Source organism: Dipteris shenzhenensis, chromosome 2 (assembly GCF_047967505.1).
Source record: "Dipteris shenzhenensis isolate YYH24624 ecotype China chromosome 2, Dip_SZ_1.0, whole genome shotgun sequence".
Taxonomy (NCBI): domain Eukaryota; kingdom Viridiplantae; phylum Streptophyta; class Polypodiopsida; order Gleicheniales; family Dipteridaceae; genus Dipteris; species Dipteris shenzhenensis.
Genome location: NC_141597.1, coordinates 20744411 through 20888589, shown reverse-complemented (window position 1 = coordinate 20888589; position 144179 = coordinate 20744411). Strand labels below are relative to the sequence as shown.

The window sequence follows — 144179 nt, the reverse complement described above, 5'->3', positions numbered from 1 at the left end:
TTGCAACTGCTAAAGAATTTTGAGAATTGCTTCTGGTGTTTTCTCTTGCCAAAACTGTGCAAGAAAAGCTTGCTTTAAAGCCTCCTAATCTACAAAATGTCCCATGCCATACTGAATGAACCAACTCATTGCCTTACCCACCAAAGTGAATGCCAACTATTCCTTCTTCACGATGTCATCAAGCTGTCCTTCAAAACCACTTACTACCCATAGGGTCTCAAATTGCCCAATGTAACTATCAAGGTCTTGTTTTATTTTGCAACTGAATTTACAAAGCGGACTTTGAGGCTCTACATGTTGACTGCAGGGAAGTCCGGAACAATCGGTGGTATTATCCTTGGATGGCATCGAAGTGGAAGTGGATCATACAACCACCTTTGGGTTCCTACATACAATCAAAACGCTGCATGATATCCATAAGTTGCACAAATGAAAGCTTCTTACGGAGACCATGAATTTCGAAAGACTGGGATTATCTGCATCGTGGTATTTAGAACTGCCACCCAAACTAGTGGAAGGTTCTTCCCCTGATGCTGTGTAGCCAGGAACCCAATCTTCATCCTCTGAACTACCAGTGATTTCATTCCCACCTTGTTGGCATTCGAATGCTTCCCTGACCTCTTCACAACTTGTTGCCTGCTCCCATGGAACCTCTTCAGAGGTAGTTATTTGACCTCTAGCCCAAGCCCTGATGGCCAATTTGTCAAGGAGATGTCTCAGGTTCTTCTACATTAGACATCTGCTACCAATGCCTCCATGAACATGCTATAATTTACTACTCCCGTAATTTGCCGTCTTTTGCCACGAATTGGATGCGACTCAATCCCGATTGTCGCCTTCAATAATTTCATGTATCATTTGCTGAAAATTATGAACCATCTATTGAAAATTTGCAACAGTGAACTAAATTCGCCTGTGTATACTCTTGACATTAGACATTTGTTGCATGGACTTGAGCGCTTGAACATCACCTTGCAAGACTTGGATTTGCTGTTGTAAACATTGGATGCTCTCCTTCTTTGATTTTGATGGTGCCTCCCTATGTTTCACAGCATGCACATTATCCCTAGAGTGTTTGCATAGAGAAGCCACGCTCTTCATGCATCTCTCACAATCCAAGTGCCCAATTGATTTGTAGGATCATCAATGTAATAGGTAGAGACATATTCAGAAAAACTACCTATTAGAATAAACAGAATGCCATTGAAAGCACAGTAATAACTTCCGACAATTGACATTTCAATTCTGAATTCAGAACAAGTAAAGATCAGAAGGAGTAATATTGATTGATATCCATTCCATTACTACTGGAAACTTAGTACATAAGATAGGAAACATAGTTGAAACTAGACAAAATAAGGATCTGCAAACAGAGAATGTTTCCTCATTCAGAACTTCTGAACTTCAGAACCAACAACTACTAACAGAAAGATGCTATCCCATCTATATGATAGTTTCAACTATTAGCATACATGCTTTAGAAGCGATTGCTATCTAACTATCCCTACTAAGGTTTTGCATATGCTTTCTATCACTTATCAAATAGATATAGTCCACGAGTACCCAAGTGGCATTTGGCTACAGTCACACAAGAACCTTCCAATAAAAATGATGAATTATTTTCAATGGAAACTTTCTTAGAAGCAACTTGGGCTCAACAAACACAAAAGATCTCCGAGACATTACCACATTTGCTCCACATGACATACATCACGTTATTACAGTGAGACAATGGAAGTTGAATAGGCTAGAGGATGTAATTGACAAAGGCACCAAAAAGATGGGATCAGGAAGAAACGATTGCAAGCTCAAGGATCTTACAATGGCAATGTGGATCCCTAAGCATCATCAACATAGCAGCCCACCTTCTCATGCTTGTGTCATGGTCAACTTCACCCCTATAGAGCCACAAAAAACAAAGGAGAGACCTACAAGGTTTGAGTCTACAATACTAACCAGTTATAAAGCATTCACCAGAAGTAGTAGCTACATAAGAACCTAATCCTAAAAATGGAGTAGATCCATAAGAACCTGCTACAACAAAAGACACCACAGACCTTACCAGAATGTTGCTACCATGGAAAGAAAATCTTCACAAACAAAGGGTGAGCAATGCTAATAACTTCTTCAAGGTCTAGGGCCAGTCAACGACATAGCAACCCCAAGTGTCCCAAAGCACTCCTCCATATACAAAACTATAGGTTGTCCTACACCAGTAGCTCCAAGGGATAAGTTTGATTGTAGAGTGAATCTCATGACACCGAAATGGGACTGGATGAGTTTTCTTGTGATCCTCAAAGATTTGTTTTCACTTTCATTTACTAACCCCACCTTCATTACTTAACTCCAACTCTCCCCCTCTTTTTATTTCTGCTTATTCGTCTTCTTTTTTATGCATAACACTAGCACCAATTAGCCATTTGACCCTCCCAATGTCATATTAATTTTAATTTAGAGGACTTCCTAGAACCCAAATGCTATAAACCTCTTTAGCCATAGTCCTCACTTTAGGAGTTGGTACGGTGTATTATCAAACTCCTCTCAATTTCATGCCTCAAACAAATAAATCTCTAGATCACCGCCGCAACATTATTGGCCTCAAAGAAACTACCAAGCAAAGTCCTAAATTCCATCAAATGGATTTTGATGGAAGTTTTATGAAGAGAAGTAAGAAAAAATTTCATGCACAACTCTAGATGTTCAAACATGGCATGTCAAAGACATAGTCTGATGAGAATCTGATAAAAGTTCCACTCAAAGCAAATATGGGACTTAAGGAGGAGCATGTGAATACACTGTACTTACTTTGCTAACACTAACACCACTTGAATCTTGCATCAACACCTACTAACACCTTTGTACTAAAACCTTAGATTTTTCTCTTTCTTCCTCTTTCTTTGAAAGGTTACAAGTACTTAGCTCCAATCCCCCACCAAACGTCTAGCCATTGCAATCACTCATGCCTTGCCATGCCAATTATAGTGCAATCCACAACAAAGGATCTAGTGAAGACCTTGAAGCACTGCGAATGGAAACATTTCACACAAATGCACACAAAGAATGATCTTTAGCAGTCACCCTCCAACAATAACGACCAGTGCACGATCCAAGGGATTGGATCGAGAATGGAAGGGGGGGCATATTAACTACATTAGTTGGTGGCAATGTCATTTGATGGGATAATGGGGCAAGTCTATAGAGCTAGGATTGTGCATTGGAGCCAAATAGGCCAAGATGGTTGTAAAAGAATGAGGAGAGAGTGTGGTATAAAGGGAGTAGGGTTGGCCCTCCCTTTAAAAGGTGGCATGTATAAAAGGCCAAATGGTTGACTTTGGTCTTCACTTATTGGTTCCACATATTGGAATACAAGCTCTCCTCCTCTTCTTTGGAGTTGTCTCTTGTTCCCTCATAGTGCCTTTTGTGAATGTCATTCTCTCTTCTCCCCTTCCCTTCTTCTTCTCCTCCTCTCCCTTCTCCACTTCCCTCTTCCCTCACTCTTCTTCTCCTTATGGATTCACAATTGCAACAAGTTGGAGACGCTAGAGTGACACTAGTGGATGGCATTTGCATGCCTTGCTCTCAAGCCAAAGTAGCTTGGAAGAGTACTCCATCGGCATTTCCACTGCAAGATCCCCATGGCATGTGAGTCATCGACTGAGACTACACACATGTTCATGATTATAGAAAAGTTGTGGAATGATCTCGAGTCATATTTGTTTGAGTCATAAAATCCATAGGAGTCGAATAATACACCATACAAACTCCTAAAATGAGGACTATGGTTGAAGAGGTTCTGGAAAGGCCTTTAAGTTATAATCGATATTACATTGGGAGGCTCAAATGGTTAAGTGGGTACTAGTGTTAATCAATGAAACGAAAAAGAATAAGGAAAAATAAAAAGGATAGGAAGATTTGGAGTTAGTTAATGAATGATGGTGTTTAATTGTGATTGGCATAATTGGTATGACAGGTTCTTGTGTAGCTTCCATGAAGATGATGTAAAATTTCTCACTAGGAAGGTTCTTGTGTAGCTCCCAAACTAGATTCTATTTTTGTCATGGAAGGTTCTTGTGTAATGGTTGTTTGCCTTGAAGATGATGCAATAAAGTTGATTGCATTTCGATAGAGTTGTGGTTGAGTAGGTTGTTGTATTATCGCCTATTTTTTAGAGAGGTTCTTGTGTCCCTAGTCACAATAGGAGCTAGATGATGTCCTTTGCATGATGTTTCTATACTGTTGCTTTTCCCTTGCCCTTGTGAGTAGGTTCTTTTGGTTCTACCTTTGTCAAGGTATGTTCTCGTGGTTTTGGTCTCACCAATCTTTGCATTGAGTTTTCATAAAGGGTAGGTGTGGAATTGATGTCTGCCTCTCACTTATTAATGTTTATGATTATAGAGGCTTTGTCATCCCTTCTTTTTTTTGCACTTTGTTGAACACATCATCATTGTTGCTTGAAGATGACTTCCTACACATAGTACCTTAGGTACCCAAATATAACTTTTTCCAAGACTATCTCTGGGCCTCACGTAGTGTTGTGTTAACCCAATGGTAACATACCTTCCTTGTTGGATGGCGCCGGTTTTTTATGTCAAGGTTTGTTATTTGCATGATGGGGTGGCTTGCAATGTTGATGTTTCTTTGGAATCCTAATATTCACCTTCAACTTTATCCTTGGGCCTCTAGTAGGTCCCTTTGGACCCACATTTGTTTGGTTTCTCTTCTTCTTTGTCTTCTTTGTTAGTGAGGTTCTTGTAGAGGTTGGTGAGAAGTGGACGTAGATGTTGATGCCTTTGCTTGAATGTTGGTCCATTTGCATACTCTATAATTGCTACCCTTAGTCTTCAAGGTGGTTGTCCTTTCATGCCAATGAATTTGGCAACTGGAGGCTTGGATACAAGCACTGCTGTTGCTGTTGTTAAGGTATCTTTAGGAGTTACAAAAACCTTGCAAGACACAAGGTGATTGTCCATGGAAACATTCATCATTAAAGAACCAACAATATTAATTGAGGTATGTGAAAGTGAGGTATCAAGGAGGATTAAAGCACCACGAGAGAGACATAGGGTAGCAAACACTCAATGTATTGCAATATGTGTGTAATCAACAATACATGATAGGCTTCTTATATAGAGAGAGCCTTTAGAATAGTCAAACCATGTGGGATCCTTTGATCCACATCTCTCCTTGTGAATATCCTTGATCCACATCTCCACATCATGTAGTCCACATCTTAGGGTGGCTACTTTAATACATTCCTTATCACATACCTTTGCCCTTTAATCTATGTGCTCATGGCACCATACCTCTCAACACCTCCCCTCGGTGCCATAATCCTTTGGCTACTGCAAGGTGATCAGATGTGAGTTACATTCCATCACCTCCCCTTAGTGCTTGCATTGCTACTTAAGGTGGTAAAGTGTGGTTTACATGTCAATACCTCCCCTTGGTGCTTTCATAGCTACTCTCAGGTGGTCAGGCTTGATTTACAAAATATATAGTCAAGGTTGGCAAGGGTTTTTGTTTCTCAATACATTCCATTGATGTCACCATTTGGCTCATGGCTTGATGACGATTCCACGTAGTTGACCTACTGGTTCTTCAATCTGCAATCTTCTTCCTTGTGTCCCAGCTTCTTGCAATGGTGACACTTTGGTTTGTTCTTCAATCTGCAGTCACTTTGATAGTGACCCATCCTTCCGCAATGGTAGCACTTCGTTGATGTTTTACTGAATAGTGCTTGCTCTTCATTATAGCTATTGCATGTAGATGTTGATGTCCATGTCGATGCCTTCAACTCTCTTTCTTTTTCAAGAAGAGAGGATACACATTCCTCAAACTTTGGATCTGGCAAATTCTTCAAAGTGGTTGTCAGTGCACTGTACTCCGCAAGCATGCTTTTAAGGAGAATTGCAAGTGCATATTTCTCCCCTACTTTTGCATTTATGCCTTCTAGTTGGGTCATAATGCTTTTTATTTTTTTGACAAATTATGCCATGGATTCATTGAAGCCCATGTGCATACCATATAATTCAATCTTAAGATGGATTTCTTGGTTTTTGGCTTTTGCACCAAACACTGTGTTCAACTCATCCCATGCATCCTTGGCATGATCCTTGGAGTCTATATGATGAATTATGTTTGGACCCATGTGTAAACCAATGAGTGATAGTGCTGCTTCGTCTTTTTCCTTCCACGCATCATTTTATGCAGTGGGTATTTCTTCTTTTACAGTCTTCCAAAGCTTTTGATGTATCAGGAGATATCTCATTTGTGTAGACCACGTGTGGAATCCTTCCCCAGTGAACTTCTCAACAGTTGGGTTGCGTATTGCCATTGCAAAGGTCTTACTAGTTGAAGATACTTTCAAATTTGGTAGTGTCGAATTGCATACATAAAATCTAAGTTGACAGGCGCGTAGAGCTCAAAAAACCGATTATTTTTCCTTGTTGGAGCATGTGCAAATTCCTCTTGGATTGGAACTTATGGCTTGTCTAAGTTTTGATTAAAAAAGGGGCCTTTGATGATGTGGCATATGGATTCACATGTTGCTTGCAAACTGTGCTTGGCAAGGGGTTACTGTGCTAAGGTGGGCCTATGCCAAGTGGCAATCTTTTAACTCAACTGAGTTAACCCAAGGCTAGATAACCTTATCTTAACTATATCTATTTGCTACGTGGCATTTTCACGTGGCCTAAGGCTAAAGCCTTGGTTGCACAGTAGGTCAGCGATGGCTCTAAGGAGGCAACAACAACTTGTTGCTGACTGTGTATGCTTGATGACGGATGGCTTGTGGGTCGTGAGCTTGAAGCTGGATGATGAGATGGAATTGCGGGTTGCTTGACGTAGATGGGTGCTACTTTGAGTTGTTTGTATGCAAGTTGTTGGCCCATTGGAGCATAGGAGCCACGGAGAGGCTATACCAGCTGGTGTTCATTGTCAGAGTTGTGCCTTTGGAGCTAATGCTGAGTGTGAAGCTTAGGAGTCTACCCGACAATGGCGAGATGGAGAGACGCTGGGCCGTGGGGATCTCGATGTGCTGCCTTGTCATTGGGCGGTGTCGGTTGCTGTGAGACAAGAGTGGCTTTGTTCTCTATGAGCATCTCCTAGCCCTGGTAATGGCTTTGTATTCTTGGACCTCATAACTGCCAAAGCCTAAATATTTCTTTGATTGCATTGATTGTTGTGGTTGTACTCCTGATTGATGGGTTCTGGATAGACCATATGTACTCTTGGAGGAGGCTGTTGATGGTGATTTTGATTGGTCCTTCCGTCGTATTAAACAATGGGTATACCTCTTTCCTCCTTGTGCTTGCACCAAAGCTCAAATGGTGGACCTTGCCTATGGCCATCAATACCACAATAGGTGCAAGCTTGGTCTTGCATTTGCCTATGTTGCTGGTTCCCCCATGGTTGTTCTGATTGGGCCTTCTTGGGGCTGCATTTTGATACCTTTGTTGTGTTGGCCTTGCCACTGCTATTTGATTAGTAGGTATTGTTGGTGCTTGATTCTATTGTTGTTGTTGAATGCAAGGTGGTACTCTCCCTCTGTAATTGGGGCTGTGCCAGCATCTCTCTTTGTCATGATTGTCCTTTTTGTAGAATTCACATGGAACCTTTTGTGGTTGTGGGGGTGGCTTTCAGCTTTGCAGCTAGTCTTTAATCATCTTCTCTAACTTGGAGATTTTGTCTGCTGTCTTTTTTGTTGTGGATTTTTCTTTCACCTTTTGTTTTTTCTCTTTCTTCTTTTTGTTGGAGTGTTCCTCATCATCCTCATCATTTTCTGATGAGTCGTCCTCCTCACCTTTAGTATCTTCTTTTGCTTCACTATCTATGTCTGTCTCTGAGTCTATTTTTGAATCTGAATGTCTTTTCTTTTTTGTCTTCTTGGATCTTGATGCTATACCAAGTCTTCTCTTTGCCCTCTAGGCAGCTTCCACCATATTGTTAAAATCATTTTCTCCTCCAAGATGGTCCCTACTAGCTACTGCAGTTCTCACTTCCTTGTTTAATCCTTTGCAAAAATAGTCTCCTAGTTGCTCTTGGGTGGGTCTCTGGTTTGCACCTTTTGTTGAGGTTTTTAAACATCTGTGAATAGTCCTCAACCATGAGCTCTTTTTATTTCATTGTTCTCAATTTTTCAAGATGTCCTCTAGTGTTTTTTCTTTCCTAAAATGACTTAAGAAAGCAATCTTTAATTCATCATAACTGGCAAAATGTGCAATACCATACTGCATAAACCAATTCATTGCTTTACCGTTAAATGTTGCTGCAAATTTCTCCTTCTTGGTATCATCTGGCAGTTGTCCAAATCCACTAGCTGCCCACCTTGTCTCAAATTGCCCAACATGGCTGTTAGGGTCTTGACCTTTCTTGCTAGTAAACTTTGCATCTTTGACCAATGGGTTCTGCATTTTTTGCTGAGTTGCTATTGGAGCTTGAACTTTGATAGGCTTCTTCTTCTTTGGATGTGGTGGGAGGGGATTGAAATTCAGTTGTTTCCTTGCAGTCACAAAGACACTGGCTATAATGCTATCTTGTTGCCTTGAGATGCTATCTTAGTGCCCTAGAGGCTATCTCAATGTGATGATGCCACGAGCAAGTTCTTCCAGTTTTGATCCATGTCTAAGTGATTAGAATGAATCTTGTAATATTTAAAAACACTCTAGAAGAAAATCTATCTCAGTTCTCTAAGATGCTATCTCAGGGCCCCCAGGTGCTAATTTAGCATGTTGAGTTATCATCATGGTTGCGGTTTGAATCATCATTACATTCTTAAATGGACTCCACCCTTGCACACACTTAATTCAAGTTGTATGATTGTGTCTAATGCATTCTAGATAGGTAGATTCATTCCCAATGATTTGGCTACCAAATTAAGTCTCAAGGACTAGTAATTGGCTGCTCACTCTATGTACTCTGCATGCAATCCTGATGGTGCATGCAAGCCCAATGTTTGTCATCATGGCTGTAGTTCAAATAATCATTACATTCTTAATATTGACACCACCCTTGCACACTTGCACTTGGACCATCAATCAAAATTGGAGTTGTATACTTGCTTCCAATGCATGCCAAATAGGTGGCTTCTTCCCAATGGTGAGACTGCCAAATTAATTATCAGTGAGATGATGACTAGTTGATAATTAACTGCTCATGCTACTTACTCTACTTGAAATAGTTTCAAGGTTGAAGTTGTAAATTAACAACTTACTTTCCATGCAAGCTTGGTGGCAATTGACTACTTAACTGCATGTAAGCTTGGTGGTGCATGCAAGCTCATACCACTAAAACCAAAAAGAGAATTTCTAATGCTCATAAAACACCACTTAAGAGAAATGAAATTAACCAAGGCACACTTGCAAACAGCGACAACCAATTGGGTACAATCCCCCCCTCTCCCCCAAATGAGTGGCTCACGCTTCCTCATCTAGAGTATTTATAATATTTCATTGAAGTTTAAGGAGCCCAAATTATCCCTCCTTTCCCGAAAGTAAGGGATTACATTGAATTCCTTTTACAATGCCTCTTTGGGCTCACTTTATAAAAAATGGATCATGTCCCATTCTTTCTACAAAGCCACTTGGGCTTGCTTTATTCAAAAATAATTTATGCCTTCTATTACATATATTGCTCAAGTTTTACAATATCAATCAAATACAAAAGTGGTTGTGGCCATATGCTATGTACCGTGTGATACCTCAATTGCTACCCTCAGACTAATTCAAATCCTTGGTACTAGTTCCATCACTTGTACTCAAGCTGCCAATTACATTAGTTTTGTTAACAATCAATTGAACAAACCACCGAATCAATCAAGCCCAATTAATTGCACACAAAGTACAATAATCAAACATAACACTAATAACACTCATGACATAAGCATTAACATGGAATCACCCACAATATGAACCACCTAGCACAGCAAATCATAGGCTATTTAGGCGTCCCCAACTAAGCCACACAAAGTAGAAAAGAAAGCGACTCCGTATGGGGTCCAATCTCCCCCTCTAGATGGTGGCTCTTGCTTCCCATCTAGAGTATTTATAATTGCATATTCCAAGGCAAAGAGCCAAAAATAACACATCCAAAAACATCTTTTTCCCAAAATATGGGATTATTTTGACAAAGCCACTTAGAGCTCACTTTGTCCAAAATGTATCACATCGCATTATTTCTACAAAGCCACTTTGGGTTTTATTTATTAGAAAATAGTTCATGCCTTTTGTTACATATATTTCTCAAGTTTTACAATATCAATCAAATATAAAATTAGCCCATTGCCATATGCTATGTACCGTACGACACCTCAATTAGTATCCTCACACTAATTCAAATCCTTGGTACTAGTTACATCACCTGTACTCAAGATGCCAATTGTTAATAATCAATTGAACAAGTCACCAAATCAACCAATACCAATATAATTATGCTCAAGTATAATATTAAAACACCATAAATAAAACTAGTGACATCAGTATTAACACGAGGTTCAATCTACAAATCTACGTGGGGTCTAATCTACCCCCTCTAGAAAGGAAAGCGACTTCGCATGGGGTCCAATCTGCCCCCTCTAGATGGTGGCTCTTGCTTCCCATTTAGAGCATTTATAATTGCATATTCCCAAGGCAAAGAGCCAATAGTAGTACATCCAAAAGTATCATTTTTCCCAAAATAAGGGATTAATTTTACAAAGCCACTTTGGGCTTGCTATATTCAAAATTAGTATATGCCTTCTGTTACATATGTTGCTCAAGTTTTACAATATCGATCAAATACAAAATTGGCCCATAGCCATATGCTATGTTCTATGTGACAACTCAATCGGTACCCTCACACTAATTCCAATCCTTGGCACTAGTTCCATCACCTATTCTCAAGCCGCCAATTGTCGTAGTTGTTAATCACCAAATCAATCAATCCCAATAGAATTGCGCTCAAAGTACAATAATCAAACATAACACCAATAACACTAGCGATATGAGTATTAACATGGAACCACCCAGAATACTGACCATCTAGCATGGAAAATCACAAGCTAGTTAGACGTCGCCAACGAAACCACCCAACTAGTTCCAGTAGGACCCCCACCACATCCGGTGCACTTCTATGAAATACTTTGTCATAATCACACTTGACCAAAATAAAATAATGTCCATAGCAAGAAATATCAGAAATATAATGTTCATAACATCCCTCTTGCTTGGATTACAACTGACTTTAGTGCATGCTTCATTATAGGAATTGAGGGAATTTGGAGAAGCTTGAAAGAATCGCTCACACATCCACTGAGCATCATCTCGCATGATCCTGAAACTTGAGCAAATGATTTGTCATAAACATTTTCTCATCGCATTGTGATTTGGAAAATGATCAATAATGGCATTTAGGTTTATATGTCCTCATCGAGATGATCAAAAAGCATATTTATACGACCTTAAACTCTTATCAAACAAGAGATAATAACATTCTTATCCTATACCAATAGAAATTACTAGTTGATGTATAAGCCTAAGCATTGCATTTGTCATATTCCCCAATATCCATACCATCCCATACTAGTGAGATACTAGTATGATATTGAGAATAATAACAAATCCAATGCTTAAGTCTTTTTCTTATAATGTAAATAGCAATAATGTCATCGTCCTTAAATTGTTTAATTGACTCCATCCTTGCACTCAGCCATCTTACTCCCTATCACAATGGATTGCTCTGGACACAACAAGTTCCAAAATTTGCCATCTAGTCCCTCTCCAATGGATCCCTCTAGCTGACAATCCAGGCCCTCCCCATATGGATCTCTATAGCATGGCATATAGCCCCTCCCTAATGGATTTCCTTGGCTCTCCATAGAGCCCCTCTCATCTTGAAATTGTGAGACATAGTCTCATCTATCTTTCCTCCAACCTTCAAATTGTGAGACATAGTTCCATCCAACTTTAGATGTTGGATATGAGTTCTCTTGTCAACTTTACCAAGATGGAAAAAGAAGTGAACATGAAGGAGGAATACTTTTTATATCTTAATCAAAATTGCCTATCAATGGAAGCCCGATTGAAAAGGTGTTCATAATTCTTGGAGCTTGTTCCTTAAAGAAGGCATGGAGAAAAAAGGACAATGTTTAGCTTTATTCCCGGAAACTTGGATTAATAGAGATGGTAGAGTCAAGGAAGTGGGGGTTAAAGGTCACTGTGCCTTTACCTCGGTTATGTACAATACTCAAACACATATATAAATGAATGAAAACGAAGATTAGGGTGTTTTGCACCTACCAAAAAACTTGTGTGGCTCTCTGTTTCTCTCTCTCCCTCTTCTGTTCTACTTCCGTTCAGAGCACTCTCAACTGGTATTAGAGCTCGGGTGATCTAGCTGAGCGTGTGTGAATGCCTAGAAGCTCAGCAGCTCTGAGGGAAGCTTTGTGGGTGACTTTACTTGCATCCGAGTGCGCAGAGACCTTGAAGGAACCTTTGGAAAAGTCACTTTGGTTTTGCGAAGTGGTTTTGAGAGCCTGTTAAGTGTGTTCAAAGAAAAAGTCATTTTTTTAGCTTTTTCCTGTTTTGTTCAACGACAGAGACTCCGTATTGACTTGTAGAGGCAATCATTGCCTGCTTTTGGTGTCCATTTCACTTCAAGAGCTTGGAAACACCTTCATTCTTGAATTTGGGATCATTTCGTTGGATTTCTGACTCACTGTGTTAGTCTCAACGTTTTTTTGCCCAAGTGTTGGAACTCAAGCTTGGAGCAACCATTTGCAGATCTATCAGTTTCGATGGACTCAGGAGGTCCTAAAACTTCTATGTTGCTCATCATTCGCACTCTGGTGGAGTTTACAAATAGTTCAGTTTCCAAAAACTTTTTTCAATCCGTGTGTTTGACCCAGTGATTGGGACCATGGTTTCCAAAACCGTCTGTCCCATTTGTTCTTGATGCCTAAAAACGCTTACCTGTCAGTTCTTGCACCATTCGATGGAGTATTTTTAGAGTTATAGATCTCTGTGTATTCAATTTCGTCTCTCTATTATGCATTTTTCATTCTAAGGTTTTGAAACCTTAGATTTATGCCACATGGCAGTGGATAAGTGTTGACTCCCATTTCTCACTCATCGGTTAGGATTTTGGAGTTCCAGGAGAAGAGAGATATTTGCAGATTGTCTTGTTGAGTCCGATTATGCAATGGTGCCCATGTTTTGAGGCATCTTAGGTTCTACTTTCAGTAGCGGTCATTGCCGTGGGACCATGATTTCTTAAGCATACCTTATGTAGATCACTCTGGTTGCAGTTCGAACCATGTGCGCTCATTCGTGGTGTGCATTGGGTTGCAATGGATGATTTATAGGCCATTTGGATGCATTACAATCCTTATTGGATGTGCTAATAGCCCCAGATTGCCTTGTGGGATGCTATTTTTTATGGACGCTTTGCACATGGATGCTATTTTATGCTAAGGGACAGCTTTATATCCTTTTGCTCCTTTTAAGCTTGTAGCAATCCTTTTTCATGTGGCCCTTCTTGCCACAATAGTGACACTCAATGTTTCATGCCATGGACTTACTACGGGACTTTCCTCTTTCTTGAAACTTTCCCCTGGACTGTGATCTGCCCCTTTGCACATTTAAGGCTGCATCTTGCTTGTTGCCTTCCATTGACTTCTGTCTAATCTCCTCGGCCAACAAGCTACCAACCATATCATCAAATTTCAATACTCCACCAGGTGCAGAGTTACTGATAGCAGTACAGAAAGTATCCCATGAGGATGGTAATGAGCATGAGAGAAATATTGCCCTCATTTTTGCATCGAAATTCAGCTTTTGAGCTTGAAGCTGATTGAAAATGATATTAAATTCATTTAAGTGCAAAGCTATGGATACTCCCTCCTTCATGTGCAGCTCAAACAATCTCTTCATGAGATAGACTTTGTTTGAGGTAGTCTCTTTCTCATATGTAGCACACAGCTCTTTCCATAAAGCTTCCGTAGTCTTTTCAGTGACTCTATGAAATAAACTGTCTCCCCAAGATGAAGTCTAATGGTAGACTTTGCCAATGCATCCAACTCATTCCATTCATCTATGGACATATCTGCAGGCTTAGCTACAATCGCTTACAAGAGTTTTATCTGCTTCTTTTGAATAAGCATGTCCCTTATCTATTCTTTCCACAAAGAAAAGTTTGTCCCATCTAACTTTTTAATGCTGAAAAACTCCTTTTCAGACATGGAAGAGGATGCCATGATGCAAATAAAGCAAAATCCCAAATGCTAGGGCTTGCAAGAGAGAATCACACCAAATACCAGGTGCTTCCAAATGTGTATGCCACAATAGAGTGAAATATCACCAAAACTCAAAGCTCAAAGCATCAAAAGATACAACTGACTCATGTGCATGTACTATGCATCCATATGAGCAAATCTGGCCCAAAAGAAAATGCCAACTGCAATGGCAATCCAAAATGCCAATAAGTGCCAAATGGCTCAAGCATAAACACCGTCCATGGGCGTATGCATCAACAATATCTCATCCAAGAGAGCATAACACTATCAGTGCATCAACTGCAAGTGGCAAGAAGCCCTCTTACTCTCATTTGCATATATTTGGGTGTGAGGCATATGCACATCTGCCAAAAGAGCTTCAAAAGAAGCTAGATCCTAAGTCTAGGAATTGCAGCTTTCTGGGTTATGGTGAAAGTGGAGAGATGGGCTATTGTCTCTGGGATTCAGAAGCAAAGAAGATCATACACAGCCATGATGTAGCCTTCAATGAGAAGAAGATGCATAAGGCACCCATGAGGGATGTGGAAATGAGGAGAATCACTTTCCAGGATGTGAATCCACCTGCATATGTTGATAGATAGCAAGCTATCCATGCACCAAATGTGCAAGAAATGGTACCACCGAGTATTTCCACAGGTATACAATCAAGGGTAGATGATGGATCATCTATTGGTGGAAATGATGAGCTAAATGTGGCTGATATACAGGTGGGACAGCAAGCTGAAATGCCCCAAGGTTCCTTATGCATCAGCGGTTGGGAGTCTTATGTATGCTATGATAGCTACTAGACCAGACATTGCATTTGCAGTGGGAGTTGTTAACCGGTATATGGCTAATCTAGGAAAGAGGCATTGGGAGGTAGTTAAGTGCATCATGAGATACATGAAGGGTACCAAGGAGATGTGCATCTGCTTTGGTAGAGGAGACATGCGTGTACTTGGGTACACAAATTCAGACTATGCAGGGCATGTGGATAGTAGGAGATCCACTTCTGGTTATGTGTTCACCTTTGCAGGTGGTGCAATGTCGTGGATGTCTCATGCACAGAAGTGTGTTGCCTTGTCTACCACAGAGGCTGAGTATGTGTTGCAGCCACAGAGGGTTACAAGGAGGCTATATGGCTTGATCGGCTAGTGGGAAATTTGGGGATTCATACAGGTGTACCGACATTGCATAATGATTCCATGAGTGCTATTCAGTTAGCACGGAATCCTGTCTTTCATGCAAAATACCAAACACATTGAGGTCAGGTACCATTTCATCAGGGAGGTACTTGAGGACAAGCGCATAGAGCTTGTCAAGGTTCATACAGATGATAACCTTGCAAATATGCTGACTAAGAGTCTACCTAGTCAGCAATTTGAGTATTTTCGTGTATCGATGGACATTGGATAGTATGCTCATCGGTTGTTCTCCTTGAAAGGCACATTGTCCTTTAAAAGGGAGCTTGTGGGGGTTAAAGGTCACTGTGCCTTTACCCCGTTATGTACAATACTCAAACACATATATAAATGAATCAAAAAGAAGATTAGGGTGTTCTGCACCCACCAAAAAACTTGTGTGGCTCTCTGTTTCTCTCTCTCGCTCTTCTGTTCTGCTTCCGTTGAGAGCACTCTCAAAGGATTTGCTTACCTGTAAATCTTCAAGCTATTTTAAAGGAGACAAGGCATTTCTTTTTTTATACAGCAGGAATTGGTAGCTTCAAGTAATTGAACTGACATCTAGTCTCTTTCTCAAGGCAACCTCTAGAACAATGCTAAACTACTTGAAGAATGTCTTGAAAATGACATCTGAGATTACTAGAGTTGGATTTCACCTAATGGGCACTTGCCTCAATATAGTCTTTTGCCAACCCATTATGAAAAGGAGAAGAGGAAGCTATAAAGGGAAGCCATCCATGCAACATCGACAATGCAATAGGAGAAGATCCTCAGGGAGGATGTAGCAACTAAGGTAGAGCTAGTACAGGCCATGGTAGAGGACGCAGAAGCAAAGAACGTACATGCACGAGAGCAATCTGAGGCCACTTAGGCCCAAGAAAGAGAAGTTGAAAAAATTGTCGAGAAGGATATCATCTTTAGATGCAATTGGGTTGTAAGTGCACAATATTCCATGGTCACATTATAGATGAGTGTCCAATCGGATGGCCATAATATGGCCACTCTATGCATGTGTTTTGCTTTGGGGTGTTTACACATGCAAACTTTGAATGCAAAGCTCGTCATATTCCATTCTCCAGTCACTGTGCTTACTTGTTATTGCAACTATCTATCTAGAGAGAGTACCAATTGCATGTGCAATGGCCACAAAAATAAAGGAATACAAAACCTTCTAATGAAGGAAGAAGAATCCCAAGCCTTGAGCCCCTTGGTGAAGGAAAGAAGGCCAAGTTCAAGCCCCCATCAGAAGCCGGAGGACCATTTTAATGGTTTTACACTAGCACTTTGTGAGATGTAAGTGTTTAATTTTTAATGAAATCATTCTACTAGAGTTCTTGTGTATTTAGCAATGATAACACAATTATTCTTTATACAAGCTATTTTTGGATGAAATGCAACCATCACAGTGGTTGTAAAATATAAGTTGTTTATGAGTACTACAAAGAGTATGATGGTTGTACAAGTTAAGTGATTCATGTTTAATTGCAACCAGCATGGTGCTTTTATAGGATTTAAGATCTCTTTTGCCAACTTTTTAGCTTAGCATTGCTTGAGCACGTTTGGGGCATCTTTTATCACTTTAAGCACCCTTTTTACACTTTTCTAGTGTTGTTTAACCACTTTTAGCTATATTTGACCACGATGTAGCTGAGTCTAGCACCCTTTTTACATTTTTCTAATGTTGTTTAACCACTTATACATACATACATACATACATACAGTATGTATGTATGCACGTGCACGCGCACACACACATGCACACACACACTTACACACACACACACACACATACTCACATAAAGTCATAGGGATAATGGTGTCATGGGAGAAATTGGCAAGGCACATCCTAAAATTCTTGTGTTGCCAACTAGAGGTGATTGTAAAGTGCATATTTTGGGATGGATTTAACCAAGTAATCTATAAGCTCCCTCGACTGAGTGCTCTTGTATTATATTAGTAGCCTTTTTTTTAAATGTAAGCCTCCAACATCAACATGTTCAAATCTCCTCCATTTTATAGAAACAAGGTTATCTTCTCTCATTTTGTTTAGATATACACGTTCCTTCACCTTCACACAACAATGCTTGCATTTGCCATGAATGCATTCAATGGATTTGCCACTTACAATCTCTATTTGGATACAGCACTGACTCTCACACAAATATTAGGATACCAAACTTGGTCTCCCTTGAAACACATGATGAGGATCCAGGTAGCTTACATACTGAGCATCATTTGCAATGGGAATCTATCTCCATGAAGCAATGCTCCAGCATGATTGCATCTCAAGTCATTCAAAGCTTGTTAGGCTAGGTAAAAGTCTAGATGTGCTTTGCAACACACATTCTTGTCTTTGAGTTTCTTGACGTACTAGGGCTTACAATGCTTAAATCTCCTTTGATCGATTGAAAGGATAGAGTTGTTAGTCATAAATCTAAGGTACAATTCTACCTGCTCATCTAACATGCGGGAAATAAAATTTTGAGCATGAATAAGTATAACACGTTGATCCAACCATCAAAATATAAAAAGAGATTATAACAACATGTTGTTTCAACCACCAGGCTGGTGGCATGCTCAGGAAATAAATTAAATTATTATAAAACATAGCTATCAACCACTAGTTTTAAGCTATTAATTAAACTATAACAACATTCTATTCCAACCAACGGGATGGTTTTAAACCTATCTGATAGGTTGATGGCACACTAAGAGCATAAATTAAACTATTAAGAAAATGTAGCTATTTCATCGACTGAGTGGTTGGATAAACAATTTGGGCAAACTAAGAACATTCATTAAACTATAACAAAATAGAAAACATAGGAAATCACTGGGCTGATTTAGGACAATCACATTAACCCAATGGGACAAAAAATTTCGAGCCAAAGATCATCAATTAAATTATAACAAGAAGTAGTACATGTGAAATATATTGTTGGTTAATTCTGGTAGGTAAATAATCCAATTGAGACATATATGGCTTATCATATGGCCCTTGCCCCTAAAGAGATACCTCAAAGGACCATATTGGCTTTGGCTATATATGAAACACAACATGTGTTGTGTAATGTATGAGAAATATGGCTTGGTGTAGCAACATGTATACAATTAAGAATGCTTCTCTTTCAATCCTCCTTTAACTATTTCATTCTCCTTTAGCCATTTCGATTCTCCTTCAAGAGTTGGACATATATCTACAAGTCTTTCTAATGTCCAGACAAAGATGCTATTTTCCTTCAATGGTTGGATATGTGTATCTAGACAGAGATGCCATTTTCCTTCACTTCCATTGTGTCAACTATGTGTATGATGCGCTCGTTAAACTACTTGCATCTTGTTTATTTTTTTGCAGATGTCATTATTATTTGGAGAAAATTGTGCTATTGTGTCAGAACAATGTCACTCTAGCAATGACTTTCTCACTTAGGCCTTCTTTCCTTTTCTTGCATTCTATTGATGCCCATATACTCCTAAAATTAAGATGGATCTGCACTGCTTCCACTCTATGGCTAATTGCTGGAGACACGTTAGTCCTTATAGTAAGAAAGTGCATGGAAAAAGAAAGAATGCAAAGTTATAAATAGTTACCATTGGATCTGTTCAAAGAGCGTTGCAAATGCATGAATTGAATATTTTCTAATAGGGTGAATAAAGACACTAATATGGCCAACATTGAATGTTTTAAGACCACCATGCACTAGTCCCATAAGTGTGAATTCCATTTCTTCAATCCTTTTTAGTTTTTAACAAAGCAAGAAAGTTATGGGGCATGCCCTCAGATAGGTGTGCATAATTTTATCACAAAATTGGAAGCCTCTTAAAGCATACTAATTGTTCTCAATTAGGTGTGTCCTTTGGTTGAGGGAAAGCTTAAATAGTGCACTTTTGAGTGATTACATGGTTGCATGTATGTGTAGAACAAATTTTTGATGTTTTTGAATAAATCGTTGCATCCCACACTCTTAAGGATCCATGCGTCATATGTAACATAGCACTTATAATGATCTAACGATCTCATTCAAATGTTGATTCTGTATTTTTTTGGTCTCATATTCACATTTATAATGTGTACTATTGTCTAGAGACCAAGTTTGGAGCAAGTTTTTCAAATCTCATTTGGCAATGCATACGTTATGGGTTAGGTCAGGCAAGTTACCTGTATACAATAAATGCCCTAAACCTCATAAAAAATGGTTGCACCCAAGCTTGCATTAGCCTGCCAATGATGGCCGATGCTCCAAAGCACTCTAAATTGCAAGAAGAACCTCCACATAAGGTCTTCCATGAACCCTCTTCGCAAACTAATCAACCAGAACTTTTAAATTGATGGGCATCTGGTACACTAAGTGCAACTCCCCTCTTTAGCTACAACATCGGCAATACTACAGTCGAGGTAAATGCAAACACAAGAGAGCATGGGTGAATAAGCCAACTTTACCCCTTAGGGTAGGGTTTGCCCCTATATCCTTTATAGTCTCCTCTAGAATAGTGCAATTTAAACTATTTCTAATAATCACTATCTTTATTATTTAGGTCTAGCTTATCGTTGGCTTGTACGTAGTTATTTTAAATAAAGCAAGCACTCACAGAGTGAGTCTGAAAAAGAGTTTTTTGGTGACAATTATGAAACTTAGAAGTTTGTGATACAGTTAGTTAGCTCTTTCAATGAATGTTGGGTAGAGAAGTTATAAGGAATTTAAAATCTCTAATTAATTGAAAGTATAATCGTAAGTTAAGTCTCTTTATAATTTAACTCCCCTGCAAGATTAGATGCAAGTTAATGACATATTCAATTGCACATGTTAGATTAGTAAATTTAGCATAACTCATTTGGTTTCATTAAATTTAACCCTAACAACACAATAACGTTTCCATTGGTACCCATTATATTATGTAAAAGGAGCAAGTTGTTCACTTGGTTAAGATTTCGCTAAATGTCATTCTACTTCAAGCATTCACATGAATACATAGATTCTATGACAAACCTACTTCTCTAGGCTTATCAATAGTGTAGGGTTATTTTAGGATCATCTAGATTTTTCATCTTATAGGAAACACACTTTTTCATCCAAGCAAGATTCAAAACAGGTTTCACAACAAATCTCGCTTTTATAGTTTTGAAGTATCCACAAGTGTTCTACATATAAGCATTTCTTGTTGGTATCACTCATTAATGACTAGAGCCACTCTATCGATATAATTTAGACCTCTGATATCGCTTAAATCTTAAAATTAGCATAGATTGCAGCCTACCCAAAAATAAGGTTCCCCTAAAAACACATGCTCTCCATAATAGCATATTGAAGACATATACAAAGTGTGGTATAGTCAAAATTTGCTTTACTCTCAACATTCACAAAGTTTAATTGAGTCCGTAAATCATAGTCAGTATGGTTATCAACTCCAAAAGCAATCTAGACATATGCATTATATTTATTATTAGACTGTGGGACTTAAATTATGAAAAGCCTCAATCTTATCAAGAAGTATGGCCATTTATCTACAAATTGAGAAAACAGCTTGAACTTTGGGTGACAATTTGCCATTAAAACTTTGCGTAAAGTCAAAGTCATAGGTGTGAGTTCCACTCCATAAAAATTCCAAGCTTTTTTCGGCACATAAGTTATTATGGTCAATAATCAAACCCCAAAATACCTTATCAATAACTAAGAATAAGTCTAGTAAGTGGCTAGGTTAATAGAACATAAAAGTGTCCTCGGACTTTTTTGGTCCTTCTACCAAACTAGTGTTAATATATTATCAATGCTAGGGTGTTTGATTTGCATCTCTTAATCTAGGAATATCTAGTCAAGCCTCTAATTCACTATGTTTATGCTATTTTAGTCAATTCTTAATTATTAGCATCAGCTAGCCCCCCCTTTCCTTAAAAATAATGAATCCAAAAATTGAATGAATTATGATTATGCTATTTTAGTCAATTCCTAATTATTAGCATCAATTAGCCCCCCCTTCCTTAAAAATAATGAATCCAAAAATTGAAGCTAGACAGTTTGGGAGAGTACGTGCAACCTAAATGACAAATCACAAGTGCATCACATCATTCCACTTATGTAGGGAGGATTGTGTACATTTCTTCAAAGGGTCCTAGAAAATGCTCATAAATTCCTGACATAATAGACTTTTTTTTGCGTTGTAGTTGCTTTTCTACTTTCCTCACGTACTTCCATTTCGTTCTTCTTAAAACAATGCACCTAAGGCACTTCGACTCCTCTTGTTATTCATGTAAAAGTTCTTTCCCTTAGGTGGCATCTTACCATTCCTTCTATGAGCTCATCTGTTTATTGAGATCTCCATTGCTGTCTTGTTTGTTTCTTCACAATTATGGATCCATTTTCCATAATTAAAGGGATGAAGATCAAACAAGAATAGAAGAGGTGAATACATGTCCTTCCCCTTTCATAATGAGAGAGAGAGAGAGAGAGAGAGTCCATTAAGGGTAATTAAGTAAAAAAAACTACTTCGCAAACAAAGAAACGCCTAGCTCTCATTAATTATGCTTAAGTGTCAATATATTCTGCCATATTTCTGATTGTCACACTGCTATTCAGTTACCTGCAGGCTGGCAAATCCCATCGTAGATACAGACATGCATGTGCCACAGGTTTGTGGAGGCATACAGGCAGAGAGATCATATCTCTTGGCTTACTTCACAAGAGCATATTATCAATCATGAGAGTTGTTTATACTGCTTTACAAAATATATCCATATCACATCTATAGGCATTACTTTACAAGAGCATGATTGTAGTCATGAAAATGGTATGTCTTCTTTATAAAATGTGATAACCATCTTGAAGCTAAGGAGGTGACCACAGTGCCACACACCAGTGGTATACTCCATCTTCGCAACTGCCGTATGGGCTTGAGAGCAGCAGCCCCAAGAACTGCTGCAGAACCCACAGACAAAGCCTGGAGGAATATCTCGGCTCCCTCAAAAAATTGCAATGCAACTTTACAATGACGGCACATCCTCACATGATACCAATACCTGAAGAAAAGAAATCAAAACATAGTCATATGCCATTGTGTAATATGAAGAGGATCCATTAATCATGGCAGATGCTTTACTATCTTTATGTGAAGTTCCAAGGATAAACTTGCATAAGAAAGACATGCAAAAGAAAATTACAGCATACCTATCCATAAGCTGCTCTTTGGGAGGAGTCCCAGGAAGCTGTCCACTATATCGACCTCCCCAGTCGGGTGCACCTCCAGCATACTGTTTTAGCCATCTCCTAAATGAAATTACAAAAGCATCTGATTTTGTTGGAGCATAACAAGCTGTCTCCCATTTTTCATTACCAACTTCAGCCAGCTTCCGCTCCTGCACAAATACAAAGGTGGTTGGTCAGGACTCTGGTAATTGATTTAATACCCACATTTCTATATCAAAGGATATAAAGCCAAAAGTGTGCAAGTAGGATCATGCTTATCTAAATAGGAACATGTCTACAGTAAATGTTTGGGCGTTTCATGGACCCCCTAAATTTGCCACTGAGATCTTGATATCCCCAACACCAAAAGAACATATCACCAAGCTTATTGAATGAACTTACCGTCAAATGTAGAAGGTACAAGTCAGAGTCCAGGACAAGCATTTGCCGGACATGAATCATCCATCGAGGAAACACATGATCAATCCACATGCTGAAATCCCTACGAAAAGCAAATATTAACTTGCTCTGACCAGGAGATACTGGAATGCAAATGAAAACCAGAACCATCATTTTGCCACCTTTCCCGGCCTCTGCTCCATTTCCCTGATCATCACAGGTAATCTCACACCATATTTGGTCTTTTATCATGTAACTAGGATTTGCAACACAAAATACGGGATGTGTTTAGCAGTACAACTGTTATAATATGATCAATCCCAAAATCCGACATACAGTCAGTTTTGTAAAACAGGAGGATGTATGACTCAAAAACTAACCATTTTAGGACTGCTAGGCAGAGAGAAGCTCATTGTAAAAATGCAAGGGGCTGTAAACACAGCTGGGCCCCGCTCTGCCATTCCAATGTAGCCAGACTTCTCCACCTTCTCCACTTTTAAATTCAAAGGTCTTGCCATGTTTCGATTACCCTGACCGCAGGCAAAAAATCATTCCTGCTTCAGCTAAGATTCCTTGATTAAAGTTTCAAAACGTCCAGTATACTGGCAATATACTGGAAAAGCAGCTATCCACTCAGTTTGCAGCAATTACAAACTCATTAGAACTTTACTCCTAATAATAAAGCAACGGCTAAGGCATACATCATATACCAACTGCTCCAAAAAAACTGCATGCTAGGACCCAGCAATGCTTCATAATCTTTAAAATGCAGCTTTGAACCCTGGTCACAATAGAAGCACCATGGTCCAACACCTGACGTTTGTGATATATAGTAACTGCATTTCTATTAATGAGACATCCTCTCAATCCTAATTACATAGAACATATACCTAGATGAGTCTAGGAACATTCCCAAACTCATCCTCCACAACATAGCGCAGTTTCAATCTCATGATAGTCACTCATAAGGTTGAAAACCATAAAGTCCATATGCATAGCAGGGACTAGCTACTATGACATCCCCACTAATGTCATCAGCACCCAACAGTGGGTGTAGACCATAGCATAAACATATGCTCTCACACATACAAATCCACACGCCCACACATACTTGAGCATCCATTTATATAAAGTCTTCGAATTGAGTTTCTGTCGGCACTCCGGAGGTGAAGGGCAAACTCAGCCATGATGAAGGCTAGCACTAAAGGAGAAGGCTAATCAAAAGATAGTCTAAAATCTGTTCATTCAAGCTACAACTGCTTGTGAAGACTAAACGATTTCATTTTAGTCTCTCCCAGACAAGCATCTAAATCTAGCTGATAGGGCAACACACCACTTAAGATAGAAAGAATTATCACAACATGGACGAAAACTTCACAAGGTGGAATTTGTATATCTGCTAATATGGCAGAAGCATATACCTAGATGAGTCCAGGAACATTCCCAAACTCATCCTCTAAAAACACAACATAGTGCAGTTTCAATCTCATGATAGTCAATCATAAGGTTGAAAACCATAAACTCCATCACGCATAGCAGGGACTAGCTACTGTGACATTCCCACTGACATCATCAGCGCCTAAATACGTAGAACATACATTACTACTTCATAATCAGCAATGAAATTCTCCTAAAGACAAGCTAGAAGTGCATAAGCCATCCCAAAATACTATGGTTGACAGTAACAGCACCTGGAAGGAATACCTGAAGTCCATGATGTGCAAATGGAACATGAGCTGGATCCATAAGATTCTCAATGAGCTGTTCATAACTGCCAGTTCAGGAAATGCAATTTCTGAATGTCATATTGTAGCTCAGCAACATGTAGATTTGACTCTTTTCATCATCCAATCCACACACTGCAAAAGACTTCAATGCAACAAATTTCTCGAGAAAAGCACTCAATAGATTTGAGTCCCTCTAATCATCTAGAGGAAGGCCAAACTGGCACAGACTTCAAAGAAACATTTTTCCTCAGAAAAAGCAGTCAAACAATATCAGAAAAAGAAACCATCAGAATCACCCGTAAGGCAATACTCGAGAAGACAATTCGTCTTTGAAGGTTGGATCTGCAAGAGCAGGGATAGATGGAGGAGGCACTCTGTCTGCTATATCTTTGAACTGGGGTGAAGTGTCTGGCCAGAACCAGATGATACCCTCTTTCTCAACACTGGGATACACTGCTGCACATGCACGCTTTGATGTCCATACCTGTCCAACAAAACATCATTTACTTAGGATGACATTCATCAGTACTGATACTGCAAAAAGATGACAGTTCATAGAGACTAGAAAGCTCTGAGATCCATGAAAATATAAGTAGCAGTGGCACGTGAACATATAGGACTTCTCTGTTCCTTATACTTCTATATACACCAGATTTGATCCTTTTTAAGTATGAAAGATTTGGATGCCTTGAACATGGTATAGCCATTGCTTGGGGTTTATTCTTTTCGATGCATGCTTGACTCACCTACTTAAACAATGTCAATGTCACACATTCTTATCTACCTTAGCGCGTATTCTATCTAATACGTAAGGCTAAATAAAACCACCTTGATATCGCCTGGTAGTTAATAAGTGAAACACACTAATCTCAAGTAAGTTCTTAGCCTATCTGAAGCACTCTGTAGGTTGAAAAATGCCAACTATTGTATTACAGCTAGGCTGATATGCGAAGAAATGCTATGTTCCTGTTCTCATCTGATCCCAACCACATGTATCCTCCGATTGTACTGGGATGTTCAACTTCTGGAATTTTAGAGGTCTCAGGTATGCATGTAAGCTCAGCCAGAAAGCTGATACGTGTCTTCATGTAATCAATTGGAGCAAAATTCTGATCTATATTCTGCTGACCCATAAGATTCTGAGGATCTACAGGCACATTATCAGGGGTGAATTAGGCCATGGTGAATTAGAAGCATGCACAGATACAAAATGGATGCAAGGAAAATGTATGCTTACGTCTGCAAAATCAGGGATACACCAGATCCCATATCTTGTAGTTGTGCCCTTGCAGCTATGCAACGCCACATCATCATTGTCAGAGAGAGCAACACAAATCTGGAGATGGGGAAGAAGGTATGCTGAGAATGGTGTAAATAGCACCATTGAGATAGGGTTCATTGATGTTATGCACTTGCAGCCATGCAATGCCACATCACCATTGTAACCCATTCCATCCTTGTAATGTCAATTACTTTCTGGCATTGGTTTCCTGCACACGTATCAGCCTTTTAAAGCCTCTATGTAACATGCAACGGTTATCTGATCGTGTAATTCACAGCAAGACCTTCTTTAAACCTTTAGCGATGAATGAGAATTGTTTACCATAGAGAGAGAAAGGAGATGAGGGTAGAGAGGGAGTAGAGTCGACAACCGATTGGGTCCCTGTACCCACTGAGGGGCCCCCTCCCCCAATCAGGGGAGAATTTGCTTTATACTTGGAAAACTGATAAATACAAAGAACACTCTTCAAGAGAGCACGGAACACGCTTCTGAAGAGCTCACTGTGCACACGTATAGCAGACCCAAAGACCTGAGAGGCAACGCCGACCAATACCGAGACCTTGATGCTATCCACACTGACGATGTAGGACGCTTCTGCAAGGCAAGGAAGAGGCTTGTGCTGTCTACCGGAATGCAGGGTTACTGCGTGAGTGAGAGAGTGAAAACTAGAAGTGATAGATCCTATGAGAGAACTGAGAGATGACTGAAATATAGAGCTGAGAGTGAGCTGTGTAAACTGTAAAAGAGAGCTGAGAAAGCTGAGGAAATAGTGTTCAAACCTCTCTCCGTTTGCTGGTCCAAACCTCCGACTGTTGTGTTGCGTGGTCACCTTCAGATCAGGCTGAACTGATGGCCAAGGGACTGAGGCTAGAGCAGGGCCAGATCTGAGGATCTCAGGGGCTGCACAGGAGGCCGAAGTGGAGCTGTAGGAGAATTGAAGGCAGGAGCAAATCGAATGAGAAAACAGGGCAGCCAAGGGGCCCTTTATAAACAGTCTGTAAACAGCCGTCTGAGTTGGTCTGTTTTACAGACTGGTTGGCCTACAACCAGCCTATAAAAAGGCCTCCCTAGCTCATTTGCCAGGGGAGTTTTTGGGCAGCCTTTGCAGGCTGCCTTCTCTGCTTACCTATCCAGCCTTTGGGGACCCTAAAGGGACTCCTAACCTAGGCTAAGACCTAAACTATAAGATGGAAACACTTAACCTACTGTTCCCCATTGAACAAGAACTGACTTACTGACTTGACCTAAGGCTGAGAGACTGACCTACGTAGCTTGTGCCTGACAATCCCTAGACAAGGGCTCACAAAGGGGTCACAGCATACGACAAAATCTCCTATCTGGAAACTATAATGCACTTGTTGATGTAGCCACTGTGTCACCTTGCACCCAAGTGCAGGGGTGCATGTGACATTCCCCCCTTCTTAACTTGGCGGTAGGTTCATTGCTTCCAAGTAGTCCGCCAATATCTGGGGAAACTCCTGGAAAAAATCTTCATCCGACCACACTGCTTCATGGGTACCTCGATCATGGAACTTGGTGTAAAACTTCCAAATCCTGCGTCCTGACCCATGCTTGAATTTATGAAGAAGGATCTGTTTTGGCTGCAAAACTTCGGCTTCATCAAGAACTTCAAGTTGTTGCTCGTCGGAAATCTCTGAAAGAGAAGGTTCAAAATATGGCTTCAACCAAGCTACATGGAACACGTTGTGCATAGTCCAACGGTCTCGTAGGCATAACTTCATTGAGACATCATTGATCTTTTGAATAATAGAAAATGGTCCGAAGCTCCTGAAGGACAACTTAGGGCATCGCTTGCCCACTTGCTTCAATCGTTGCTTGATAATGCGTAAATACACCATTGACCCTCTTTATACTGGACATCTCGTCTGAATTTATAAGCTTGACATGTATACGATGCTTCAGCTTTGGTGATGCGGCTTTTCACGTACTCCTTAATCTCTGCCATGGATTCGGTGGTTTTGTTGGCTTCAAGAGATGGAGACACCATCCGGGTGAGGAGTGAGGTAAATCGCCGTCCAAACGCCGCTTCATAAGGTGTGCGAACAATACTCGAAGAATAGGTATCGTTTAGAATGGCCTGCACAAGCGGAAGAAACTGCTCCCACTTTCCCTAAGCATCACGACAATATGATTTCAAAATATCAAATGCCATACCATTATACTTTTCCGTCTCAACGTTCGATTGCAGATGAAAAGCGCTGGACATCTGCAGCTTAGTACCAAAATTATCAAACAAGTCGCACCAAAAGTTAGACGTAAACTTGGAGTCCCAATCGGATGTGATGGTCTTTGGCAACCCTCCAACGGGATACCAATACTTGATAAACAAACGAGCTACATCTTTAGCACTGGCCGTTTGTTTGCAGGGAATGAGCATACAATATTTACTAAAGCGACAAACAATAGTAAGACATTGAGTATTACACGGACCTGCGGATGTTGGAAGTGGTCCCATGAAATCCATACCTATGTCCAGGAAAGGACCGTCGAGGATTGGCAATGGCATAAGTAAGCCTGCCGCTTTCTTGTGGGAAGCCTTGACGTTTTGGCATATTCGACAATTCTGCACATATCCAGGAACATTCCCAAACGCATCCTCTAAAAACACAACATACTGCAGTTTCAATCTCATGAGAGTCACTCATAAGATTGAGAACCATAAACTCCATCATCCATAGCAGGGACTAGCTACTATGACATCCCCACTGACGTCATCAGCGCCCAACACTGGGTGTAGACCATAGTATAAAAGTATGCTCTCACACATACAAATCCACACACCCACACATACTTGAGCATCCATTTATACAAAGTCTTCGTATTGAGTTTCTGTCGGCACTCCGGAGGTGAAGGGCAAACTCAGCCATGACGAAGGCTAGCACTAAAGGAAAAGGCTAATAAAAAAGTAGTCCAAATCTCTTCATTCAAGCTACAACTGCTTGTGAAGTCTAAACGATTTCATTTTAGTCTCTCTCAAAAGAGCATCTAAATCTAAATCTGGCTGATAGGGCAACACACCATTTAAGATAGAAAGAATTATCGCAATACCAGCAGGCTGCAACTTGGACGAAAACTTCACAAGGTGAAATTTGCATGTCCGCTAATATAGCAGAAGCATATACCTAGATGAATCTAGGAACATTCCCAAACTCAACCTCTAAAAACACAACATACTGCAGTTTCAATCTCACGAGAGTCACTCATAAGATTGAGAACCATAAACTCCATCACGCATAGCAGGGACTAGCTACTATGACATCCCCACTGACGTCATCAGCGCCCAACAGTGGGTGTAGACCATAGTATAAAAGTATGCTCTCACACATACAAATCCACACACCCACACATACTTGAGCATCCATTTACACAAAGTCTTCGTATTGAGTTTCTATCAGCACTCCAGAGGTGAAGGGCAAACTCAGCCATGATGAAGGCTAGCACTAAAGGAAAGGCTAATCAAAAAGTAGTCCAAATCTCTTCATTCAAGCTACAACTACTTGTGAAGTCTAAACGATTTCATTTTAGTCTCTCCCAAACGAGCATCTAAATCTAAATCTACTTGGTAGAGCAACGCACCATTTAAGATAGAAAGAATTATCACAATACCAACAGGCCGCAACTTGGACGAAAACTTCACAAGGCGAAATTTGTGTTGGGGTAAAGGCACATTGCCACCCCTTTATTAAAGATATGACACCTATGACTGTCTTAAGACAGTCATAGGGTGAAAAACCTAATCCTAATAAAACCTATGAGTTTGTGGTGTGGCTCATCACTTCACACCCGCATCTTTTGTGTCACCTCTCTCTCTTACTCTCTCCCCGTTGTACTTCTCCCTCTTTCCTTCCCTCTCAACTGGTATCAGAGCCTTCATCTCTCCCTCCCCACTCCTGCCTACCTCTCCCCCTCCTTATCCCCTCGGGACTCGTGCCCTCAGCAGCGGCAACAGCGAGCTCACATCGGAGCAGCGTGCAGCAGCGCGGGGTAGCGCGGGCGGGCAGAGCAGGGCGGCGCAGAGCAGCGCCAGCAGCTGCAACAGCAGCACAGCTAGCTGCTACCCGCTACCAAGCGGGCGCAGCACCGGCGCGCACCTAGGCAGCCTCAGGGCCTCGAATAGGGCGGCACGCAGGCGCGCGCGCAGGGAGCTTGTGTACGGACGTACGACCGTCCGTACCGCCGTACGGACGCTGTACAGGCGTCCGTACTGTACGAACGCCGCCGTATGAACTAAGTCAGGGAGCTGCGTCAGGGAAGTGCATTTCAAAATTTCTTTTGGATCTGTACCCTGCACAGGTACAGTGGTATCCTGCACAAGTACACAGGTACAGAAAGTACAGCAGGTACAGCAGTTTTTCTTTGGGGAAAGAAGAAAAAGAGAGAGCACTCTGCTCTTCACATTCCCGGCTGTTCAGTTCTTAAAACTGTGTGTTGAAGGTACAGCAAGTACCCTCCTGTCCCTCGTGCTTGAGGTGACTAGTACCACAGTGTGTGGTGGTTGCACAGTTATCTTGTTTCGGGAAGGTAATGCCTTGATTTTGCAAAGGGATTTTATGCTTTTGCTGAGTGCAAATCTCAGCTTTTGGGTGACATTTTCAAAGGGCTTTTGCCTGGAAGCTTATGCAGTGTATGCCTTGAGGCAGTGTGGAGCCAGGGAGCCCACATTGGTCTTGTTTCCGCAGTGTATTCAGTGACATTTCTGAAGGTCACATTTTGTATACGACACCTTGGAAAATCTCAGTTGAGCCACGCTTGGCCAGGGCGCATCGAGTTTACTCGGTCCCTAACTGTCCATCGTTGACAGTGCTCAAAAGATTTTCTCTTCAGTGTTTGTACGTTGGGATGTGTGTTGTTATTGTGTACACAGGGCTGTTTATGCATTGCATTGTCAGGTGAAAGTGCCAGGAGAGCGCTGTATTTTTGTATGCTACCTCAGTGTTGAGGTGTTTTTCACTTGGTACAGGTGTCAAATCAAGGGGCTTTTGCCCAGATTTTGGTTGAGAGCACTTGGGTTACTGTTTGAGACCTTCAGATGCCTTTTATCCCCTTGGCAGAAGGGTGATTGCTTGGGATTTGTCCCATTTTCTGTTGCAGGTTTGTGACAGGCTGAAGTGTCTGGAGCCTCTTTTCAGTGAACAAAACAGTGTATGACAAGTGGTTTATGCATATAAAATCAGTGCAATACCTCATCTGAGGTGGGTGACAGCAGTGTTTTGTGCTTCGTCAGCTGATGATGCACTGTTAAAGCACTTGTGGAGCAGCTGCAGCATTCTGAAATTACTGTTTTATGCCTATTTGAGCACGGTACAGTGTGTCAGAAGGTACAGTAACTTGAGGGAAAATTTTCTGTTTTGCTGCAGATTTTTTTTTTTGACAGTAAAAACAGCACTATTGTGAGTGCTCCTGGCTCTTGATAGAGCAGGTTTTTTCTGAGAAATCAGAATTTTATTCAGTCTTTTTTGACTTACAGGGAGTCAGGTACCTTCCTTATCTGATATGGCATCAGGGGGAAGTGAATCATCAATTCTGATCATAAAGAAATTGGAAGGGGCACACAATTATGCATTATGGGCAGAACAGTGTTTGAATGTACTTCTGCTTAAGAAGATTTCTAAGCCCATAAGGGTGAAGGGTGTCAAGCCATCTAGGATGTCAGATGATGAGTGGGAGGAGCTAGATTTGTCCGCGAGGGCTGCTATCATGCTTACTCTCAGTGATTCTCTTGTGTTCAATGTTCAGGCTGAAAAGACCTCTTATGGCCTATGGCAGAGGCTAGCAGAATTGTATGCCCAAAAGAGTTCAGCCGGTGCAGCTACCTGCAGGCAGAAAGGTTTTGCCATGCAAGTGGGTTTACAAAGTCAAAGTGGATTCAAATGCTTTACCGAGGTATAAGGCCAGATTGGTTGCCAAGGGATTTAAGCAGGAGAAAGGCATTGACTTTAATGAGATCTTTTCCCCTGTAGTCAAGATGACTACTTTGAGAGCAGTGTTAGCTCTTGTTGCTCATGAGGACATGGATTTATGTCAGATGGATGTGAAGACTGCTTTTCTTCATGGAGATCTCCATGATGAGATCTATATGAGTCAGCCAGAGGGATATGCTGTTAAAGGGAAAGAGCAGCTTGTGTGTAAGCTCAAGAGGAGCTTGTATGGACTCAAGCAGGCACCAAGAGAATGGTACAAGAAGTTTGATGCCTTCATGCAGTCCCAAGGGTATCATAGGTGTGAGACCGATCATTGCTTGTACACCAAACGGGCAAAGGATGGCAGTTTGATGCTACTCATTCTATATGTGGATGACATGCTAATTGCCAGTAAATCTCAGCATGAGATTAGTGCTTTGAAGAAACAACTGCATAAGTCTTTTGACATGAAAGACTTGGGTGATGCAAACCATATTCTTGGCATGCGGATTACTCGTGACAGGTCCAAGGGACTTTTGTTTCTGTCACAGAAGGAGTACATTGACAAAGTATTGCAGAGGTTTAAAATGGAGGGGGGGAAGTCTATTAGTACCCCGTTGCCTCCACATTTAAAACTCAGCAGTAAGGACAGCCCCAGATCAGATGATGATAAGGCTGAAATGGCCAAGGTTCCGTATGCATCTGCAGTTGGTTCTTTGATGTATGCCATGGTTGCCACTCGTCAAAATATTGCTTTTGCGGTGGGAGTTATCAGCAGGTATATGGCAAATCCAGGCAAGCGGCACTGGGAAGCAGTGAAAGGTGTCTTGAGGTATCTCAAAGGTACCAAAGACTTGTGCATATGCTATGGTAGGCAAGATGCATTGGTGCATGGTTTTACAGATTCAGACTATGCAGGGAATGCAGATAACCGGAAGTCTACTACCGGTTATATTTTCACATTTGCAGGAGATGCTATATCATGGGTGTCTCGGTTGCAGAAATGCGTTGCACTGTCAACTACTGAAGCTGAATATGTTGCAGCCACTGAGGCTTGCAAGGAAGCAATATGGCTTACTCGGCTGGTGGGAGATTTGGGCATTACAGGAGATATGCCAGTTTTGCATTGTGATAGTCAGAGTGCTATCATGTTGGCAAAGAATCCGGTCTTTCATCAAAAGACCAAGCACATAGATGTGAAATATCATTTCATCAGGGAGGTTCTGGAAGACAAGCGACTTGAGCTTGTGAAGGTGCATACTGATGATAATCCTGCAGATTTGCTCACTAAGAGCTTGCCTATAGAGCGGTTTGCACATTGCCGCCACATCATGGGATTAGGATGAGACCATTCTTATTTTATGGTCTTGTATACAGTAACTGTATATTGCTGTAATTTTTATTCTTTTCTCCCCTTTAGGCACATTGGCCTTTAGGTGGGAGGTTGTTGGGGTAAAGACACATTGCCACCCCTTTATTAAAGATATGACACCTATGACTGCAGTCATAGGGTGAAAAACCTAATCCTAATAAAACCTATGAGTTTGTGGTGTGGCTCATCACTTCACACCCGCATCTTTTGTGTCACCTCTCTCTCTCACTCTCTCCCCGTTGTACTTCTCCCTCTTTCCTTCCCTCTCAATTTGCATGTCCGCTAATACGGCAAAAGAATATACCTAGATGAATCCAGGAACATTCCCAAACTCATCCTCTAAAAACACAACATAGTGCAGTTTCAATCTCACGAGAGTCACTCATAAGATTGAGAACCCTAAACTCCATCATGCATAGTAGGGACTAGCTACTACGGCATCCCCATTGATGTCATCAGCGCCCAACACTGGGTGTAGACCATAGTATAAAAGTATGCTCTCACACATACAAATCCACACACCCACACATACTTGAGCATCCATTTATACAAAGTCTTCGTACTGAGTTTCTGTCGGCACTCCGGAGGTGAAGGGCAAACTCAGCCATGACGAAGGCTAGGACTAAAGGAGAAGGCTAATCAAAAAGTAGTCTAAATCTCTTCATTCAAGCTACAACTGCTTGTGAAGTCTAAATGATTTCATTTTAGTCTCTCCCAAATGAGCATCTAAATCTAATTCTAAAGGAGAAGGCTAATCAAAAAGTAGTCCAACTCTCTTCATTCAAGCTACAACTGCTTGTGAAGTCTAAACGATTTCATTTTAGTCTCTCCCAAACGAGCATCTAAATCTAAATCTAGCTGGTAGGGCAACGCACTATTTAAGATAGAAAGAATTATTGCAATACCAACAAGCCGCAACTTGGATGAAAACTTCACAAGGTGAAATTTGCATGTCCGCTAATACGGCAGAAGCATATACCTAAATGAATCAGGAACATTCCCAAACTCATCCTCTAAAAACACAACATAGTTCAGTTTCAATCTCACGAGGATCACTCATAAGATTGAAAACCATAAACTCCATCACGCATAGCAGGGACTAGCTACTATGACATCCCCACTGACGTCATCAATGCCCAACACTGGGTGTAGACCATAGTATAAAAGTATGCTCTCACACATACAAATCCACACACCCACACATACGTGAGCATCCATTTATACAAAGTCTTCATACTGAGTTTCTGTCGGCACTCCGGAGATGAAGGGCAAACTCAGCCATGACGAAGGCTAGCACTAAAGGAAAAGGCTAATCAAAAAGTAGTCCAAATCTCTTAATTCAAGCTACAACTGCTTGTGAAGTCTAAACGATTTCATTTTAGTCTCTCCCAAACGAGCATCTAAATTTAAATCTAGCTGATAGGGCAACGCACTATTTAAGATAGAAAGAATGATCGCAATACCAGCAGGCCGCAACTTGGACGAAAACTTCACAAGGTGAAATTTGCATGTCCTGCAATCGCTAGCTCTCTCGTGGAACCTCACGCTCATAATTTACTGTAGAAACACTCATAAGAGCTCTCTCTCTCTCTCTCTCTCTCTCTCTCTCTCTCTCACACACACACACACACACACAGAGCTAGGGCCTAGGACAACATGTTGGGCTGGACCCCCCTGAAGGTATTTTATTTCTTGAAGAGAGAATATGTTACAAGAGTTCAGCGTAGAGCTACCTGATACAAAAATCCAACGTGGAATCAATATTACAAGAGCTTCAAGCTCATTTAAAATAGGCAACATGCCACTTGTCTAAAATCTAGACTAAGTCCTATTACATACCACTAAGGGCAACTCTGGAGTCTTCGAAGCACTTGGTCACGCGAACCGCCTGCTAGATGCTTGTTAGGCTCCTATAGCGCTTAGGAAAATAACTCTTCCTAGTACCTGCAACAATTAATTAAAGCGCACCACTATGGCACCCATTAATTGTTAGCGCTTTGCATGCAAATAACACACTGTGGACTAATTCTAGTCACGGTGGGCGTCCCCACTGAATACATGTGCACACATAACAAATATAATAAATATATATACATATTCATTCTCTCGTTGACCGAAGTCAACGCTCTTGATCATAACTAAGGGGCTTTGACCAAGGGTCGAGGCACCTTAATTATAGCCAAGTCTCTCTAACCGAAGTTGGCACAACTCTCCAACCGAAGTTGGCACAACTCTCCAACCGAAGTTGGCACATGTTGGTTAACCGTGGTTAACCCTCTTGGCACATGCCAAGTCTCGTTGACTGAATTCAACACTCTCTGACCATAGTCAGCTCTGTAGTTCTCTGGTTAATCGTAGTTAACCCTCTTGGTAATAAACCAAGTCTCTCTGACCGAGGTCAAGTTTACTTGACCAGAGTCAAGTATCTTTGACCGTAGTCAATTCTTTGACCATTAAAAGAACTCTTTGACCATAATTAACACATATAAAACTCTTTAATTATAATCAAATAAATGGTCAACTGTACTTTCACTTAGGATATTTATATTGTGGTGACATCCCCTCGGCTTCTATTCAGTTGACCTCAGCTGAAAATCTTCCTTGTAAACATCCAAAAGCTGTGGATGATCGGATAACATGTCTTCGTCCATCCACTTGGCATCTAATGCTGTATAATTCTTGAAATTTACAAGATACTTGTAAACTCCTTGCCCTGAGAGCCTTTGCGTACAATAAGGTACTTAATTTGCTCTGGCTGAAGAACCTCCTCCAACTCATCCACTTCTGGTGGATCCTTTGATTCTGGCTCTGTAGGCTCTGACCCCTAGAATTTCTTTAGAAGACTCACATGGAATGCATTGTGAATCCTCCAATGCTCTGGCAATGATAACCTGTATGCAACCTCATTTATTCTTTCTGTAACCCTGAAAGGGCCATAGTATCTGGGAGATAACTTTGCATACACTTTCTGTTTGCCTTTAAACTTGCGGAGCCTAGCTTTTTCAAACTTCAAAAGTACCCCATCTCCTTCCTTGAGATCTAACTGTCTCCTATGCTTATCTGCAGCTCTTTTATGTTTCTCTTGAGACCTTTCGATTGCTGTCCGGACTTGGCTGTAAGCTGTCTGGAGGTCTCTCACAAACTGATCAGCTGGAAATATTTCATCCTTGGTCCTCAGGATAGGTGGCAGAATCACCTTCCCATAAATGACCTCAAAGGGGGCTTTCCCTATAGAGCTGTGTACTGTATTATTGTAAGCAAACTCTACCAATGGTAGGTACTTTTCCCAGTCTGAACCTTGGTCACCCACGTAGCATTTCAGCATATCCAATGCTGTGGAATTTGCTACTTCACTTTGATCATCTGTCTGGGGATGGAAAGAAGAAGAAAAATTCAAATCCGTCCCCATGTTATCAAATAAAGCTCTCCAGAATAGACTGGTCATTCTGGGATCTTGATCACTGACAATGGACTTAGGCATACCATGGTGCTTAAAGATCTGTGCCATGAAAAGCTTAGCCATATGATCTGCCTTTATGGTTTTGCGAACCGGAATGAAATGAGCTTGCTTACTGAATCTATCAATGATAGTCCAAATCCCATCATTCCCTGACTTTGATCTTGGCAAATCAAAAATGAAGTCCATTGTAATACTTTCCCACAGTGCCTGAGGCACAGGAAGAGGCATAAGTAGGCCAGGTGCCTTCCGTCTATCATACTTCACTTTCTGACACGTAAGGCATTCAGCAACAAGCTCATGGATATCTTTCCGCATCCCTGGCCAAAAGAAATACCTCTCTAGTGCTAGAGTTGTTGCTGTAATCCCTCTATGTCCAGCATAGAAAGGTGCATGGCATTCCTCCAAAATCTTTTTTCTCATCTCCTGGGTGATGCATAGGCAATCATCTTTCATTAGATACTAGTGGACTGCCCCTCTTGCATTTGCTGTAAAATCTTGCCAAAATCTGCATCATTAGCATATTGTTCCCTCATGCCTTCCAAGTCCTGATGATAGGCAATAGTCACATTATTGACCTAGGGTCGTCGGGACAAGGCATCTGCCACTCTGTTCCGAATTCCTGGGGTATGGACAATCTAAAAATGATACATTGACAGCATGTTTGCCCATTTTATATGCTTCTCGGAAAGCTTGGTCTAAGTCAAAAAGTATCTCAAACTTTGGTAATCTGTTTTAACAATAAAATATGCACCCAAAAGATAGTGTTTCCATGTATGGATGGCATAAATTACAGCCAATAACTCTTTCTCATAGATTCCCAGATATCTTTCAGCATCATGCAATCTTCGGCTTTCGTAGGCTACTACATGTCCATTCTAATGTAATGCAGCCCCAACACACTCTCCACAAGCATCGCAATCAACATCAAAAGGTTGATAAAGATCCGGGACTACAAGAATAGGCTCTGTAGTCAACTTCTCCTTGAGTGTATTGAATGCTTTCTTATGCGATATTCTCCATGTGAAGGCTGCATTTTCTTAGTAAGGTCATGTAATGGAGCTGCGATATCAGCAAAATGCCTGATAAATCTCCTATAATAGGAGCAAAGTCCCAAAAAACTACGGACTTCATGCACAGTTTTCAAATCATGCCATTCTTGGATGGCACGGATCTTTGCTGGATCCATCTGTATCCCATTCTTGGATATTATATGCCTTAGATAATGGATTTCTTCCAGGAAGAATTCACTTTTCTTGCTATTTGCATAGAGTCGATGATTTCTCAGCTCTTGAAACACTATAGCAAGATGTTCCTTGTGCTCTTCTTCGGACTTAGAAAAGACAATTATGTCATTGAAGAAGGTACCAGTGAACTGTCTGTAGGGTCGGAAGATACGATCCATCATCCTATTGAAGGTAGCTGGGGCATTTGTTAATCCAAAAGGCATCACTAAGTATTCATACAACCCCAATGTAGTGCGAAAAGCTGTCTTATGCACATCTTGTGGTTGTATCCTGACTTGATGATAGCCACTCTTCAAGTCTATCCTGCTGAAAACTGTTGCTCCTTTAAGCTGGTCAAGCACATCATCTACGCGTGGTATCGGAAATCTATTTTTGATGGTCATCTTATTCAATGCACGATAATCAATGCACATTCGAAAAGAACCATCTTTCTTCTGTACTAGAAGTACGGGTGAACAAAAGGGAGACGAGCTGGGCTGAATCAACCCTTTGGACAGCAAGTCCTGTACCTGAGCCATAATCTCCTCTCTCTGAGTCGCACTGACTCTATAAGGTGGTCTGTTTGGTGGCTCACTACCAGGCATTAACTCTATCTGATGATCTTCTGGTCTCTCTAGGGGTAACTCCCCTCGCAAAGCATCGGAAAAGCAATCTTTAAAGTTTACAAGAAACTGAAATTTATCTTTGTCTGCATCATTCATTTCAGCATGCATATCATTTTCTTTTTCTTTTACAAAAACCATGTACACGGAAATTGCAGACTTTATTGCTTTACCACATGTAACATCAGATACAATGGGGATAGTCTCCCCTTTATTCCTGGCAACTAAACGCTGGTTTTTCCCCCTATGGATAAAACTCAGCACCCTCTCAGGGTATTCTATCGTCACTTCCTTTCGATGGAACCACGGTGTACCAAGAACATCATGCTGCTTGAGAGGAGAGATTAAAAAGTCCTCCTGATCTACATAGTTCTGCACATGGACACGAAGCTTTCCAATCAAAGGAGTAACTTGCACTAGATTCCCTTGAAACATTTGATCAGCATCAAGAGCTCTACCTAGCTCTTCAGTTTGTATCCCTAATCTCAGGGCTAAATCTTCAGATATGAAATTGTCTGTAGACCCTGGATCAAATAGGATTAATGCTTGCTGATCTCTTATCTTTCCCCATGATAGCAAAAGCTCTTTTTCTTTTGGGTCTGAGGTACTCCCCAAAACACTTGGGACTGCTCCCACCATTGGCCTCGGTGGTACTTGTGGCTTTTTCTACTCCTTAGAACCCCAAGGCTTCTCAGGGCACTAGGCAGCTATATGTCCCTCTTTCCCACACTTAAAGCATTTCCCATCTCTGCGGAATTCAGCTATCTGTTCAGGAATGAATGGGGATTTGCCTTTACATGACTTTGAAAACTGAGTACCCCTCGGCTTCTAAGGCTGAAACCCTTTCTTTTCAACCTTGGGATACTCTTTCTTTTCTGATTTTGAAAAATCAGCTTTCTTTCTTTCAGCACGTCCTTCATGCAAGGATAGTACTGTGGATGGATCTTGTAACGGCACAAGACTAGCTACTGAAGCTGAATGCATAAGGTCTTGAATGTTCTTTGCCCCCAAAGCATTTACTACTGCCTGGATTCTTGGACTGAGACCTGCTCTATACTTTCTCATTTGGGTTTCTTTGGAGATCTCTTTGAAAGGTGCAACCTGCAAATAAGCATCCCAAAACTTTTGATTGTACACATCCACTGTATCTCCTGCATCCATATGCAAAATTTCCCAATCTTGAAGAACATGATCTCTAAACTGTTTAGGCATAAACTGCTGGTAGAAGGCTTTCTTGAAGTCCTTCCACTTCTTTGGGGCTGACCCATATGTGGTCTGTGCACTCCACCATGCACTAGCTGTAGCTGTCAAGTGTAAACTGACCATTCTTAATTTGGAGGATTCTGAAAACTTTTTTGTACCGAATGTAGCATCAAACTGCTTGATGAACTGCAATGCTTTATCTGTATGACCATACTGTCCATTGTAGGTCATAAACTTGACAGATTTACCTCCCTCTTTGAATTCCTTGGTCTCTCTGGAAGACTTACTCTTCCTAGACTTCTTGTGTTTCCTTCTTTTCCTTGATGGTTTATCTGATAAAGAAGAAGATACAGAAGTCGAGCTCGAGGTAGACGGTGATGGACTAGGAGATCGGTGATGATGCCTCGATCTCTTCCTGCTATGACACCGTCCCCTATGAGATCTCTCTTTCTCTCGCTGTATACGAGTGCGTACCATCTGCTCAAATTCTTGCTGAGTTTGTTGCACACTTCTCTGTCTTGGATGTACATCCCTATCTTGTGAATCCCAATGGATAGGTGATTGAGCCATTTTCTTACAACTCGTCTGAGATCTGCAAGTTTCTCACACACACTGTGTATGCAACTGATGCACGCTGTCTCTGCTTTTCAAAGGGAAAAATTACCTCAACAAGAGGTGTCTTGCATTCACAATCTATGCCAGTACTGGGCTGTCAACTCAAGGCATAAACTTAAAGCTGTATGCCCCTTTTCTGGCTACTGCAAATGACTTCAAAAAGTATCTGTTTTGCCCTCTTTTCACTGCTCAAAGGCATGCATAGTCTTTTTCTGCAAATCTCTGATTTTTCTCTGTTTTCTGCTTTTTCTGACAGTAAATACTCTCTCAGATGGTTGAAAACTGCTAGCAAAAGCAGTCTCTGCAGCTGTCCCTTTTTTTTTTTGGGGGGGGGACAGTAACTGGATGGGTAACCAGCTGGTTACACTAACCAGACTAGTTCTGGTCTGGTTTAGTTGGCTCCCAACTGAACTCAACCCACTGTAGTCTAGTTAACCAATTATGGTCTGGTTAACTACAACCAAGGTTAGTTGGTCAAACCTGGTTTGTCTAACCAATCTGGTTTGGTTAGACCAACTGAACTTCTAACCAAGGTGAACTAACCAAGGTTAACTGAACCACTGGTTTGACACATCAACAGTCCGGCTGGCTGCCACATCAGCAGCTGACCTGTCTGCCACGTGTCAGTGCCATTTCAGTTTCCTGTCACGTGTCACACAAGCATGCGCCGCCACGTCATCTGCTGAGTCAGCATCCACGTATCTGCCACGTGTTTGCCACGTCACAAAAACCACATCAGCCTAAGGTTTCCAGACCTTGGCTGGTGGTCAGTGTCGTGGGTCGCACCGGCGCCTTCTGCGTCTCTGCGTGAAGGTCCGTCAGCCTTCCCCGTCTAGCGACGTCTCCCAAACGCTCGTCCTTTGCCTCACTGGAGCGCATAAACTCCAAATAACGACGAACACCCAAAAAGGGAAGAGATCGCCCGCGTCAAGCCAATACGATCCTTCTCCCAGCCGAGATGTCTACTTTGGGTGTCCTGCACACAGCCCGTGCAACAGAAGTCCAAGAAACGGAAAATCACAAGCACCGATGCTTCTCCGTCTTGCGATGCCAAACCATTAATGGTTGGCCAAACTATTCATGGAGTAGTCGATGGTTCATTCGGTGCGGGGTCGCCTTGTCTTTGATTTGGGTTACACAGATAACCCCACGCAGGAAACAAGAGCGTTGCCACCAATGTATTCACATGTGATAACGCTACCCCTCCTGCTCTTGGATCGTCACGCTCTAAGAAGAGCGATGAAAATTCAGCTCTAACACCAATGCAATCGCTAGCTCTCATGGAACCTCACGCTCATAATTTACTGCAGAAACACTCATAAGAGCTCTCTCTCTCTCTCTCTCTATCTACACACAGCTAGGGCCCAGGACAACATGTAGGGCTGGACCCCCGAAGGTATTTTATTTCTTGAAGAGAGAATCTGTTACAAGAGTTCGGCTTAGAGCTACCTGATACAAAAATCCAACGTGAAATCAATATTACAAGAGCTTCAAGCTCATTTCAAATTGGTAACATGCCACTTGTCTAAAATCTAGACTAAGTCCCATTACATGCCACTAAGGGCAACTCTGGAGTCTTCGAAGCACTTGGTCACGCGAACCGCCTCCTAGATGCTTGTTAGGCTCCCGTAGCGCTTAGGAAAATAACTCTTCCTAGTACCTGCAACAATTAATTAAAGCGCACCACCATGGCACCCATTAATTGTTAGCGCCTTGCATGCAAATAACACTCTGTGGACTAATTCTAGTCACGGTGGGCGTCCCCACTGAATACATGTGCACACATAACAAATATAATAAAAATATATATATTTATTCATTCTCTCGTTGACCGAAGTCAACGCTCTTGATCATAATTAAGGGGCTTTGACCAAGGGTCGAGGCGCCTTAGTTATAGCCAAGTCTCTCCAACCGAAGTTGGCACATCTTGGTAAACCGTGGTTAACCCTCTTGGCACATGCCAAGTCTCGTTGACCGAAGTCAACACTCTCTGACCGTAGTCAGCTCTGTAGTTCTCTGGTTAACCGTAGTTAACCCTCTTGGTAATAAACCAAGTCTCCTCGACCGAGGTCAGGTTTACTTGACCAGAGTCAAGTATCTTTGACCGTAGTCAATTCTTTGACCATTAAAAGAACTCTTTGACCATAATTAACACATATAAAACTCTTTAATTATGATCAAATAAATGGTCAACTCTACTTTGACTTAGGATATTTTACATTGTGGTGACATGTCCGCTAATATGGTAGAAGCATATACCTATACCTAGATGAATCCAGGAACATTCCAAAATTCATCCTCTAAAAACACAACATAGTGCAGTTTCAATCTCACGATAGTCACTCATAAGATTGAAAACCATAAACTCCATCACGCATAGCACTATGACATCCCCACCGATGTCATCAATGCCCAACACTTGGTGTAGACCATAGTATAAAAGTATGCTCTCACACATACAAATCCACACACCCACACATACTTGAGCATCCTTTTATACAAAGTCTTCGTACTGAGTTTCTATCGGCACTCCGGAGGTGAAGGGCAAACTCAGCCATGACGAAGGCTAGCACTAAAGGAGAAGGCTGATAAAAAAGTAGTCCAAATCTCTTCATTCAAGCTACAACTGCTTGTGAAGTCTAAACGATTTCATTTTAGTCTCTCCCAAACAAGCATCTAAATCTAAATCTAGCTGATAGGGCAACGCACCATTTAAGATAGAAAGAATTATCGCACAAGAAAATGTATAGTTAGTCATCTCTTATGCAATCCACCCTCTGGTCTCCCTATCCTCCAACAAGGCAGCTGTAGAGTTGGAGAGAGAAGGAGAAAGAGAGTGTGAGTATGTGGAGTATAGAGAGAGTGGATAAGGGAGCAAGGAAATAGAGAGGCATCATGGAATGTCCACATGCGGTAGTTGTTGCATCTGATATGGTGCTTTCTCAATCTTCGGGAGAATACTATGGGAGACATAATATTGGTTGGCCAGCTTGGTGCATGTTACCCTTCAAACAGTAATATGATCTAATCCCAAATAAATAATGATGCTATTTCTTGAAGGTATGTAGAAATGGCAACCATTTCCTGCTCATAGACATGGTACGAAACCTCTTTGTCTCTGCTTTCAAACGCTACACTGCATGCTCTTGCCTAAGAACGACTCCTAATGGCCTGTGTCTCTTAGAATTGATGGTCTTTAAAAAATAAGGCATACTAAGACTGAAGTATTTGTCAAAGCATCTTTCTGATCTCTAATGCTGGCATGTGCTTCAGCTTAACATAAGCGTTTCACTTTAAAAGTTGTGTGGGAAAGACTGCAATTCTAAAAGATGCTATATGAACGTCTCGTATACCCAGGCAAGACTCTGGAAGGTGGATTTGTACAAAGACAATGCTCGCTTTGTAGTGTCCACGTGTGAATTGTGTACTGCATAAATCACAAGATATCCATATACCATGAACAGAAAGTACCCATGTCTTATTTAAGACTCGGCAAAGATTCACCATTTGCGCGTAAGCACCTTTCCATAGTAGACCTTTTGTAGCATGCTTCAATGTCATAATAAATACACACCACGCCTGTGTTGAGAACAGAAGAACTAAGAGCTATCGTTGACAATCCACCTGTTGGTTTTGGGTTTCCTAGCCTAGCGATCCTGACGCCTGATGAGGAGGAAAGCAAGAATCTGGTGGCTAGACAAGTTGAGCCACCGAAGGCAAGATTCCAGGTGTGTAGCGGGTGACAGGCGTTAGTTATGATGGTAGTCGAGAAGGTGGCAGAGACCACCAGCGTTTCCTTCACACGCGTTATTTTTGAAGCGCTTCCAATTGATCACATGACGCTGAAATACAGTCAAAGGCGAACATAAGTGTTCGCTGTAATTTCAGATTTATCTTGAGGCAGAATATCAACTCTGATGTACAAATATCACAATGCTAACTTGCTCACAATGACACCTTCAGACCTCCTGCCGCGTAGATGCAGACTATCATCGACTCTTTTAAAAAAGTCCGCTGTATATCCAACGCTTTCACAAACTTCTCATCACAGCCGTTTCTCTAAAGAGAACATGCACTTTAGTCGAAATTCCATTGCTATCTTTTAAAGCTCAACCATTCCTGACCGTTTCACAGATCTTTGAATTTTCAACACATGCTAGGAAGTTTGCCAAAAGCAACCGGAGGTTAAACAGATTAAAGAGCTCTTACCGGATTTCCATCTTTTGGAGCTTGGGGTATGCAGGTGCATTGTCCACTGCAGGGAGCAAAAGACCAGCCGTGGTACGAACATTGCAGTTCTCCTTTCTCGTTTATCCTTCCCTCGGACAAAGGAGCAAGCCTATGAGGGCATTTGTCGTCCCAAACCTGCCAGGTCTTTCCATTCCTATCCCACCAAACAACTAGATCTCGTCCCATGATCGTCGCAGCAAATGGAACCTTTTTGTCCAAATCCGCCACTACTGCAACTGGATACCAGTGCGCATTCCAATCAAATGTATTTTGCTTTCTCTGCGTCTCTTTGGCCTCTGCTTCCGGCTTTCCTGATACCTGCCCCTCCGTTCCACGATCACTTGTTCCATTTGAAGTTCCCGGATCTTCCATCGATCTGTCACAGCTGACGGATTCCCGGTTAAGGTGTAACCTGAGCTTTTCAATTTCAAATTCATTAACCACTGTGGCTCCTCTTGAATTTGACTAATTCAGATAATTTAAAACGAGCCAGAAGAGATTGTGCAATCCCAATCAACAACCTGATATGTTGACAGGAGCGAGATGCGCCGCGGCCTTGAACGCAGCTTCAAATATGTCTGCTTATTCGACTACCTTTGCTGTCAAAAGTTTCAAGTGAAATTATCCGAAACTGCACAGAACAAAACGCTGATGTCTCGCAAAATTGCTCTCATCAAGTCACGTCTCGCAAAGCGTGCTTTTGCAAAACATTGGTTGCAGGGAGCAAACCGAAACAGATAAAGCAGGTGACTCGAATGCTCGGTGAGGCAGGATACTAATCTGATCGCTCCCGTCTCCACAGCAATTCATCCGCGCATTCCCCGTTTCTCTCTCTCTCTCTCTCTCTCTCTCTCTCTCTCTCTCACACACACACACACACACACACACACTCACACTCAAAGAGGACACTCCTTCATGCATCTCCCTCCCTCTCTCTCTCACACACAAACACATAGACACACACACAGACACACACTTTATAGTGTCTCTCAGAGGACACTCCTTCCTCTCTCTCTCTCTCTCTCTCTCTCACACACACACACCACCACCCCACCCCCCCCCCATGCTCTCTCCGCCTATCTCTCTCTCTCTCTGTCTCTGTCTCTCTTCACACACACACACACACACACACACACACAGCGCACGCATACATGCCTCCCAGAATATTACACTCAGATCAGCTCTCTCTCTCTCTCTCACACACACACACACAAAGCTTAGGCTTGTGCACACCATGATACCTGATACAATGCAGGTACGTGTTGTTTGTCTATCTCTTTCGCTCTCGCCTGTGTCGCAAAGGGACGAAGCATAACAGTGGCGGAGAGCTGCAAAGTGAAAACGGAGATGAAGCAGACGTTCCAGATAATACAGAAGCCTCTCAAGGGTTGGCTCTACAGGCGAGAGATAGGATAACACGCCACGTGGCACTTTTGGTCGCGTGGCATTTTTATACGTCAAAATAAAAAAATAATCTCGCTTTTGTTGGGTCAAATTATTTTTTTTCATTTAAAAAATCCTTGATTTCTGTTACATACAACAAGGTGAATTACATTGAGAAGGCCTGCCCTATGAGATGTTAAGGGTTGTGTAAATAAGTGAGTGGTCTGAATAATAAATGTAGTTCTACATATGTGATCTATTGTGGATCCTTCTATAGTTGTTGGATGATTGATTAGTTGTTGGATGATTGATTAGTTGTTGGAAATTTTTTATTGTCATGAATTTTTGAAGTTTGTTTGTAGTGTTTGAGTGATTGTGTCGAATATTGAAGTCACCTATGATAGTTGTGAGACTCCTTACTTCTCTCCCACTCTCTTCACAACGCCTTCCTATGTGAACCACTCAAATTTTGCATCAATAAAATCATACCAAAAATAATAATGAAGGAAATCAACACACTACTTTTGGAAGAAAAAACAATGTCACTAGACAACGTGTCCTTCTTAAATGCAATTAACATTTAAGAAGAGGATTACATCCTTGCTATACGATCCTCACTTTCACAACCTACTTTATTTTTTAGGAGACATCCAAAAGATATATACACAAATAATTTCAATCCAACCATGTCCAACTTATGGAATGCAAATACAGATGTACAATTTATTCTAAATCCACATGGAGCTGCAACATACTGCACATCTTACATAACTAAGATTGACAAAGAAACAACACAAGCAGTAAAAATGGCCTTAACACAAAGCATGTCTTCCAATGCTATAGCTAATGAACGCATTCGCAGAGTTGGGAATGCTATTCTTAAGACACAACACATTAGCTCACAACAAGCAGTTTACTTAGCTTTATCGTTACCTCTATCATATTCCAAAAGATAATTTCAATACATCAACACAAATCCTCTAGAGAAACGCACATACTTACTTAAATAAAGAAAGCAACTTCAACAATTGCATCGTGAAAGTATAAACATATTCTTTGACGACGTCATGGCAAAATACTTGAAGCGTCCACAACATCTCAACAACATTTGCTTGGTTGCATTTGCAAGCGAATACACAACAACGCCATCAACCACAAAAAAAAGGAAAAAAACAAAGATAATCTGATATAATAATTACAGTGAAACCAATGATCCCGAGAGCTATTTCCGAGAACTTTGCACTCTTTTTCTACCATATACCACAACCGAACTAACACTTCCACAAAATACTACCACATGGCATGACATGTACAACATGAACAACAATATTATACAACCCAACAAAAATAAATTCAACAAGTTAATACCAAAACTCTCCAATGCAACATCAAGCAAATCATCAACAACATCATCCTCATCTAATGAATCACATCTTAAAAATATTGACAAATACGACATTGGTATAGACATGCAAAACCAACAAAAATCAAATCAAACCCAAAAAAAATCATTACTATCATACAAAACAAGGACTACTACATGAGTATAAGAAAGCTAAATTATGAACAACGTTTAATTTTAGAGGACATTATGCTAAGAAAAAGAACTCAACCAACAACTTCGATCCACTTGTTCTTGACAGGAAATGCTGGTACTAGAAAAACGTTCGTTCTACTGCTCATGATGCAAGCACTTTTGCGTTACTATTCACACAAAAACACAGAAAACGTGGACTTGCCAAAAGTATTGCTTCTAGCATACACAAGAAAAGCAGCATTCAATATCGGCGGCACAACAATACACTCAGCATTGCATTTGCCACTAATGGCAGCACATTACACAAGCCTCTCAGCTGAAAAACTGCAAGAATTAACACAACAATATAAAGACCTTGAGCTAGTTGTTTTCGACGAGATATCTCTAATTGGACATAGCACTCTAATTGCAGCAGACATGTGCTTGCACGAAATCAAACACAACCACATAAAACCATTCGATGGAGTTGACATAATTATGTGTGGTGATCTTTGTTAAGCTAGCCCCACAAAAGATTCGTGGATATTCATAGAACAGTCATGTAACTCCACAACAATCTTATCTTTCTGGAGAGACAATGTTCACATATTTGAACTAACGACACCAATGCGTCAAAACAACAACACTTACATTCAAGTACTAAACAAACTTAGAATAGGGGAACACAAACAAGAAGATATTGATTTCCTTAACAAAAACTATCTTCGACAACCAATAGCAAAGGAAAATATCCCACACTTATACTACACAAACACATCCAAAGATTGGCACAACAAGGAGATTTTCAATTTATTCATAGAAGAACCACACATTTTCAAAGCAATTGACAAAAGGCACAAGACATGCAGCAAAACTATTGCAATTCCTGCAGATCTAACAAACACATTAGGATTACACCAAACACTCAAATTAAAGCCTGGCATGATAGTTGAAATATGTTATGGCAATTTCGACATTGTAGATGGTTTGGTAAATGGAGCAGACAGTATTTTTAAAGATTCGAACACAAGTACTCAACCAAACATAAACATTATTTGGGTTTTCTTTAATAATGACAATATAGGAAGAAGAGCACGCTACAACAACTCCTTCCTCTACAACCAGAATATCCCATTAACTCGGATACCAATCTTTCCAATTACAAGAGAATTTCAAATCAGGAAAAACTACTTAAACACCGTATGCAGGCAACAATTCCCCATTCAACCAGCTGCGGCTAGAACAATCCATTGTTCACAAGGGATTCACTCGCATTTGATCCATCTTTCATCAAAGCACATGGCCTTACATACACTGCCCTTTCTCGTGTATGAAATCTAGAAAACCTCTACATTCTAAACCCAATCGAACCAAAGCACTTCAAAGTAGATGCAACCATTCTTCAAGAACTTCAACATTTGAGGACTCAATGGCAATGGTGTACACAACAAATAAACTTCTCCAAAACAAACCAAAATCAATTAACATTACAATCTCTTAACACAAGAAACTTTCGCTCACATTATGAGGACATATGTAACGACACAAGCCTCCTTCATGCCACAATATTATGTCTCTAAGAATTACATTGCACAACCGAAACAACAATCTCCTTGCCTAACTTCACATGTTTGCAACATAACACAGGCATTGGAATTGCAATATGATACAAGGAAAATGTAACATTGGTCAAGAACAAATACATTACAAACAAGGTGAATGATATTCAATCATTCATAAGGCCTACCCAAGATCAAAAAAGTAAACAAAAAGGAATCCACTGAAAATGGTGTGAAGGAAGAGGATATAAAGGGGAGAGAGAGAGAGAGAGAGAGAGAGGGGGGGGGGGGTACCATGTGGGATTTCGTTGAGTAGTATATCGAGGAGATTGTGGTGAAGATGGGGATTTGTAGATGCTGATGATTGCAATGTGTGAAAGGTTGTTTGTTGTGAATATTGTGAGCAAGCATTCACATTTGTTTTTGGTTTGCCCCTCAGGGTAGCCTTAGCAACGATGAGAATTTGGCAAAGCAGAAATACTTTGTTTGGTTCTAAGTAATGAAATAATGTTGTGCAATCATTAGACAAATGCACATATTCACAACTATATCACATGTTCACAACCTTATCAAATGTTTAAACAATAACAAGTAAATATATTCAAAACTTACTTGTAAATTATTCTACATCCACCACATTGATTGTCAACATTCTAAACAGATTCAATGCAATTTTTGGAACGTCCTTTGCTTTGTTAAGATACGGTGGGATTAAAATTAAGAAAATAGCAAATATGAGCTTGAGTAAAGACAAAAAAGTTAGACCAATCAAATCCTATATGTACAATAGTTCCCTTACTTCATTTGGAATTGAATGGAAAGCGCACATATAAATTTTGGAGTACAAGAAATCAAACTCATCGTTTTGCAATACCCATCTTCATCTGCAAAAGAATTAGCCACTACATTTCTACAACATTCTCTTGACAATAATTATACAATGCAAGCTATTCTCAACAAGATATACAAAATTAGAAGAGAACTTCTTACACCCATTTCTAATTTAGATATACAAAACAAATTAATAACAACAACAACAACTTGTACAAGTCAAGGTACAAACAACAGGAAAAGATATAATAATTTACATCAACAAGAATATGCAAAAAAGATTTTCGATACTCCATCTTTTCCATGCATTTGTTGTGGTTCTTTAAAATTCTTAAGAAAGTTGAAAAAAGTTAAAGAACATATGTCCATATTCTTGCAAAGCCAAGCAATTAATATTTCAACAAGTCAATGTGAGAAGAATCACTTATGTTCTCTTTGCCATAAAGATATTTTAAAAAAAAGACTTCCTTTGCTATGTAATAGAAACCTTAAAATGGCTGAAAAAACTCTAAACACAAGTAAATTAAATGACATTGAAGCACGCCTAGTCTCTATCAGAATACCATTTGCTCAAATTCGCAAACTTACTTTATGAAGGGCAATTTGGTTTACATGGTAGTGTGGTAAATGTTTTTGTAGATGTTGATAGAGCTCAAAGAGTCCTTCCAAGATTTATGAGTGAAAATGACACAGTTGTAGTTGCAATCATACAAAAACAACTACATGAGTGGTGTTGTGCGTCCAACCCTCACTATCGCTACTTTGAAAGAATTACTCGAAACTCCTCTATACCTAGAAAATAATATCAACTTAAATCCACTTTGGGATGTTCACATATGCAAGACAAAACATGAAGAGGAGCAACACCAAGATACTTTAAAAAACTACAATGAAATTGAGGAAGAAGATTTTGCAATAGACACTTTAGTACATGGAATATATACAACTCAAGTTGTGGACTTTGAAAATCAAATTATTGTTGCTACCCTTTCAGAAGGATTTTCGCCTCTAAGCATTTTCAAGGACAAATTTTGTGAAGAATTAGCATATCCCAAACTTTTTTTTGGACTGAAAAGGAACTACAACATTCCAGATCATGCATCTTACCAAGACATTGCAACTTGGGAGCTTACAAATGTTGACTGCCGTTTTGCATTCTCCATAGACAACCTTTTCTTCAAAACAATGAAAATTTTGGTACGACGAGTGCTTTCATCTCCTTGGGTTCGTATGCGCAAAGCACAAACAAAAGGCAAAACTTTGCAAGTAAAGGATGCCCTCTTGGATACCAACATAGAAAAGCTTTTGCAATCAAACATAGGTTTTTCGAGAATTCACCAACCTTAGAACATCCATTGACTATAAGTACCATCTAAAGAAGAATGTCTTTGCAATGTTAAGACAAAACACCAACCTTCTTTATAACATTATCTCCAGCATAAAAACTCTGGCAATCGCTCATGGATTGCCTCAAAAAACTAAATCCACTACAATTTTTTGATGGTTCTAATGTAAACCTTGAAACAAGAAATTTGATAAGATCGGATCCAGTGACTACTGCACAATATTACATACACAAATTTCAAGCATTGAAGACTTTGCTAAAGAAGGATGACACTATTCTTGGAAAAGTATGCGATTTTTTCTTTGTCACTAAATTCCAACATCGAGGAAGCCAACATGACCACAGATTGTTGTGGATTAAAAATGCTCCAATCTTTGGAATATCCACAAATGAAGACATGTATAGTTTTGTAGACAAATATATATGTACAGACATTTCCGAATTCTCTCTTGAAAGAAAAGAAATACAAACACACAAGCATAAAAAAACTTACTTCAAAAGGAAAACAAAATGTCTATTTGGATTCCCACGCCTGTTGCGATATCGAGCTCCACTCGTGATATGCCAGGGTGATCGCTGTGCATTTATGTCACCGACTTGTTAGATGCAGATGCGGTTGGTACACCGCCCATGAATAATAGTTGGATGACAGCTATCTTTATGTACTCTAGTTAGTGGCTCAGTTAGTATGCCACTTAGGTTAGCTGAGTTTGGTTTGAGGTAAGAAGCCAACATTGTCATTCTTTTATTCAAAAATTACCCCTTACGGTGCTAGGGCTTAGAGTCAAGATTGTGCAACCAAGGTGGATGCTTTGTAAAATCTATTTTCATAGGGTTTAGACTATGTCATTGGCTATTTCAAGGAATGGTTGGATCATTACTTGGGTCATCAAAAAACCATAATAAACTAATCCAAGTTAGAAGGCTCGATTATCTAATTGAAGGTTCTTCAATGGACCACCTTGTAATGGAGGCCTTTTCATGTGCCCACCATGAGACTCAAGTCACACCAAAATTATGATTAGGGACTCCACAACTTGACAAAATGGAAGCCAAAAGCATTCCGTCAATTGATCTTAGCTACGTAACATTGAATATTTCCCATTTCGAGGAGATCGCCCTTTATTATAGGAGGCTCCATAGACCTACCTTACATGGAGGCTACCTACTTCAAAATTCTATGATCTAATCCACCTACTTAATTCAAATGAGATAAACATTAAATATCACTCTCCATCCTCACTTGAGGGATCTCATAGATACAGCATGGATCTTCAACTATTCACCTAAACCTGATTGCTAGATTTCAAGGGTTGGTGAGCCAAATGGTGGTACCTTGTAGAGCTCATGTTTGTGTAGGACGTTGCAACTGTTATAGGCAATTAAAATCCCAATGTAAATAGTTTAAGTGAATGTGAGTGTGAATGTGTGGAGGTGTTAGGGGATCTTGGACTTTCTCATCCATGTGGGCTAGCCCATGTGGGGTGGTGATGTATAGTCCAAGAAATAATATTTCTATAAGGGAAAAGGTAGGATGAGGTGGCAAGCATATTTGTGCCAACCCTCCACTTGTCCTCTTAGGCATTATAATATTGAGATGGAGCCATGGGGCCTAGACTTAGACTTAGGATAAGAAGGCTTGATTTTTTAGGGGAGGAAATTTTTATATGCTATTGATGTTGTGCACTGCCAAGCCCACATGGGAGAGGCCTCCACCGACACCATGCATGTGGGAGGATGCATTTATGAGGAGAGACCCTTCCTTTGGTTATAAAAAGGAGGGACTATTCCTTGATGCAACACGTTCATTCTTGTATAGCTGCCATTCTAGCATTTTGATTTCCCATCCTCTCTTTCAATAAAGTATGCCCCTCTTTCCTTGATGTCTCTATCTCCTCATTCCCTCTTACCATGTGCATGCCTAGCCTCCTTCTTCATCTCCACCCCTCTTCTTTCCTTTCCCCCACCCATGCTACCGCTTTCTCCCTCTCTCTCCCTCTTCCCCATGGCTGTAGAGCCTCACGATGGTTTGCGCTTTCATGAATAACCTGATGCAACATCGTGTACCAAGACAATGATTTGTTCTTTTTTTTGTTGCCTACCCTTCTTTTTCCCCTTTACTTTTAGTTCTCTTTTCTATGATGGCTGATATTCCTATGTTTTGTGGGTGGGTGGGTGGATGAGAACCCGAGAGAATACCTAGTGTCTTTCACACACTGTTGTGTGTCTTTGAATTTCCTCACAGAGGATCGATGGTTGTTGGTGCTTCCTCCATTCTTGTATGGTTTTGCAAAGGTCTAGTATGAGAAGCAAATTGATGTGGTGCGACAGAGTTGGCCGTGTTTCACTATAGCATTGACCAAGTATTTTGGCAAGGGTAAGGAGCCTGAGAATGTTTATCTATTGGTGGCAAAAACAAGGGGATATGGCACATTGATATGTGGATCAAGCGACCGTGCTTTTAGATGGCCTAATTGCTATACAGCTAGAAAATGATGGGTTCATTGCTGGAATGATTCAGTATGTGCTGAATTGTATGGTGTATGGTGTGAAAGATGAGTTTTTCCTTAAGTCAAAATGGAAGAGTCCAACAAGCCTAGAGCATGCAAAGGTGATCGCGGCAAAGTTTAATAGAATGTGCAATGATCAAGTCTCCATTGCCCTTTTCCCTACGCATCAAATGTCGAGGTGGCTCATGGTAGATCTGCCTTGATGCATCCTCCTTCTTCCCAATTTCTCCCCCTTCCTCAACATATATCCCCCTTTGCTATTACTAATGTTCTAGATTTGATAAAAACAATTGATGAGCTTCGTGTGGAATTAGTGGATATGAAATCCAAGGATTCTCTAACAAAACATGATAAGGCTAGGATAACTTGTTATGGTTGCAGTCAAAAAGGACATTACCTCTAGAAGTGCCCTCAACTTCCACTGGTCCAAGTTTTCAAGAAATCTAAATCTGTGGCAAAAGAGTTGTGTTGAAGAGATGATGCCTATTAAGGACTCTTCCCTCAAAAATGCCCCTAGAAGAAGAAACAACAAGACGTATGGTTCTCCTCCCCCTATGCAAGAAAGTGTGCCTTTTAACTGGAGGGAGTCCAATGATAATGTCTATGATCTAGCAGTACCACACAAGGGTAAGGTTGTATATACACTAATCCCCTCAAGTGCTCTTTATCCTCCTGTGGAAAGTATAGATAATGAAACACTAAAAGAGTTGTTTGATGATGAATGCGCTGATGAGATAGAAGTCTTGAAAGTTGATGCTAGTAATTGTGTTGAGATTGAGATTGAAAGTAATACTTTGTATTCTTCAATTGATGACTTGAGTCTCATGGCTTCAGAAGAAATGCCTTGTGTACATTAAATAGGTAGATCGAGCAGTGTAGCACCCCCCGCACACAAAAAATCTTGAACAAAAACTCTAACAATCATGGAAATGCCTAAAAACTAGTTGGAAAAAGTGTGGCTATGTGTCGTCGCATTAATTAATGGAGCCAGTACTCCAACTGTCGCTGCTATAATAAAGCAGCAGGTCCTCCAATCACTGCCATAATAAGAGAACAGGTCCTCAAGTTGTTGCTATAATAAAGCATCGGGTCTTCAAGTTAGTGCTATAGTAACACAGCGAGTCTCCAATTGCTGTTATAATAATGCAATGGGTCCTCAAGTTGCTGCTATAATAACACAATGGGTCCTCAGTTGCTGCTGCTGTAATAATGCAGCGGGTCCTCAAGTCACTGCTATAATAATGTGAGTCACTATTATATCTAAGTCGTTGCTTTAAACGAGTCATTGCTATAATAATGCGAGTTGCTAGCTATATCTGAGTCACTACATTATTTGAGTCTTTGCATTATCAAGTCGTTGCGTTAGCATTAACACAACAACCAAAAATTGGCAGTTGGCCAGCTGCAGATTTAGATAAGAATGATGAAATTTGCATGCAGATTGCATTGAGATAAAGGCCATCCCTTAACCCCGCATCAAAGTGGACTCAACTTTGAATCGGGGCCTCAACTGTGCTAATCAACACATGCACTTGAGATCAAGATGAGTCCTAAGAGCTAACCTTGAGCCTAAGGATAGTGCCTCAAATAGCCTCTTGTCAGCATACATATCCAGCTCTACATCCTTAGGGTCAGCAAGCTCAAAAGTTGGTTCTTACGCCTTACATGAACCACCACAAGGTGACTTGTCTAGCTCAAAAGATTCCATGAGCCTAGACAGAGACATGGGAGAACCCTCCAATGTTAGAATCTTAGTGGCTCCAAGCACCGGCTTTAATGGTCCACAGTATTCTACCCCCTCAATATAAGGTAGACTAAGGGAAGCCTTCTCCAACATGATGGGGAGTCTTGGACTATCTGAACCAACATACATGCTACACGAATTTGCTAGGAAAAATAGAGTGGCGGTAGAACCTCATGTGTTAGCCCAACTATCAGTGTCAGATCAATATTTAGGGAAGCAAGTCCCATTGTATCTAATGGCAATGAAGTACCACCATATACAATTTTTTATGAAAGCCAGTCATATAGGGGTGAGTTTGTCCCCAGACTCGCCCAAGAGTTTCAAATGCCAGAACAAAAGTGAACAAAGAAATAATCCAGAAGGTTCACAAATAAGACACCCCACATACAAAGTCCCTTCATTTCCTAGATGGCCACAGAACATAGAAGGTATGCCATACCCAACAACCACCCCTTATAGGCTATGCCTAGGGTGAACATGCCCCTCCCCATTAGGCCCAATCAACCTCAAGTCAAAATGCAAATGCCTAGTGGGTTAGGATCCTCAAATCGTACATTTGTACAGCAACCAAATACATGGAACCGTCCGTCGCAACCATCAATGCACAAAGCAGTGTCACCATATCTTCAAGCTCCACCTACTCACAAAGGGTACTTACTGCCGATCATGAGGCAATGAGGATCCTAGTGCATGCATTAGGAAGGGGAGAGACCAAAATCCTTCTAGAATTAAGCCTATCATGAACTCTAAGTTAATCACCACCATGAAGAATTCGAGGGTGCTCAAAAAATAAAAAACGCTCGATTTTTTATGCTCTATGCGCTCGTCACATCGTATGCAATTTTGGTGCAAGTATTAGGCACTTTTGAGCCTCAGAGACAAATCCACTTCTTGCACGCACATCAGCCTCTACATCAATGCATCTAACCCATGTAAAATGAACAAAGAAAAAGGAATTATTTGCTGCTTTTTCATCGCTCGACGGTTGGTCTAGATCTAGCTCAAAGTAGATTAGATCATCCATAGCAGAGAGAACTCCAAAGCAGCCAATCAAAGCCATGCTAAAAAATTCCTAAATAGTTCGTACTCAGAGTCAGCCCCTTCACTCACATGCGGTTTCACATCATCACATTACCTAAAACTTGACGTTCCACAATTCGATGAGTAGACTTCAGAGTGTTCCGAGATATTGATCGACTGATCAACGGTGGGCAGATTGCACATGATTTGATTTCACACACACATGCCATCATTGTAAAGCCTATCCGTCAGCATTGTGCACATTATTCAAGCCTTATAAAGCCTCTTGGCTATTCTCGACATCATTTGCTACACAAGCGTTGTAACATATTGGATTATATATTGCAGTTCTATCTTCACCGACAATTCATATTTCACTTGATACAGTCAGTGTTTTGCCTCAGTCAATGTTTTGCACTTGACCATTTGATGATCCAGCCATCAATAGCTCTACTCTACCTATTGCCATAGCACCAACAGTAGCAAGATCTACACCGGGATCTACAGCTACACCAACAATGTCTGCACCGGTAGCAGATCTTACTATTGCCCGAGCACAGGTAGAATGGGACAAGAAAGACAAGTATGCATATAATCTGATGAAGTAGAATGTGCAAGATGTCATGTTAGGATAGCTCAACATAGTCAAGACATCAAAAGAAGCGTGGGATATGTTCACAACTCTCTATGAGTCCAAGAACACTTCCAAGATTCTCACACTGAGAAACCAAATCAACAAGAGTTTTTGCAACAGCAATGAAACTAGTCATGCTTATGTACTCACAATCAAGGATTACAACAATCAACTCGCAATAGCAGGAGAGGCCATGAATCTAGCAGAAATGGTTCAAGTCATCCTGAATGGACTAGGAGAGGGATATGAGAATTGCCATTCAACGGCAAATTTCGACACTGGAAGACATACCGACAACTTTACTTGGTGAAGAACTCGGGATGCAAGCCATTCATGCACACAAAGGTCATTCCAATGATCAAGCATTCATAGCTTTAGATAGAAGCAGAGGTAGAGACAAAGGCAGAGGTAGATCATTCCAGCTAAGTGGTCATCATTAGTGACAAAGTCAGCATCAAAGTCAGAATCAACATTAGCATCATCCTCAGCAACATCAGCATCAGCAAAGAGGAAATCATTCCAATAGAGAAAGATTCTAAGGACGAGGGAATGCATCCACAAACTTGAAAACATTCAATGCAATTACTGTCATAAGTTTGGACACTATGAAAGAGATTGCCGCAAGAAGTAGTATGACCAAGGCGGTCAATCCAGCAGCAATTGAGGAAATTTTTTAGGAAGAGGAAATCTTCGCAGTGGACATTCAAGTCATAGTCTTTATGCTAATGAACTTGAGAATATGTTCCTTGCAAGCGAGGATATGCAGCAGATTGAAACACTGTATCTTGACATTGATTGCAATTCAAAAGAGAAATTCAATTGTCAAATCGATCAACTAGATCGAGATCCTTGGTATATCGAGAATGGCACATCATCTCATATGACAAAACATCAGGAATGGTTCATAGACATGAAACCATTAGAAGGACATAATAATGTCATCTACACGACAGATAATACATTGAATCTAGTTTAAGGGAAATGCATTGTCCCTATGAACAAGTTCACCGGTACGAAAGGATTGGTGAAAGATGTACTCTATGTTCTGAAACTCAGCAAGAACCTTCGGTCAGTAGGTCAAATGACGGAACACAATTATCGAGTCATCTTTGATGGAGATGAATGCACAATCAGAGATAAATCCATAGGATATCAGCTAGTAGGAAAAGTAGTCAAGGAAAGACGCTTGTTTAGAATGATAGCTTCAGTACCAGATTTGCATGCCATGTCAGCTCAATCGCAACAGATGCCACTTTCCTCCATGCGCTATCCTCTTGCTCATTGCCTTGCCCTCCATGCCTCCTCCTCCTTCACTCCTCCCCCTCCTTCTCCTCATGTTGCCTTCTCCTCATGTGTTCTACTGTCTACTACTTGCCCCCTCCTACTACCATACCTGGTTTTCTCGTGCTACCTATGTGCCGTGTACAACAAGTTAAACACCCCCACCCCCCAACTCGGGGGGAGGGGGGTCTTCCAAATTGTTGGGGGCAAGGAGGCAAGGCGGGAGGATAGTAGGACGGGGGATTTGAGCATCAAGAGGTAGCAAATAGGCAACACGAGAAAGTCACGCATAGTAGTAGAAGGGGGAATGTCTACTACGTCTTGTTACTTGCATCCCCTGTCTTACGACCCTCCCACCTTGCTTCTTTGCTATCCCAACTTCCTAGGTGCGTAACAAGTTGGAAGACCCCCCCACACACACACACACCTCTTATAACTCTCAAACTGTTGCATTACTATGTGTAAGCAAGCAATAGTCTGCTTATAAGCTTGTATTAATGTGTTGATTCTCTAATGCTATGTGGAGCAAGTGATAATGTGCTTATGTTCTTGCTAATGTGCTCAAATGAAAAAGGTGATAATGGGAAAAAGTTCTTATGTCCTTATGTACTTCAAGTATGAATGCGCCAACATGCTTGTGTGGCAATGTGATAATGTGCTTGTATTTGCTAAAGTGATGATGTGCATATAGTGGTAATGCGCACTTGTTTTGTAGTGTAATATAGTGATGATGTGCATATAGTGGTAATGCGAACTTGTTTTGTAATGTATGCAATAATGTGATTTTGATGTGTTCCTTGTGCAAAACCATTTCATCATAGCTGTAGTGTTCTATCAATTCGCAAGTCTCATATTGATGAGAGAAAACATTGTAATGCATTCATTTGTGTATGTGATAATGTCATAAAGGCATAATATGATTTGAGTAATGATGTGCTCATGCTTATGCCAATGTGCTTATTTGCTTAAAAAAATAATGGCTAAAATGATGTGTAAAAGTGCTAATGTGCTCTTATGAATCAAGATTTTCTCGCGTACTCGCATATGTTATGCTTATAATTTCTTGTTTCAAAATTACGAAAAATGGCAATGGTCAAAACTATCATGAGTGAGAAATTTCTTGATCATGCTTGGTACATGTTAGTGTGAAACAACGTGTTTTGTTGATCACCCATGACAAGCCCTAGATTTAGTACTAAGTTTGTTAGAAATGTTGGCACAATCATGTGATTGAAAATGGGTTCATCAACAATATGTAGAAAGAGCATTATCTAGACAATAAAGGCGATCAACATGTCAAGCTGCAAACAAATGGAAAAAGTATTTGTCGACAAGTGCCAAATTTAAATAGGGTTCCACATATAGTTAATGCCTTAGATTCTATGAGGGGTATATGGGATGGATTACCACATACTAAGAGTAGAGGTGCACTTGGAGCACCTCCTAAAGGTTCTATAGAATCTTTACCTTCTGTTGCACCTCTCTATGGGTTCATCAACAATATGTAGAAAGAGCATTATTTAGACAATAAAGGCGATCAACATGTCAAGCTGCAAACAAATGGAAAAAGTATTTGTCGAAAAGTGCCAAATTTAAATAGGGCTCCACATATACTTAATGCCTTAGATTTTGTGAGGGGTATATGGGATGGATTACCACATACTCCATAGGGTAGGGGAAGAAAAGGACAACTATTCTAAGAAAAATGGTAATTTGGAAGCCACAACTATACCTAGAAGACAAGACAACAGACTCTCACCTCAATAAATTGACAAAGGAGGAGACAAAAGACATGCACACCCATAAAGAGACTGTGATCCTTTTTTTTCCCAAAAAAAGAACAACTATTAAAGCTACCACACAAATCAACAAAACCAAAAGATGCTAATCATGGAAAAGAAACAAAAAGCTGGTTGTCACAAAGAAATTAGCATGTTTCCAAAGAATCTAGCTCACTGCCTAGGGAGTCCTTGTAATAGGTGCTAACAACCAAAGTGGTGGTCTGTTCATCCAACAAATACCTCTCGTGCATGCCAAGCCTCGCCTCTTTGAATGGTTGCTCTTGAACCTAGAGTACCATGCTCCCAAAAGGTTGCAAGGTGAATATGGTGTCCTGCCAGATGGTGACGAGGGTAGCTGCCCGGAGACTTGATGGGCTTCCATTATCTGACTACAAGCGAGAAACCCAAAATCTCCAAGCAGGGTTGCTAGACACCGTATCCCATACACTATCCTTTGGCAAAGTCAGAGAGCGCACTCAAAGATGGGGGTGATGCATCATATGTCTCAATCCTTGAGACATGCGGACCCTAGATCCTATGTGCTGAAGAGACTGGATCAATGGCAAAAGCATGGCCCCCCTCCATGAGCCATGCCACCATCCCCCATTGAAGTCCCACTGCATCCGCCGTTCGCCACAATAATGAAAAGATGTTGTCCACGCTACTGGACACCAAAAGCAGTGGAGGATCATATCTAAGACTCCGTCTGTACGGCAAAGACACCTATCATCCATCCGCATCTACTCCAACCAATGGTCGATGGGCAAGTTTCCATGTGCCAGCATCCAAAAGGAAAAATATATCTTCCGTGGCTTCAGGTTGGTCCAAAGACAAGACCAAAAACATGAAATAACCTCGCAAGGAACGTCCTGCTTAACCCAATGGCGCTCCCTTAAGGGAGTCCAAGCTACTGCTTCTAGCTGAATGCATCGGCCAATACGGGTCGTATATGAAAAAAAGGGCACCTCCACCCTATCTGAGTGCCCTACTCGAGCATGCCAAAACTACTCAATTGGGTCCCACTGGATATCCTAAAGAGGCCTGCCCTCCCAAATCCAAAGGTGCCAATGTGCTCCCTCTTGACCCGATAAGACTGTGTCCGAGTCAATAGTCTGGATCCTGTCCAAATGGCCCATTATCTTGATCCTCTATCATTCTAGTCCATCCAAGATTGCCTCGTCCCCTCAATCCCTCTCCATCTCAACCTATAAGAGGCCTCTTTGTCCCACTCTATAGTATCTGCGACGGTAATACCCTCGAGACTGCTAGAGAAGCTAAATCGGGAGTGGTACCCCTAGCCTCACAAACTGTCAGTTTCGTATACCTGCCCCCTCGAATGCGAGTATGTACCCTGGCCTTTGCTTCCCCTGGAAGCTAACTCCAAACCCCAAAGAACCTCACTGGGCCACTATCCCACTGTGCCCAACTGGTATGTGTCTACTGCCCGAGCATGCAACCCTCTATATCTCGAACTTCTATGTGCCACACAGGTGGCACTCCTTCCGGCACGTAGGGCTAGCATGGAGCCCAAAACAAGCACCTCCAAACTCTAAGAAGCTCCTCATTAGGGGGAGGGGGGGGCTTCCCTATGATAGGGGCCTCTTTTTAAAAATCCACCTATGGGACCTCTGCCACTATCCACCTATGCGAGGGATGTTCCTAAGAAGCCCTTGTTGCAACAAGAGCTTCTAGGGTTTGGAGCCTAGCATGAGACCGCGGACCGCTAACTTGCCTAAGAGAGCTCTGCTCTGCATCTTGGATCAATGATGCCTACCCCTCCCCAAGCTTGTGGCAAGATCACAATCTGCCATGCAGCTTTCGCCCTAGTGTTCCTCGTACCATTGGAACCAGTCCCATAGAAGTTATGCACTACACATCTGAGCTATGACCCATGCAACCTCTATGAAAGCACCAACATGAGACAATGTACCAGGACGTCGCCAAAAGGACTTGGTTAGCCCATTAGAGCCCCACCTGCCAGAGAATTTGGTCAAGCTCCAATGCAAAAGCTTGCACCGCACACTCTTTAGCACAAGGACAATATGTTGCTTTGATGAGATAACAATGCCCACCTGACAGCCTAAATACCTCATTGTGTGGCCTCTCGGAATCCATCGAAAGCCAGATGTATCCCCCCACTCTAGGATCTCCTAGACGGCCTCAGTTACTAAGGGGAACCAACTAACTTGGTCTAGTTGATCTCGGCCCTTGAGGCCATGCAATGTCTCTAGGGGCCCTGTGGACTTCCTCCAAACTCTCTACTATGCCCTCCAGAAAGAGCACCATATCATCCGCCCTGCAAACTCTGAGTCTAGGAGCTCCTCCTCTTCGTGAATCGGAAGCCTCATCCCCGAGAGACCTAATGCCTAGGGGCAAATGACATAGCTAAGAGGAGGAAAAGGGAGCGAAGGGATAACCTTGTCTGACCGAGCGAGAAAGGGAGAAAGCCTCTCCTGTGTGACTGCTAATGAGCATTTGGTTGCTCACTGCATCCATCGCTGAGACCCCACATCTCCATCTATCTAAAAAACCCATCGTCTGCATAGTGCCCTCCAAGAATGACCACTCAACCTTGTCACAAGCCTTCTCGAAATCCAAAAGCAGGATTGCAAAAGACTCAAACTCATTACAAGCCCAATCCACAGCCTCCCAAAAGGGGGAGGAGATGTTGTCCAAGATGCTACATTCCTGAACAAAACTCGTCTTCCTATCATGGATAATGACAACAAGGTGGGGCCTCAACCGCAAACTCAAGACTTTGGCTAAGATCTTACAAGCAGTGTCTAGTAAGGTGATCGGTCTGCACTGATGAATATCTAACATGTTCCCCCTTCCATCGGGATCAAGCATATCCAACCTCTACTCAAGGACTAAGGAAGCAATCTTTGAGTCAAAAATCTCCTAAAAGCTAGTCAAAGTAGGATGAAGATATGCTCCCAAAAGCTATTCTCCCCAAGGTACTTCTAAGGCAAGACCTGGAGAACCTTCGAATGCTCCTCATCAGTTAACGGTGCCTCTAGTTGCCTATGCAAGCTCAACACAATAATTGCCAAAATCTAATCCCACACTGTCTCTCTAGCTGTAAGAAAGAGGGCCCTCGAACCAAAACAACTGTCAATAGGACTTTGTAGTCATCTCAATCCCTGCTTGTCCTCTACAAACTCTAGGTTGCTGAAGTCTAGTCCACCAATCCAACATCTCGGAGGCACTCCGTGAACCGCCTCCAAAAAGCAAGGTGGTGATGTCTGCAAGCAGGTGCATACGCATTCAAGATCCCAATCTTGGACTCGCCTACCCATAGACCCATCCATACTTCTCATCCTATGATAAGCTCACCCTGATTAAAAACATATGGAGCCACTTCCTCGGAGACCAAAACACAAACCCCTCTACTCCAATCTACTACAAGGGACCACACCTCGAAGCCTTTGCCTTGAAGTAGACGCCAACCAATGTCCGATGCTAAAAACATATGCTCGTGAATCAAAAGAAAGCCCATTGCCCGTCCTATCACAAGCCTCTCTAATTGCTCACGAAGTATCAGATGTGGTTATCGCCAACATGGATGATCGTGGAGCCCATGCACATTCCAACTCACTGAAGTCCCACGTTCATGGGCAGCTCGAAAGAGAGAATTGGGATTGCAGCCTGCACTGTATTTGTGCGGCGGCATACCAAGGGCATGACAAGTTCTATGCCAACCTTTCGGTCCCAATGCATCATGGACACGTCTACCCCAAACCTATCAGTGCACAACTGGGCCCTCAAATGCGTTGCCTATGTGAGCTACACCTTTGACTCCAAACGGATCACTCCTATTGCCATGCTTGTGCCCGATCTCTTCGTAGTGAAGTCGAGCTCGAAGGTAGCTAAATTGCCATGGGTGAGCCACAAACCTCTCCCTTGAGGGTCTTTCCTCCATCACGCCATACATATGCTCTTTCATCATGCAGTCGAACATAGAAGGGTCCTCTCCCATGGAGGCAAAATGAAAGCCCTAGAAAGAACAAGTGCAAAACCAACCACACCAATGGATCCCCCTTTCTAGGCCAGCAAGATCATCTCTACAACCATAGGATGCACATCTAAAATCTCTAGATAATTCTCCAAGATCTAACCCTTCAAAACTCCCTCAGTAAGGATTGCCCAGGATAGGGCCTAGGCCCTACAAGCAGCAATAATAATCCCCCTTTCCTGACATATTCAAGGAGATTGTCCTATGGGAGGGACTCGACTGTGGGTGAGAGGAGAAAGCCGCAACCTTGACGAGAGAGGGGGAGGAAGGCTCAGTCTCTCCCTTACCCAAAGGCTCGACCATAAGAACGTGACTAGGGGGAGTGCAAGATGCGCAAGAAGCAATAAACGGTCAAATAACGTGCAACCTCATCAAGAGAGAGTGAGAAGGTGGAGAGATGGAGGGAGGGGGGAGGTAGTGAAGGTGACTACAACTGGGGGAGTGGATAGAACGGCGGGGGGGGAGAGAAAGTGAAATGGAGGGAGGCGGAGGGTGGGGGGAGGGTGGGCAATAGGAGCATCCTTCGAAGAAATAGCAGAAACTCCTATGTCTCGTTGATGTGCAGCTACCTGAGAGCTCTGAACCCCTGCTTCTGAGTGAGGGGGAAGGCAGGCGGAGCGAGCAACCGCCATCAAAGCTGCAAGAAATCCTGCATCCTCTTGTTGATCAAGTGCCCAAGTGCTCTGGTCCCCTGCCAAAAGGGGACTCCTCAAAAGTTCGAAGGTATTGTTCTTTGAGTCTAGGGTCGACCTTAAGAAGCGCTCCCTGACTATTCCCCCTGAAAACGGGAAGCTGTCTCATGTTTGCCCTGTGCCTTCTCTTTGAAGTGAGCGCACCGCCTCTGGTTCATGGCCGCCTCCTTGGCATCCACTCCCCCTCAAAGAGTTCTATGAGGACACTGAGCCCTATCTGCTTGAGGCTTCCTCTATTGTCTCTTACAAGCCTACGAGAGAGGAGGGGGAGGGGGAGAGGGAGGATGGGGGGCATCTCTGTCCTCTAGGGCGATCACGGCCGAGATGGCCCATCTATTTGCATTGCAGCCACTGTCTTGGTAACCCTGAGACCTCGATCCTCTGTCAGAGGTCTTCCTTGTCTAGGGTCTCAAGGTAAATCTCCTCTGGAAGGGACTCTGGGCTCTCATCAACCATCCTAAGTCTAGGAGCCCCGTCATCTGCCATGATCGAGGCTGCTATGTCTGTCGGAAACTCCAACACTGTGCTATTCCATAGATGGTGACATCTTGAATATGGTCCCTCTCTAGAACTAGGCTTGCCTGCAACCGATTCCGGATCTAATTCCTCGAGGACCTGAGTCCCACAATTCGGGGCTCAACGTGAGGGAAAAGGGGCAAAACAGAGGAGGGCAGGGAGAAAGGGCAGGGAGAAGGGGCGGAAGAAGGGATGGCAAATGCAAAGTGAAGGGGAGGGAAGACAGCGCTGGAGGAGTAGGGAGCTCGCACATGTTCAGCCGGTGTACCAAATTTAGACAAGGTGCTCACTCAATACAAGTTTCACACTAGTGTCTAACCTCCACAAAGTAGTGTCAAAATCTGCGAGCTAGAACTCGACACTATTCCAATGCACATTTCAATCAATTACCAAATTTAGACAAGGTGCTCACTCGATACAAGTTTCACACAGTGTCTAACCTCCACAAAGTAGTGCCAAAATCTGCAAGCTAGAACAAGCTAGAACTTGACACTATTCCAATACACATTTCAATCAACTGAGAGAATGATAGTAATGAAGTGCACATAAATAAAGTTAACCACAAAACTATTCAAGCTTTTGGTTAGGGACTGAGAATGGTACTTATTGCAAACTTATAGTAAGGAAATGCACACAAAGAGAGAGAGAGAGAGAGAGAGAGAGAGAGAGATGGATATTGAAACTAAATAAGTGCCCATTGTGAACGTGCATAGCAACCACAGTTGCAATCCAGGAATACTTTAATTAATTTCATACAAGCACTTCCTTCGAGGATTAATTTCATACAAGCACTTCCTTCGATGATTTTGCATAGAGAGACCAAAAAGATACATTTGCAAAATTTATGCAAACTTGCAGGACTCGAGGTGCCAACCAGGTTGCAATGGTATAGGCATATTCAGTCCTGATACTCAAAAAAGCTATAGCTGTTGATCACTACAGTCAATTCAGACAGCAGGAAAAAACCGAATAAACCATAGAATAGACACAACACCATATTCTCTCAATTTCTTTCTTCCATAGACTGGCGTAGGCCCTGGATATAAATTCCATTTGTATATGGAATTATTGAATTATCTCACAACTCAACAGAAGAATCAGTGTCCCAAAGCGGGAACCTACATCAAGTACTGCAAACCTGAATTTATGTCTGGTTGTGGAGCTGAATATGAGATAATGATGTGCGAGGTCATCAGCTTTTCTACAATAGGGTGATGTGTCGCAGGCAACTTATATTTTGTACAATACCAGAATGTAGCATCAGGCTACTGGGCAGCAGCATTTGGAAAGAGCAGAACCCCATTTTCATTCTTCAACTTCCCAGGAGGAAGAAGCTCATCCATAAATTTCTGAAAATTATTAGCATCTAATTTGCTTTCTTCTGAAGGTGGGGGGCACCCAATGTATGACTTATGAAGCATACAATATCGGAAAAGCTCGGCCCAGTGCTTCTCCTGTTAAAATCAAGCAAATGCTTCAGTGGAATGCAACAAAGGCACAACCAAGCAAACATTTTCATCTCTTTCCCCAGCTTTCAGAATTTTCACAATTAGCACATCCTTCTATTTATTATTTCACAAACAGCCCCCAAACCTGAAAAGTTTGGTGCATTTCTTGATAAGAGTTGGAAAGAAGATGTAAAGCTGTCAAGTTGTGCCTTGAAGAAGACCAGAAGGAAATATAAAGTTACAAAAGCTAGCTAAAGAATGCATAGAAGTCAAGTGCCAACGAAAGAGAGAATCTTGTTCTTCCAAACAGAGTCTTTATACAAAACAGGCCTCCACGGGTACTCCTGACAACAAAAAGTTCAGCAGCTCTTAACAACAGGAAGCAGCTTGTTTACAGAACATGCCTATCCTTTTTATCTCCACCGAGTGCAGATGCAAGAAAAGGTTTTGCGGATTCAAGAGAGCCCACTAAATTGGATTCCTCAACAGACAACCCACATGACACACCAAGGTGACTTGTGCTAACGCCACTCCGCCAAGTGCGAATGCAAGAAAAGGTTTCCCGGATTCAAGAGAGGCCACCAACTTGGATTCCTCGACAGACAACCCATGTGACACACCAAGATGAATTGTGCTGACGCCACTCGGCTGTCAGCAAGATGTGTTTGGATTCACAAAATGGTCTAATTTATTGTTACTTCCTCTTAAACAGAAAAAAGGTAGTCTTCCAAGCCCAGCATTTGTCGGCACATTTAAGGGTAAGGCCTATGATAAGTTAGTGGCAGTACACTTCACTATAATGCACCCAGTGTTGCAGCTCCAAACTGATCTTTGCATAGCCTACATACCTTTGAGGCCAGTCACATACCAGTCGTCCATTCATTTGGTTTTGGTGTGGCACTATCACATCATTTTTTCTATAGACTAAAGTATAGGGCATGACCTTCAAACATTAACATTTGATAAGGTTGCGGAGTCTCATGAGTTGGGTGGATCTCATGTGACACCAAAAGAAATATGTTTTGATCCACTACCACACCCATCATTTCTCAAAGCGACCTTAGATACAAAGCAATCCCAATTATGATTGTTTGAATGGCACATGCATACACACATAGGCGGAAGAGGAGACACAACGATAGTATAGATATGATTGAATGGAAAATGAAAACTACATAAGGCCTAAGACCTATATGACCTAAATACTAGTTACACCTTCTTTTCTTTTCTTTTTCTTTTTTGTTGGGGAAGGGGAAAAGTGCCCCATAGGGTCAAACTAACCCACTCCCACATAAACTAACAAATCCCCCTGGAGTGGAAGTGTGCATATGTACAGAGATGATCAGTCGCCAGAAGAAATCGAGCCGAAAGCTTTGCGAAAAGCTTCAAATTCTTTGGAAAGTGCCTTGGTGAACAGATGGTTAATGTGATCTCCCTTGCATGAAGCCTCTCTCTGGCATACTTATAATGACTCACAATGTGCTTGGTACGAGCATGAAATACTGGATATATCGTGCAGCGGCTCTATCAGTGAAAATGGTGGTGGGTGTCTACTGTCATTACGCCTTCCATCACGTTCTGCTCCCACTTGTGTGTGTGCGCGCTCTGCTGCAATAAGTGGTATCAGAGCTTGGTTGCTCTGCCTATTCCCAGCTGCAAGTATAGATCTGCATCGCTATGCCAATGTACAGGCCAATAGCACAAACCTGCATCACTTGCAACACCTACATCACCTGCAACATCTGCGTCACCTACTGATTGTAGATCTGCTCAGCAGAGAGACAGATTTTGAGGAGACTTTTGCACTGACTTCCAGATTGTCCACTATCCAATGTGTAGTTGCATTGGCTAACCATCATGGTTGGAAGGCGCATCAGTTGGCTTTCTTGAATGGGGATCTACAGGAAGAAGTTTTTGTTGAACGTGCAATTGCTGTCTTATTGAGAAACCATCTCAACATCATGTGTTAGATATGTGCACAGCCCTAACCCAATAGAGTGCTATAAAGGATAGGGTTAGATACCCTAACCCTAACCCTAAAAGGGTTTGTACATATTCTACATTTTCAACTAAATCTAGTGTACAGTTAGTCATTTGTGGTGTACTCTCTAGCGGTGCCCTCTCTCCTCATCTACACTCTTCTCCTCTCCCCTCTTCATATTTTGTCATGGTATTATAGCTCCCTTGCCTTCTGCTGAGGAATTGCGATCCACATGAGAGAGTGTGATAGATTAAGAGATCGAGAGTTCTTGAGAGATCTCAAGTTCATTCTTTCATTCCATTGATGAGAGAAATTTCCATCCACTTTGAGAGGATTCCATCCATTCTTCCACTATTTTGTGAGAGAGAGAGTTTCCTTGTGTTCATTTCTTCGCGTGAGTTCTTCCTTAGATTTCAGTTGAGAGAAGTTCATCTCTATTCAAGAGAGATTCTTTGAGATTGAAGCAGAGCTAAGGTCCAAGCCGGCTCTCAACAAGCATCTATTTACAAGCAAGCATGGACTGCAGCGACTCGTAGACACCTGCAAACAGCTCGCTTCCTAAGGACTGCATCGACAGGCAACTACGAGCTCCTACACACCAACTCCTAAGGCCCACGACATCTACAGAGGCAAAGCTGACGCACAACCAAAGTCCACGAGCCTCTCGGCTTCCTGTCTACTCCTTCAATGGGCCGACTACAACAACTTAAAGCTCCCACAGAGGTAACTAATAGCACCCTTTCTTTTTTGCCCCTCCATCTAGATCAAGCTGTATCTCTTGATCCAGGAAGAATTTGAGGGCGCTCCAAAAAGAAAAACGCTTGATTTTTCGTGCTCTACGCACTCGTCACATCACGCAGCGCAAGTATCACACACTTTTGAGCCTCAGCGACAGATCCACTTCTTGTATGCACATCAATCTCTACATCGACACATCTGACCCAGTACCGAAAACGAACAAAGAAAATGAATTATTTGCTGCTTTTTTTCATCGCTCGATGGTTGGTCTAGATCTAGTTCAGAGTACATTAGATCATTCTTACAAGAGATAATCCAAAAAAGCCAATCGAAGCCAGTTCCTAAATAGTTCATACTCAGAGTCAGTCCCTACGCTCACATGCGGTTTCACATCATTATATTTTTTTAACCCCGACGTACCACAGTTCAGTGAGCAAACTTCAAAGTGTTCAGAGGCATTGATCGACTGATCAAAGGACAGATTGCATATTTGTTGATTTTACACACACGTACCATCATTGTAAAGCCTATTTCGCTACTTTTCGGCATTGTGCACATTGTTTCAAGCCTTGTAAAGCCTCTTGGCTATTCCCGACATCATTTGCCACAAGCCTTTTAACAAATTGAGCTATATATTGCAGCTCTATCTTCACCGACAGTTCACATTTTAATTGATACAGTCAGTGTTTTGCAGTTGATTCAGACAGTGATTTCACAGACACTCTAAGTACATTTCTTGTACCATGTCTACCACTAGCAACCTCAATTTGGAGGCATCTGCTAAGTTAGACAACTTCAATTATGGTACATGGAAATACCGAATGGAGACCATTCTTGTACTTCAAGATAAATGAAAGTATGTCGATGGGTCTACACCTAGACCATTGGACGATCCAGCAAGCAGTAGATCTACTCCACCTGTTGCTGCAGCACCAACAGAAGGATCTACAATGGGATCTACAGCTGCACCAACTGTGACCGCCATTGCCCGAGCACAGGCAGAATAGGACAAGACAGACAAATATGCATATCATTTTATCAAGTAGAATGTGCAAGATGTCATGCTAGGACAGCTCAACATAGTCAAGACATCAAAGAAGCATGGAATATGTTCACAGCTCTTTACGAGTCCAAGAACACTTCCAGGATTCTCACACTCAGAAACCAAATCAACCAGAGTTTTCACAATAGCAATGAAACTGATTATGCTTACGTTCTCAGAATCAAGAACTACAACAATCAACTCGCAGCAGCAAGAGAAACCATGAATCCCGCAGAAATGGTTCAAGTCATCCTGAATGAGCTAGGATAGGGATACGAGAATCTAGTCCAGAGTATTGCCATTCAATGGCAAATTCTGACATTGGAAGAGCTCCAGTCAGTTTTACTTGGTGAAGAACTCAGGACTCACGCCATTCATGCACGGAAAGATCATTCCAATGATCAAGCATTCACAGCTTCAGATAGAAGCAAAGGCAAAGGTGGAGATAGATCATTTCAACGAATTGGACATCAGCAGCAACAAAGTCATCAGCAGAATCAACATCAGCATCATCCTCAGTAACATCAGCATTAGCAAAGAGAAAATCATTCCAACAAAGGAAGATTTCAAGGACAAGGGTATGCATCCATCAACGTGTCAAACATTCAGTGCAACTATTGTCATAAGTTTGGACTCTATGAAAGAGATTGCCGCAAGAAGCAATATGACCAAGGCGGTCAATCAAATAGTAATCGAGAGACTTTCTGAGAAAGAGGAATCATTGCAGTGGACATTAAAGCCATAGTCATTATGCCAATGAATCTGAGAATATGTTCCTTGCAAGCAAGATATGCAGAAGACTGAAACAATGTATCTTGATATTGATTGCAATTCGAAAGGAGAATGCATTTATCAAGTCGACCAAGCAGATCGGGATCCTTGGTACATTGACAATGGTGCATCATCTCATATGACAAAGCATCAAGAATGATTCACAGAGATGAAACCATTAGAAGGACAAAAGAACGGTTATCTACACTACAAATAACACACCGAATCCAGTTCAAAGGAAAGGCATTGTCCCTATGAACAATTTCACTGGTATGAAAGGATTGGTGAAAGATGTACTCTATGTTCCGAAGCTCAACAAGAACCTTTTATCAGTTGGTCAAATGATAGAACACAACTATCGAGTCATCTTCGATGGAGATGAATGCACTATCAGAGACAAATCCAGAGGATATCAGCTAGTAGGAAAAGCAATTAAGGAAGGACGCTTGTTCAGAATGCTAGCTTCAGTATCAGATTTTGCATGCCATGTCAGCTCAACCGCAACAGATGCCACTTTTCGCAAAATCACACTAGAGATATGAACATGTCAATTTCAAATGCTTGATAGAGCTAAGAAATCAATATATGGCGATTGGAATTCCTAAGCTTCAGTTTCTTGGCAAAGTTTGCAAAGCATGTTGCTTCAGTAAACAAAAGCGAACCAATTTCAACAAAAGCACCGCTCGAGCACAAGGTATTCTTGATTTGATACACGCAGATGTATGGGGTTATGCCCAGACCCGCAGCATCAATGATTTACTTTACTACTTGACTTTCATCGAAGACTACAACAAATATTGTTGGGTCTACTTTCTAAAAGAGAAATTTGATCTTTTCCCAAGAATTCAAAGCCATGGTCGAAAACTAGACAGGTATAAAGATCAAAGTCATGAGATCAGACACAAAGGAGGTGAATACATGTCTTTAACATTCATCAAATTTTGCAGAAGTAATGGCATTTGAAGACAATTCACTTATGCAGATATTCCTCAGCAGAATGTAAGAGCTGAAAGAAAGAACGGTACTTTAGCAAACAGTGCTAGAGCAATGCTCAGTGAGAAGCATCTTCCGAATCAGTACTGGCCAAAAGCAATTTCCACTGCAAACTACTTACTTAATCGACTTTCGACCAAACTGATTCAGGGTATGACACCTTATGAAGCATTCACTGGACACAAGCTAGGCATTGGGCATCTCCGCATATTTGGTTACATAGCATATGCCCACATACGTGACGATCATCGCAGAAAATTGGATGCGAAGTCACGTAAATGCATTATGGTTAGCCACAGTTAAGAAAGCAAAGCATACAAGTTGTATGATCCCATCAACATAAAGGTCATTATCTCCAAAGATGTAATCTTTGATGAGGAATCAGAATGGAAAACCTCAAATACACAGGAGATAGACACACCGATTACACAATCACCTATGGAAAAGATTGATGAAGAAGAGAAAGAAATGCCAGAAGCACCTCGAGAAGACCCACAGCAACTCATACGGTCTACTAGGAAAAGCAGACCACCACCTAGATTGACATATGCTTAGAAAGGCAAAGCAACGCAGTTGACAAGACAGAATGGCAAACTGCTATGAATGAAGAAATGAAAGCTTTGTACAAGAACAATACTTGGGAAGTATGCAACCTTCTAGTAGGAAAGAAGGCCATAGCAAACAAATGGGTATACAAAGTGAAATACAATCCACATGTAAACATTGAAAGATACAAAGCCAGACTAGTTGCAAAAGGATTTGCACAGCAATATGGTCCGGACTATGATGAGACTTATGCTCCAGTAGCAAAGATGGATTCCATACAATTCTTAATATCACTAGCGACACTTAGTAGATGGAAGGTGTACCAGCTCGATGTCACGAATGTTTTTCTCAATGGTTACCTAGATGAGGAAATCTACATGCAACATTCAGCAGGTTATGTTAAACCAGGGAAAGAGAATCACGTTTGCCATTCAAGAAAAGTCTCTACGGCTTAAAGCAAGCACCCAAAAGATGGTACAGTAGAGTCGATAAGTATTTTGCTAAACTGGGATACATTAAATCCAACGCAGATCATACTCTCTACTACAAAGTTTAAGGGGAAGACATTACTATTGCACTTTTGTCCATAGATGATCTGCTGACCGGAAGCAATGATAGCTTCATCAAAAAGTTGAAACAAGACTTATCTGCAGAATTCTACATGAAAATTCTTGGACTTATCCACTATTGTCTTGGAATTGAGTTTTGGAGGATGAGAAACTAGAGGATGAAAAGCTGGTCAAAGAGAAAGAGGTTCCTATAGATGATGGTGATAAGAAGCCCTTAACTGATTTAGCTCTAGGAGCTGCTGCTGCTGCTCCTGCTCCCTGGCTGTCCCGCCGCCCCTTCCACCCCTTCTGCAGCCCCACTGCCTCCCATCTGCCACCCACCATCTCGCCTCCCCCCCCTGTCAGCTCTACCACCCACCATCTCGCCTCCCCCCTGTCATCTCCGCCCCTCCGCCTCCTCGGCCATCTCCTTTGTTCCCTCCTTCGCCGGCCCTTCTCTCCCGCCTCCTCTCCCATGCCTTTTCTTCCGCCATCCCGCCACTTCTTCCACCTCCTCGTCCCCTCTCCTCTTCATCTTTCCATCGTCCCCCCTGCGCCTTTCTTGCCTCCCCCCGGTCCTCTCCACCTCTCTCCCCCCGTCTCTTCGCCTCCCTCTTCCTTCTTCCACCTCCTTCCTTGCCTTCTTCCTCCTTCACCCAGCCTGTCCTCGTCCGCTCCCCGCCTCCCCTTGTCTCCACCTCCCCCTCTGACATCTTTCTTCCTCCCCCCCCCCCCCCCTTTTTTCTTATTCCTCCTTGCAGTGGGAGCATTTTTTGTTGTCAAGGCGAAAGAACATCTTGGTGGTGACCCTTGGTCTGGCCAGAGGGGCTCTATGGTAGCACCCTCGAATCCCACAACCGTTAAGGTTCTTCTTTCCCCAACTGACAAGCAACAGGTACAGCAAGCAGTTCGGTCCCTCCAAGACAAGGCGATTGTGGGTAGAATTGTGGGCCTCACTCCTACAAGGAGACAGGTACGAGAGTGGATCCAAGCGAGCTTGGCATTAGAGAGTGACCACATCCAAGAGGTCACCATCTATGGAAGAGGTGTATTCCTCATCCAGCTGAGCTCGCCCGACACTGCCTCGACACTCGTGGAGTAGAGCCCCATCCGCATCTAGTGTACCTCTTTTCCTTGGTACCATGGCTTTACATTGGAGGACATGGACACGACACACCATGTTCCCCGTCTTTCAGTTACACTCCGCTTCCTAGGGCTCCCAAAGGAGTATCGAGCTATCCTCCCCTCCATTGGTCGCGCATTTGGCACCGTGCTCGAGTCTCCACCAATGTCAGCCGCTTCAGTTGTAGCAGATGATGGGGTCCCTAGGATCAGACTGCTGGTTGAGCGCCCAGAGTCCCTCCCAGAGTTGATCCTCCTAGAGACCGTCGAAGGGGGCACACTTCGCCAGCGAGTGGGGATTTCTGGGTTACTAAGCCAGTGTCTTCGTTGCAGACAGATGGGTCACCTCCAGAGATTGCCCCCGCGGCCAAGGCCGAGCCCCTCCTCCCCCACCCCTGCAGAGCAGATAGAGCCAGCAAGCCAGAAACCAACACCCCCTCAAACATGAGCAGTAGGAGTCTCAGACCCCCTGGGTGACCCCATCAGAAGGGATTGGACCCAGGTTTAAAAAGAAAAAGAAACCAAGCATACAGCCCGCAAGCGTCGCAAGCAGAGGGCTAGATCTAGAGAGAGAGAGAGAGAGAGACATGGCTTTTCGAGAGGCATTTGAGGAGCAGTAGCAGCAGCAGCCCTTACGTGGAGATCCACCTGCCCCAGCGGAAGGGACCACTGCCCAACCAGAGGATCCTTCCGTTATGGAGGTTCAACACCCGCACCCACCCTTGCATCAGTAGCGTGCCTCAAGAGCTCCTGATGTTGTGATGGTGGAAGCTGCGGAGCCCGTCAATGGCTGAGGAGGAGCGAGTCTAGAGCCCCAGAGAACCTGATCAGTAAGGGGGCCTGTGGCTGCCCCTACTCCCTCCTGCCCCCTCCAAATCCCACTCCCTCTCCACTAACCCCTTCATCCTGGTTTCCCCCCACCCCCTCCCCCTCCCCTCGCCCCTCCTACTATGATCACCCTCACCACCCGCCCCCCTCCCTCCACCTCCCTCCCTCCCCCTTCCTTCTCCGCACCCCCCCCCCCCTCCACCTCCTCGCCAACAAGCAAGGGTAAGACGATGTCCCCTTTCGCTTCCTCACCGCAACATCTGGACCAGTCCGGGAAGGAGCCAGAGGGAAGGAGCTCGGCCTTCCGGTCAGCAACTCCCAATCTTCAGACCGGGCGTCCCTTACTGCGGGACTTCTAGAGATTAAAACCCTGGAATTATCTGAAGATTCCAGACTCTTACCCTCTACCCCTGGAGGTAACGCTAGTGGTCTTGCAGCCCCAAAAAGGGGGTTCGATCAGCGTAGTGGGCTCCCAGACACACCCAATTTGCAGATTCTAGTTCGCATCCACAGGGTTGGAAAAGTGGTCCCCAGTGGTGTTTGATGCTATTATGGGAAATCTGATTTCACGCACGATGGACGAGTGGATGGGGCCACAGGGACTGGACCTTTGGCACACCCATGGTGCGGAGGTGAGTTTTTAGTTGAGCTTCACGCGAGAGGAGCCGATGTGTGGTTTGGCGGTAGGAGTTATCAAATTGCCGCTTGAGGCAAAGGTTGATTAGGCATACTACTGGCATACTACTTTAGTACGTCGTCGTACAGACACGGACTACTCGCCCTCCAAACCCCCGGCAAAGTCACATAAGGCAGTCTTTCAGGAACAAGCACCCACTCACAGGAGAGCCTTGTTTTGTGCATCCCCGTTCTCATGAGTTGGACCATAGTGAGTTGGAACGTGCACGGGCTCCACGACCGTGCTTGTAGTCAATCGCAGTACCTGATCCTTCAGCAAGTACAGAGGGCAGTGGTAGGAGAGTGGTAGGGCAGACAGTGGACTTCCTTTTGATTCAAGAGCATATGTTCTCAGCATCATACATTAGACAGCGACACCACCTCCTCCCAGAAGAGGTCCAGAGGTGTGGCCCCTGTAGTCGGACGGAGCGGAGGGGTCTGCATCTCGGTCTCATAGACAATGGCTCCTGAGGTCTATGATCAAGGCGCACTTATCCCAAGACGGGCAGTTTGGATGGGAGTTAGGATAGGAGAGTCCAGGATTGGGATCCTGAACGTGTAGCATACAAACAGCACCGTCCAGCTTTTTGGAGGAGGCTCTTAGAGTGTCTTCCGGATGTAGATTCCTGGATTGTTGAAGGGGACTTCAACAACCTGGAGTTTGGGGAGGACAAGCAAGGCGGCGCCTCCTTTGAGATGCTAGCGACACAGCGGAGAACCTAGGAGTAGTTCATTTTCATGATCAGTGGTAGAGACCCGTGGCGAGAGCCGGATTTCAACAGGGTACTTGGCAGCCTCCTCTTCTCTTTCGGACAGAGGAGACAGAATGGACTGCTTGAGAGGCTAGACCGCTTCTACGTTGGGTTCTAGGCACTACACAAAGGCGGCTCTATTGGGATTCTCGTAGGTACTACAATGTCAGACCACTCTCCAGTAGTACTTCACTTAGAGCAGCCCTGCAAGGGTCTTACCCAAAAGAGGGTCCGCATTCTAGAGGACCTCCTGTGGGACGAGGAGATCCAGCAGGTCATGGCAGGGATTTGGCAACAGTCAGAGACGGTACCGTGTGAGGGTTGGGCTTCGTGGGTGGTCGATGCAATCTAGAGGAGCGGTGAGGAGTTGCAGGCTTATGCCCTTAGGCGGAGGAGGTTTCTTCAGGAGCGCAAGCCGGCACTAAGGAGAGACCTCGCCTCCATAAAGCGGCTCAAGGAGCAGGACTTAGGATCCCAGTGGCTTAGGGACAGGTTTGAAAGCGCTCGCCTTGAGCTTCAGGACACGGAGATTCAATGGGCTGAGTTCTCCTATCACTCTTCTCGGGCACAATGGCTACAAAAGGGGGACAAAATGATGAAGCAATTTTTCAGACCACTGGGCCGCAATCGACAAGCACGCAGCTGTAGTGTCTCTGAGATCCGCAAGGCATTATGCACACTAACCCACAGAAGATTTTAGACCTGAGCACAGGTTTTTACAGCCAACTCTTTCATGCAAAGAGGATGACTGCAGCTGGTCTTGTGGCCCGAGATGTAGTTTGGGATCACATTCCAACAGTAGTCTCGCGGGATTTGTGCAGCAGTCTGGAGGAGCCTTTCACGGATGAGGAGCACCGGGAAACCCTCAAGGCTCTCCCAACCCAGAAGTGTCCTGGCGAGGATGGCTTGACTCCGGCCTTCTTCCGGAACTTCTGGGAGATCATCTCCACCCCTTTCCGACTTAGCTTGCCAGGAGATTTTCGACAGGGGCTCCCTCCCTCAATCCCTGAGCAGGGAGTGGATTTGTTTGATCCCGAAAGGGGGAGATAGGTCAGATATCCGGCAGTGAGACCGATCACCTTGCTTGATACTGCATACAAGATCCTCACCAAGGTCTTGAGTTTGCGGTTACGGCCTCATCTTATTGACATCATTCACGACACACAGACCGGGTTCATCCAAGAGTGCAGCATCCTAGACAATATTTTCACGTTCTGGGAGGTAGTGGATTGGTCCAGGGAGCAGTCACAGCCGTTGGCCATCCTCCTCTTGGATTTCGAGAAGGCCTACGACAGAGTGGAGTGGTCCTTTCTAGAGGGTACTATGCGGAGATTGGGTTTCTCAAACAGATGGGTTACAGGAGTTTCTGCGCTTTATGCGGGGAGCTCTAGCTAGATGCTTATCGGAGGACACATGGGCGAGGCCTTTCCTCTTTCTCGCTCGGTCCACCAGGGCTGCCCCCTCGCTCCCTTCCTCTACTTGTTTGTGGCGGAGGCTCTAGGCTACTGCTTGAGATCACAGGTGGTGGGCCTCACAGAGTTGAGGCTCCCAATCAAGCAGAAGGAGGAGCTACTCGACTCTGAGTTTGAAGATGACACGGCCTTGTATGTAGAGGGCACCACCGCGAGTTTGGAGAGAGTCACGGGAGCCCTGGCTATCTACTGTAAGGCCTCGGGTGTGCGGATCAACTGGACAAAGTCCATAGGTTTCTTCACAGGCTCTGAGGAGACACAGGAGATCCGTGAGAGGGGGAGCGACTTTGGCTTCAAATGGATACCTCGGGGCTAGACAACGAGATACTTTGGATGCCAGGTTGGTATTGACATTACAACAGAGCAGCAGATCGCCCCGGTCCTTGAGAGCGTACGGTGCAAGCTTCTCTACTGGAGGTCGGTCAAACTCTCCCTAGCAGGTCGTGCCTTAGTGGCAAACCAAGTCCTTCTTGCCACGGCCTGGCATATCACCTCCTGTTGGTGTTTTCACAGAGGGTGCATTGGGCAGCTCGGACGGTTGGTTCAGAACTTTCTATGGGCAGGTTCGGACGGCATGCGGAATACTAGAGCCCGGGTTGATTGGCAGACGGTAATCATGTCGCAGGCACTGGGAGGCTTGGGTATCATCGATCCGGAGATGCAGAGAAGCCCTCTTGGGCAAGTTGGTTGTTCGCAGCCTCACCCCAAGTGCAGAGCGCCTTGGAAGCTCCTCTTACACCGAGGGCTTCTCAGGAACACCCCACGCACTGGGGGGCAGTGGCAACTTTCACACAAATGGATCTTCTCAGAGGCCCCCCTTACGGGGAAGGGTTTCCCCTTGATGAGGAGCCTCCATAGGCTCTGGCAGAGATTAGCAAGGGGCCTCATTCGTGCTCAGCCCAGATGCAGAGAGAAGTTTGAGCGTCAGCCCCTTGTTTGGCACCCTGAGATCCAAGATCAGGAGGGGCGTATGCTCGGACATCGGACTCACATTGGTTGGGCACAGTGGGGACAATGGACTAGCAGGGCAGCTGATGAAAGAGATTGACCTACCCATCCCTGAGTCCTGGTGGGAGGGACTTAGCGAGCGTGTGGATGGAGAACAGAAGGTTGGGCCAATTTTCTCGGACTGGTGTCCCCTTGAGGATGATGATGCAGCGAGGCAGCATGCAGCCCATTTTTTTCTTGTAGGACCTAGAGGCCTACTCCAAACGCTCACTGAGAGAGACCTAGAGATGGATGGGAGTCTTCATGGGATTCACTGGCAGATGATCAGAGTGGTGGGACGTTTGGGGAAGAAGTGGCACATTGACCCTCCCAGTATTTCAAAGCAGGATGCCCCCAGATGGCGCCTCTGGCTTTGGGAGTGTAGGCCCTTGCAGGAGGTCCAATGGGATCCGGGAGAGTGGTTCTGGCCCTCTAAAGGCGGCCTTGCTGAGCAGGTGGACGAGATGCCCTTCTTTTCCTACACCACACGGATTGGCAGGAGGCTTCAGATGGACTCTTCGATGTGGACCCCTTCGAGGGAGAGGCATTGGGTGACCCAAAGAGTGCCCCCGGACATCCGTTCCAGTTTTGGACGCGGTTATGGTCCAATTTGCAGCCGAGGAAGATATCCTACTTCTTCTGGCTGGCCGCCCACGGAGGCTTGCCCATCGGCCCGTGGTTGGAGCAGATGCGGGTGGAGGGGCAGTGTCATTGTTGCTCTGCTGGTTTTCTAGAGACGATCCCGCATTGCCTCTGGAGATGCCGCCGTAGCGCAGCGAGGATCTAGATGGGAGCCCTCATGATCATGACCCGTATGCAGAGACTACACTTGGGGGATGGTGGCCTGGTTGATTAAGGGAGGACACGTGTTCCAGATTGATGAGATCTCCCCAACTTACCAGATACAAGGTTAGAGCATTCAGAGGATTAAGCTCCATGAGGCGGTCCCTCCTGATAGCTTGGTGCCTCCTGAGGAGGAGGACAGCATATGGGAGGTAGTAGCCAGTATCACTGCGTGGAACATTTGGGTTGCTCGCTGCAGTCCGGTGATGGGTGAGCATCCGGTTCCACCCTTCGCTACCCTGGTCGCCATCTGGCAGGATATCATCTACACACTCCGCACCAAGAGTGGTCAGCGCCTTGGGGGGGAGGTTCCCAATAGGTAATCTACTATACTCGTTCCCCATCCATGTGGGAAGCAGGTGAGCCCTCCCGACAATGGCCATATGAGAAAACCGTTGTATATAATCAGATTATGAACTGCTCCCACATCTAGTAGAGGTCGGCCATATCCAGTGACGTGCGGTGCATCCTTGGAGCATCTCGCTATCCCAAGCTCTGTGGGGTCTATCTTTGGTACTCTGAAGGGGTCAGCCTCAAAGTCAAGTCCCACTAGTCTGTTCCTCGTATGCACACTGAAGTCACCCAGAAGTAGGATCTCCCCCTTTCTCGAGAACTCAAGACATCATCAAATATTGTCTCGTATGGGCTATGACCCTCTATGGTAACCGCATGTTCCTATGATGATGTGTCTGGGGGGAAGTAGCATACTGCAATGAAAATCAGACATGTATCAGGTGGCTTAATTCGTATCCACATGTGGCGTGCATGTTCCTCCTTCCTTGTCACAAATATGTAGGGTCAGATGTGACCTAAAGAGGACTACCACCCCTCCCGAACCTTGTATACCACTGTCTCTCCGCATCTCCTTCCTATGGGCTGACTCCCATATATATCCCGTCATTGTGGGCAGTCCCCTTTTTGGGCTCTCATAGGTCTCTATGTAGAAGATCACATCCCCGTTAATGTGTGTTTCTGAGAACCCCCCCGGGTCGGACCAAAGGATTCCATTGCAATTCCATACAACCATTTGTGATCTGCTTTATACTCATCTCTAGGCCCCGACACTGTCATGTGTGGTGGTGGATGAATCATAAGCGAACCTGGCCATCAAGTATGGTGTTTATACCCTCAAGCAATTACAAGGGCTTTGCGCTGTCCATTTCACAATTAGGCTGTATCTAGCCCTTGTTCTACTGGAGAGAGGGGCTGAAAGTCTGCTATCCTGCAAGGTTTGAAGCAGCCACCTGGGGACTGTTCTAGCTTTTTGCGAATCAGCTCTCTCCTCTCTGACAAGCCCTTCAAAATCATCATTTGTGAAGTCTGATCATGGACCTGCGTGACAGCATCCTAAGGCTGCTGTGCATAAGCATGTGCAGGCTTTGATTGCTGATCTTCCACTGGCTGTTCTGAAGTCCCCTCAATCGCCATGGGGCATCAACCCTTCAAACATCCTGAGAACCTGTACACAGCTGGCTATCAAATTCAATCATGGATTGATCTGAGTTTTCTCCTGCGTCTGAAGCATCACTTACACTAATTGAAGTAGTCTCATGATTGGCATCATTTCAGGCATCATAACTGCTAACCAAGAAGAACCAATCTTCAGCAACAGTGTTTGCTGAAGTATTTTCCTTGTTTACATTTGATATATTGGAATTTGAGACTGCCATTCCAGCTTCGTTCTTTTTTCTTTCTTTCTCCAATCTCTTTGTGCACTCACTAATAGAGTGTCCAAGCTTCTTACTACTAGTAAATGGCACTTCTTTTTGGCCTGACCTCCATTATCTGTATTTTTCTTTGCTGTGCTGAATCAGTCCTGGACTGATGGCCACCAGAATGACACTTAATCTTGTTTTTTGCCAACAAGGCTTGATCCCCATCATGCACATCAATAAACATGTTCTTTCTTGTTTGTTCTTCCTGCAATAACAGTCCCACTAGTTCTTGGAATGTAAGTGGAACTACACTACCCCTCATGGGCGAATTTAAATAAGTATGAAAAGACAAATAAGACTCTCGCAAAGAGTTTGGAGTAGTGGACGCAAGCCGGCTAGCAGGCATCACCACATCAATCTAAGATCTTGGATCTTTGTCAGTAATTTGACATTAAATCCCTCTTCTGCATCTTGATACTATCAAGTTGTCTTTTCAAGTAAGAAACCTTGGCCTCATTCCTTGCCTGATATGTATTTTCCAATGTATCCCAAGACTACACAATAAGAGACATATTTGGGCATCCCATTTGCTCTAATTTCTAGTAGGACTAGGAGGTGCAATTAGCATTATCGGAGCTTGCTGCCTATTACATGCATTACCTCCTTGCAGAGGTGTAGCAGGAGCAATAACTGCATCTTTTGGGCAGGTTCGGCACTTGTAACATAGACCCATACAATCTTAGCAATGAACAGATTCGTCACCATAAAGCTCCACAAGGAATAATTGGTGCCATCCAGTTTATCCTCCTAGGCCAAAACCCAAACACATCTCCTGAATTCTTATTTTAAGCCATCTCGGATGTATGCACAAATTGCCCGTTAATTGCTGTGAATACCAACAAAATCACAAGGCCCCACTAGCCAATCCATGCACAAACCTAATTCATTCCCATGCATTCATAGAGGGAGAAGCTCAGAAGACAAGAGGGAGAAGCTCAGAAGGTAAGAGAAGGGAAGCAAAGCATTGAATAGCTTCATGACAGGTAAGAGAAGGGCACTAATCAGAAGGTAAGAGAAGGGAAGCAAAGCATTGAATAACTTCATGACAGGTAAGAGAAGAGCACTAATCAGAAGGTAAGAGAAGGGAAGCAAAGCATTGAATAGCATCATAACAGGTAAGAGAAGGTCACTAATCTACACATTGAACTTTTCTAAATTCATTCCCATGTATTCATAGAGGGAGAAGCTTAGAATATAAGATAAGAGAAGCAAAGCTTCATGACATGAAAACCCCTATGCTATGGTGATTATAGAAATGATGCCCATTTTAGAACTTCAATATGGGTATTACTTTTCCTAAGGGAAAGGCATCCTCTCCTCGAATCTTATCAATATAAGCCTTACTTTTCCTTAAGGGAAATGCATCCTACCCTACATATGCATTCCAAAAAAACCTTGTACGCATGATTTTGCTGCTCAAGTGAACATGGGTCTCAGCTTGTTGAATCATGGAACCACATTGAGCACATCTACTGTAATAGTGAATATTCTGACAGCAAAAGTCTTGACTGAGCTGAGTGGGCTTCCAAGAAAACCAATGCTGGTTTAGGTCATCCACACTTGCAATGCAAGAACTGAACTTGCAAAATTTGAGCTGATTTTAGGTCTGTAATAGAGGCGACAGCTCCAACTGAGGTCGACCTAAGCTGGTACTGAACAGTCAGTTCAGAAACAGTGTTTTTTCGAGGGCTGTTTCGACAGAAACAAAGATTTCCAGGGTTAGTCGAGAGTAATTGAACCAAATAAAGCACGAACTGAACTGTCTGAACCAAAATTGTCCTGGACAAAAAGCAGGGCGAATCTCCAAAAGTGAGGTAACTTTGCTGCAGCAAAGAAAAAACTCCAAAACAGGTTGAAATTGTGCAAGACAAGTACCTAAATGACGTCTAATTGTGGCAGCCTAGCTCAAAATCGGAGAAAACACCTTGCAAAAGTGGTCAACTAGACTTGTAATTGCTTGAATTCAGCTCTAGCTCGACTCGAGAAAGCAGTGCTTCCATGCACATTTCCGGGACCCCCCCGATAAAGGGATGGCTTTTTTATAAACTATCTAGACAGACAAACATGTATTCAGCACCCTTCGGTGGATGCGATCTACCGGCAGCCGAGTGGCGGAGATTTGACAAGTTGCAAATGACCATGGGGTCTAGGATGATCAGGAGTAAGCCATCGGTACCTCATCAGATCATACATGATACAGGTAGAGTTGACTATGGCACCATTGCAGATTGATGCCATCTTCCAGACAATGGCATATCTACACAGAGTATGGGCCTTGCCTCGCTATAGGTTACGGAGGCTGGAATTAGAATCCTCTAGACGATTAGCTAAAAGTGCGGTCGGCAGAGCATGGTATGCACGCATCTCCAAATGGTTTCCACTCAAGGCATTCAGATGGATGGCCTCCCCCCTTTCAATACAGCTTGACGCCCCGCAAGATGAGATCAACCATATCATAGCATTGGACCTACTCCCGACAGACGGGCTACCCTTGCGCTAAGGATTGCCATAGGATGGATGCGGGTACTGCGGGTGCCCATCAAATAGGGAGACCCCGGAGACCACGCCCCTCGCCACAACGAGAGACCACTCGACAGCTACAGATATGTGACACGTGTCATATGAGGGCTACCACGACTCCCGGATATGTCCTTGGAGCTTTCACACCTACTGCAGTCTCTGGAGAGTTTTTGAGAGATTTTGAGATTATTAGCGTAGCTTAGCACTCAGCAAGGGCCTTAGTGAGCCCTTTTCTTTGCTTCATCCCATAGCGGGTTGTACGAGTTATTTCTGCTGATTTTACTTTGTCTCATAGGCCGGCAAGGCCTCCTGAAGACGTTAATACAATTCTCTCTCTCTCTCTCTCTCTCTCTCTCTCTCTCTCTCTCTCTCTCTCTTCACATCCTTCATAGACCACCTAGGAGGCAAGGGATCACTACTGGCTGATCTCACGATACAGATATTGCTATATGCTGATGACATAGTCCTTATATCATCTTCAGCGGAAGGGCTGCAGAGACATCTGGAGGCTCTAGAGGTGTTCCATAGAGAGAGAGAGAGAGAGACTTGACAGTCAACATTGGGAAGACCAAGGTTATGGTCTTCAACACCTCACATGCAGTGGCCCGTCGACTCAGCTTCACTTACTGTGGTGAGCCAGTGGAGATAGTGCATTCCTACACATGTTTGGGAGCAGTCTTCACAAGGCCCGTCTTCACGATGACCCATGCAACCTAGGCACGTCTCACGCAAGGACGGTAATGACTCTTCTATAGGTTAATGCCATCTTTCAGACATTGACATTCATCCATAGAGTCTAGGACTTACCTCGATGGAGACTAACGAGACTGGCCTTGGAGTCATCCAGACGACTAGCACAAAATGGAGCAGACACATGGTATGCACGGATATCCACATGGTTTGCTAGGCATGATATTCAAATGAAGAGGCTTCCCCCTTTTCAGTACAGCATGGATGCACCCCGTGAGTCAATCCTACGAGACAATATTAACCATATCATATGGGTAGATCTCCTTCAACTCCATACAACTCGGACTTGGGGGGGGACCAGGAGCTCTCCACCAAGTCCTAGTTCTATTGCGACCACTTCCTGAGAGTATCAGAGGATGGATTCATCATCGGACCCCAGTATCTTGAGGATAGAGGAGTTTCGCATGCACTGAGGATTGCCATTGGGCAGACGCATGTTTCATCTCATCAGTTGAGGATTGAGACGGGGAGAGCAGCAGGCATACCCAGAGAGCAACGGATTTGTAGGCTATGAGGAGTGACTGAGACAAAGGACCACTTTCTATGTACTTGGCCAGCCTACTATTGAGATCAGGGGACGATACCATTGCCTCTTCCAGGAGGGAAGCGGCTTCGGCCCACCCTCACGACTGATCCACTTCCATGACCAGGTCTGCATTGGCCTATATCTACTCGAGATGTGCTGACACAAGGAGACTCTACTACAACAGATTAGAGAGCAGCAGGAGGCGGCCAGACCACAGGGCTGATAGAGCACAGCGACACGTCACAGACTTCTATGCATTTGAGTCAGCTCCAAGACACAGCAGGATAGAGGAGGAGGAGATAGCTGACATGCGAGCAGCCTAGATCACTGAGAGAGGGATGCAAAGACCACCTACAGCACGGAGAGCGACTAGAGCACACTCTATTGAGCTCCTGCCTATCACACCTTTCCTCAGAGGAGACCGGCCGAGACGAGGGGTCACTCTAAACATAGCCCAACGGGTTCAGAGATTGAGGACACCACACCATTCCCCCCACCACAGCGTGAGACAGCCTGACAGACACAAATCCAAGACATTTTCGCCGCCCACAGACCAGCCACCACGGTGCCAGGCTTCGGCTTTTGAATCCCAGCTCTCAGCCTACCTCAGCTAGTCTCTGACTCTGATTTATATTCTTATATTTATATCTGATTTTGCTCGAACTATTGAGCTCCATAGATCACTTTAGCACTCAGCAAGAGCCCTAGCGCGCCCTTTGCTCCAGCATATTGAGGCTCGTATGAGATATTCCTTTTGGTGTACTTTGTACCTTCTCCCATAGGCCCGCGAGGCCTCACGCGGACATTAATACATCTTTCTTTCTTTCTCTCACACACACACATGCATGCAAAGAGAGTACATGCTCTGAAGAGAGTACTCAGATACATCACAAAGGTCAAGTGCATGGATAACGAAAGGCTACCAAAGAGAGCATGGAATGAAAGCCAGAAGCTTCAAAAGACAAACAAGGGCAAGATTTTGACATCCGGATGGGCACAGGACCTAAAAAAATGGTTCAAGAAGTGGGAAGTAGAAGAGTATTTAAACTACTCTTCAGAGGAGATTGATGAAGAGGCTTTTCATTATGACCTGCTGAATGCACTACACAGGAAATGGCAAACAGCAGAAAACAAAGATAAATTTGAGTACTATCGCACATATATCAACCCCGAATATTGGTCAATTTATACAGGAAGGGAGACAACAACGCAGAAGTACATATGTACACCTATAGCAGTGCATAAACGGATGGCTTTAGCCTCACTTCGCACCCGATCACACCAGCTGCAAATAGAAACAGGGGGATGGAAAAAGATGCCAAGGGAGAGTAGAATATGCCAACTATGTGATCAAGGTATGGTTGAAACAGAAGAACACATGGTAATGATATGCCCTCACTATGCACACATTAGGGAAGAGTTCAATCACCTCCTTGAGGGACATAACAAACTGGCTGATTTGCTGCATAAAGGGTCACCTTCAGCTTTAGGAACATTTGTGTATAAGCTCTTCAAGCATAGGAATCCACCTGAATCCTAGAAGGTGGTTTCTCTTTCCACCCTCCCATCTTCGGGAGGAGCTTTCATGTACTTGTGATATTGTATTGCTCAGGTCCCATAGGCCGGTTTTGGTCTTCAGAGGACGATAATATATTCTTCTTCTTCTTCTTCTTCTTCTCTCTCTCACACACACACACAAGCATGCAAAGCCTTTACATCCGCTGTCATAGCTCTCTTTTACAGGGTATCTAGGCAATACCTCCCTCAAACTCTTTATCTTTATAACCTTTCTCATTTTTGTCAACCTTTGCATCTTTTACACAGATTGAAGAGTCTTTCTTACTTACTTTTCTCTCTATAATCCTTTATTCAACTTGAATTGCACATGCAATTGCTAAAAGAGAGCACCTGACAAAGCGTGTAAGGGTTGCCAATGATTACAAGAAGCGCCTTGGCTCGAGTGATTGCAACATTAAACCTCTTGGGACTCTCCAAAAATCCTATGTTGTGTTGCTGATCTGTCTCAATAAATTCCTTACTAGACCGCACTGTTGATATAATTATGACCCTTTTCTCTTGACCTTGAAACTCCTCCACACTCCCTGCTTTTACTCCCTTGATGTTCTTTGAAGCAAGGGCACTCTTGATCTTTTTTACCTGCTGACTGTAAGGTGAAATTATACCAATATCATTATCAGAGAGCCGATTCTTTTTGCATCCTTTCAGCTTTCCGACTATCTCGATCACTTTGCTGGCCTCTTGAGCATTGAACCAGGAGGGGCTTTTTCCTTCTCTCTCATCTCTTCCTTCAATTCCAATAAACAAGATGGGGAAATCCTTGTTTGGAAGCTCTTCCCACTCACATAAAGAAGAGCAAACATCCTCAGCCGCACATGCAATGAGCTCTCCATTGTAAAAAAGGCGAGATGGAAGATCAAGGATTGCTGGATGTGAGCGGTAGTTCCGAACCAATTTTGTCACTACTGCCCTATTGAATGCTAAAATATGATTTCCATCCACTTGTGAGCAACTATACATTGGCAGAGATGACAGGCGTTCCAAGAAAGATCTTCCCAAACCAAATTTCTTGGCAATAGGGGAGCGTACAACAGGTCCCAATTGATGGTGATCGCCTGCAAGTACAACAACAGTTTCTGGGCCCACAAAATTTGAAATTGGCACAAGGGCCTCTGGTTCCATTGCTTGGCCAGATTCATCAAGGAAAATGTGACTGAAATGGCCCCGCTTCACACCTTGGGCTTCAAGCATGGAAGCACTCCAATAGGTGGAGACCATAATCTTGTACTTCAGCAGTTTTTGTAGAGAAGGGCAGCAAAAAAAAGAACCATCTCCATAGCAGTAAGGCCAAAACTCAGACATAACATCATCAAGGGGCCGTGTATATGCATTTAATCGGAGCATGTCCATTACTTTAACATATCCTCTAAGGCGATCCACCAAAACATCTGATGCAATATTTGAAGGTGCACATGCAAGGATCCTAGCATTGGGCTTGTATTTGAGAATTTGCAAAATAGCTTCCACAACTGTCACTGTTTTCCCTGTTCCAGGAGGGCCATATACAAGGTAGGGAGGTGCACCAGCCCTCTTCAAAATTCCTTGAACTGCAATTTTCTGTTCCTCGTTTAGAGCACGATTGAAAGGAGTGAATGGCATTGACATGTAACAAATAGATCCAGGAGTAAACGTGTGTGGAAAAATGAAATTTCCAGGCATATTCTTTGAAGCACTTATGGCTTGAAGAGCACGCCTTACTGTTAATCTAGAGAAGGAAAAGCGCACATCATAACGCTGCTTTGCAATCACAGAATTATGAAACGAATCATGGAACTTCAAAAACACCTCCTCTGCTTGTACCTTGTCGACAAAACCCTACACAATCCAAATGTCATAGTCTAAGTGAAATGCAAGTCCCAAAAAAAGACACAGAAAACTGATGGGGAGAGAGATTTGAAGATTTTCCATCCAAATACTAAATTTTTGGTGGTGGAGTTTGACCTGGTATTCCACCTCAGACCCCAAGGGCCTAACAAATATTGTATCCCTATATATCACCGAAGGGCGCCTCTCCAATATCCCTTGCACCTTTAAAACGAGTAACCCTGATTTATCAAACTGCATGCTAACATTTTGCATATCATATGTAGAAATATCAGCCTGCACACAGGGAAAAAAACAAATTTCATTGAAGAGAAGCAACATGGTTTGTAAAGAGAAATTTTATCACATTGAAGAAATAATGGTGTCATTTATGTTTTTCCTTTATCTATTTTCAAACTATTGAAAAGGTCATAAAGCTTGTTTATGGGAGCACGAGGAAACTGGATGTACCATAATCTGTCAAATAAGAAAACGTCAAAGACTTGCTCTGCTTAGACATGATTGTGTTGTCTAAATATTAACGACTTTTTCAAGCATAGCCTTTGTTGCCTTCACATCATAAACAGACTGTGTAAATATAAAAACCATAGTGGTAAGAGGGGTGCCGTGCAATAAGAACGAATAGGTTATGAGAACCCCATGAGAAATTCCAGGTGTCTAAATTCTCACCCCATGATCCTTGGCTACCTAGTAAAGCATCAATAGACCTCTCTTCATTTCCAGATGGTCAATGTTCGTTGAGAAATTACCAAAAAGCAATCTTTCAAGAATTTTCCCAATCCTTGAGTAACAGCAACTTTAATCATGAATGCTTTGTATTCATTTAACAAGGGAAACCTTGAGAAGCCACAACCATCCCCTAGGAACTTACCAATGGGACCAGGGGGGGCTTCACAATACATACCTTTTATACCCCTGATTGATTCACACTGCATACCTCTCATAACCCTGAGCATCATAACATGAAGAGCCCATGGAGGATGATAATGGCTTTGACCAGGTCTTTGCAAGCCATGGCGCTAGGAAAGGCAAAGGGAAATTTTGAAACAATGCAAAGACACCAAGGAGAATATCATTATTGTGGTAAGATGGGCCACCATCCCACACAAAGGCTCAGAGAAAAACATGATTAAGGTCAAAAACAGCAGGATATGCAGTCCCAGAGACCTCTAGTAATGCACCTGAGTCAAAAATGATGTTAAGTTGAGCAATTCTGTCAGGACACTTGTATAGCTGAGCTGAAGAAAGCACTTAACCCACGGGAGGGTGATGGTTCTTTGCAGCCACAAGCTGTTAACAGTCTATAGTGAGTTTGAACAGCCTTGTAATGCCTCAAATGGTGATAAGAAACTCACATATGAAAAGCCAGAACCATGACCAGCATTGCAAGGCTGTCGAATATGGTGCTGCATAGCTGCCTCATCACCAAATGCATGAGCCACAGAATGGGCCCTCATGCAGGGTATATGCAAGATGCGCTGACTGCTCCAACCTTTCTTTGTGTTACCTTGATTTATCACTTGGTGGTGGCCACCGTTGCTTTTCCCCAAAAGACCAAAAGCATAGTCACCAAAGTGAGACCCTTTACATGAACTAGAAAGTTGCATGCACATCAAACTTTTCATATGCATGGCTTTCTAGCCATGCATTGGCATGCAAACTCTGAACACCTGTGCATGCTACTAAACTTTAAAGTAAACTTTAACACATGCATGCAACCCAAAAGCACTCGTACAAGTACTCCACATGCCAGCCATGCAGTTTTATGCAAAGACAAACAAGGCAAGTATCTGCCCAAAAAATCAAGGCACCAGCAGATTTGTCAATCTGCTGCAGCCTCTACTAGTGTCGCCTGTCCCTAATGCTTCCAGGACTGCCATACAGCCCAAATGGCTGTTGCATGTATACCCATATAGTGTATTTTGACACTCCAAAGCTGGATGAACTAGAGAAAACAGCAATCTGCTTATTCACCAGTTCCTACAGCAATCTGCTAATTCACCACTTCCAGCCTGTCCAGGCTGATGAATCATCCAAAATGGCTCTCGCCTGATCTGCTCAAGCTGATGAATCAGACCAAACTCTCATGTATGGCCTGCTCACACTACTGAACCAGCTCAATGGCCCTCATGTGCAGATGATGACCTGCCCAGGCTGACGAATCCGCCCAAACAGCCCGCCTGTGCACACAAATTGAAAAAAAACTCAGTTCAACCTGCTTCACGGACATAACCGTCAGCAAACAGCCTTCTACCCATCCCACAAATTCCTTCGCCAATGGACTTCTTCAAGAAGGTAAATCACAATTCTCTATCCAAATATGTATCTGAAATTCCATTGAATCCACAAGCATCAAATTCAAACCTCTACATCACGCTTCATAATGATTCACCTCAAGGGACAATCCTCAACCAGATCAGCTCGAGACCACACAGAGTTAAGTCCTCATGCAAATGAGGAAAAGCACCGGAATTTCTGATAATAAAGTGGCTCTGATACCAACTGAAACAGGCAAGCGTTAGCTAGGCCCAAGCCTGGGTGTAGTCCAAGTTCGTCTCTGATGCTAGGTCCTGCAAAACAACTATAGATTAGGAAGACCAGTTTGGGGGAGTTGGCGAGCTCTCCACCCAGCCATAGATCTAGCATAAAGGATCGACCTCTAAGCCTAAGGTTAGCCAAGCAACACACCAACTGGTCCATGTACACAACCCGTGTATCCTGAGGTTACACAAATAACACGCCGTGTCATGTACACAACCCATGTGTCCCATACCATGGGAGACCACCAATCCAAGTGTAACAAGACTAGGCATAGGCTTGCTATAGGTTCCACTATCCCCAAGAGTCCATCCCAAGGGACCCTTGCCAACGAGCCCACCGCTCATATATATAGACTCATCTAGGGGGTGTCCCTATCCTAAGGGCATATGTACATTGGAATACTAATCGATCCCTTTTAAGGGTCCATCGCTTGGGCCTAACTCCATCATTATGAGCAGCTCATGCTATGACCTTGGAGTCATAGGACAACCCCCTCCCGCCGTGCTCCCCTACCTCCTCAGTCCTTCCCTCGTCCCTCTAATTTTCCTACCAAGGGGAAGGTATGCTAGGCCCACGCATGCTAAGCCTACTCCCCTCCACCACCCTTTCTTTGACCTCATCGCTCATTCCCCTTCCATGGAAGCCACTTTATGAAGATTTTTGGAGGATTGGGCTCTCGAGCTTCTTGGATGTTATCCACACAGCTTGGAGGCCACAACAAATGCAATTCGCCAAGAAAAATGCGAACTAACCTTTTTCCTAGGCATGCCTGGCACATGTAGATTTTGATTGCCATGAGAATAGATGGCCCCCAGTCTTAGGCCTCGTGTCGCTATTGACCTCTATCAACCATGGCTATCTAACTAGGTGTTTCTTACACAAATTTGCTAGCCTTGCCCATAGGTTTGGTATGATGGCTGTGATGCCCCTTCGTGGCACTGGACTGACTGGGAATACTTGGTATTGAAACCACCCACCAAGGCACTTCACTAGCATAGCTTCACTTATCGAGGTGAGCCAGTGGAGATAGTGCAATTTTACACATACTTTGGGGCAATCTTCACAAGGCCAGTTTTCACGATGGTCCACTCGCACGAGGATAGGGAGCTTTGGCTTGACTGGAGAGGCAGTGCCTTCAAGCACACTTTTAGGATCCGCCGACGAAGGGCTGGTTTTTTGACACCCTAGTGGCCATGTATACAACACCTTTTTGGAGGAGTAATCTCTTGGCGACAGAGATTTGAGCGGCTAGAGGTGACTATGGGATCTAGGATGATTCAGTGTAAGCCCTCGGTCCCCCATCAGATAGTACATGCAGAGTTTGCCATGACACCACTTCAAATTGATGCCACCTTTCAGACAGTGGCATTCCTCCACAAAGTTTAGGCCTTACCCAGCTGGAGATTGCAAAGGATTCTTCTTTATGCAGATGACGTGGCACTCTTGTTGTCCACACCCGAGGGGCTCTAGCGACACCTAGATGCACTGCAAGCTTTTTGTTTATCCCATGATTTGGAGGTCAACCTTGGCAAGACCAAGGTCATGATCTTTAACACCTCTCGAGCAAACATGCAACGGAAGCAGTTTACTTTTACTTTCGGTGGGTCACCAGTTGAGATCGTATCCTCATACACTTACTTGGGGGTCATCTTCTCCGGCCCAATCTTCACGATGAGACCAGCGATGCAAGTCAGACTGAGCAGGGGATACACCTCACTGGCTCGGCTAGAGAGACTGCTTCCACTCCCACTTTCAAGACCCTCGGACCAAGGCTCTTCTCTTCGACTCCTTGGTCCGACCAGCCGGTATGTATGGCAGCCCTTGTTGGGGACCTGACATGTCAGAGATAGAGTGGACACGGGTGGAGCGCCTGCAAATCCTCATGCTCTCACGGATGATCCAAGGGAAACCATCTGTACCACATCACATCATTCAGGCCGAGTTTGGTGCTTCTCCACTCCAGCTAGATGCAGCCTTTCAGACCATCACATATCTACACCGGGTTAGATCATATGGGGACTGCACATCAGGGAGACAGAGGTTGCCATAATTGGCTCTCAATTCCTCCATGAGGTTGGCAACAGAGGGAGACGAGCAATGCTGGTATGCACAGACTCACAGATGGTTTGTGAGACTAGGGTTTCACATCGATAGGATACCTCCTTTTCAGTACAGTTTAGATGCCCCTCCGGTACTCCCACCACCACTCCAATCGGGCCACACACCAACCAGGTCATTCGAGAGGATCTCCTGCAGCTACACACCTTTAGGACCTGGTTGGAGCCGAGGGAGCTCCCAGTGAAGCTGAGTTTCTACAAAGATTACTCTCTTCGTATTTCGGAGGAGGGATTCATCACACCACCGGGGTACACTGAGCTTCATATCCCTCACTCACTACGGATCTCCATCGGACAATTTCGGGTATCATCACACCACCTCCACATAGAGAGCGGCAAAGCAGAGGGGATCCCCAGGGAGCATCGCATATGCATATTGTGCGACTGTCAGGAGGTTGAGTCGGAGGAGCATTTTATTTTCAGGTGCCCAGTGTACTACGAGATCAGAGGTCGCTACCACTATCTCTTCAGAGACGGCTCCAGGCTCCTTTCCAGATTCCTCGCCTACTCAAATCAGAGATGTCTCGCGGCATTCATTCACGAGGGGGTCCGACACAGAGAGTACTTACTCAGGCGATGGGGCTTGGTCCCACCATCAGATACCTCTCAGAGCAAGATCACAGAGTTCTTCCCATCGAGTGACATTGATCGCCCAGTGTCTAGCCGCAGACGTGACAGAGACCCCGACCCGCCGACGACCGTAACACGACACACGAGACATCGAGGGGACACACAGATTACTCTAGGAGACCTCCTGTCATTGTTTAGACCCGGGATACATCCCACGGGAGTCACGGTAGCTCTGGTCTTACGTCGAGCCTCCTCCAAGAGACTGAGATGCACCGGACCCCTTGACGGAGGCTTTCATTGTCATACCCAGATGTATTTGATTATGTATGATCAGACTTAGGATTCAGCACGGGTGATGATGCTCGTTTTAGTAGCTCCACCCTTACTGTGATTTGTATTAGGTTTTCTTTCAATCTCATAGACCCATCGGTCTTCCGAAGACTCTAATAAAATTTCTTTCTTTCTTTCTTTCTTTCTGTCTCTCACCCTCACCTGCCCTCACCCGCTCATCCTTCCTCTCTCTCTCTCTCTCTCTCTCTCTCTCTCTCTATAGTAATATGGGGGTAAAACAAGGATGTCCGCTCTCACCCACTTTGTTCGGCCTATGCATTGATAGACTTGAGGAGTTGGTGAATGAAGAAGCATGTAAAGATGAGTTATACAGCCCTCATCTAGCAGGTCTCGTGATTTGGTTGCTTCTTTACGCAGATGATGTGGTTGTTTTCACTGATAGTGAAAGTAAGATGCAAAAAATGATGGATATCTTCAGCATATTTTGTGCAGAGAGTGGGATGGCTATTAATGTCAACAAAACTAAACTCATGATAGTCAAGACTATACAGCCAAGCAGCCCCCTCCAAATCTTATATAAAGGACAACCCATTGAGACAGTGCACTCATTCAAATACTTGGGTATTGAAATCCCCGCCAATAATAGATGGAACAGCTGTGTGCAACGGAGACTTGATGCAGGATGGGCAAAATACTTCCAATTTGAAAATGAGTGCAACAATAGCAATACGAGAAGGTGGCAAGTACGAAATATGATCTTTGGGGCATATGTGATACAGACAGTACTCTACGGAGTAGAGGTATGGGGTGGGAGTATATCTCCATCAACGTGGAATGAGATAGAGAAAATGCAAAAGTCTTTCATTAGGAGGCACCTGGGCATCAAGGCTACTACACCATACTCTTTGTTACTCCTAGAGACAGGATGTATACCCATAGAGCTACATGCTCTGAAGAGAGTACTCAGATACATCACAAAGGTCAAGTGCATGGATAATGAAAGGCTACCAAAGAGAGCATGGAATGAAAGTCAGAAGCTTCAAAAGACAAACAAGGGCAAGATTTTGACATCCGGATGGGCACAGGACCTAAAAAAATGGTTCAAGAAGTGGGAAGTAGAAGAGTATTTAAACTACTCTTCAGAGGAGATTGATGAAGAGGCTTTTCATTATGACCTGCTGAATGCACTACACAGGAAATGGCAAACAGCAGAAAACAAAGATAAATTTGAGTACTATCGCACATATATCAACCCCGAATATTGGTCAATTTATACAGGAAGGGAGACAACAACGCAGAAGTACATATGTACACCTATAGCAGTGCATAAACGGAGGGCTTTAGCCTCACTTCGCACCCGATCACACCAGCTGCAAATAGAAACAGGGGGATGGAAAAAGATGCCAAGGGAGAGTAGAATATGCCAACTATGTGATCAAGGTATGGTTGAAACAGAAGAACACATGGTAATGATATGCCCTCACTATGCACACATTAGGGAAGAGTTCAATCACCTCCTTGAGGGACATAACAAACTGGCTGATTTGCTGCATAAAGGGTCACCTTCAGCTTTAGGAACATTTGTGTATAAGCTCTTCAAGCATAGGAATCCACCTGAATCCTAGAAGGTGGTTTCTCTTTCCACCCTCCCATCTTCGGGAGGAGCTTTCATGTACTTGTGATATTGTATTGCCCAGGTCCCATAGGCCGGTTTTGGTCTTCAGAGGACGATAATATATTCTTCTTCTTCTTCTTCTTCTCTCTCTTTGCATCTCATCAGAGAGCCATCATGGAGCCTAGATATGTGCAGCCGGTTCATACACTTGGGACTCTAGCTCTGAGCACTTGATATCTTCATGCCACTCATGCTATTTTGCTATTTTGTACTAGCATAGCATTTTAAGTACTCAGCAAGGGCCTTAGTGAGCCCTTTGCCCCGCCCCATAGTGGTCTGTATGAGCTACTTGATTACGTACTCTGTCCCATAGGCCCACGAGGCCTCCCGTGGACGTTAATATATCTTTCTTTCTTTCTTTCTCTCTCTCGTCCATACCTCTCCCGCCCGTACAGCCCCGTCCGTACTTCTCCGTTCTTACAGCCCCGTAGCCCGTTAGCAACCTGTCAACCCTAACCTTGAGTTGGGCTAAACCCCCAATCCAACCACCCAGGTTCAGCTAGGGGGTTCAACAGACAACCAATTATGAACTGGCCTACCCTCTCCTCCAAGTCCCCCTCAACTCCTTCAACCTCCATCAGGACTCGGTACTCCACAATTGCAGCCATGACACCCTCTCCTTATGCACAGAATTACCAACAAGAAGGCTCAAAACGACCCATCCTTGGGCAACAAGATCAGATTTTTTATCTGCAGCAGGCAATGAGAGAGCTATGATTGGAACTGGCAAAAGTAAAGGCTCGACTTCACGTTCTAGAAGGGCCTGGTAAGCAGGCAGTAATTGATGAGGCTGTAAAATCTTGTAAGGATTCCCCCCCTACCCCGCAGCTAGTCTCTATAGTCAAAGATCTTGTTCACATTGAAGTACAAACTGCTAAGAAGGAAGTGATTGTGGAAGTGGACATCAAAGCAAGTAAATCTCATTTTCAAGTAGAGATCAAAGAACACGAAGCTAGAAGTGATAATGCGCTGAAGATTAGAATAGGGGGACTCCCAGAAGATTGGTACAAGAGGAGGATACATATAGTGAAATATTGACAAAGATCAAAGCAAGCCTGCCCAACATTGAATGGGTGGATGATGATGAGCAGGATGATGACGACTCTAGGCCAACTTCTATTATGCACTATAAAGGTCATGCAATCCTTACACTGAAGTCAAAAGATATGCGGATCTTCGACAATCTTACAAGCTGAAGGGTACCAAAGTATGGATAGCAGAGGAACTTACACAAGCTCAACTCAAGAATAAGGAAACTGAATTAGCTAAAGTCAAGGCTGCCAGAAAGGATTGAAAATGGGCAGTTTACCGTGAAGGCATAGCCCTAATTAGAGAGTTTAAATAAAAACCAAAAGACTCTCGGTCTTAAACTGATGTATGGATGTTTACTCTTTCAAACTATTATGTAGGTACTCTAAAATAATGTGGGTTGCTTTCTGCACTCCTTGGGAGCTGCCATGTGCCCTCCCTAAAGCAGATGTACTAGAGGGTTTCTTGCTGTCCCCCTTTTGGTCTCCAATGGACGTTAATAGACTTTCTTTCTTTCTTTCTTTCTTGTACCCTTGAACGATTGCCTAGAGGCCTTGCAGATAAACCAGATTTGCACATCCAACTCCCAATGAGCATAGTTAGATTCATCAAGTTTGTCCTCCTTGCTCATACACAGGGGTGCCATGGATCCACTCCAAGCACTCAACACACCTCTTGAAGGTCGTCACAACAGCTCTCCAATCCCGTCTACTACTACAGCTGCATCAACACACACAAAATTGAAAAAATGAGTTCAAGTCTACAGCAACCTCCCTAGGATCTCCGTCGCCTTTTCCAGATTCCAACAGCCATTTGATCCTTCTCTCTTGCTGTAGCCCAAGGACATCATGTATGCTCTATCATAAGATCAAGACATGGGCGATGGCTCCATCCATGAGTGATGCAGTAAGGCTGGGTCGGATATGGGTGGCAACGATATCCACCAAACTCCGTTACTGGTCTAGTGTAGTCTCCTCCACTTTAGGTAAATTGATACTCGACGACCTGCTCCTTTGATACCATGTCAAAGTTGCACACAATATGGAAGCATAATCTTCAAAAAGAAAGAAAGAAAGATGCATTAACGTCTTCGGGAGGCCTCGTGGGCCTATTGGACAGGATACAATCAAAGGAGTAAATAATCGGCCACTACATAGATGAGAAAGATGCATTAAAGTCTTCGAGAGGCCTCATGGGCCTATGAGACAAGGTACAATCAAAGGAGTAATTAATTGGCCACTACATACAGCAGCTTCAGAATGATGCATGTAGTGGCCGATTACATCAGCTTGAGAATGATGCATGTAGAAAGAAAGAAAGATGCATTAACGTCTTCGGGAGGCCTCACACGCCTATTGGAATTTGGACAAGGTACAATCAAAGGAGTAACTAATCGGCCACTACATAGATGAGAAAGATGCATTAAGTCTTTGAGAGGCCTTGCGGGCCTATGAGACAAGGTACAATCAAAAAAGTAATTAATCGGCCACTACATACATCAGCTTGAGAATGTTATTGGGACCCTAGGAGGGGCTGGTTGCTCGCTAGCTGGATCCTTACTCTAGATTCTCATGTACGCAGATGACGTGGTCTTACTCTTTTCCTCAGTAGAAGGTCTCTAGTGACTCTCAATTCCAAGACCCTCGAGCCAAGACTCTTCTCTTTGACTCGTATGGTAGCCCTTGTTGGGAGCCAAACCTATCAAGACAGATTGGGCTTGAATTGAGAGACTTCAGGTTCTCATGCTCTCACGGATGATATGCAGTAAGCCTTCAGCCCCACATCAGATAGTCCCTGGCTGAGTTTGGAGCATACCCCCACTATAGCTCAATGCACCTTTCAAGTTATCACATATCTCTACCACATTAGACACTATGGGTACTACATCACAGGGCGACTTAGGCTTCCTTGATTGGCTTTATCCTCCTCCATAGCACTGGCAGTAGAGGGTGACCAGAGGTGTTGGTATGCATGTACATGCAGATGCTTTGAGAGCATGGGGCTCCATATGGACAAGTTACCTCCCCCAATACAAGCCCCCTACATCCCACTCACCTATCACGAGGTGAACCCCACGAGCTCCCTATGAAGCTCAATTTTTATAGAGACCATTGCCTATGGATTTCAGCAAAGGGTTTCATTGATCCACCAGCATACACACGGATCAACCTCTCCCACTCCTTGAAAATATCTATCGGGCAATTCTGCCTCTCACCGCACCGACTTCGCATTGAGAGTGGACGAACAGAGGGTAGCATCGGCAACCTATGCAGCCACTAGGAGATCAAATTAGTGGAGCACTTTGCTTTCAAATGCACTGTGTACTATGGGATTAGAGGTTGCTATCATTTCCTCTCAGGGATGGTTTCGAACCCCTATCCAGTTTCCTATCCTACCAGATCAGAGATGCTTGGTGGCCTTCATCCATGAGGCTGTTTGACACAGGGATCGTTTGCTCAGGGCACGTTGGCGAGATCAGGATAAACAGCTAGACTCATGATCACTAAGTTTTTCTAGCCACACAACACCGATCAACAAGACTCTCGAAGACAACGGACACAAGGACCCGAGTCAGAGATCTGAGATACATTAGACTTGCCAACGGACTGAGACACACATAACATTAGGGAACCGTCCCTCCATGCTGACCAAGTAGAGATACGATCCCGACAAGAGTGATAGTGGCGCTTGTTCGCCGCAAGGAGACTACAGCAGACCACACGTGTCAACAGCCGCCAGCGCTCCATCGTAGCTTTTATGCCACCACAATAGCCTCGCAATCAGCAACCCTCTCTTAGGGCTGACGTCCACACCAGCTCCCATCCTCTCCATGAGATTGGAGAGTTTTCTCTCCATGTATCGGTGTTGTTATGATCATGATCATGGGTTTTCTTTTTTGTTTGTCATGGGTATTGATGCCCACTTAGTGGCTCCACCCCTCAGCTCATTCTATAAGGTTCTTCTAGTCTCATAGGCCCTTTGGTCTTCTGAAGCCTTTAGTAAATCCTTTCTTTCACTGTGGGCTAGGAAAAGGGCTCGCTAGGGCCCTTGCTGCTGAGTGCTATACTAAAGAAACTTAAAACTCAAAACTAATACTCAAAATGCAGAAAACCCAAAAATCCTGAGATGATAAGAGATGCGATAATGTCATCTATGATCCAAGTGCTATGATAGCTCTTAGGTACAATACGAAGACATCACTTATCTCCCTCTGTCGGGCCATCTCTTGTTGCGGTGGGGGGTGTGGTCCCCATGATCTCTGTATTGAGTGGGCCATATTGACAGTGACACCTCGACTCTAACAGTTCCCTCTGAGTAGAGCTAGGATGGGCAGGACCTCCATCATGGGTGCTCTAGTCAATCTCTGTGTTGTGCGTGGTCTCCATGTCTCTAAATCCACAGCTCTGCGCCATCTCTTCCCAGTGATCCACTCTACCCTCATTTAAGCTAGCTCCTCCTCCTCCACTCTAGCATGTTGTGGGGCTGACTCAAATGCATAGAAATTTGACATGTCGCTGTGCTCAATCTGTCCCTATCTCTTGTGGCACTATCACCTCCAGTTGCCTAATCTGTCTAAGTAGGCTCTCTCTGTGTCACTGCATCTCACTAAGAAAGAGACCACCTCAGACCTGGTGATGAAAGTGGATCAGCCAAGAGAGTTGCCCAAAACAATGCCCCTCTTGAAAGAAAGAAAGAAAGAAAGTTATTTTTACATCTTTGAAAGGCCTCGCGAGCCTATGAGACAGCACAATCAAGAAAGTAGTAGCTCATACAAGCCACTATGGGCTGAAGCAAAGGGCGCGCTAAGGCCTTAACCTTGCTAAGTACTAAGCTTAGCTAATAATGTCAAAACTCAAAACTCGACATGCAAAGTTAGTGCTCCGAATACATATTTGGGTGCCATGGTGACTCTCCGATGAGACATGAAAATGTCTCATATCAGCGTCTATCGAGCTGTCGAGACAATGGTATGGTCCATGGATTTCATAATAGATTGGGCAAGTGCATGGTTAATGCTCCTCTATCTCCACCTTCTCCAATGTGCATAACCAAGAGACCCATTGTTGCCTAGTGCGTCTCTCCTAGCCTCGATCCTCAACTGATGGGACGAGACTGTGCATGTCAAACTCATCCATCCTCCAGTTACAAGGATCTGATAATCGCTCCATCCTCTGATACTCTCAAAAAGTGATCATGATAGAGCTCTTGGTGGGGAACTCTTGGTTCGCTCCCCAAGTCTGTGCATATAGAGCTGGAGTAGATCCAATCGTATGATACGATTAGTCTCTCATCTCTTGGGAGCAGGGAGGACAAGCATCCAAACTATACTAAACGAAGGCAGTCACTCCATCTGAATACCCTGACTGGCAAACAATATAGATATGTGCGCATACCAAGCCATGCTAACCCCTCTCTCTGCTAGCCATCTAGATGACTATAGTGCTAGCCTCGGTAGTCTCCAACTAGGCAAAGCCCAAACACTATGAAGATATGTCAACGCCTAAAAGACGGCATCGATCTGGAGTAATGTCATGACAAACTCCGCTTGTACTATCGGATGAGGATTGAGGACTCACTCTATATCATCATGGATCCCATAATTACCTGTAGTCTCTCAAATGTCCGCCAATCGATCACCAAGAGATGATTCCAAATCCTCACAAGTGTATCAAACAGCCATCCCTTCGTCGGGGATCCTCACAATATGCCTGAAAGTACTATCGCTCTAGACACGCTAGAGCTTCCTGCCCTCATGTAAGTCATGCCCTGGCTATATGAGTCATTGTGAAAATTGGTTCCGTGAAGACTACCCCAAGATAAGTCCATGGCTGCACAATATCCACTGGCTCCCCTTGGTAAGTGAAGTCGTGTTGATGAAGTACTGCCGGTAAGGGATTGAAAATCATAACATTGGCCTTGCCAAGGTTTGTTGTCAATTCTCTCCCCATACGGTGAGAGAAAGAAAGAAAGAAAGATATATTAACGTCCACAGAAGGCCTCGCAGGCCTTTGGGACAAAGTACATTAAAATAGATCGGAAACTCATACAAGCCTCAAAGGGCTAGAGCAAAGGGTGCACTAAGGCCCTTACTCAATGCTATGCTAAACTAAGATCTCTAGCCTCAAGAGCACAAACGAACAAAAAAAAGAATTGAGAATCCGGATCTGAATCAAAAACCAAAACCCAGCACCGTAGTACCTTTCCGGTGGGCTGCGAAGATCTGTCGGATCTGCAACTATCGAGTTGTCTCGCAAATGCGACGAAGGGTGTGGTCTCCTCGACCTCTATATCCAAGGGGCTATGTCAAGAGTGACTCCTTGTCTCACACGATCACCTCCGAGGAGGGAGGAGATAGGCTGGACCTCCATTGTGCGTATCTTGGTCACTCTCCGTGTCGTGTGTGGAATATGCATCCCTCACTCAGTAGTATCATCATCTCTCTCCACTAATCCATAGCGCTCGCAAGTCAGCTAACCCCTCCTCCACCTCACTGTGTCTTGGAGCCGACTGAAAAGCATAGAAGTCTATGACACATCACTATGCTCAGTCTACCTCCAAAGCCTATGATGTTGTACCTGTCTGATCAATCGTAGTAGTGTATCTATGTGCCGTCTCATCTCGGTAAGATAGAAAAGAAAGAAAGAAAGATGTATTAACGTCCGCGGGAGGCCTCGCAGACCTATGGGACAAAGTGCGCAAAAATAGTAGACTCATACAAGCCTCAATAAGTTGGAGCAAAGGGCACGCTAGGGCCCTTTACTGAGTACTAATCTATGCTAGCAAAATCATAACCATAACCATAATCAGAACCAGTCAATCATAAGCTGAATCAAGTTGCAGCGTGCCCTTTGCTGAGTACTAATCTATGCTAGCAAAATCATAACCATAACCATAATCAGAACCAGTCAATCATAAGCTGAATCAAGTTGATCTCGGAGCTGGGACTCAAAAATCAAAGCCCGGCACAGTGATGGCTCTCTGGTGAGCTGTGAAAATATATGCATTTGTCAAGCCATCTTGCGCTGTGGCGGGGGGCGCAGTCTCCTCGATCTATGAGCTCTCTAGGCTATGTCCAGGGTGACCTCTCATCTCTGTCGGTCCCCTCTGAGGAAAGCTATGATAGGTCGGACCTCAATAGAATGTGCTCTCGGCACTCTCTGTCTCGCACGATCTCTGCGTCCCTCTATCAGTGGCACCGTGTCGGCTCTCTCTGATGATCCAAGCTGCCCTCATATCAACTAGCTCCTCCTCCTCCTCTACTCCACTGTGTCCTGGAGCTGACTCATATGTATAGAAGTCTATGACGCGCCGCTATGTCTGGTTAGCCTCCATGTCCTGTGGTCCAGCCGCCTCTTGCTGCTCTCTGATCTGCCGCAGGAGTGTCTCCCTGTGACGGCGCATCTCCATCAGATAGATCCCCAAATAGACCTAGTCATGGAAATGGATCAGTCGTGTCGACCGAAGCCACTCCCCTCTAGGTAGAGACAGTGGTAGCGTCCCCGTACCTCATAATAGGCTAGGCAAATACAGAGAAAATGCTCCTCTGTCTTAACCGCCCCCATCGTACATAGCATGCAAATCCTCTGCTCTCTAGGTATACCTGTAGCTCTCCCTGCCTCAATCCTTAGCTGATGTGACGAAATACGCATTTGTCCAATGGCAATCCTCAGTGCATGTGAGACTCCTCTGTCCTCGAGGTATTGGGATTTGATGATGAGTCCCTCCTCCGATACTCTCAAGGCTCATCACTCCCCAGATCAGCGTCTTTGGAATCTAGTCTCCTGATCATGCGGGAAGGTGGGACTGTCAAAGGCCTTTCGAAAGTCTATAAAGCATGTGTAAACTTTATGGTGTCTAGACCTCGCCTCCTCAATGATAGCCCTCAGAGTAAAGATGTGATCTAGTGTAGAGTGTTGCCTCCTGAATCCTGCCTGCCCTAGTGCCTGCTGTCCCCGTGCCTCTGTATGACTGTTGATCTCCCTCTCTAGTACCGATAAATAAATCTTGGCCAGTGTGTGGCCAATCATGAGGGTACAGTAGTTCCCAGTGTCCATGGGGTCTACTGCCCTGTGTATCGGTACAATAGTAGTAGTGCTCCAAGCCGGTGGGAAGCCATGGCATACAGCATGGTTAAACATCTCTGTAGGAACCGGGGCTAAGATCTCCTACCCATGTGCGAAATTCTCAGTCCGTAGGCCCTCATGGTCCTATGCCTTCCAGTTGTGTAGCTGGCGGAGTGCGGCCCTTACATTCTGTGTGGTAAATAAGTGACTAGTGGGCCTGGGCATAAAGGACATGTCAAGTGGTGCATGCATCAGGACATCATATAAAGAGCATGCATAAGTGTGCCACACTCCTAGATCAGTGATGGGAATGGGTGGCTTCCTTTCCGAAAGAAGTTCCCATCCAGTGCTCGCCTCGAAATGATCTGATGATCTCATCCATCCTAGCCCGTCTCTTGCGTTGTGTCAGCCGTCGGAAGATCCAGTGAGACTCAGATGGCATCAGCTGACCCAAGGTTCACTCTCGTGTGATGTGGGCTCGCGCCTCTCTGCACTTGCCGTCAAACCAAGGGTTTTGAGACATCTTCCCATCTTGCGGGCCAGTGTGGATCGAGTCGTGGGGAAGGATCTAGTGGCGACGTCCTATACTACTGAAGCAAGGGTGTTCGAGGCGTGGGCAAGGTCTATATCATCTCCCAGTAGAGTTGGAAGCTCTCTAGCTAAGTGACTAACGTATACTGGGTCGAGGGCACGATCAACGTGGATCTGAGTACGAGCAGGCGTGGCAAGAGCTCTCTTTGTGACTGGCATGGAAACTGAGATACGGAAGGCCAAATATGAGTGGTCAGCTCCGAGTGGAGGAGGGGGTGAAGCGAAAGCTAAAGGGCCCAACAGGTAGTCCACTATGCTTTTCCCACCGCCATGTGGGAAACAAGTGAACCCTCCAGATGATGGCAATCTCTAAAGGCCATTGTTGATGATAAGATGATGGACTGCGCCCAACTCAAGTAAAAATCGCCCGTATGCTGTCACATTATTCAAGGCATCTGCAGAATGTCTCAAAATTCCGAGTCCTGCTGCATCCAACTCTGGGACCACGTGGGGATCTCTCTCGTATGCAAAATCTAGTAGGCCCACTTGTCTATCTCCTGTCCTTGCATTAAAGTCCCCTAGGAGGGTGTCCCCCTGCTTGGAGAGCTCTATGGTGTCATCATGTATCGTCTCAAACGAGCTGTGTCCCTCTGTAGTGACCTCATCAGCATATGTTGTCGTGTCTGGGGGAAAGTAGCTTACTGCAATGAAGACCGGTCGGGCGTCTGGCAGCTGGACTGGTATCCACATATGACGTGCATGCTCCTCTTTTTGTACCACAGATACGAATGGTCTCAAGTGTGTTTTAAAGAGGATAGCCACTCCTCTAGAGCCTCATACCCCCTCTCTCTCAGCTCTTTCCTATGAGCTAACTCCCAGGTGTAACCTGTCACTGTGGGCAGCCCTCTCTCTGGGCTCTCATGTGTCTTGGTGTAGAAAATAATGTCTCTATCTGTATATTCAATCTGCCCTGTGTCTCTATCTCAGAGGCCTGACACCGTCATGCACTATCTGTATCTCCTGTACCTCTCTCTATCCTTTCTCAGATGATAACCTTACCATCTCGATATACGGCCCATTTTCCTTCCTGCCTCGCAGCCAGCACTCAGGTCATCCCCTCCCTTCTGTGCTCTTGTTGTAAGAGCATGAGATCATCCAAGTATGTTCTAGTCCTCTTCAGAGCTGCCCTCATGCTCATGAAGGTAGACCGGTCTGCTAGTATTCGGAACCTCACAATCATAGGTCTTGTTGGTGCATCATCCTTTCCTATCCTCCAAGCTGACCCCTATATTACTGATCAAAGCTTCAGCATCTGCCATGGCGGTGTTCCCAACTGCTAGACCTCTAACAAGGACATTTAGTGCTTTACTATTTCTTCTCTTTTCTTCTTGTGAGGCATCGAAATTAACTCTTTCTTTATCGGAGCTGCTTTGCCCTTAGTGACCACTTCTCTCCATTCTTTCATTTCAGCCTGCGCCTTATTTATTTGCTCGGAGAACTCCTCATGCTTCCCTTGTATTGTCATTTGTAGGGCAGCCATCTCTTCCTTGATTTTTTCATTTTCTGCTTTCGGCATGTTCAACTCCTCATTGAGAGGTGGTTGGATTTCCCCCTCTTCAAGTGAGTTACGTGCTTTCAGTAGTTCATTCTCTTCCTTAAGCTTGGTGACCTGCATTTGTAGCTCTTTGATCATCACTGTGTGTTGGTTAGTCTTGGCATCAACCATGCGCGTCCTCTCCCCACGTACCTTACCAATCTGGATTAAAATTTGTACATGCATATCTGACTTCTGTTTGTTCATTTCCTCTTCTATGGAGGTACGCATGTTCTGCTGTATCCTGTGGTCTGGTCGCCTCCTGTTGCTCTAGAGTCTCCCTATGTCCGTGCATCTCAAGCAAATAGAGCCCAATGAAGACCTGGTCATGAATTGGATTAATCATGATAGTGGGCTGAAGCCGCTCCCATCTTGGTAGAGGCAATGGTATCGTCCCCTGATCTCATAGTAGGCTGGGCAGGCATAGAGAAAATGCTCCTCTGTCTCAATCACTCACAGTGTGCATAGCATGCAAATCCGTTGCTCTCTGGGTATACGTGTTGCTCTGGTTGTGACCAGGAGAGAGCGTAGGACGAAACCCATGAGGAGTCGCCAACACTCCATATCTGATTTCATGCCTTACTTTTGACGAGGGGAGGGGCCACATTGTCCTATAGCACACTTCATTCTGTCTTATGACGGTGGTGAAGGATGGTTTTGCTATAGATGATCACTATTATTGTTTGATGTAACTACATATGATACAGTTTTCTATTTCTGTATGGGTGTGGATGCTTGGTTAGTAGCTCCTCCCCTCTAGCTAGATTTGTATCAGGTTTTTTCACAGTCTCATAGACCCATCGGTCCTCTGAAGACTTTAATAAACTCTCTTTCTTTCTTTCTTTCTCCCTGTCTCAATCCCGCATCTATCCAATGGCGATCCTCAATGCATGCGAGACTCCTCTGTCCTCCAGATACTAGGGTCTGAGATGATGAATCCCTTCTCCCATACTCTCAAGAAGTGGTCACGATAGAACTAGATCTTGGTTGGGAGCTCCTGACCTCCCCCCCCAAGTCCGAGATGAGTAAAACTAGAGGAGATCTAACCCTATGATACAGTTAATCTCATCTCATGGGATCGGACCAAGGGGTACATCCATGCTGTACTAAAAGGGGAAAAGCCTGTCCATCTGATCCCGTGCCTGGCAAACCATGTGGATATTTGTGCATACCATGTGTCTGCTCCGCTCTCTGCTAGTCGTCCGGATGACTCTAGGGCCAGCCTCGGTAGTCTCCATCGAGGTAAGTTCCCAACTCTATGAATGAATGTCACTGTCTAGAAGATGGCATCAATCTACAGTGGTGTCATGGCGAACTCTACCTGTACTATCTCATGTGGAACTGAGGGCTTACTCCAAATCATCCTAGACCCCATAGTCACCTGTAGCTGCTAAAATCTCCTCCACTCATGTAAGGTTCACACCCATTTTGGTGAACAAGACCTGTGCGTCCGCCTTTGGGTGTCTCCCAATGTGAGACCTCGAACCAAAACATTTAGTGCTTTGCTGCTCCTTTTATCATCCTCCAAATCATCTGAAATAATCTTTCTTGGGGGCAGTTGTGACACATCTTTCCATTCAGCCTCTCCTTTTGTGATCTTTTGTGTGAATTTAGCGTGTTTCCCTTGCATGGTGGCTAAGGATGTTTTTCGTTCTCAGATTTCAGCTATTCCATTATTTTGTTTGCTCCTTCCGGAGCTCCCTTTGCATCTCTTAGTTGTTGTAGTTCAGTTCCTATGGCTTGCATTTGGTCTTTGAGGCTGTTTTTTTCTGATTCCCATGTTGCTCTTTCCTTCTCCCACTCCTCTTTCTTACTCTTTTACTTCCGCCATTCATCTTGTAGGCTCCCGCTTTGTTTCTTGAACTCAGCCAATGCCTTGTCTACATGTGCTTTCTCAGAGAGAGACAAAGATATATTAACGTACGTGGGAGGCCTCACAGGCCTATGGGACAAAGTACAACAAATGGAAAGACACTCATACAAGCTGCAAAGGGCTAAAGCAAATGGCGTGCTAGGGCCCTTGCTGACTGCTAAGCTAAGCTAAGCGCTTGCATTTGGTCTTTGAGACTGTTTTTTTCCGATTCCCATGTTGCTCTTTCCTTCTCCCACTCCTCTTTCTTACTCTTTTACTCCCGCCATTCATCTTGTAGGCTCCTGCTTTGTTTCTTGAACTCAGCCAGTGCCTTGTCTACATGTGCTTTCTTAGAGAGAGACAAAGATATATTAACGTACGCGGGAGGCCTCACAGGCCTATGGGACAAAGTACAACAAATGGAAAGAAACTCATACAAGCTACAAAGGGCTGAAGCAAATGGCGTGCTAGGGCCCTTGCTGACTGCTAAGCTAAGCTAAGCTATATATAGCTCAAACCCACAAGTACAAAAAGACTGGAGCTGATAAGCTGAGAAACTAAGGTTAGTAGCCGAAACCCAGTACTGCGGTGGCTCTCTGGTGGGCTGCAAAGATATCCCGGATCTACAACTATCGGACTGTCTCTTGCTGTGGTGGAGGACGTGGTCTCCTCGATCTCTGCATCCAGAGAGCTATCTCAAGAGTGACACCTCGTCTCGGGTAGTCTCCTCGGGTCGAACCTCGATCGTGCGTGCTCTGGTCACTCTCCTTGGCGTGGTGGGCTATGCGCCTCTCGCTCAGCAATACCATGTTGTCTCTCCCCAATGATCCATGCTGCTCGCATGTCTGCTAACTCCTCCACCACCCCCTATGGCCTCAAGCAGACTCGAATGCATAGAAATCCGTGACAAGTCGATGTGATTGGTATGCCTCAGCCTCTGTGGTGCTGTCAGTGCCTGTTGATGTCTGATCTGTCGTAGTAGTGCCTCTTTGTGTCATTGCATCTCGTTCAGGTAGAGCCCAATACAGCTAGCTAATCATGGAAATGGATCAGGCGAGAGAGTGGGCCAAAGCCATGCCCCTCCTGAAAGAGGCAATGATAGCATCCCCGGATCTCATAGTAGGCTAGGCAAACACACAGGAAGTGCTCCTCTATCTCGATAGTGTCAACTGTGCATAACCTGCAAATCCGCCGGTCTCGAGATATACCTGCAGCTCTCCTTGCGTCAACCCTTAGCTGATGTGATGAGACCCGCATCTACCCAATGGCAATCCTCAATACATGTGAGACTCCTCTGTCCTCGAGGTACTAGGATCTGATGATGAGTCCATCCTCCGATACTCTCAAAAAATGATCACAATAAAACTGGATCTTGGTAGGAAACTCCAGGTCCCCCTCCCCCCCCAAAAGTCTGAGATGTATAGAGCTAGAGGAGGTCTAACCGTATGATACAGTCAATCTCATCTCCAGGGATCAACTTGGGCAGTGCATCCATGCTTCATTAATAGCACCAAAATCTAGTGTGGGAGTGGAAGAAATGGAACAATCTACATGTGGTAAGGGGGTAACCGACCCAGTTGGTGGTGAGAGAGAGAGAGAGAGAGAGAGAGAGAGAGAGGATGCTATAAATAGCTTCATTAATAGCACCAAAACCCAGTGTGAGAGTATAAGAAATGGAACAATCTACATGTGGTAAGGGAGTCCAATTAATACTATGGGGTTAGGAGCTGCAAACAGCCAACCCAAGTGGTAGTGGGTTTGCTTGATCCGACATAGGTCAGGTCGGCTGACCCAACCTTGGTCGACCGACTAACCTGACCTTGGTCAGCCATAATGTGGGCACGATTAGCCCCCACACAGCTAGCACAAGACTAGCTTGAAATAAAACCTAAACCAGCCCTCTAATCTGTCGCTAATTCTAGCTAAATGTCCTGGTAAATGGCCCCTGGACTGATTGAGTAAACTACTATTTGTTAGAATTATAGATATAATTCAGCAGTGACCAATGTAATTTAATAAGCTAGTTAGGGGCACTTTTCCCTCTTTAAGAGGTTTTTTCCCCTAACCACAGTTAGTTCACTAACTATAGTTAGTGACTACTAAGGTTTTGTCACTAGGACAAAACCTTATCTCTCACTCATTGAGTTGTACTCTTTACACTCTTCTATTGCAACTCAGCTTTCAGCTCTCACTCTCTTGCTCTCTCTCACTCTCCATTCTCTCACATTTGGTATCAGAGCATTTGATCCCGCTCCCTGCTTCTTCCCCGTTCAGCTCCAACCTATAGCCTGCCGTACTGCTCCAGCTGCATCCGTACCTTCCGTACCTGCAGACTCGAAATCCATACCGTACCTGCGTACCTTACCTGTCGTACCCGTACCGTACCTGTAGACTCGAAACCCCGTACCGTACCTACTCATCGTACATCGCGTACTGTACCTATCGTACCTTACCTACGTCCGTACTGTAACGTCCGTACATCGCGTCCGTATCGTACCGTACCGTCCGTACAGCTCGCAGAGGTTGTCCGTACATCGCGTCCGTACTTCGTCGTACAGTGCCGTACCAGCCGTACAGCTCGTCGCCACAAGCCATACAACTCGCTGTCTTCGTCCGTACCAGCACGTGCGTCATCCGTACTGTCAACCGTACAGTACTTCCGTACTGTCAGCCGTACAGTACTTCCGTACTGGACCTGCTTCCGTACAGCAGGTAGTCCTTCGATTTCGTACAGGAGAACCTCGCAGGTGATCTTTGGCAGGCGCATTTTGCAGACAGCCATTGTTTGGCTCAGTTTTTTGGGAGTACATTTGGGGCATTTTGTTTGTTGCAGTCACTGCAATCATTTTCTAGCTTCGGAGCTACACTTGGAGCAAACATTGCAGATTTGGTCTGAAATTTGGGGCTTTCTGTTGAAATTGCAAAATTTGGGGCTTTTTGTACTTCTGCCCCTTTCTGGTTGCAATTTCAAGCTCAAAATTTGGGGCTTTCAGTTCTGCAGTACAATTTCTTGAAGAAATTTGGGGATTTTGTAATTACACTGCAATCTCGCAATGAAATTTGGGGCTTTTGCAGACAGAGCGCAATTCTTGCAACATTTGGGGCTTTTGATCAATTTGCCCCTTTTCAGTTGCAATTTCAGGCCTATTTTGGGGTTTTTGTGTTGGGAGAGCAATTTCTGGAGTTTTCAGTTCATACTGCCTTTCTTGGAGTGTTTCGCAGCACTTTTGGCAGATTCTGGAGAGTTTTTGATGCTTGGACAGATTTCTGACAGTGCAAGTACAGAAATCTGAGTTGCATTTACAGCCAGTGCTTGGCTGTGTTTTTTTGGGAGTTGTGCATTTCATTCCCAGTAAGGGAATTCAGTTTTGCATCTGCTTAAATCTCTTTCTCCGATATGGCCCAGAGCTTGAGGGTTTGATGTATGCCAATTACATTTTGAATCGGGCTCCCACTAAGGCTTTAAAAACAAAAACTCCTTATGAGGTCTGGAATGATAGAAAGCCTTCAGTGGATCACTTCCGAGTCTTTGGATGCCTTGCTTATGCTCATGTGCCAGTTGAATTTAGACACAAGTTGTCAGATAAAGCCATCAAGTGCATATTTGTTGGGTACAGTGCAGAAAGCAAGGGGTACCGTCTCTACAATCCTGCTACACGCAAGATCATAGTAAGTAGAGATGTAATATTCAGCTCACACTCAGGTTGAATTTCAAATGCCTTCGTCTTCAGAGGATGTCTTTGAGGGGTTGCTACCCATTGCCTTGGGTTCCCCTGCTGATTTTTCTGATGCAGATCAGAATTTACAGCAACCTCTAGATGCTTTAGTTCCGCCACAGGATGTCTTGCCCCCTCCACAGGAAGTGGAACAGGTGGTGCAGCAAGAAATTGCAGACATACATGCAGCAAAAACAGTCCCAAATTGGCTGTTACAGACTCTCAGGGAGAGTAAAATTGATGCTCCGTTACCTGGCAGGACTCGCAGTGCAGCAAGGCACATGGAAGGTGCTAATTCAGTGGAATCAGAATATGCAGGTACTCTTCTTGATGAGAAGGAACCTACCACATTCGAAGAGGCAAAGGACAATGTGCATTGGATGAATGCCATGCACGATGAGTTGCAGTCCATTGCAAAAAATCAGACTTGGGATGTTGTAGACTTGCCACAGGGTAAACATGCCATTGGCACACGATGGGTTTTCAAGGTCAAACGGAAGCCAGATGGCTCCATTGACAGATATAAGGCAAGGCTGGTTGCTAAAGGCTATGCTCAGAAAAAGGGCATAGATTATGAGGAGACATTCGCTCCTACATCCCGGATGACCACCATCCGATCAGTTATTGCAATGGCTGCACATTTTGAGTGGAATGTTCATCAGTTGGACATAAAAACAGCCTTCTTAAATGGGGACTTGCTGGAAGAGGTGTATGTTAAATAACCTCCGGGCTTTGAAATTACAGCAAATGCACTTCAAGTATGCAAGCTCAACAAAGCTTTATATGGGCTGAAACAAGCCCCTCGTGCATGGTATGCCAAGATCCATGCCTTTTTGACCAGCAAGGGGCTGCACAATAGTCCTACTGAGAGCACCCTCTACATCAAGATGGATGGGGGGGAAATTTTAGTCATCCTTCTTTATGTCGATGACTTACTGCTCACAGGGTCCAATGAAGACAAAATTGCAGATTTCAAAGCTAATTTGCAGACCAACTTTGACATGTCAGATTTGGGGCTGCTTCACTTTTATTTGGGGATCCAGTTCTCTCATGAGAGACGTGGCACTGTTATGTCTCAGTCCAAGTATGTTCAGAAACTCTTGGACAGATTTAACATGCATGATTGTAAGCCCATAGCCACTCCCATGGAGCCGGGGCTGAAACTCACAACGCATGATGCAGGAGAATTAGTTGATGCCACACTTTACAGTCAGGCTGTTGGATGCCTCATATATCTCTGCAACACTAGGTGAGCAGGTACATGCACAGCCCAAAAACTATGCATTGGCAGGCAGTTAAGCGCATCTTCCGTTATTTACAGGGCACGAAGTCTTTTGGCTTGCTATTTCCCAGGGGGGGTGACTTACAGATGCATGCCTACAGTGATTCAAATTGGGCTGGTGATTAGGACACTAGGCAGTCCACTAGTGGCAATTGTTTCTTTTTGGGTAAATCTTGCATTTCCTGGCTGAGCAAGAAACAATCTACAGTGGCTACCTCATCATGTGAAGCTGAGTATAGGGCAGCTTTCACAGCAACAGTTGAATGTGTCTGGCTGCGATGTCTATTTGCTGATCTTCATCTGTCTTTGGAGGGTCCTTCTCCAATTCTCACTGATAGTCAGAGTGCCATTGCAGTGGCAAAGAATCCAGTGTTTCATGCTCGCACGAAGCACATTGAGGTTCACTATCACTACGTCAGAGAGAAGTTGCATGCAAGAGAGATCAGTATGATCTTTGTGTCCACACATGACAACGTTGCAGATATTTTCACCAAAGCACTACCACGTGAAAAGTTTGAGGCATTTCGCAGTGCCCTGAACTTATATCCGTTTGGTGATTGATCAGCCTTGTACATGACATTGGCACTGCAGGGGGGTGTTAGAATTATAGATATAATTCAGCAGTGACCAATGTAATTTAATAAGCTAGTTAGGGGCACTTTTCCCTCTTTAAGAGGTTTTTCCCCCCTAACCGCAGTTAGTTCACTAACTATAGTTAGTGACTACTAAGGTTTTGTCACTAGGACAAAACCTTATCTCTCACTAATTGAGTTGTACTCTTTACACTCTTCTATTGCAACTCAGCTTTCAGCTTCCAAGCTTTCAGCTCTCACTCTCTTGCTCTCTCTCACTCTCCATTCTCTCACACTATTTTCTAGGGCAAGCACACCCATATAGAAGCCCTCAGAGTGAGACGCTAATTGTCGGTATTGGAAGCAGGGTTCGTTAAGGATCGCTATATAGCGACTTTAGTAAAACGTTGCTATATAGCGACGTTTGCCTAAAGTCGCTATATAGTGACTTTGACCAGATTAGTAATGGTCGTTATATAGCGACACTGAGATAGTTTTCTATAGCCACATTTTACAGAGAGTTTTTTTTCCCATATCGACCTTAAAAGATAGTTTTTTCCAATGACAATTTTTTTTTTAATTTTCATACATGTTTGATCTTTTGAGAGAATAAAAGTACGAGAGCATGTACATCAAGCCTTCGAAGCTCATATATTTATGTCCAAGTTTGAGATGAAAAAAATCAATGAAGAGCATTTACATCAATCGTTTCATCCTGAGCCAAGTCTAACACGTCAGATTAATGCAAGCCAATATGGATTTTCCCAAGACGAAGTTGTTCGTCTCTACCCCGACCAGCAAGCCTTCGTACTCCTCTGTTGCAGCAACACCTAGCCCCTATGCATTGACATTCAAAAGAAGGATTGGATCGGACCCACAGGAACAAATCTACTACCTACAGCATGAAATTAGAGAGCTCAAGCTTATGGTTGCAGCCCTTGGAAGAAAAGTGAAGGAGATGGAGAGCAAGGACAAGCAAGAGATTAATGCAGAGGTTATGGAAAAATGCAGCACATCCCCACCAATATAGCTACATCGCTCAAAAGGGAACACAAATGCAGGTTTATTTCAATGAAAGGATAGAGAGAGTCAATATCCTCCGACAGACAAATAAGCTGAAGGGTACAAAGATATGGATATCTGAGAAGCTCACTCCGACTCAGCTCAAACAAAGGAATAGTGAACTCACCAAAGTCAAGGACGCACACAAAGCTGGAAAATGGGCAGTATATTGAGATGGAATAGCATTAATCTGAGATTTCAAATCTAATCCTAAAGACCCTCAGTCTTAAACTGATGTAATGAAGGCCTTCCTGATATAGGACTACAACTTAGAATTGTGTTTTAATAAGCTCGAGCTGAGTTGCCATGTGCGCTCCTCGACCCTCTTTGGTTGATCCAGATGATGTAAGCATTTATGTTTTGCACTTTGTCCCATAAGCCCGTGAGGCTTTCTGCGGACGTTAATAGATCTTTCTTTCTTTCTTTCTTTCTCCACACACGAGATCCTCTAAGTTCTAACAACTTTTATCAATCCCCCTAGCTATACTCAGATCCATCTCCCATATGCATTGAGAATCTTGATTAAGCAATTCAGCACACCACATGTGAGAGACAGATACGCACTTTATGTGACATGCAAGAGGTTGAGACAGAGGAACACTTTGAATTCAAATGCCTTGTGTACTATGAGATTCGTGGACGGCATCAGTGCCTAGTTAGGAGCGGATTTGGACAACTCAAAGATTTTTGGGCCTTTCCTGATCAGCGACATGTGGAGTCTTTCCTCCTCAAGGCCTAGTGACATAGAGACCAACTGTTGCGATTGCAAAGGAGAGACAAAGAGGGCAGCACGTCTGAGTCCAACCAGAGGAAAATCACAAATCTCTCTCTGATAGCTTAAGCCAGAGGCAACAAGTCGAGACCCAGAGAGCACCATACAACACACTCACCCTCGGGCTAACCCTCACATGAGGACCGCAAACATCACCTCTTGACTATTTGACTTGGGCAGCCAGCAGACCACTAGAGTGATGGTAGCGCTCGTCAAACAACGAGCCACCTCCCAAAGGCTACAGAGGCAGACAGATTCATCAGGCTAAGCCTGTCAGTGCTCTACAACTGACTTCTTTCCCCAACAGCACCAGCCCTCACCAGACCTAGAGCCACTATTGGTCAAGATCATCACTGCCCTCCCTTCTCTCTCAGAACTGCCCCCTGGCAGCCTTCTTGTCTTCCCATGTAGCATGTCTTTGACCCCCTTCTCTGCTATAGACATCCTCTATTGGAAATAGAGGATAGAATCACTCACGCCTCACTTCCTCTCTAGCTCATACAACACTCAGAATACTGAAAGAGAGATAGGACAAAACTCAGAGATCTTCCTTCACAATTGTGGGCAACAAAAGCTCAAGAGTGAGAGTGTACAAACAGCCCCTGTGCTGTCAATGATGCTGAGCCTCTTCCTCTCCCTATGCGCTTGCCTGTATGCAAGGCTTTAAGTGCAGGTGATGAGGAATGAGGGGGGAAGAGGGGGCTTTTTATAGGAGGGGCTAGGCCCCCTCATTTTGGCCGACCACGGGGTTGGCTCCCTGCCCAAGGCACTGACCTGCCAGCCCACCAACCGACCTGATTGGTCGGCCTGCAACTGGTCATCCCAGCTTAGGCCAGCCCTATGTAAGGTCCCATAAGCCCTGCTTATGGGCTGCTGTTTCAGCTGCCAACTCTGCCCCTGTGCAGGTCCAGGAGCACCTAGGATGTCGTGCCACCTTCAAACTGCAGCGCGGGTTCCCTGACAGGTAGGTCTTCCGCCTTCCCCTACCCCCTATGATCTCCTGCACCCTTGTCCCCTCAAATTGGGGGCTCATAGGTGGGGCAGTGACCTTCTAACACCCCCTCTCAATGTCACAACTGTGGGCCGATCCCCATGCGTCGAATGAGATGCTCCAACTGCTCCCTAGGAAGCGCCTTCGTGAAGACATTTGAGATGTTGTCATTGGTTGGGCAGTATATCAACTCTATGACTTCTTCGTCGATGAGTTCTCAAACAAAGTGTTAGTGGACCTCGATGTGCTTAGTCCATGCGTGAAACACGGGGTTGTTGGCAATCGCTATGCAACTCTGGTTGTCGCACATAACTGCGGTCACATCTTCTTGGGCCACATTCATGTCCTCCAAGATCCACTTGAGCCACAATGCTTCACATGCCACTGTACAGGCAGCCTTGTACTCCGTCTTTGTAGATCAAAGGGCGACAGTAGGTTGTTTCTTACTCACCCATGACACAACTCATGATGAGAGTAAGAAACAATATCCAGAGGTCGATCTCCAGGTATCAATGTCACCTACCCAATCACTATCACAGAAACCTCCCAACTCGATGCCTCTGGTATAAGTGATGTCGTAGGTGCAGGTACCCTTCAAGTACCTTAGCACCCTCATACCTGCGTCCCAATGAGCCTTCTTGGGTGTGGCGGAGAATTGATAGAGCAATCCAACTGCGAAGGAAATGTCTGGTCGAGTATTGGTGACGTAAAGCAAACTCCCCCCCAAGCGTCGATATAGTGATGAATCAACTGGCTGAGATGGATCACACACACTCAGCTTCATACCAGTTTCCATGGGAGTCACTACAGCTTTGCAATTTTCCATCTCAAAGCGTTTGAGCAGCTCCCTGCAATACTTCTCCAGTAAGTTAAAGATATTGCTCCTTCCCTGTTTCAACTCAATCCCAAGAAAGTAGTGAAGTATGCCTAAGTCAGTCATCTCGCACTCCTCCATAAGAAGTCTCTTGACCTAAGCAATCTTCTTCGTATGATCCCCAATAATGATGAGGTCATCCACATATAGAATCAATACCAGCCGCAAATCCCCCTCTGTGTCAAGATAGAGATTTGCCTCTGATGGACTCCGCTGAAGCCCAATCTTCTTAAAGAAAACATCTATCTGCTGGTACCAAGCTCTAGGGGCCTACTTCAGCCCATATAAAGCCTTCTTCAGCTTGCAGACTTTTGATGGGGATCCTGGAATCTAAAATCCTGGTGGCTGTGCCACATATACCTCCTCCTCCAGGTTACCATTCAAAAATGCAGACTTGACGTCCATCTGCAAAAAAGGCCAACTGTGATGAGCACCCAAGGCAATGACTATCCCAATAGTCACCATCCTAGCTGTGGGGGCAAAGGTCTCGTTGAAGTCAAGTCCTTCTAACTGTGCATAGCCTTTCACCACCAATCTTGCTTTGTACTTGTCCAAGCTCCCATCTGACTTGAACTTAAGCTTGTACACCCATTTAGTCCCGATAACCTTCTGCTTGATTGGTTTGGGCACTAAATCCCAGGTGTCATTTTTCAAAATGGCATCCATCGCTGCCTTCATGACTTCCTGCCATTCTGGTATATCCTTCACTTCCTGGAAGGAACGGGGCTCCACAAGTTGAGCTACCAAAGCGTAGTTCACACAGGGAGTCTTCATGTTTCTTTGAGACCGCCGCACTCTGGAACTACTCTTGGGTATGTCCGTGACCCGTGAGTCTGCTAACGTCTTCAAATACCATTGAGGTAGCTTCTTCTCAGATGGAGGTACTTTGGATGAAGTTGATTTGGGAGTTGGCTCTAGAATGGCATGCTCCTCCTCCTCCTCCTCCTCCTCCTCCTCCTCGGGGTCTTCAGTCGGCTCCACCTCGCGGATGGTGACTTTGGGTGGGGGTAACGCTGGAAGTTCTAGAACCTCCTCGGTAAGCTGTGGCTCCAGGCTATGGCTCGGTCTCTTCAAATATCACATCCCTTCTGATAAGGATCTTCTTCTTGTCTAGGTCGAATAGGCGATAGGCCTTAGACTCTTCGATATATCCCACAAAGATACAGCTCCGACTATGGGGATCCAGCTTTGTTTGCTCATCTTTGTGTACATGCACAAATGCTTTAGAACCAAAAACCTCAGATGAGAAATGATGGGCTTCTTACCATAATAAGCTTCGTATGAAGTCCATCAACAGCCTTGGTCTTGGTTCTGTTGAGGATGTGAACAACAGTGTTCACGACTTCACCCTAGTAGGCTTTCGAGAGATTCCTCCCTCGCAACATGGTCAACCTTGTCTCTATAACGGTCATGTGCTTCCTCTCAGCAACTCCATTCTGCTGAGATGTGCGAGATGTCATGAGCTGTCTCTTAATCCCTTGCTTCTTGCACAATAGTAGAAGTGAACTCTCCCCTTCTGTCGGTGCAGAAGGCTTTGATTACCTCCCTGCTCTCCTTCTCTACATGGGCCTTCGAGACTTTGAATTTCTCGAAAGCCTGAGATTTCTTAGCCAGGTAGAATACCCATGTCATGCGACTAAAATCATTAACAAGTAAGAGAGAATACCACGAACCTGCAAATGAATTTGTCGACATTGGGCCGCAGATGTCGGCGTGAACCAACTCGAGCAGCTTCTTGGCCCGTGATGAGGCCTCCTATGGGAACTTGTCCCTGTGTTGCTTGCCTTCCACGCAAGCCCTGTAGACACACTCATTGCCTACAATCGGTGAAAGCCCATCCACCATCTTTGTCTTCTGCATCCCGGAGAGAGTGTCATAGTTGACGTGACCAAACCACTCATGCCATAATCTGGATCTTCCATGGTCCCCGTGCACCACAAAGCATTGAGCCGATATACCATGCTCCTCAACACCTTGAGCCACCACCTATCCGTTTGCCTTGGATGTGACAGTGACCTTTGCCGTTGTCGAATAATACCGACATATTGTGCTTGTCCATCTGACTAACAAACAATAGGTTCTTGCACAAATTCGGTACATACAGTACACCGGAAATCAGCTCCTCGTTTCCTGCAGTCGTAATGAACGGAATACTACCGACAGCCTTCAAAGAGCATGGCCAGTTATCCCCAACAGTGACCTTGGAATCGGGATACGTACCTTCCATGGTTTTGAACCATTCCTTCTAGTTGGACATGTGCTTTGAAGCTCCATTGTCCACATACCAACCTTCCTCTCCCTCACTCACTGCATAAGCGGACTAGTACTCAGTGATGATGAAGAGAGCGCCAGTCGTGACGTTTGCCGATTCGGTCTTTGGCTCCTCCTTGATCTTGGACGACTCCTTCTTGAGGTCCGCCTTCTTCTTGCGGCACTCTTTAGCGGAATGACCAAGCTTCTCACAGTAGAAGCACTTCATTTGCCTCTTTTTCTCTGCATCCTCGGTCTTGTTTTTGTTCTTGGAGTATTTGAGCTTACCCTTGCCGGGCTTGTCCCTCGCCATGAGAGCCTTCTCGTCCGATGGCGTAAACAGCTTTTCTGGAGCCTCTTCCCGCCGTGGTCCCAATGATTAATGCTAGGGAGTGGGCATCTCTCTCTTCCCAATTCTCAAGCTCTTCACCATCCACTAGAATAAGAATCTTCCTCTTGTTGTCCAACAAGTCTTCCGGTTTTGTCTCCACCCCCGTCGTCAGCTTCCACAACTTCCGGGCTACAAGATGGCTCCGGATCTTCATTTTCCAGATCGGGTAGTTCAACCCGTCTAGCTTCCCTGACTCTCCGAAGTTCGGGATTGTAAATGAGAGGAATTTGGAGGAGGAAGGAAGAGAAGGGGCTGAAGAGGCAACAGTAGAATCTTTGTCCTCCATCCTTGCTGTAATAAAGAATAGTAAACTGAATATACAGTGGAGAACTTGACCACGCAGCAAACCTGAGTGTTGATTGGAGTCACCTTCTAGCAAAGGTACTCCGATCTAGAGCTGTGAACCTAGCCCTGATACCATGTGGGAAATAGAGGATAGAATCACTCACACGTCACTTCCTCTCTAGCTCATACAACACTCAGAAAACTGAAAGAGAGATAGGACAAAACTCAGATATCTTCCTCCACAATCGTGGGCAACAAAAGCTCAAGAGTGAGCGTGTACAAACAGCCCGTGGGCTGTCAATGATGCTGAGCCTCTTCCTCTCCCTGTGTGCAAGGCTTTTAGTGTAGGTGATGAGGAATGAGGGGGGAAGGGGGGGCTTTTTATAGGAGGGGCTAGGCCCCCTCATTTTGGCCGACCAGGGAGTCGGCTCCCTGCACAAGGCACTGACCTGCCAGCCCACCAACCGACCTGATTGGTCGGCCTTTGCTGGCTGGTCAGCCCGGTTAGCAGCCCTATTTAAGGGCCCATAAGCCCTGCTTATGGGCTGCTGTTTCAGCTGCCAACTCTGCCCCTGCGCAGGTCCATGAGCACCTAGGATGTCGTGCCACCTTCACGCTGCAGCGCGGGTTCCCTGACAGGTAGGTCTTCTGCCTTTTCACCTCCCCTACCCCCTATGGTCTCCTGCCCCCTTGTCCCCTCAAATCAGGGGCTCACACCATCTAACATCCTCCCCCATGCCCACCTCATTTGGGCACTCACAGAAGGTGGGGAGGTGACTGCTAAATCCCAACATCTCCACCACCCCTGCCAAAAATCCCTTCAAGTGTGTGCCCCTTCTCACGGATCGTGGCGATCTCAACCTTCGAGTCATGCAATGTGAGGGAATTCAGCTCCATAACTGTGTTGATACAAGCACAATGCGATAACTTTCAGCTCTACAAGGCTCAATAAGGGGTCTGGCCCCCTCCTTCGCAATCTTAGGAACAGAACTTTTTTGACACCCTTCAAGGAGCCTTAACAGCCTTTTATGCGTTTTTATCTCCAGTCATGACAGAGGACTAGAATAGCCTTTCAATCTACATGCCTATCTTTTAACCCAGTAAGCACACTGACTGAAGGTCAATCCAATTGTCCTGTTTTGCATTTGGCATATGGTATACATACTTGCTGATTTTGCTGGATTTTGTAATGAGATTTGGCCTAATTTATCACATGTCACATTTGGCGCTCACTTTTTTATTGATAGAAGGAACCCTTTTGGATGAAAAAATCAGCAAAAGTTAAAATATTTCCTGGCATAGGACTGCTGCAACTCTTTGGATAAGTCAAAAACTTGATGTTAAAAAGGACAAAATGATTACGTGCTACCTCCCATTGAAGCTCCTCTGCATACATTAAGCTTGAGAAGTACTCCCGGTAAGACTCAAAAGATAGCCCATCTGAAAACACTGGCACAGTACCATGTTTCATCAGGATCCTTCGAAAATCAGATGGTATTGGATATTTACCCAAAACTTTTGGAAATCTGGGCATAGGAGGAGGTTTTCCACGAATACATTTTGTCATTTTCCCAGATTTCCGCAAAGGCACCCCAGAATAAGGTTCATTTGATGCCAGTGCTTTTGCAACCTCATCTTCAGCAAGTAAAGTAGCATATCTTATTATTTTAGGGTCTCCAAAATCAAACAAGATAACAGCTTTGTAGTAACCCATGTCTTGTGCTGAGCAAGCAACTTGAATAGACAGCTGGGAACCAGGTGAAAGATTAAATGGACCAGTTATTGAAGAATCAGCCAAGGCGGGGTTTGAGACCTGTCTTGAAGACAGTGACCTGCTTGTATTCATTGATGGCATCCTGGTGCTCTTTTCATTCATAAAGCTAGAGGGTTTCTTAGAACCACAATCTTCTCCGGCAACTGACATTAGACCCATGCTAAAAGAACCATTTGGTTTTGCATAAAGTATCTTTATGCCCCTCAATTTCACCTTCTTGGTACTGTTATTAACTACCGAAACAACAGCAACCTCTGTACCCCACACATCCATTTTCTGGGGCTGATCCTGATTCAGAGAGAAGGGTTGAGACACAAAAATATCTCTTTCTTCTATTTCCTGAGTGGCAATCCATCCTCTAATATGTCGCCTTCCCCTATTGTTCTGGTTTTTTTTTTCTTTACAGCTATCATCTGATGCCCCTAGCCCTAAACTATTTGATTAAAATTGTGACAAACCAATATCGGACACAGTTGCAGTTGGAGAATTTTTAGAACCAATAGAAAGAGCATCCTTTCGTACCAAAGTCTTTTCCACAAACTCTGACTGTTTTTCTAGATGAATTTTATCGAGTAAGCCAGAACCCCGTAACATACTATTCACTTTGTCCCTCTGGTCTTCTCTCACATTGACACAATGACCAGCATCCTGTTCCCTACCCTTTACCACAGGCATGTTTGCCCTAGCTGTTGACTTCAAGATAGGACCATGTGCAACCTCGGATTTATCATGGTGTTTCATCTTGATATAAGCTGGCCTTTTATCAATATGACCACAATGCTGGCACTTGTCACATGCATCAGAAGAGTGCAAATCAATAACACTATTATCAACAGTGGTACATTTTAATCCAGGCCCTGATAGCCTTGATCCTTTACTGTGTGGTACATCATTCTTTGCCAGACACAAACTTGCATTCAGCTTATTGTTCGAGCCAAGCTTTCGCCTCTCATGTGTGTTTCTGTGCCCCTCTGTCACTGGACTGCCCAACTTCCATAAGATCTTCTCAATACCTGGTTTTGGTACTTCCACATACTTATCTGCTTGACCAGATCCCGCATTACTAAACATTCCATCCCGTCCTCCCGTCAAGCTTGTGGATTGTTTATTCCTGTGAAAAGACAGACCACCCTCTTGACATTTTGTTTTGTCAAACAAGTCTTGGAGAGCCAAATATTGATATGAGGCAGAACCATTCCTCCCTTGCAAAAGATTCGTACTTCGGTCAATGTCTCTTTGTGGGCTGAAAACACCTTCACTATGCTCAATCAAACCTGAATATCTGCCTGTGTCAACCGTGTAAGATGAAGTTGGCATATCTGCCAAGGTGGAAGGGGACAGAACACCCTTCCCATTCCACACAATTTTCTCCTCTGAATCCACTTGCTCAAAATCAGAAGCTCTCTCGTTTGAAGCACGTTTATCATCCTTGAATGACAGAGAGAGCTTTGAGTAACCATTGTCTAGGAGATGCTCAGGACTGGACATCGTCTGTCCCTCATTTTCCCTTTTGCAAGGTGTAGTTACTTGTATGTGCTCTTTAGAGTCTTGCAGGGCATGCTGCATGATCTCCCTTGAGCTCCAATGTATGTCTTGACCTGTCCAGCCCTTGATGGCATCAATTCTTTTCAATGCAAGTAAAATATGGTGAAGATTGGCAAAAGTCACTGACGGCTTCACCTGGAACCTGTAAATGGAGTAGCTTAAGAGCAACTCATCTTTCATGGATACCAGTAAATTCTGATCCTTTAAGAAACTAACAAATCTCCTGACTTCATTGTCATCTAACTCAGGTCGTGGCATTGTCAACAACTTTATTCAGCCTTACTTCCTGCACCAAGCGGTAGAAAGGAAACCCAAAGCATGATTTTCAGATTCAACGCTACACCAAACCTTAAACATCTCTCTCTCTCTCTCTCTCTCTCTCTCTCTCTCTCTCTCACCTATTGGGACAGAATAGAAACTTTACACAAAGGTTTCCTCATAGGGCAATTAGGGGTCAAGGCACAAACACCCTACCCCATCCTATTGGTGGAAACATGCATTATACCTCTAGAAGGGGACGCATGATGTCAATTCATGGCTTACCTGAACAAGGTAAGCCATGAATACACAAGGCAATGGAAGCTACACAAATCACGGGATAGCATAGAGAGGGAATAAAATGGATGGAATCATGGGGCATAACAGCCACTGATATACCAGAGGATAGATGTGAAATCAGGGGATAGTGACGCAGAAAATGGTACAAAAATTATGGCTTAGCCAGAGACAAAAATGCAATTCTGTAGAAAAGTGTGGGATAGGAATGACCTCCATTTTATAGAAAGAGAGGATGGTGTAGGCACCTCCCCTATATCAGTGGCAATCAGCCCCTGCATCAGTGGGACTAGCCTAAATCAAAGGAACCTCCCATGTGGGAGCCTTTGGCTTACATCATCACTTAGGTCACACACTAGACACATCATAGCACTAGATGTGCCTCTACAACACACACACACACACATACGTGATTCCCCTAGATGCACACATGTACCATAGAGCAAGCCCTTGACCATAGTTATCCCAACATACCCCCCCTCAAGGGTTTGCCTCTTGCAATGTCAAGGATACATCTAGTCTCATAGTTTCTCATGCCATCTCATGGTGGTCACACATGGCCATCTCATGGTGGTCACACATGGCCATCTCATGGTGGTCAAGGATAAATCTATGTCTAGGATCTCATGCTAGCAAAGGTGCCTAAGCGCCAAGGTTTACAAAACTGGGATGACCAAACACATATCACATGGCGTACATCATATGGTGACCAGAGGTGATTTACAAAAGACAAAGCATATGACATTCTTTTTGGAGTACTACTCCAGCTAGAAAACCTCAAAATTTGACCAAGTGATGATAAACAAAAATTCAAAGACAAGTTGCTCAAAAGGCAAAGTCCTTGTCTTCTACTACAAAGGTGGATGCTTCTTTTGCTGATGGAGTTCTCTTTTCAACCAAATTTGACATAGTCCTCTTCTTCTCATTGCAAAACTTTTCAGAGTGATTATTCTTTCCACAATATGAGCAAGGGTTGAATCTATAACAATCCTTCTCAAGGTGATTGTTTTTCCCATAGTGTTTACAAGCCTTGTACTTGCTCTTTGAAAACCTCACTGCAAGTGCCTGTGTATGCATTTTGTCCATTCTTGAAGTATTCTTTCTTTCCTCTTCTTGTAAGGCACTAATGATGCCTTCTAATGAGGGTTGAGGAAGATTCTTCAAAGTAGTAACCACATAGTCAAAATCATGAGGCATGCTCTTTAAAAGCACTGCCATAGCATCATCCTCAGTGACAGGGGAATTAATTGAAGCTAGTTGTGTCATAATACTTCTCATAGTGTTGACATGGGCAGCAACATTATCTCCCTCCATTTTAAGTTCAAAGAACTTAATTTTCAGATTTAATTTGGAAGTATGAGAGCTAGCACCAAAGAATATGTCTAACTTGTGCCATGCTTCAAGAGGGGATTCCAAATCTGAAATGTGGTGTACATAGTCATCACCCAAACCTAATGCAATGATGACATAGGCTTTCTCAATTCTCTTTGCAGCTGCAAGTGTAGAAGTAGAGTCAGTGGCTTTTCCTTTACCTTTTGTTGTAGTTGATTGACCTTCCTGAGAGGTTTGAGTTCCTTCCTTGACTAAGTCCCATAGATTTTCCTTCATAAGCATAAACTTTATCTTCATCTGCCAAGTATGGAATCCTTGGCCATTAAACTTGTCAATTTTATAAGTAGCCATGAGAGGGTCTTACCTTTGTCAGGCACTGTCTACTCTCTTACAACTAGTATCTCTCAACACAAGTCACCTGTCTTCAAAATGATAAACTATCCCTTTGCAAATGGCACTCAAACATAGACAATGTAAACATTATCACCATAAATGACAAGTACCATGACACTTGTGGAGTCCATTTCAGAGTCAATACTTAGTCAAACAGAGATCTATTAGTGCAGCCAGCTAAAACAGATATAGAATAAAATTTTTGGCTGGTCAAACCTCTACGATGGTCAAAGTTTAACCATATTTTGACTGTTTCCCCCAAATCGAACAATTTGAAGCTGGAGGGTGCAATTGAGGCTGTAGAGAAGGGCATTTAAGGGGCTTTCAGAGACAAATGAAAGGCCTAACATCAAAGAAGATCCTCAGGAGAGGATAGGCGAAAAAACGGGCTGCATTGTCTGTGGGAATCCCGCCTTTTTCGACTGGTCTTTTGCTTTGTTCTCAGCATTCTGTGGACCATTGTCTACCAAAATTCATCAGCACCTTCCCAAGAGTGTCGCCCAGCACGCCCTCAGAGGAATTGACAAGATATCGCTCCAGCAGGCTTGAATTGCGCGAAATTTCCACTAGCAGTCTGAGTGTCGACACGAGCAGTAGAAGCCTAATTGCACAGATCCCAACGGTGAAGACATGCGCCTTAACTAAATAAAGCTACAGCATGAAGCGTTCTAAAAATTAACGGTCAGATGTTGAGATATGGCGCCTCCAATGATCAGGCCATAAGAGAGCTCAAACAAAATGAAGGTGATAAAGAAGATGAAATCTTGGGCTCTAGGTGACTCTAGGAGCTAGGTAGGATTGACCTTGCTCTGATACCAAATATAGAAGAGTGCGGGATAGAAGAGATGCATCATGGCACAAAGAGTGAGAGCACAAGTGAGGCAAAATCCATGTATTAGAATAAAGGAATGACCTCCATTTTATAGAAAGAGAGGATGGTGTAGGCACCTCCCCTATATCAATGGCAATCAGCCCCTACATCAGTGGGACTGGCCTAAATCAAAGGAACCTCCCATGTGGGGGCCTTTGGCTTACATCATCACTTAGGTCACACACTAGACACATCATAGCACTAGATGTGCCTCTACAACACACACACACACACACGTGACTCCCCTAGATGCACACATGCACCATAGAGCAAGCCCTTGACCATAGTTATCCCAACAAATTCTACAAACAGGAAATTCATCCAATGGGCAGCTACGGAATGCAAAAATACCTTGGGGAAGACATATCAATGTCAAAAGGCATCTAATCTACAAAATTAGAACCAGTTCACGTGACCTAGAGGTGGAGAGAGGCAAGTGGGATCCCCAGAGAGGAAAGAACCTGCGAAATCTGCCCCACAAGGGAGGTTGAAGATTAACAATATGTACTCCTAAGGTGTAGAGACTACGCACACACCAAATAAGGATATGGAGACAGCAGAGGAAGAGAATGCAAATTCTAATTGGAACAGCCAGCCAAAAAGCTAGGGAGCTACTTAAAAGAAGTTTTGGAACACCGCAACAAGGTACGTGGGCTAGCACAACAAGTACTAAATACCTGACAATTTTGTAAGAAGTTTATTTCTCTAGATGTTAAAGACCAATATTAGTTTAATAGCGGTCACCAGTCCCATGGATCTTGAAAGGGTCTCATGCGGACTTTATATATACCTTTGTAAGACTAGAGACTAGAATATATCCAATCGTACAAATTCAGATTTTTGTTGTTCACGCGGACTTTAATAAAATCATATCATCATCTATCGCTGAAACATAGCCAGGTTTCGTACCAGATCTCATACATTTGCAATTGAGAAGGGAGCTTGGATGCATCAGCCCAAACATGCTAGAGTCTGTACCCTTGTGACATGCAGACAGTTGAGACGAAGGCACATGTGGCTCTACAGTGCCCCCGATATGCACATATCAGGGAGGACTACCAACAGATATTGGAGGACTCCGCTCAGCTGACATCAGTTCTCTCTACTGCCTCTCCGGCAGCCTTGGGATCTTTTGTCACTCGTCTTTTTACCTGGCGTCAGGAACTCATAGACTCCTGACCCCTCTCCTTGAGGAGACTCTATTTTACATTGTATTGAGACGGGTCCCATGGGTCATTTTTGGCCCCCCAAGGACGTTAATAGACTCTACTTCTACTTCTACTTCTCTCTCTCTCTCTCTCTCACACACACACACTTTTTTTTTTGTATTAGAAAATTTCCATTAAGAAAATTATACATTCATAGCTGTCCCAAAGTGGAACAGCTACTACTCAAAACTAAAAACACTAATATAAAACCTCCAACTGGGCCAGAGGAAGTTCTCCAAGAAAATGTGCATCTTTGTACCAATACACACACACACAGACACACACAAGATGAAAACAAAGTAGATTATGTAAAGTGCATCCATCAAGCTTACTCTTAGCACACAAGCTGCAAGGCTTAATATTCTTTGCCAGCAATGAACTGAAAGGGACAAAGTATGGGTAGCCAAAAAGCTCACTCAAGCACAACGAAGTCAAAAGGCAAGTGGATAAGGTCCATGCAGTCAGACACTCCAGCAAATGGGCAGTACATCGTGAGGGTGTGGCCCTTATCAAGGAGTTTAAACCAAAACCAAAAGACTCAGTCTTAAACTGATGTATGGATGTTTCAGACTAGAATGTAGGTACCTTATAATAACTCGGAGTCAATTTAAGCACTCCTTGGGAGCTGCCTTGTACCATCCCTGAATGGATGTATTAGCTGGATTTTTTGCCGCCTCTGGTACTCACATTAACTTGGCAGTACCAAAGGCAGTGCCAGATTTTGCAGCAGCATCATCGTCATTGTCTGGACCAAGGGCAACTCCTCTTAGTCTGACTCAGTACGCCCCACCACTGTTTGCCTCTTCTCTCTCACCCTAACCTCTCAACCAGACACCTTTACCCTCCTCAGTGCTCAAAAAAATGTATTTTTAAATTGCGCCTTCTATTGCTCCTTAGGAATAAAATGTTTGCCTTCTCGAGCTCTTCAACATGGTACCTACTTTTACGTGGTGTTCATTGAGACATGAATGAAAAAGAAGATGGCGATTGGTTGTCTTCTCAAACTTACCTTGTTTCTCTACTAAAAGCCAAAAACAATCTCTACGTAACCAGTACTTAGAGAAGCCATAAAGGGCATACATAGAAGAAATGACCAAAAAGCAAGTGAATGCACCTCGAGAGTTGAGAGACAAGAGCAAGAAAGCAGGCACTTGAGAGTGAAGGGTAGCCATGAGGCAGGCTTGTGAGGCAAGCGAAGGTGATGTCCCCTCATCATTCTCCACTCCCTCTCCTATCATCCAGCCCCCATTCATGCCACACCCATACACGCTCCATGGTCACACGATTCCATCAGACTCCTGGGACCACATTCTTCTAGAGATACACCACCTTTGCACACAAGAGGCAAAGTAGGACCGTCTCATCCATAGCCTGAGCCAAGAGATATTACAGCTCCGATCCTGTGAAGGCCACCATTTCAGCCACCATCTTGGAACAGCAGCAGAGGACCAGTAAGGCTCTCAATGTCAGAATACATGGCATTCCTCGCACAGCTACCACTCCCATGGATGATCGGCTTCGTGAATTCCACCATGAGAGTTCAGAAGCATGGGATCAAGGGGGCTTGGCGCATATCTCAAGAAGCCCACTATACAAAACAGATTTCCTATTCCCAGAATTGATGATTTGTTGGATGAACTAAAGGGTGCTCAGTTCTTCACGAAGATAGATCTGAGATCGGGCTATCATCAGATCAGGGTGAAGAAGTGTGATGAGCACAAAAGAACCTTCCGTACAAAAAAGGGGTTTGTATGAGTTCACCGTGATGCCATTCTCGTCTAATGCACTGGCCACGTTTCAGGCACTCATAAACAAAATATTGCAACCACTCTCTTCCATTATGTGCATCACATAAATGGCAGTAAAATAAGAGAGTATGTTAAACACATTTCACTTGTAGATGCGAAAGCAAGAATAAGTACTTGGATATGTAGAAAAACACAGGGTGTTGCTTGCAAAAGGGCAACTCCCCTCACAGCAAAAGATTTACCCATGAGGTCACAAGACATTGTAGATGCTCCATCAGCTCCCTTCAAGAAGAAGAAGCTCTTTGGAACAATTCGAACATGTCAGCTTCTTCAGTTCATCTAGATACCAAGAACAGGTCCATCTAGTTGTCCCCCTCATGAATTGGGAACACTCTGAATTCTGCAAAGCACCGAGAGCTGTGGCCATTCTCCCTCACGCATTTCACCTTTGTGGGGTCCACCTGAATCCCCTCTCTGCCCACTATCTGCCCGAGGTATTCAACCTCTTTTTGCCATATATAGCTCTCATGGGCTCCTGCACATAGTTGGCAAGGGTCTTCCTATACTGGGCACAAGGAAATGGGCAATAGCAAGCAAACCAGCAAGCTTTTTATGAGGATTTATTCAGCTCAGGGGCTTAAAATAAAAATTTGCAGGCCTGCACTAATGCCAAATACAATGTCGGTAGGAAGAAACGGGGAAACCAATCTAGCTCTCTAATTCACCCCTGGGACAACATCCAAGATGGAGAAAGCACCAATTCAAAGGAAGAATGAACCATGGCCTGAATTAAGTGTCAAATTACAACCTGAGCCAGAGATAAGGTGGGAAAGCAGGTCGCAGCAGCAGTGAAACAAAGCATTTGTGCTTCTAAAGCTGTGTCGACGTGGAGCTACAATCATGCACCTCACCTTGCCTTGTTCATATAGCCCTAGTTCCTGCCCATGGTATGACATCAAGCCGGCTATGCGACAGCTCCTCCAGCACCAGCAAAAGACTCCAACAGGTCCGCTTGGTCAGTCAAAGGTGTCAATATGCAGGTCCAATCGAAATCGCCCAAGTCGGCTGACTAACAAACTGTCAGATCACCTCATTCGAGGTGGTATTTCTAAAACTTCATGTGACGACTCTCAAACAATGTGATTCAGAAGAAGATCAAAACCTCAGGTCAACATCACAAATGGATCGTCAGCCAAGATTCAACGAATCACAGAGACCAGCCCAAGAACATCGGCTACCATGCAGCTGATGTTTTGGTGGAATAGGATTGAAACGAGAAGTTTTAGATCAGAGTATATTTCAGGGTATATTTTAGAAGATTGTGTCGTCACGATATCTGATAACACAGTAAGAACGGGGTTTACTAGTAAGGATCAAAATAGCTGAAATATACCCTGATATCGCGACTAGTAATATCAAAACACTTAATCAGCCAGCAAGGAACGTGTCTCTTTCTACCAACACCCTGAAAAATGTCATTTGGGCTATGCAGCCTACATCTGACAAATATAAGTTTAGAAAGCCAGACTCCCACATTCCACACCCGCTCCTTTACGACAGTCCAGCGACAGCACCGTGCCGAAGGACGCCCGCGATGCAAATTGAGGCTTGTTTCTTGCAGTTTGTCTGGCCTCTCTTTAACCTTCGCGGACGAACGAAGTAACCCAACATGATCATCTCAAATTCTCTCCTCGAAAATATTTAGTGGATCACTCCAGAACGCTTCTTCATGGCGTAATCGATGCACAATGTCACCGGACAATAGTTTGAAAGGTCGCTCGGTTCATCAGAACACCCAAGGGATGTTTAAGGTCCCCAAGAAGGTACAGAAGAATACCCAATACTGACAGCCAGTTCGGGGAATGGACATTTCTACGTTCCCAACAGACGGTGTATAACCGCTCCTGCCGTTCTGCCATTGCGTTTCGATTGAGGTCGAGATGAAAAAAAACCAAATCGATTCTTATAGCCACTTGGGTGGGAGAAGGTCCACTTACTTTCTCTGTTGTTTCCTAAAGACTATCAAACCTTTCGGTAATCCTGCAGAGTGATATGATCCCGTCTCAATGAAGAGTAGTTCGCAGGCATTAGAAACCGGAATACAGAATTTTTGGGGCACGATACAGGCGAAGTGCTACAAATCTACGGTCACTCGCATGCACAAACAAGCTTTTGCCCGAATATAAGCATGAACAGGAGTTGCAAACCGCCAGTAGTGAACAGGACGAAGCCGTACCACTATCCCTGCAATTTCTACTCGCAAAGAGGGCATGCGCTCGGTCTTGATTGCTACAAGCTGCTTCGCGATATCTCATGTACACGCATTTTTTTTCCGCAGCGGCAGCAGCAGCAGCTGCTGCCTACATGTGGCAAAACTCCATGTTACATCACATCGCCCTCTGTACGATCTTGCCCATCAAGCTTCCACGATGAGATTCCACGCCTATTGCATTCATCAGGTTCCGTGTCTACTCTAATACCCCTTCAATCCCCTCTCTCTCTCTCTCGCTTCCTTCCTTCCTCTCAAGGACTCAGGTCTCTCTCGTCTCAGCAACACAAAAGCAAGTAAGTCTTCTTTCTCTGCTCTTCTCTCAGCAAATTCACTATCAATCCTTGATTCCGTTAGGCCGCCTGGTTTGCTTGCAGGCTACCCCTGTTGGGGCACCACAAACAAACCAGAAGCAATTCGAGTCCGCTCTCTCTCTGTCTCCCTGAAGCGTTTCTAGTGGAGCAAAACCAAAATCATAATTCTGCGTGACTAATGCAAGTTTGATCTGTCGCACCAACGCAAAGTTCAAACGCAGGCAAGGAAGGTGTCTGATTTCCGTTTTGCCTCTGTCGGATTGACGTCGGGATATCCCAATTCCTCAATTAATTTCATTATCCATTGCCCAAAAGTGCTCCCACCTCCCAAATTCCAATGCATTACAATGTACATGCACTTCATTCACACCAACCCAAAATTGAGAATGAGAAGGGGAAACAAACTTCACAAGAAAACATTTTTCTCAACAAATCACAAAACTTGAGGTTTCTAATTTTGAAGGTTTCTCCTAAGAATTTGCCGAGTTTTTAGCTAAAATATAACTGGACTACCTAAAATTTTACAGATTTTACAAAATTGAGAAAATATTTTTTACGGGTGAAAATGAAAATGTTGCAGGTTCATTGTATATAGCTTGCAGGTTTTTTGTGAACAATGAGGGGAAATGCGTAAAAGTTGAGTAGGGACAACATATATTTGCCCAAAACTCATAAGGGGAAATGCTTAACACCAGACAAATAATATCTCTTTCTCTATTAACGAGAACTTTGGGAGGACCATGGGAGCAATCAGGTCCATTGGATTAAAATGAATTGGGAGGTGTGATCTTGATCGTTGCATTTTTTATTCAGTTGCGATTGGGCAATTAATCATAACGTTTCCTCAACCCTCATTTCCTCAAATCTCAGGCTATCCTCTACTCTCAGGTCATTCTATCACCATAGTATGCACTAACCTGTTTGCTCATCCTCGCAAAATCTCTTCTAATCCTCTCGCCATTCTTGCCATTCGAATGCTAATCCGAAAAATTGTGTCATCGCAGCAAATGAAATTCATTCCGCCAAGGCTTTCCTTGCCAGAATTCGGACAACTACGACAAAAACCTGATTCAAGGAAGTATCATATTGTGTGTCTTTGCCAAAGATGACCCTGCATTCGACACCCACATCCTAAAGATTGTGGAGAGAACCAACAAGAAGCTTGGTGCAGTGGGCTTGGTTCTAGATGTCTCCAATTCTAACACCTTGCTCAACCAATTCTTCCTAGACACACCAAGCGTAGTTCTCAAATTTGATGACGAAACACAGGGATTAATAAACAGCTTTATTCTAATTTAACCTCATTTTTGCATTCACTCCGCTTGAATCATATGAATCCCATAAGATTATGAAATCCACATCTCTGCCTCTAACCGTTTTATGCTTACTTCCAATCCGCTGCACGTCTTGTTGGGAGAATAGTGGGAACCTTAACGGTGAGTTTATGATTAAAGCTCCTGCGGTGATTGATTTCTCGTCACGAGGTCCCAGCTTCGTGGACTTTGAAACTTGCTCTCACCATCTTGCCATTCGAATCTAATCTGAAAAATTGCAATTACCAAATTCAAGACATATTCAGCTTCTTTTGGATTGATTTTACCACAGATCCATGATTACAACTCGCATCTTTTCGATTTATTTCAACACAGATCCATGATCAATAAGGCTAAACGTGCAACTCTTAACTTGACAAGGTATTCGACTTTTGCTTTAGGGGCATTGGAGATTGACTGGCTACTTCGCTGTTTCGAAATGGTAATCATGTGGACGTGGACTTGGGGACTATACTAATTTTGCCACTTCAAGGTATCATAGCTCTCACTTGTTCGAATAAGAAAGGATTTTGGCTTGGGTTGCTTTCGATTTTAGAGACGCGATAAATTGGATATACACCAAAAGACAATGTTCAAACACTAGCGGTTTCTATTTTCATTGCATTTATGGTAAGATAAGAAGCTTCTTGCCTTTGAACATATTCGATCACATACATTGTGTACCTATAGGATTGCAGGATCATCACATAGCTTAGATTGGCATGGTTCAGGTGAAGAAAGACTATGCGTAGCAGATTGAGAGCAAGACTGTCGTTCAAGCCAGGCAAAGTGCTAGAGTATAGTGCTACAAGGAATTTCCAACCTCAAAGAGAAGTGCCACTCTTGGAGGCTATGTAGTCTCGACGATGACTCACGTGTCATGGGGATCTTGAAGGAATGCCGATCGAGCCTCCACTCAAAGCTACTCCTTCTAAGAGCAATACAAAGCACGAGCCATCCGCATCTATCACTCAAGCGGCTCCTAGACTGTTACAATGTGTTTCCATGAGAGAAAGAGGGAAGGGGAAGAAGGGAGAAGAGAGGGGAGAAGGGAGGGAGAAGGAGACAGGAAGAGGAGAGTGAAGGGGATGGAGTGGCAAACACAAAGGCACTACAAAGGAAACAAGAAAACACCCAAAGACACTCTTAGAAGAGAAGAGGGAGCTTGTATTCCAAACTTGTGCATATAATAATGAAGACCAAAATCAACCATTTGGCCTTTTATACATGTCACCTTTTGAAGGGAGGGCCAACCCTAATCTCTTTATACCACTCTCTCTTCTTATTCTTTTACCATCATCTTGGGCATCTAGCTCCAAGACACAATCCTGGCTCTATGGACTTGCCACTGTCCATCAAATCACATCACTTAACCAGTAGTGGCGTATTGTTAACCAATCTGTTAGTAGGCGACCATCAAAGAAGATTACAAGTGAAAGGAAGGCATTCCAAAGATGAAGCGGAAGCAGTGGTGGCAAAGGCTCTGAATCTAGCAAGGATGGCTAAACTTGAGACCTTTTTACTAGGTCCAAAGGTGGAAGCAAGGGACTGAAAGAGAATCATTTTAAATATACTCTTGTGTAGTTGCCAACTGCCACAGATCATGTATGAACATCATCGAGACATCATCTATCACAAAGAATACTGAAATGACGAGACATGCTTTTCATCGTACGTGAACAATAGGACTTGGAGAACCATTTTGAATTGTTCTCGGGCCTAGCATTCTTAAACGTGTCAAAGATGGACACGAGGAGCTAAGATGTCAAGTAGTGCAGGCATACACACACTCGCGCATGCGCACACACACACACGAGAGAGAGAGAGAGAGAGAGAGAGAGAGAGAGAGAGAGTCCAAAACAGAGCTTGAGGTTACGAGCTTCCAGTCTTCCATGGTGAACGATGATCTCATTCTTCTCAAGCCATTTGACAACCTTCCACCACAAACTACATGTGGCAGGACATTCCCAGAAAATATGAAAGTGGGTTTCTCTCTTTGACTTACATAGCACATGCAAAGCGGCGATACCTTTGGATTCCATTGGTAATTTACCCACTACTACTCTCCAGAGAAGTGGAATGAGCTTATGGGAGGGGTGGGCTTTCCAAGTTCTCACTGCCCTATGGAGCCACATTGTTGTCAAAGGGTGCAACCTCTTTCAACTGATTTCGAATCTCACTAGTAATTGTTCTGCTTCTATCATCGTTGAAATCTTTGGCGGAGCATACATGCAATGGCTTCCTTGAAGTGAATGCAAAGCCCATGTAATCGCTTAAGGGTTTAAACACCGTATTTGATGGCCAAGTTTAGCTTATGTTGTCAATTAGTTCATCCATCACCATCCTCTCCCTCAAGGACAATTCAAACATGTCTGCTATCACAACCTTAGGCAACCAATCATTTATCCCTAGATCCCAGAGATATCTCTGAAGATCTTAAGACCTTTGCGGAACAACCTTCTCGCCACTCTTGGGTGGCGCTAAACAATAGGTATACCTTCATCAAAAGCCCAACTCGATAGCCAAAGCGATCTTCCCGAAGAGGCATCCCCATCCTATCCACTTGCATCCTCTTACCTTTTTCTTCCAAATCTGTACCAACTTGCTAAGGGAAATCCTCCAATACTAGATCTTGCCACAGTTCTCACACCTTGAGGGCCGTTCTGGCCAATCTAGTAATGAACTACTTCCACCTGAGGCAGTCAATAGAGCAAGCGGGAAAAATTGAGCGACCCTAAAAAAGCAAGCAAGAATTTGTTGAAGTAGTAGGAAAATCAAGCAGGCAAAGAAAGAATGTAAGTGTCCCAAAATAATTGCTTGCAGTAAAAAGTATTCAAAAGAGGGGTTATGTGTCACATTTCTTGAAATTGAGTAATCTAAAGTTAAGGACTATTTTAACGTGACCCCATTTGGGTTTGACAATTACCAGGGGGATCACTCATAAACATATATTGTTTAGCACTTTCTGCACTGAGGGTATTTTTTTAATGGGGGTACTTACATGTTGTTTATGTGCATGAGGGGATTTATAAAATAGCAACTTAAAGTAATTTATATATGTAGATTGTGAAGGGGTGTACAATTTTAAGATTGAAAATGTAAACACATACAGGGTTTAACCAGTTACATGACAAAATGTTAAAATTCAAGATTAGGGGTCATTTTAAACACATGCTTGCTCGCACATGCTTTATGGGTTTATGAAGAGTGAACCTTGGAGCGCAATTAAAAGGTAGAGGATGTTAAAAGTTGGCTTTTTTTGATAGATGGTGTCTTCTCGCTCCCTATTATGGGAAACCTTGCCTTAAAATTAGTGCAGCAAATCGGCCAAAATTCATAAATTCATATTTTGATGCACACAATTTTCTTAGATGGTGCAAAATGGCATTATATTCATCTATATCATGCCTTGTCATTTGATATGAAATGTAACATTATGCCATTTGGATTTGACAATCAAAAGATGCAAGAATGTCAAAAACTCATCTTCTAGGCCAAAACAACCAAATTTTGACAGCTTGCAAAGATACAAGGGTGTGAAAATGTCATCTTTTGGGCCAAAACAGGGCCCAAAAGATGACATTTTCACGTCCCTATATCTCTTTGTTTACAAGTCCAAATGGGGTCATGTTACATATCAAATCAAATGGCAAGGCATGATCTAGATATCATGCCTTTTTGCACTATCTAGTAAAATATCATGTACCAAAATATGAATTTGTGTTCAATTTGTTGCACTCGTTGGATTAGTGGGATGTAAGATTGAATCATTGGGAAGGGATGTTTTTGCAGTAATAAAGAAATATGGGTTTTGTTCCAAGAGTGAATATAGTTAAAAAAGATAAACATTTACATATGCATGGAATGTAGACCAATCCATCCAAGGAGTCCTTGGAAGCACCCCACTTGTGTGGAAGGTTGCATTAATGATCTCAATTATTATGGTGGAAAGGGAGAACTTGATTGCAGTACCGTTTGTCTTTGATATTAATGATGACTTGGCAATGAAACATACCAACTCTCTTATGGGAGATGTGAAATTAGTGTTAGTGGATTTAAAGTTATATGCATATTTAACCTTTTTACATTGAAAACGTATGGACTTTTGAATAAATTATATTTTTTGATACTGAAATAGGGAATTTATAAATCTTCTATTGTTTTGTATCACTCGCTTTTTTTGGCTCGCTTGCTTTTTGTTGCTCACTTTTTGGCAATCCTCCTTGTGCCCACCATGGTTGCTTCGTGTGCAACTGTAGGAGCCATTTGCTCCATAGATTCTCACACTTCCTCTTAGTTCTTTCCAACACAAGTCCTCCACCCACTTTTGTTGAAGTAATGAAGTCCCACGGCACCAAATGCCACTCATCTTTCCATAAAAAGTCCTTGATTACTTTATCTAATTGAATCAAAGAGGCTTCATCAAAAGGAAAAGCAGTTAAGGCAAAAACTACGTATGTGGACAGAATGTGCTTAGCTATCACCAATCTCTCTACAAAGGATGACTTCTTATCCATCCATTTATTGAACTTACCTTTCAATTTTTGAAGAACCCACTCAAACCTATCCTTAAGGGAAATCCCAAAGCCACTGGACAGCCTAGGTATCTGATAATTTGTCCAGGCCTTGTCCGTTGAAACTAGATTTGGTTTGCCCAATTTAGGACCTGATCCTAACCCAGCCAGAGTGCTACAGTATTCATGGGATTCACCTTGAGTTAGAGACTGCTCTGAACTAATTATACACTTTGAGGAGGTTTGTGATATTACTTTCCATGCCAAGTAAGTTGTTATTAGCAAAAAACTATGAACAAAGGGTTGATCCATTTGGGAGTGAAATACCTGTGATCAAACCAAGATTCATATGATGATCTAGCTGGCACAATAGGGGTTCATTGCAATTGTAAACAAGATGTGTGCTAATGGACACCTTTGTCAAATCGACCTATGTAGTCTGAAGTACTCATAATGGTACCCATTGACTGAGATTCTTGCAATCACATTGGAGAACAACATTCTTGTAAGCCTACAGAAGCCTTTGCCAAAACCAATCGTGAGGATAAAGTCCCAACTCAACTTATCATAGGCCTTTTCTAAATCCAAATTTAGCATCACAATTTTTCATTAAGCTTTACAGCATAATCAATAGCTAGAATCACATTCAAAACTACATCATGTATGTTTCTTCCAATAACAAACCCGTACTATCTCGGATGTATTAATCTACCCAACACAAATTTGATTCTATTGGCCATGGCCTTGGCCAACACTTTGTAAGTGTAGTCCATCATGCAAATTAGCCTCCAACTCTTTGTATGGAGTCTGTCATGTAGCTTGGGAATTAACTTGATAATCCAAATATTCATACTTGTTGGCTACAAGCTATTCCTTCAACATGCATTAATTAGTTTAGTCATGTCCGACCCATAAGCATCCCAAAAGTGTTAAAAAAACTCTATTGGCATCATGTCACTACCTATTCTTCTATACACTCTCCTATTCACTCTTTGTCAATTGCTGTGGGGATTAAGCTATAAGCTCAAGCTAAGCTCTGCTATCCCTATTAAGCACCTCTACCTCTCCCTCTCCCTCTCCCTCCACTCTCTCTCCTCGAGCCTCTCCCCCTCCATCCACTCTCTCTGTGCCTTTCCCCCCCTCAACCCCCTCTTCCCCCTTTGCCTCCCCCTCTCCCTCCCTTCTCCCTCTCTCTCTCTCGATTCTTCGTTTCGTCTCCCTCCCCCTCTCCCTTTGCTTTAACATATATATTCACTTAGGGCGGCCAGAACATTCTTGAATTCTGTATCCTTGAACCTTCTTGAAATCTTGAATGGTGATTAATCTTTCTTCGCACGTAGGCTAATCATGCCCTCGTCGCCTCTTATCTAATAAATCTCCCTTTTAAAGTTCATCGTGGGCACCTATTGGCATCTTGTCACTACCTAGTGTTTTCTCTTTTAGCATCTTCATCACAAAGTATTTAATTTATTCCTCCGAGAAGGGCCTCTGAAGGTGTATCTCCTCATGAGAGAGCGCCTTTCTCTGTAAGTTTCTTTAAAAGGATTCAAGTCTCTTGTTGTAGTACTCTAGTATAGCCAAATTAGTGCCTGCTATGCTACTTAAGTGTTTTGCAAAGATTTTAGCTATATTGTTGTCCCCAGACACCACGTTGCCTTCATTATTGTAAGTGATGATAGAATCCTTGAGTCTCTTCTTGCGCATGGCTACAAAGAAGAAGGAAGAAGGTTTATCTCCTTCTTCTATCCATGTTAACCCTCCTTGAGCTTGCAAAAACTGATTAGAGGAATTGCTTAGTAGAAAAATGTGCATTTAATCCTAAATATAGGTGACTTGGAAATGGTAAGAGTATAAAATATGGAGACTCTAGTCATGCTAAGTGATGGGCCAACCATTTTCAGGAGGTAAAAGGAGGCCATAGTCTAATGAACTGGTATAGCCACAACCTTTTGTTGCTGGAAATGGCATGGCAGTCTAGCTTTTTCTACTAGAAATGGTAACCCAAATAGGAATTCCCCTTACATCATGGTATGGAGTGACACCCAAAAATTTGGTGACAATATCCCCTGCTATAAGGGGTTAGATTCCCACTGGTGAAGTCAAGGATCCACCGACAAAAAATGTTTTTGAAAGTTCACTCAAGAGGGGGGGGAAAGGGTGTGGTGTTGTGGGGGAAGAAATTTTTTTTTCATATACTTTCACATCCACTCATAGTGGGATCAAGGGGGAAACAACTTCTCAACCAACACATTTTCCCTTTTTCTTATTTTAGGGCAAATCACACCTAGGTAAAAGCCTCGGAGGCCTTAACACAAACCGTTTGACACAAACGCTTTGATCATTCATTAGGGATTAAAGCTTTCATGCCTAGATGAAAGTGACTTGAAAAAGGAGATAGGTGGAGCAAGCAAATGAAATACGGCTCAAACTTTAGGATACAAACAAGCATGAATCAAACGTTAGTACATGCAATACGCAGCCTTCCCACCCACCCACATCTCTCACCTACATGCATTGGATTCTCATGCACATGCATGTATGCATGCATAAACACATACATATGTACGTACGTGTTGTGTGTAAGTATGCGAGTATGTACCCATGTACTTATGTATGTATGTACCTAGTGCAACCTTATGACACTACACCATCCTCACATCGACCTCCCCCTCTTACCACCATCACCTTAGCTTTAGCTTTGCTAGTCATTCACCTTTCAGTTTATGATTGGTGCACGATTCTAGTTCTGGGTAGGGGAGAGTTCGAGAATCTTTGAACATCATAATTCAAACAACTACTAGTCATGGAGCTTTTTTAATGACTATTGCAAGTTTCTAGTTCTATGCAAGATTCTAGTTCTGGGTAGGGGAGAGTTAAAGAATCTTTGAACATCATAAGATAGTTGGGAGAGTCATTGGAGTAGATTACAGAAGAGGATAGTATGGCACTCATGGAGTTTGTAGAGAAATCCACAGTCACAATTAAAGGCTTATACTTAGCCCACAATTTGACTCCCCTAGCTAGTCCAATCTCCTTTAATAATCTAGGGTTGAAATGCTTTCAAGCAATGAGTTGTACATTGACTCAACATAGTTGTGATATGGATGGCCTCTTTATGGATATCCAAGAATTTTTTTTAAACCTTCTGTTGACTGCTATTGTTACACTTAGGAAAATTAGTATGAAATTGTCCACAAACCCCTCTTTCCCATAAAGCACATTAGAAGTGAAGCTATTGGCTTATGATAACAAGGTTTGGAGATCCATGACATGAACTTATTAGCTTCCTTTGTAAAACGTAATTGTACTTCTTTACAGATTTGGTCAATTTAGGCAAAGTTATGAAAGCACATCCAAAGATGGTAGCCCAAAATTTTGATATAAGCATAAATTTTTTTGTCCAAAGAAAGGAAACTTCTATTAATGTTTGGAAAAACCCATACAAATGAGCAAGCAAAATAGGGATGATGATGGTAAGTACAAAGAGAAAAGCTTGCCTATTTAGCCTATCAGCAATCGCAACTCGTTGCCTAGGGACTAACCTGGGATAGAGCTAATAGCTAGGACAGTGGTCTATACATCCAATGGATATCTCCCACTGAGAATGTGTAGAATATGCCTGTAGGCCAAGCCTTGCATAAACATTCCCGGCACCTGGTGGTTCCTCATGAGCCCATAACACCACGCTCCCAACTGGCACGTAGAGTGAAGATGATGTCCTACCAAATGGCTACCAGTGTAGCCGCGGGTGGAAACTCTTGCCCTCGCATCATCTAATTGCAATGGGTGACCCAAATGTTCCAAGCGGTGGTGCTGGACACTGTCTCCCAAACACTATCCTCCAAAAAAGGCTATGGGCGAGTGTGAAATGGTGGTACGACATCGATAAACTCAATCTGAAAGACTTGCTCACCATGAATCCTATACACCGGTGAGATTAGATTAATAGAGAATGCATGGTGTCCCTCTATGAGCCACGCCACCATCCCCCATGTGAAATCTCTTTGAATTTTTTTGGTCCCAGCCACAATATGAAAAGTTTATGTCCAAATGCTATGTGCCGCTCGACAGCTCCATAAGTAGTGTGGGATTGTCTCCAACACCCCCTTTGTGCAACAAGCATATCTGCTATCCATCCGCATCTGCTCCACCAGGGACTGATAGGCAGACCCCCATGATCCACCATCCAGAAGAAGTAAGATATCTTCCATGGTCTCAAGTTCCACCATAAACCTCATCCTCTAGCCAATGTCGCTCCCTTGAGGTGGTTCATGTTGCTGCCTCTAATTGCATGTGTCTATCCATGCGTGTTGTGTTCAAAAAGAAAGGCACCTCCTCTATCATGGTTGAGTGCCCTTGCCACACTAGCTGAACCACTCCACTGGGTCCCACTGACTGGGTCCCACTGAATATCTCTAAAAGTCTTGCCCTCTAATAGCTAGAGACGCCAAACCGCTCCCTTTATACTAGATAGGACTGTATTTGGATCAATATGCCACACTCTACCCAAACGGCCAACAACCATGATCCTCTGCCAATCTAAATCCTCCAAGGCTGCCAGCTCCTCTGACTCCCTCTCTTGCTCACTCTTGGCCATTGTCCCATTGTGCCCATCCAATGTGTGTCCTCTTCCCCAACATCCATCCATCTGTATTTCTAACCTCCGAGTGCCAAAGAATCGGCTGTCTCTCAAACTCTTCCCTACAAGAAGGGTTGGCTCGGATGAGTCCCCCTGAGACCTTGAGTGATACGACCACATTGGATCTAACCCTATCAAAACCCTAGTCTACCACACCGAAATCCTATGCAAGCAACTTGCCACCCAACCATGATGCTCACGGGTCATGAACCCATAGAATTCAAGCATCCCCCACATGCTAGAGAGCCTCATGGGAATTGCCATCTCTGCAAGCCATACCTCACCCTTTGCGTCCCATACCGTCTGGTGAAAGCTTGAGCTAGTAGATCCATGCTCTCCTCCTCCTTGGCTGGGTGTGTGCAACTATGGCCCTAGCCCTCCCTATATAGCTCAGGGAAGAATGTCCACCAAGCAAAGCCAAGAAAAGCACACACACACCAAGAAAAGTGAAAAGCAAGAAAGAAAAAACAATCCAGCTGACCCTTGTTCCCATGGATAGCACTCTAGCTTGTATCTACTTGATGTCCCTAGTGTGCACATGACATACTCCCCTTCCTACAAAACTGAGATCTTGCTTTTGGAGGTCCAAGCATCTCAAAAGCTAGATGCCCAAAAAAAAAAACTCAAAAAAGCAAACCAGTTGCAATTGCGCATCCTTCCAATGCAGATGTCCTATTTAGGCCCTAGAGAATAGTTTGTAGCACCTACTCAAATTGAGATGCACCAATTTCCATTGTTCTTGTACCAAAAGTGATGGCAAATCTAGGATTCACCCTTCCAGCACAATCCAGTCTCGTCCTTATAGGCCCAAACCAGGATTCCTAATGCCTATTACTCTCCTTGCCCAAAACCTTGGCAAATCTCATCCTAATCTTCTCTTGACCCTAAAACCAGAGTATTCTACCGAATCCATCCTCCCACACACAAAAAATAAATTCAATCTATTCCAAGTAGACACTTTTGACATAACGTTCAAAAAATGAATTTGTGCAAACTTGGAGGAAACTACAAATTGATTCCATACCTGTTATTTGCTACTCCAACATACCTCGCGTCACTTCAACCATGATCAAGATCATCCACGATAGGGTAGCTCTAAT

At 43.6% G+C, this 144179-nt stretch overlaps 2 protein-coding genes across 7 annotated transcripts; both read right to left on the bottom strand.

The window, feature by feature from the left end:
* Positions 1-21933: 21933 nt before the first annotated feature.
* Positions 21934-46006, bottom strand: LOC147904467 (protochlorophyllide-dependent translocon component 52, chloroplastic-like). 3 transcript variants are annotated; one of them, XM_087386694.1, is made up of 9 exons: positions 45901-46006; positions 45181-45258; positions 44639-45044; positions 25027-25214; positions 24708-24774; positions 23384-23533; positions 23007-23210; positions 22587-22774; positions 21934-22438 (listed from the first exon to the last, which is right to left on the bottom strand). In XM_087386694.1, the coding sequence occupies exons 3-9, from the start codon at positions 45029-45031 to the stop codon at positions 22174-22176; spliced, it is 1455 nt and encodes a 484-aa protein (XP_087242820.1). In that variant the 5' UTR covers positions 45032-45044; positions 45181-45258; positions 45901-46006; the 3' UTR covers positions 21934-22173. The 3 variants fall into 3 exon arrangements, with proteins under 3 accessions (XP_087242820.1, XP_087242817.1, XP_087242811.1); XM_087386691.1 differs by having other exon boundaries at positions 44639-45035; XM_087386685.1 differs by having other exon boundaries at positions 44639-45035; positions 45181-45307; positions 45901-45988.
* A 20317-nt stretch (positions 46007-66323) lies between these two features.
* On the bottom strand, positions 66324-132896 carry LOC147904466 (putative RNA helicase SDE3). 4 transcript variants are annotated; one of them, XM_087386665.1, is made up of 5 exons: positions 132267-132896; positions 121974-124209; positions 89263-89421; positions 87685-89136; positions 66324-66940 (listed from the first exon to the last, which is right to left on the bottom strand). In XM_087386665.1, exons 2-5 carry the CDS (start codon positions 122649-122651, stop codon positions 66752-66754), a joined length of 2478 nt encoding a protein of 825 aa, XP_087242791.1. In that variant the 5' UTR covers positions 122652-124209; positions 132267-132896; the 3' UTR covers positions 66324-66751. The 4 variants fall into 4 exon arrangements, with proteins under 4 accessions (XP_087242791.1, XP_087242773.1, XP_087242781.1 ...); XM_087386647.1 differs by having other exon boundaries at positions 87652-89136; positions 132267-132895; XM_087386655.1 differs by lacking the exon at positions 132267-132896 and adding an exon at positions 128868-128962 and having other exon boundaries at positions 87652-89136.
* Between the last annotated feature and the right edge of the window lie 11283 nt (positions 132897-144179).

Excerpts from the sequence above, each read along its gene's own strand:
- LOC147904467 (XM_087386694.1), bottom strand. The coding sequence starts at position 45,031 with ATGGAAGATCCGGGAACTTCAAATGGAACAAGTGATCGTGGAACGGAG. Across the intron at positions 25,215-44,638 it reads CTCCAAAAGATGGAAATCCG|GTATGGACATCAAAGCGTGC; the intron begins GTAAGAGCTCTT and ends TTTGTTGGACAG. Across the intron at positions 23,534-24,707 it reads TTGCACATCATGGACTTCAG|GGTAATCGAAACATGGCAAG; the intron begins GTATTCCTTCCA and ends GCCTGCGGTCAG.
- LOC147904466 (XM_087386647.1), bottom strand. The coding sequence starts at position 122,651 with ATGGATGTGTGGGGTACAGAGGTTGCTGTTGTTTCGGTAGTTAATAAC. Across the intron at positions 89,422-121,973 it reads CAGAGGAGCTTCAATGGGAG|GCTGATATTTCTACATATGA; the intron begins GTAGCACGTAAT and ends CCCTGTGTGCAG. Across the intron at positions 89,137-89,262 it reads GGTCTGAGGTGGAATACCAG|GGTTTTGTCGACAAGGTACA; the intron begins GTCAAACTCCAC and ends TGGATTGTGTAG.